General features: G+C 38.7%; 1 long non-coding RNA gene and 1 pseudogene across 1 annotated transcript; both read right to left on the bottom strand.

The window, feature by feature from the left end:
• Nucleotides 1-10,104: 10,104 nt before the first annotated feature.
• On the bottom strand, nt 10,105-18,101 carry LOC140526596 (uncharacterized). The gene is made up of 3 exons (XR_011974438.1): nt 17,956-18,101; nt 13,172-13,275; nt 10,105-10,799 (listed from the first exon to the last, which is right to left on the bottom strand). It is a non-coding gene; the product is annotated as an uncharacterized lncRNA (long non-coding RNA).
• Nucleotides 18,102-58,951: 40,850 nt separating this feature from the next.
• On the bottom strand, nt 58,952-143,348 carry LOC140522895 (peptidyl-prolyl cis-trans isomerase A pseudogene; annotated as a pseudogene).
• Nucleotides 143,349-144,179: the final 831 nt, after the last annotated feature.

Raw genomic sequence — 144,179 nt, 5'->3', positions numbered from 1 at the left:
CTTTTAAACATCAGTAGCTTTGCTGTCTTTTTTCAAAACAAAAAGAGCCAACATCCTTCTGGATCAGCAATTACTGATGACTGATGTGGGGCTTTCTCATTTCTGTCTTAAACAAAGAAACAGAGAATAGGGGTAAAATCCCTTCTTCACTTTCATAAGCCTTGATTGGGTTATCTGAGATTAAAAAGAGATTAGTGAGACCTAGTAAATTCAGAAGAGGCACTCAGGTAATTTTGCTCCTGGGATGATTTCATTTTTCTACTTTTTGTGCCACAAAGTTACAAAAGAACCTTATTCCCCTTTTGTAGACTGAAATAAAGGTATTTCCAAATATATAAATGATTAAAACATGTAAAAAGAATCCCAAAGTCACAGAATTGTAAGGAATTCCCAGAATTCTCAGGGAGCTTGCATCTATGGTTTAACAAGACATGGACAAAAGCAAGAAGAAAGAAGGAAAGAAAGGAAGGAAGGAAGGAAGGAAGGAAGGAAGGAAGGAAGGAAAGAAGGAAGGAAGAAAAAGTATGGACAACTATGGCATCTGTGTGATATACATATATATCTGTATGTGTACATATATATCTATACATACATAAATATACACATACATATATCTAGATAGATAAAAGATGGATGATAGATGATTGATAGATAATAAACAGATAGATGGATAACAGATACATAGAGACTGATAGACAAGATCTACAGTCACCCATTGCTTGCGTATTATAGTTTGGGCCACAGCATTCTTTATCATCAGACTTTTCCTCAGTGGGTAGTTAGGATAAACTCTTTAGAGGGATTATGATAAAGATTTAGGAAGCTGTGCAATATTCTTTGGCATGATGACATCTGCAAAAAAGGGCAACTGAAGGGCTGTTCTATCTATAAGGAACCTCCTCTTGACTTGGACTCTGCACTAAATCTCCTCTGTGACAAGGGGGAACATGTTTATTAAGCCTACATCTCTTCCTGATGTTGGTGATCAGAGAAGGGCTATAGAACTTGGTTGCCATATCTTTCCAACTTGTTGGAGGGGAACACTTAAGACTTTGCTAAGCAGATAATAAACACAGAAGGACATTGAGGCAGGCTCAGAGTTGAAGAGGAGGAGAGCAGGCTTTTAGGAAATTGCAAAGTTATTTGAATGACCCCAAATTTTTCCCTGAAACAGAAGCCCGTCTTCTTAAAACCAATATTTCTCCTGTGACAGTATATGGGTGGCAATCACAGAATGCCCAAAGAGTGGTACCTAGACAGGGGCATGGTGGGCATGAGCAGTTGAATTGCATCGTAAATGAAGAATTAGTATGGAATTATGTAAAGGATACCATTAATTAATTGAAATGAGCTGGTCACATGGCAAGAACAAGTCAAAATTGATGGACGGTTCATCAATCAATCAATGAACAAGCACCAATTAAGTACTTACTCTATACAAGATCCTGTGCTCAATGCTAGTGCTCCACTGGCATCTTCAGGATGTCAGTAGAACTTGGGGAAGGACTCTTCTGTCTTGGCAAACTTATGGAAAGACACAGATAAGAGATGGAAAGGATGGATAAGCATGGATCAGTGTTAGTCTGCATATTTGGACAGAATACTCAGGTCAATGAGACCTCAAGCTCTATTGACTGTATTATTGAAAATGGACCCATCTCTCTGTGTGTGTGTCTCTGTCTCTGTCTCTCTCTGTGCTTCTTTCTCTGTGTCTATCTCTCTGCCTCTCTCTGTCTCTCTGTCTCTGTCTCTCTGTCTCTGTCTGTCTCTCTTTCTGTCTGTCCATCTGTCTGTCTGTCTCCTTTCTCTCCATACACTTAATTTAGGTGAACTATGTTCCTTTTGTCAAACTGGGAGAGAAGCATTTATTATTTCTGGTCAAATAATGGATTTAATCCCCTGGTCAGGCAACAGGAGAGACAGAGACAGAAGGAGACAGAGAAAAAGAGAGAAACACAGACAGACACAGACAGACAGGGATGAAGAGGGGGAAGAAAAAGGCGTTCAGCTTGCAAAGTGAACTGTGAGCTTTACTTAAAATAGTAGTCACTATATGTAGTATATATGGACACATAATAATATATTTGTATAAATGATATAGCCTCTTTTGAACTAATATTTTGCTTTATCTATTCTTAGAGGATAACATATATTTATTCTGGACATGTAATAAGATAATTTTATCTCTGTGTGTGTGTGTGTGTTTATTTTTACCAGACCTGTGATTTCACACTTATAGAGAGTTCCTATTGAGGAACTGTGTCCATCAATGCAGAATGACTTCCTCTCTGAGACTTAAACTCTTAGAGATTTGACTGGAAACATTGAGAAGTTAAATGACTTGCTCAGGGTCACACAGTCAGCTTGGATCAGAAGTAGAGTATGAACCCAGATATTTCTGATTCCAAGACCAGCTCTCTAGCAACTATGACCTATTTCCTCATATCCAAGTAATATAGAAGAAATGATATACACATGTACACACATATACATACACATACACAGAGCTGAGGTTGTGTGTAAGTGGAATCATTCTAAGGATTTTCTACATATTTAAATGTTCTAAATTTTTGCTTGGAAAATCTTCTAGGAAGATTATAATAGAATGTGGACATAGCAAACCTTGAGCAAATCACCAACTCTTCTGGGCCTCATTTTTTTTCTGGCCATAAAATTAAGAGTTTGGAGTGGTTGGACCGTATGATCCTTAAATTTACTTTTTAAAAATTAAACTTTGACATACCATGAGTCTGTATTTCTAGATCGAATATGAACTAGTTAAAAGGCCATTGATCACAAAACTGCTTATTTCCGTATTGAGTTTTTAAGTGTGCACGTGCATTATGCTAAGGCCTTTATGTAGAAAGACTTTGTTAGTACCTTGTGGGAGTTAGAGGCAGGGAGGGGGAGAGGTTAAAGGTATAAAAAAGTAATTAGTATTTCTACCAAGTGACCTTTAAGGAAAACCTTTCAAGGCTTTTCCTTTCTCTCTGATTCTCCTACCCCCAAATGGCATCTTTTCTTTCCTTTTCTGAAGGGAGAAGTACAATTATCAAAATGGCTTGTACCTTGAAATAAAATATGCAGTTTACTTTTCTTCTACTGATAAATGCCAGAAAATCCCAGTCGCTTCCCCCCAGTCTGATCTATCCACAGTCGTATGTTTTCTTTCTATAAGCAGCTGTAGCTAATTGTATCAGGGCCGCTTCTTGTGCCGTACATGAAAAGGAAACCTGTAATTTATTGCAACGGACCATACCATTTTTTCTGTACATCTGCCTTTCCTGTCATTTCAATGAGTGGATTTCTCATGGTACATTGGCAGTTCAGAGACTGGAAAACAACATTAAGTGTGTGTGTGTGTGTGTGTGTGTGTGTGTGTGTGTGTGTATGTGTATGTGTGTGTGTGACAGAGAGAGAGAAGGAGAGAGAGACAGACAGACAAAGAGACAGAGACAGAAAGTCAGAGAAAGACAGAGGTGGAGATGGTGGGGTTCAAGGAAGGTGTCTGAGCTGTCTTCATATATTTTATGTTGATCCTGATAAAAGAATAAACTAGAAATAGAATTATATATTTGCCATTTATAAAGGTGACTTTTTAGGGGCTGTTTGCATAAGGATCTGTGAGGAAGTTACCTGTGCTAATATGCAAGTATAGGATACATGAGACCTGGAATATAAAATCACTTTCGAGGAAGTCACAATCTCCAAATAGCCAAGGAAGAACCTGCAGAAAACTGCTGTGCAGAGAAAAGCAATGTGTCCAATGTCTCCTTTCCCTCACCCCTACCCCCAGCTCCCATTCACTGAAGATCTAAAGCCAAGGTGGGATTGAAAGGTCTGAATGGGACCCAAGCAGACATGCCCTCAACAAGACTGATTTTTGAAAGCTAGATCTACACCTCAAGGTGTTTGTTCAGAATACACATTGTAATGAACCAGACTCCTGCCTGCCTTAAGGCTCACTTGTAGGTGCCTGTACATTCAGTGCCTCTGGTTCCCAAGCCTTGGAGTGGAAAGTCAAGTTGAAAGACATGCTTATTTTACAGCAATGGAAAGAAACAAGTTGAGAAAGTGCCATGTATGTTTTCCAGTTGACTCATGGCTCCCTCAATGGCCCCTTTGTTTGGAGGGGGTCTGTTGTTTTTTTTTTTTATTTTACTGTTGAAGAATCTCTTGGCATACTGATTGAATGAAGGAAAATCTTCGATACTGATTGACAGCCTGTAAGGGTGGCAACTCCATGAGGATATCCAAAATATTTCTTTCTATCAGGTGTACATAACATCTGTCCAGAGAGAGAGAGAGAGAGAGAGAGAGAGAGAGAGAGAGAGAGAGAGAGAGAGAGAGAGAGAGACAGAGACAGAGACAGAGACAGAGAGAGAGAGAGACAGAGAGAGAGAGAGAGAGAGAGAGAAGCATTTGGATGGTAAAGTGAATTGTATGAATTTTTAATTTGTCTATTTTGAGAGGTTCTGAAAGTGATTACATCCATTAAAATAATCCTAGATTAAATTAAACGTGATTCTCAAAGTGATGGATCAGTCAATCAAGAACTCTTTATTAGGTATTTACATAACATTGTAACAGGCTGAAGAGCTTTGACATAGTGTTTGTCTTTTAGGAACGCATAAACTGGTTAGATAAGCAATAGCGGATACCATTTGTGTAGTACTTTACAATTTGCAAAGCAGTTTTCAGCTATTATTTCAGTTGGGTATCACAAAAACCCTATGAGTTAGATACTATAAGTTTCATCACTACTCTACTATTACCTCTTTGGTATACATGAAACACATGTTATGTGCTCCAGATCATAAGTTCTATATAGGGATGTACTAGAGTCAACTCAGACTCATTTGGGAGAACCAATTTTTAAATTTTTAGATGAGCATTTAGACCATGGAAATCGGCAAATGCTACAAATCAGGGTTTGATTTATTGTTTTGGTGATTGTCTAGACTTATGAAAATTATGGTGAACATGTAAAAATTCAGATTGAAGTTAACACTGTGTCATGCATACTTTGTTTTCCTCTGGAGAGCCATTTGTTAAACATTTGCAAGTACACAGAAGTTCTTATATGTATTTATTTTTAAATTAAATTAAATATTTAATTTAAAATTTTAAATAATTTTTAAATTTTTATTTTAAAGTTTTTCTTAACTTAATTATCAACAAAATTACAAGTCTGTTTTATACATGTGTATGTATATATAAATATATATACACATATATACACATACACATGCATGCATACTTATATAGAGATCTATCTATCTATGGTTGTTAAATCATCTTTCAGTCATGTCGTACTATTGGTGACCCCATTAGGGGTTTCCTTGGTAGAGATGTTGGAGTGGTTTGCCATTTCCTTCCCCAGCTCACTTTGCTGATGCAGAACTGAAGCAAACAGGGTTAAGTGACTTGCTCAGGGTCATGCCGCTAATAAATGTCTGAGGCCATATTTGAACTCAGGAAAATGAGCTTTTCTGACTCCAGGTCTAACACTCTATGCACTGTACCAGCTAGCTTAATTAATATATTGTATATGTTAATTCATATTATATTAATATATTAATTTATACATAATACGAATAACAATTAATTTATATAATTAAATATATAATTTCAATATATAAATAAGAAAAAAGAACAATTGCGTATACAACCATGGAATTTTGTTATTTTTTGAAAAGCATACTTTGTCTTTAACAAAATTGCCATTTTTCCCTCTTCTGAACATTTTATTTTGTCCTGTGTATTCTTTACATCGTCTCTGTATCTCTGTTTCTGTCTCTGTCTCCTTCTCTCTAGATCCAAGTTTCGAAAGCTTTCAAAGATGTTTTTCTTTACATTATCATGGTTCTCATGCAAATTTCCTAGATTCTATTTGTTTTCTTCTGCATCACTTTGAAGATGTGAATCTTACCAACTTCCTCTAAATTGTTAATATTCATTATTTCTTGTAAAGCAATATTCCTTAACATTCACATACCACAGTTTGTTCATTCATTATCATTTGATGGGCACCTTCTTCATTTCTAACCCCTACTACTACAAAAAGTAAGAATATCAATTTTTTTTTTGTACAGATAGGTCTTTTCTCTTTGTTTTTGAACTCTTTGAGGGAATGTGCCTGCTGGTGATATGGTCAAAGGGTATATAAAGTTTAATTACTTTTTAGGTATAGTCCTAAATTGTTTTCAGAGTGGCTGGACCACTTAACAGCTACACCAGCAACCCATGTGTGTCTATCCTTCCACAGCCCCCCCAACTTTGTCTGTTTTGCAATTTGCTACAATTTTTGTCATCTCCTTAGTTAACCTGATGTATATGAGATGAAAGTTCAGAATTGTTTTAATGTGAATTTTGGAAACATTCAGAAGATCAACCTGTGATAGAATTGTAAAGGAAGATGTTCATGAAGGAGACAGATAATGATCATCATAAGAACTTGGTATGTTTTTCTCTCTCTCTCAGTGCCTGTAGCTCCAGAAAGTTTTGGACCTTCTGGGTCCTCTTCAAATCACAACTGAATTACATCCTGATCACTGTTGTTTTGTAAAACTTGGTGAACGTGATGCATAAAGTTGATGGTGAGCTCAAGGGTAGTTTGTACTATTCATTGCATTAAGAAAAAAATGTTCTAATTTGCAGTGTTGATAGAGATGAGTGTCTAAATGAGAAGAATGTTTAAATGGGGACAAGAGATAGAACTAATTCAGAGAGTGCCTCTGGGAAAGGGTATTACCAAAAAGTCAGGAGTGATTCCTTTTAATTGTGTCAGCTAATATATCCTCAGCATATCCGTGGATAGGTAGTTCTAGGTTTCAGTAAGTATTGACTGACAAAATGCAGACTTCCACAGGTTTGGTTCCAACTGCAAACTATGGTTTGTGGATGCTGCAATACTTGAAAAACCTGGGATTTCTGCCTTGTGAATACTTCTGATGCTGACCTAGATCACAGCCTTCTGAATAATTCATTGATTGATTTTTTGAGAGAGACTATGAATGGGAAATATGTCCTTCTACAGCCAATCTGGTGCTGAATCTTCCTGAATCAAATTAGGGTGATCTTTGACAACAGACTTACAATCCCTCATTGGGACCTTCTTGTAAGACTTTCAGAGCTGGTAGGAACTACTCTAGCTTGTGTTCCACTGGCATTGCCTTTAAGACCTCAGGGTCATACTCACCACTGGATGGGGCAGGACAGAAGTGCTTCTGTAGGGTTTTAGCTTAGTAGGAAAATTGTGATCCAATGAGTTTCTTCTATCCCCTAGGCCTTAATCCTAAAACTAGGTTATGATGTTACCATTGTGATGTTTGTTATCTTTGATATGATGTTGTCTGGGAAGTGAAGGAAGGAATAGAGCACACTTTATCTTGTTATTTGGAAAATGATGCCATCTTAGATAGATAGCCTTATGTGAATATGGAAAAAGGTAAGTGTGTTCAGCTCTTGAAATTACCTTGTATATAAAGTACTTTTATGACATTTCTATAAAATATATAGATGGGAGATAGATAAATGACAGATAGATGAATGAATAGAACATTTTTAAGCCCAGTGCTTAGCACAGGGTCTAAAGCAGACATTTAATAAATACTTATAAATTAATAATTACTATAGTGTTTTTGCACATAGTAGTTGTTTTAATAAATGTCAGTCAAATGAATTAAATGTCCTACAGTCCTGATAATTTATAGGTATAGAATCATATACTTATTGTAGATAATCTATATGTACACATGTATGTGTGTGTACTTGAATTTAGTATATTAAGGTGAGTGAAGTTCAAAATTTTAACCTTGCATTTTGATAGTGTTCCGTATTTTAGAAAGAACTTCCAAGACTTCTTCGGTGGATCTGTGTTTTCCATGATGGGATTACTCTTTACAGTGGGACAGATCCTAGCCTATCCTCATCTTTCCATCTCCTTTAAGTCTTGTCTGGGCCCTCCAATGAATCTTCCATAGGAACTTTGCCCGCCTGGGGTACCAGCGTCCATATGGACCCATCTATCCATCCGCTATCCCTTCCTCTATTTCTGGGACTGGCTCTCTTCCTTTCCAGTCATGTATCTCTTTGATGAAGAGAGAGGAAAGTAATAACATGAGAGAGGGAAGTAAGAAAGACACTCTCTATTTTTATACTCATAACAGCAATTCATGTTGTCATAGCACTTTAAGACAATAAAGTACTTTAAGAAGATTTAGTAGCAGACTGAAATAATGAAAAGAGAGTCAACTTTGCTGCTAGGAAGTTTGAAGTGATACCTGAGGAGCAGTGGCATGGTACAGTAGATAGAGCACAGGGCCTGGATTCAGGAAGACTCATCCTCCTGAGTTCAAATCTGGCCTCTGATACTTACTAGCTGTGTGTCCCTATGCAAGTCACTTAATCCTGTTTGTCTCAGTTTTCTCATCTGTCAAATGAGCTGGAGAAGGAAATGGCAAACCACTTCAGTATCTTTGCCAAAAAAAACACCAAATGGGGTGACATAATTGAACCACCACCACCACATCAATTCTCAGCATTCTAGCTTGCTCTCTACTTCTCTATGTCACAGAGATGGTACTTCCCGGCATTGGTAGAGGGAGTTTTCTCACTCATGAATTCCCACTCCCAATCACTCTTCCCACTTCCTGTTCACACAGTCTACTTCTTAGACCATCTACTGGCTAGGGAGGACAGAGCCAGATGTTCGCATCTTTGTATTACCAGTACCTATAGCAGTACTCACCTCAAAGTAGATACCTAATGTTGGATTGAAATGAGTGGGGAGTCAGGAGACTGAGTAATGCCCACATATACTGCCTGGAGAAATCTGTGTTCTCCAGATGTTATCCTACTCATTCCACCCCCAAACAAGTAAGCGATGGTACCTTCTAGATTGAAAGAACACTGGTTTTGGAGATTGTGATAGGATCATAACTTTACAGCTGGAAAGAATCTCTGAGGACATCTAGTTCAACCACTTTAACAATTTGTAGGAGGAATTTGATCCCAGTGCATTTGAACCCAGAGTCTACTAGAGGAAGAACTCCTTCCATTGTGCTGTAGTGGCAAGAAAGTTAGATTTGGAGTCCAAAATTTGGGTTCAAATTTTGCCTCTGCTACTCGTGCGGCCTTGGGTAAAGGGAATTTAAATTGATTGGACTTCATTTTTGGAGTAAGATCCGATGATCTCTAAAGTGCTTTCTCATGCAGCAGCCCATGATTTCCTGTGATTCTCCTAAAAATCATGTGTATGTAGTATATCCAAATATCATCAACCCCATTTTATAGACAAAAAATGAGGCTCAGAGAGACAATTCAGCCAACATCACAATAATAAGCTGATCTGGAACTAGACTTCAGGTTTTTGCCTCTTAGTCTAGTATTTTTTCCATGATACTACAGAGGTTTTCTGAGTTATTTATCTTGGGGTAGATGCCAAATACTTAAGTAGCCCATATATGAATGTATAGGCACAATTGTAAATTGTGCCCACATACTTTGCACCTGCAGATTGAACCTGAGCAGATAAGCATCAGCTGACAGACAGCTGTCAGTGGCCACTTAGGGTCACAGGTGTTGATCTGTACCCTTGAAGTTGGTACTTGTACACACAAGTCAACTGCACCCACATCAAAGACATAAATGCACTTCAATTTCAAAGCTGCCAGCTTTCATGTTACCATAACATTGGTTTCTGTGGTTGAATCTGATAATATCTCTTCCACTCACCCATTAGGGCAGGGGAAAACTGAGGGAAATTTAGTGATCCAGCAATATGCAGAATTGAGGAGTTCTACTTTTGCTTCATTTTAATAAGCTGAACATTAGGTGTAAAAAAAAGGGGGGGGGCATGGCCCAGATAATAATAACTGGCATTTTTATAGTCCTTCAAAGTGGGTTAAGTCTAATCACTATCACAATGCAGCTTCAAGTTGACAAAGTCTACATTATCTCATCCTATGCCTCCCAACAATCTTCTGAGGTAGGTAGGATGGGTGTCATAATCACCCTTATAATACAGATAAGGAAACGAAGACCCCAAGAGGTTAAATGACTTGCCCAAGGTTACATAGCTAGTGAGGCGGGGATTTGAAACCAGATCTACCCTGATTCCAAGTCAAGCATTCTATCCACTATAAAATGGAGCAATTGGTACAAACTTTTAGTAATGAGTACAGTTTAAAAAAAATTGTTTATTTTTAGTTTATAACATTTAGTTCCACAAGCTGTTGAGTTTTAAATTTTCTCTCCCTCCCATTCCTTCCCCCTTTCTAGCAGAGTTTGCAATCTAACATAGGTACTACATGTACATTCATATTAAACGTATTTAATGAACACAGTTTTTAGAAAGGCTTGGGATAAGGCATGTCTTCTTGCAAGGAAAAACAATATTTTCTTCTCTGATGAATATAACCACTGCTTCTTTCTTCATTTTCCTCCTCCCACACCCTTTGCAATTATGTATTTTTCTTTCTGCTATTGTGATGTGCACCTGTGGCATGTTGGCAGGGCACTTGCAGGAGAGGGAAACTCCCAGATTCCAAGCTGGCCCTTGTAAAACTTCTGACCCCTTGATGAAATGTTGTCTTCTTGCCAGTGTGAAAACATAGCAATAGCCATTGCTGAAGAACATAACCACTGCGTCAAAGTAAGCTGCCTCTACCCTTGCTAAGTGAACTACTTTTCTGCCATATGTCTCTTTTAAACAGACTTCAAGGCCCAATTCTGCCACTCATTAGCTGGGTGACTGTAGGCAAGTCATTGAATTCTTTGAACCCCAGTTTCCTCAACTGAAAAAGGAGGAGAAACAAGGTTATGTAGCAGGAAAGATCATTGGTTTTGACATCTGAACATCTGGGTCCAAATATCAACTCTGCTACTTACAACCTGTGTGTTCATATCCAATCACCTCATCTATCTAGGTCTTATTTTTTTCATCTGGAAAATGAAAGGACTGAACTGGACCAGGGTCAGCAAACTATGGTTCAAGGGCCAAATCCTACCCTCCTTTTTTAAAAAAAATTAATTTATTTTAAACTTAAATACAAAAATGCACAATAAGAAAAGAAAAAAAGACTCAAATATGAAAGCTTAAATGCACGAGAAAAGAGAAAAAAATAAATTATATAATATTAATATTATATTACATCATATTATAATATGAAATATTAAAACTTAAATACATAACAAGAAAAGAAAAAAACATTGCTATGTGCACAGCAAAAGCATGAGAGAGGATTCAAGATATACAGCAATAAATTTCCATTTCAAGAAAGTCTTCCTAATTAATACCATGCATTGTTGAGAGCTGTCCGTCTTTTCTTTACTTCCTTGTCAGTGTTTTTTTGTTCTCTGTTGTGTACCCCTGCCTGTTTTTGTGTGACTTAAGAGTTAAGAATGATTTTTACATTTTTAAATACAATAAAACTTTATTTTAAAATGTTAAAAAAATGTCATTCGATCACAAAACATACAAAGCTTGTAATGTGGTTTGAAAGATTCAGGGACCCCCTCAAGGACTGAAGTGCAGGAGAGGATCATTTGAAATGAATTCACAGACTCAAGTAATCAAGTTGGCAAAGGCATATTGTAATGTCAATATGGTGGGCAGAGCTCCTTAGGGGATTTGCAGCTCAACAGGAATGATGCTAAAGCTTATATAGGAAAAGTATATTATCTGGAAGATATGTTAATTAGATGATAACATATAACGTTAGTCATAGGCATCATTCACCACTGCAAACCAGAGGAAGGGGTTTCTAAAGAGTGTATTTTTGGTCTGTTATGTCTGCAGCAAGACAGCTTTGAGAGTTGATGTCTATAGCTTGACCTCTGGATTGTATGTGGTAATTGTGGGAATCAATACATGATAATTCTGTGGTTACAAAATAGTCCTGTTTTTACAAGGGAATTTCTTCAGAGGTCAGCTTGTTCTTGTAACAGAGAAAGATAGTTTGTCTTCCTGGGGCCCACTATGACTAATTGCCAGGCACAGTATCCCTAGGCTGGAGAGAAAACTGTTAGGGACAGTGTTTTGAGGCTAGGGAGAATTGTGATATTGAAACTGGGGTCCAAGCACAAGCACCCAAGCACCCCATCACTTGGACTAGATAATCTCTAAGGACCCTTCTGGCTCTGAATCTTAGGACAAATTCAATTCAATTTAACAAAAAATTATCCATCACTATGTGGTCAGTACTACACTAGGTGCTAGTAGTACAAAGACAAAACCAGAACAGTCTCTGCTTGCAAGGAGTGAGAGAAATAATTCTTAAACAACTAATTGTTAATATTGAGAAGATGCAGAATGTTTTCCTTTCTGGAAGCTTTTTGTCTGCTAGGCCAAGTCAGTAACTGAAAGACATTGTTGATAATGAAATTAGATTAGCTTTCTCCTCAATCTTCTTCAGACCCCATCCAGGGGGGATGTCCATTGTGTTCTATCCAGGTTTGGGTGAGTAAAAATTCTTTGATTAGATTCCTCAAGGTTGAGGGTGATTTGGAGGTAAATGACATGATCAAAGTTTTGTCTTGCAGCCCCTCATTAGAATAAGTCCACCTCTCATTATAATATTTGTTCTGTCTTGTTACTTGTTAACTAATCAGAGTAGATTGCCATGCTCAGGAACACCCACATTTCCAAGGATATATATATATATATATATATATATATGTGTGTGTGTGTGTGTTGAGGGGGTTCCATGAGAGGTCTTTGGCATTTGAGAGTGTCAGTGACCCCTTTAATCAATTATAAGTTAGCATGATTAATGACATGATTAATTACCTAGAAATTAAGTCTCGGACTTTTTAAACACCACAGGAGTTTACCTTCTACTGTGTTCTACTTGTCCTACTTCCTTCACAGAATTGTTGTGAGGCTCAAATGAATTAATATAAGTAATTAATTAATATATATAAAGTGTTTCATCCATCTGAAAATATTCCATAAATGGCAGCTGTTGGGCAATATCAATACCAGACTACTATTTCACCCCAGTGGAAGAATTTTCATTTCAGAGATCTCTATAATGAGAAAAACAGCCTAATTTTAATTGGCTAAATCCTCAAGTAGAAATTGAAGAATGATTCCATTATGGAACCATGGCCTCTAGCATACTCAAGAAGCCTGAGGTGGGTTGTTGGACACTCTTGTCATACTGACCTTGACCTGCTTCTGGTGGTACCACACCCACTGGGGTGTGGATTGTAGACTGGGAGAGTCTGAAGGTCAAGTGAAGGGTGCTCTCAGATATTGAGTCATATGTTCTGGAATAGAAATACAATCAATCAACAAACATGTATTAAGTGACTGCTCTGTGCTGTGTGTAAGCACTGTTCTATATGCTGGGTTGACAAAGACCAAAGTAAGAATCATACTTTTACAGTTGTATTAAACTCAAGTAGAAATGGATCCCTGTGGATGACATGTTGTTTTAGAAAGCCACAAATTAACATTATCTATGTTCTGTTGCATTTTTATTTATTTTGCTAAACATTTCTCAATTACATTTTAATCTGGTTTGCACTCAACTCAGGAGTTTTAATGGCTTTCTGTCACCAACAGACCAAGAGTTTGACACTCCTTCTAGGAGTTGACATAGATTAAGAAAAGCCTCATGTAGGAGGTGACATTTGAGCTGAATTTTAAAGAAAGGTAGGGATTCAAAGATGTTAGGGGTAGGAAAAAGAACATTTCAAACATGGAGGTGAGACATAGAACGTTGTATATGAGGACTAGCAAGTGAACCACTTTGGAGTTGAACTGAACAGAATTTGAAGGAGAATAATGTGTAATAAAACTAGAAAAATAGATTGGAGTCAGATTGTGAAGGGCTTTAAATATTAAGTAGAAGAGCTTAAAATTAGTCCTGGACTTTTTTTGTAATCAGAACTTTATATAATACTTCTATCAGGACCCACACTCTGAGCTCAGTCAGATTGAATCAGAGGCAGCCTTTCATGTCTTTTAGCTGTGGTCAGAGAGATTACTCCTGATGAGCCCTACCCTATGTGTGATACAGTCTGGCTTTGCAGCCAACTTGTTGCTTCCCTGGAATATAGCTTCTCTCACAGTGTCTGAGTCAGGCTATCGAGTCCTACAGATCACTATGATGCAGTGGAAATACACATCCTACAGCAGTCCATTCTGATCCTTCTTGAAGGCAATCATTCTTACTGTGTATCTTTTCAGAGAAGAGGGAAAGAGCCCCACATCCATGTCCACAAGCTGGAAGATGGTCTCATGGAAATCCTCATCACTGGGAGAGCTTTTGACAATCACATACCAGCAGGGCTAGTTCTCTCCCTCCTGGGAAGTGGTAGCCCAACAATCTTTAAGGTATAATACTACCTATGGGTCTTCCCAATACTGGAGCTCCACCTCAAAAACTAGGGATTCTCACAGGTACTTGTGGACCAGATACTCAACCTTCTTGTAAAACTTTGAAAAGGACCCATCTTTGGACACTTTCATGATCATAGCAAGATGACTATGTCATAGTTTAGAACCAGGCCCTGGGTTCTTCTCTGGTCTATAGTTAAATATCATCATCTCATTGATGGGATAGTGACAGACACAGTGGAATCGATAGACAGGGTCATTCAGGCCTGGGCTGAAGAACAGGACATCATTTTCATAGGTCAGGATTAGGGTTAGGCAACTAGTAGAGTTTTTTGAGTAAAGAAGTGACATGATAAGACCTTTAGGAATTGCTTCTGGAAAGCCACTTTAGCAGCTGTGTAGATCACTGATTAAAGAAAGGAAATCATTAAGACAGGGAGTTGAGTTAGATGGCTATTGCAGTCATCCAGATGATAAGTGATGAGGCTCTGAAATGGAATGGTGGCCTGGTGAGTGGAGAGAAAGGGATGGGTATGAGAGACACTATAGAGTCAGAATCAAATAAGGCTCAAAAACTGATTAGATATGTGGGATGAGAGATGGTGAACATCGGCCCCCAGAAAAATGATCCTGTCGTCAATAGAAATTTGAAAGTTGGGAAGAAGAATAGTTATTGGAGAGAGGATGATGAGTTCTGATTTGAATATGCTAAGTTTGATATACCTACAGCATGGACATCTCTGTGAACTGTAAAATTAGCAGTTTATGATAGAGGAATGAGAACTCAGGAGAGAGAAAAGTATTGTAGATAAATCTGGGAGGCATGTGCATAGAGATGAAAGTTGTATTCCTGGGACCTTATGAGAACTCCAAGAGAAGAGGGCTCAGAACAGAGTTTTGATATTTCCCTCCAGTTAGTGGGTATGATACTGATGATGATCCACCAACAAAGGTTAAGGAGTGACCAGACAGGTAGCTAGAGAACCAGGAGAGAGCAGTGTGATAAAAACCCAGAGAGGAGAGAATAGCTAGGTGAGAACAGGGTCATCTGTGTCAAGCACTGCAAAGAGGACAAATTGGATAAGGATTGAGAAAAGATCATTGGATGTGGCCAGGTAACTTTGGAAAGAGCAGTCTCAGTTGATGAACAAGGACATAGAAGCTATATTGCAAGGGATTGAGAAGTAAATGAGCATAGAGAAAGTAGAGGCAATGAATGAAGAAAGTTTTTTTTCCTAGGAATTTGGTTGGACAAGAAAGGAGAGACATAGACTATACAGCTAGAGGGCAGGTAGGGTCAGGTCAAGTGAGGGTTTTTTCATAGTGAAGTAAATCTGGGTCATGTTCATAAGTAGCAAAGGAAGGAGCCAGTACATAGGGAAGGACCGAAGAGAGAGAGGATATGGTCACATCAACAATCTTCCAGAGGAAATAAGAAAGGACAGGAACAAGACTATAAGAAGACTGGCTAGTCTAAAGACTGAAGTAACGGAAGAGAAAACAAGGGATGATGTCAAAGAATTTTAAGATGTAGATTAGGGGAGGAAATAGAGTTCCTGAGAATGGCCTCTGTTTTCTCAGTAAAGTATGAGCAGAAGTCTTTTGTTGATAGGAGGGGAGGAGAGGTATGAAGAGAGCAGAAAAAGCTTGGAACATAAACTCTGGGGAGTTTGGTAGAGAGGAAAATAGGAGAGCTTTATGGTAGGGACAGCACAGTGGAGATTAGATAATATCAAATGGCAGTGAACTCAATATGCAGATGAGTAACTTCCTGCAACATGGTTCAATAGCACATGAATAAGGGCAGAGAAGGCAAATGATGGGGGTAATCCAGGGCTGAGGTTTGGCAAGACTTGGATGGCACTAAGACAAAGAGACAAGGGATTCGGGAGTAGAGATCCATGTAAAGTTGAACTAGTTAACTTATAGGGTCAAGATTGAGAAGGGACAAAAGTGAAGCCAAAGTAAGGGTGATAACCAAGGCAGAACACTTAGGAGGACTTGATGTCACAATGAGGATGAAGTATAGTTTTAGGATAAGGGAGACAGAGGAATAGAATTGTGGTAGGTTATGGTTAAACTTCAGAATACACTTGTACTTAACTATTAGTGATAACAATTTTGCAATTCTTTGGTGAATCCATGAGGAAGGATACTTTCCATTGGTGCAGATCACAACTGTCTACAACTTCTTATCCTGTACCGTTTTTGCAAATAGCAACCCAGTACATTGGAGGTCTTCTTTTAAGTCCCTTACCATTCCATGAGTACTAATGTAGTACCCTAGTGATCTATTATCACTTGCTCTCACTTCCTGGCTGGCCCTTCTCCTTTTCTGAACTCTGAACACATTTCCTAAATAGTTTGATGTCTCCTCTTGCAAATATATAGAAGAAAATCATAAAGATAATGGTTTTCTAAGATGCTATATTACATACTAAAGCATTTTGTCATTTCTCATATTTATATAGGGTTACCATCTATGTAAGGGGAAAGGTCAGGTGAAGAGAACTGAATGTTTGTGTTGTCTTGGAAGTAATTATTAAATGACTACTACCTGCAAAGCACTATTAGGTGCTTTACAAATATTATCTCATTTAATTAGCACAACACTGAGAGGCAGGTGTTATTATATCCCTTTTTTCATACAGTTGAGAAAACTGAGGCAGACAGAGAATAAGTGACCTACTTAAGGTCACACAACTAGTAAGTGATTGAGGCCAGATTTGAACTCTGGTTTCTCTAAATCCTGACCCTATACTCCATTCTCTGTGCCAGCTAGCAGCCTGGGCTCTGGAGTGGCCCAGTTCAGTCAGTCTATTGCCATTTCTAGGAGTGACCCCTTACTGCTTCTGGAGAAACCTGATATAATGAAAAGAGCATTAGTCTTGATATAGGAAGACCTCTACTAAAGCCCTACTTCTCATGTTGATGAACTGTGTGACTATGGTCAGGTCATCTAACCACTCTGAGTATTAACTTCCTCAACTCTGAAATGGAAATAATAACACTTGCTTCATCTGACATAGGATTGTCAGAAGGAAAGCACTTTGTGAAACTTAACATGCTATAAAAATATGTACTTCTTAATATAATCTAACTAATATGTGAAAAAAAATCCCTCTTTGATTCTTCAACTAAGACAAAATTAGAATATTTTGGAAGGAACTTTACAGTTCAGTAAATTTAAAAATAATATAACAGAAATAAATGAACTTCCATTATCATCTCTTATTTAAAAAAAGAAAAACATAAGGGCAAACAAAATTTAAAGCTCAACAGGTTAGAAAAAAAATCAAATTCCAGAGACTATAAACTTCCCAGTCTCAGTTTTAAGAATCCTTCTTAAGGGTTGAGGCAGGTCAGGCCCTCACACTCATCTGGTTAATCTTTCATCTTCCATATCCATTTTATTGTAGGAAAAATAGTTCCGCAACACATTTCAGCTCTTATTCCTAAATGAATTTCCAAAAAGAGCAGATACTTAGCTGGCAACATATGATATAGATAACTCATTCAAAGGAATACATTAGGAGGGTGGAGCCAAGATGGCAGAGTAGAAAGACACGCACACGCAGGGTCTCCCCCCACAGCACATAAAATACCTGTAGAGAGGAACTCTCAATAAATTTTGGAGCAGCAGAAGTGGAGAACCACAGAGTGGAGGAGATTTCCTGCCTAGGGTGACCTGAAAGGCCCACAGGAAACATGGGTTGCACCGTACATGGAGCGGAGCCCAGCCCAGCCTTGGCCACACAGTGCATGGCTAGTGAACAGCCCTTGGGAGTGGAATCTCCAGTCATGGAATTTCCAGTCCCAGCAGCAGCAGGTTCAAAGATCCCTCAACCCACAGACACCAAAGGTCAATGACAGGGTTTTTCCAGCTGGCCAGGAAAGGTGAATGGCCTTCCCATAGCTCTGGCAGCAGGCAGCCACCTCAGAGGCTACATGACAGGCACAGCAGCTGCATACATTGTTGGAGTGTAAAAACCTTGGGGGCATTGAAGAGCTGATTCTTGCCTCCACTCTGTGTGGAGGCCCTGGATGACCTGGTCTTTGTCTCACACTGAATGGTGGTCTTGCCCATCCAGCTTATATGAAAATCAGCCCCCAGTACTGACTTGGGAACTGGAGGCCAGGTGGCTGTGGAGAGGAATCTTTGCTAAGATTCTGGGCACAAAAATTCCTCTCTGCATCCAGACCAGTACACGCTTGATCATGCCACCTTGGAGGAACTGAGATCTTACAGATTCCCAGAGTATACCTTACTCTTGACAAAGGACCCAAAAGTCAAGTAACTGATTGGGAAAAATGCCCAAAAAAGGGTGAAAAAATAAGACTATAAAAGGTTACTTTCTTGGTGAACAGATATCTCCTCCCATCCTTTCAGATGAGGAAAAACAATGTTTACCATCAGGGAAAGACATAAAAGTCAAGGCTTCTATATCACAAACATCCAAAATAAATATTCAATGGGATCAGGCCATGGAAGACCTCAAAAAAAGATTTTGAAAATCAAGTAAGAGAGATGGAGGAAAAACTGGGAAGAGAAATGAGAGAGATGCAAGAAAAACATGAAAAGCAGATCAATACCTTGCTAAAAGAGACCCAAAAAAAAATGCTGAAGAAAATAACACCTTGAAAAATAGGCTAACTCAACTGGCGAAAGAGGTTCAAAAAGCCAATGAGGAGAAGAATGCTTTAAAAGGTAGAATTAGCCAAATGGAAAAGGAGGTTCAAAAACTCCCTGAAGAAAATAGTTCTTTAAAAATTAGAGTGGAACAGATGGAGGCTAATGACTTTATGAGAAACCAAGAAATCACAAAACAAAACCAAAAGAATGAAAAAATGGAAGATAACATGAAATATCTCATTGGGAAAACAACTGACCTGGAAAATAGATCCAGGAGAGACAATTTAAAAATTATGGGACTACCTGAAAGCCTTGATCAAAACAAGAGCCTAGACATCATCTTTCATGAAATTATCAAGGAAAACTGCCCTGATATTCTAGTAGCAGGGGGCAAAATAAATACTGAAAGAATCCATTGATCCCCTCCTGAAAGAGATCCTAAAAGAGAAACTCCTAGGAACATTGTGGCCAAATTCCAGAGTTCCCAGGTCAAGGAGAAAATATTACAAGCAGGTAGAAAGAAACAATTCAAGTACTGTGGAAATACAATCAGGATAACACAAGATCTAGCAGCTTCTACATTAAGGGATCAAAGGGCATGGAATATGATATTCCAGAAGCCAAAGGAACTAGGACTAAAACCAAGAATCACCTGAGTATAACTGAGCATATACTCAGCAAAACAGTATAATACTTCAGGGGAAAAAAATGATCTTTCAATGAAATAGAGGACTTTCAAGCATTCTTGATGAAAAGACCAGAGCTGAAAAGAAAATTTGACTTTTAAATGCAGGAATGAAGAGAAACATGAAAAGGTAAACAGCAAAGAGAAGTCATAAGGGACTTACTAAAGTTGAACTGTTTACATTCCTACATGGAAAGACAATATTTGTAACTCTTGAAACTTTTTTCAGTATCTGGGTAGTTGGTGGGATTACACACACACACACACACACACACACACACACACACACACAGAGCACAGGGTGAACTGAATAGGATGGGATCATATCTTAAAATAATGAAATTAAGCAGTGAGAGAGAAATAAAGCAGTGAGAGAGAAATATATTGGGAGGAGAAAGGGAGAAATGGAATAGGGTAAATTATCTCTCATAAAAGAGGCAAGTAAAAGACTTTTCAGTGGAGGGAAAAAAGGGAGAGGTGAGAGAAAAAAACATGAAGCTTACTCTCATTACATTTAACTAAAGGAAAGAATAAAATGCACACTCATTTTGGTATGAAAGCATGTCTTACAGTACAGGATAGTGGGGGAGAAGGGGATAAGCAGAGTCGGGGGGATGATGGAAGGGAGGGCAATGGGGAGGGATAAATTTGAAGTCAACACTCTTGGGGAGGGACAGGACCAAAAGAAAGAACAGAAGCAATGGGGGGCAGGATAGGATGGAGGGAAATATAGTTAGTCTTACACAACACGACTATTATGGAAGTCATTTGCAAAACTACACAGATACAGCCTATATTGAATTGCTTGCCTTCCCAAAGGGAATGGGTGGGGAGGGAGGAATGAAGAGAAGGTGGAACTCAAAGTTTTAGGAACAACTGTTGAATATTGTTCTTGCAACTAGGAAATAAGAAATAGAGGTAATGGGGTATACAAATTTATCTTGCCCTTCAGGACAAAAGAGAAGATGGGGATAAAGGAAGGGAGGGATGTTAGAAGGGAGGACAGATTGGTAATAGGGGTAATTAGAATGCTGGGAGATTTGGGGTGGGGGGAGGGGAGAAATGGGAGAAAATTTGGAACCCAAAATTTTGTGGAAATGAATGTTGAAAACTTAAATAAATAAATTAAAATACAAAAAAAAAAAAAAGAAAAAGAAAAGGAATAAGAAGACAGTCATCAGCTTTGAGGAAATAGAAGCGTAAGTAAAAGAGGATGGAAGCCAATGCAGGGGGCAAAATCAGAAATCCTCAAAATTCTCTGGTTCTGATAGAGGAGAGTACAAAGCGGAAAGATCTGAGGGAAGATAGAAGTCAAGGACAGGAGGGAGTGGAATTCCTTACAGGTCAGCATTGGGAAAACCACATTAGAAGAGAAGCTTGGCCTTCAATTAATGACAATTTGCTTCATGGAAAGAATTATGCAAAGTCAGCACCATTTTATGGATGTAACTTAGAGGTATTAGGACGTGGTGGATAGAGCTGCATTTGGAGCCAGGAAGAACTTGACTCAGTCTTACCTCTGCCAAAAACTAGCCATGTGGCCATGAGGAAATTGTTTAACTTCTCTGTGCTAGCAGACTGCTTCTTTTCATTTATCTATTAAGTTATAGATGACAAAGAATCATGGATGCTTAACATATTGGAGCACCCATGCCCAATACTCTCCTTTTCACCAATCTTCAGCTAAAGGCAACATCAGCACCTGGAAGAAAAGAGATCTTAGAGATTATTTGGTGTAGGAGTTCTTAGCCTTGTTTGTATCATGGACCCTTTGGCCAACTGGTAAAACCTGTGAACCCCTTCAGAATAATGGTTTTAAATGTATAAATTTAAAAAATACAGAAGATTATAAAAGGGGAATAATCAAAAAAAAAAAAAGGAATACATTAGGTTTATTGCTAGAGGCCAACGGGTGGATTAGATTACTTTTTTAGCTCCTCCCTTAACTAGTGCCTGTATGATAACCTCAGAGCTATAGAACACCACACAGTGAAGACCTCCTTGAAGCTGATTGACTTAGTTGCAGACTAGGACAGAGATATGACTGACTCCAAACCTAACCTACAATGTGTACTGGCCATATCAATAGTACTTAGAAAACTGAGTTGAAAAGTGGTTCTTTATGACTCCTAAAATGTCTTTATTATACATTACCATGGAACAAATTTTCTCTCTTATGTTTGTGGAAGTTATATCTATTACTTTAATGAAATGCTCAAAGTATTTTTTATATTATAAAATTTTAATTATAAGATTCTGGATATGTCATTTCCCTCCATTAAAATGTAGACTCCTTGAGGACATGAATTGTTTTGTTTTGTCTTCATAGCCTAAGGACCCAGCACAATGTCTGGTACATAGTAGACAATTAATAAATGTTTACTAAAGGAATGTTTTTGACTTGGAGAGAAGTAAGGAAACGAGCATTTATTAAAAATTCAAGACACATAGCTCCGAACCCACAACCCACAGAACGGCTAGAGGGGACCAACCCACGGTGAATTCTGCACCCAGAGGCCATGGAATATTGGAGCGAGGGAGATTTCTGTTCTGGAGAGACCTGCAAACCTCTTGCGGGGGGTCCTTCGCGCTGTGGACTGGGTGCTGGGACTGGGAGCTGAGTGCAGCCCTGCAGCGGCCGCGACACCATGAGGAAAAGATCCGAACGGGCTACGGGGACGAGATATCCTGTGGCCACGAGGGTCCCTCCACCCACAGAGGGACCTGCAAACCTCTCGCGGAGGGTCCGTCGCGCTGCGGACGCGGAGCCCAGCCTGGACCTGCGGCGGCCGCGGCTCCGAGAGGTACAGATCCAAGCAGGCTTTAGGGATGGGATCTCCAGCGGCGGCACAAGCCCCCCCACCCACAGGTGACGAGGGTTGGTGAGAGAGTCTCTTTGGCGGGTCGAGAGGGGAGTGGGGAGCCCCCATGGCTCGGGCCCCCCGGGAGATAGAAGCTGAGAGGCGGCTGCAGACAAGGGCTCCCCAAGCGGGCGGGAGCCTGGATCCATTGTGGAAGGTCTGTGCATAAACCCCCTGAGGGAACTGGGCCTGAGAGGCGGCCCTGCCCCAACCTGACCATTTGAACTTAATTCTCACACTGAATAGCAGCCCTGCCCCCGCCAAAAGCCCTAAGGCGGGAAGCAGCATTTGAATCTCAGTCCCCAAACGCTGGCTGGGAGGACCAGGAGGCAAGGTGGGTGTGAGGAGAATATTCAGAGGTCAAGCCACTGGCTGGGGAGAATGCCCAGAAAAGGGAAAAGAAATAAAACTATTGAAGGGTACTTTCTCGGAGAAAAGACACCTCCTCCCTTCCTTTCTGATGAGGAAGAACAATGCTTACCATCAGGCAAAGACACAGAAATCAAGGATTCTGTGTCCCAACCCACCCAATGGGCTCAGGCCATGGAAGAACTCAAAAAGAATTTTGAAAATCAAGTTAGAGAGGTGGAGGAAAAACTGGGAAGAGAAATGAGAGGGATGAAAGAAAAGCATGAAAAGCAGATCAGCTCCCTGCTAAAGGAGAACCAAAAAAACGTTGAAGAAATTAACACCTTCAAAACTAGCCTAACTCAATTGGCAAAAGAGGTTCAAAAGGCCAATGAGGAGAAGAATGCTTTCAAAAGCAGAATTAGCCAAATGGAAAAGGAGATTCAAAAGCTCACTGAAGAAAATAGATCTTTTAAAACTAGAATGGTACAGATGGACGCTAAGGACTTTATGAGAAAGACAGATATCACAGAACATAGCATGCAGATTCGAAAAATGGAAGATAATGTGAAATATCTTATTGGAAAAACAACTGACCTGGAAAATAGAATCAGGAGAGACAATGTAAAAATTCTGGGACTACCTGAAAACCATGATCAAAAGAAGAGCCTAGACATCATCTTCCATGAAATTATCAAGGAAAACTGCCCTGAGATTCTAGAACCAGAGGGCAAAATAAATATTCAAGGAATCCGCAGAACATCACATGAAAGAGATCCAAAAAGAGAAACTCCTAGGAACATTGTGGCCAAATTCCAGAACTCCCAGGTGAAAGAGAAAATATTGCAAGCAGCTAGAAAGAAACAATTCAAGTATTGTGGAAATACAATCAGGATAACACAAGATCTAGCACCCTCTACATTGAGAGATAGAAGGGAATGGAATAGGATATTCCAGAAGTCAAAGGAACTAGGACTAAAACCAAGAATCACCTACCCAGCAAAACTGAGTATAATACTTCAGGAGAAAAAATGGTCTTTCAATGAAATAGAGGATTTTCAAATTTTCTTGATGAAAAGACCAGAGCTGAAAAGAAAATTTGACTTTCTAACACAAGAATGAAGAGAACCATGAAAAGGTGAACAGCAAAGAGAAGTCATAAGGGACTTACTAAAGTTGAACTGTTTACATTCCTACATGGAAAGACAATATTTGTAACTCTTGAAACATTTCAGTATCTGGGTACTGGGTGGGAGTACACACACACACACATGCACACACGCACACATACGTAGAGACAGAGTGCACAGAGTGAATTGAAGAGGATGGGATCATATCTTAAAAAAAAAATGAAATCAAGTAGTGAGAGAGAAATATTGGGAGGAGAAAGGGAGAAGTTGAATGGGGCAAATTATCTCTCATAAAAGAGGCAAGCAAAAGACTTATATTAGTGGAGGGATAAAGAGGGGAGGCGAGAGAAAATCATGAGGTGTACTCTCATCACATTCCACTAAAGGAAAGAACAAAACGCACACTCATTTTGATAGGAAAACCTATCTCACAATACAGGAGAGTGGGGGACAAGGGCACAAGCAGGGTGGGGGGGAGGATAGAGGGGAGAGCATGGGGAGGAGAATGCAATCCGAGGTCGACACTCATGGGGAGGGAAAGGATCATAAGAGAATAGAAGTAATGGGGGACAGGATAGGATGGAGGGAAATATAGTTAGTCCTATACAACACAACTAGTATGGAAATCATTTGCAAAACTACACAGATTTGGCCTATATTGAATTGCTTGTCCTCCAAAGGGAAGGGGTGGAGAGGGAGGGAGCTAAAGAAGTTGGAACTCAAAGTGTTAGGATCAACTGTAATGTTCTTACCACTAGGAAATAAGAAGTACAGGTTAAGGGGTAAAGAAAGCTATCTGGCCCTACAGGACAAAAGAGAAGACGGAGACAAGGGCAAAGAGGAAGGATAGAAGAGAGAGCAGATTGGTCACAGGAGCAATTAGAATGCTTGGGTTGGGGGGGGGGGAGGGGAGAAAAGGGGAGAAAATTTGTAACCCAAAATTTTGTGAAAATAAATGTTAAAAGTTAAATAAAAAAAAAAATTCAAATGTTCATAACAACCTTGGGAGATAAGTGCTATTATTATTCCCATTTACAGTTGAGGAAACTGAGGTAGGCAGAAATTAAGTGACTTACCCAGGGTCACACAGATAATAAGTGCCTGAGATTGGGTTTCTACTCAAGTCTTCCTGGCTTCAGACTCAATGATCTATCCATGGTACCATCTAGCAGCCTCTTGGCTGTAATATGAGCATGAATCTGTTTTGAGCTAAAAAACTAAGCATACTGGGAAACAGAATGTTATAATGGAAAAAAAAAACTATATTTGGTGTGAAGAGACCTGAGTTTGAAACCTGGGGCTAGCTCTCCCTAGAGGTATGACTCTGAAATAGTCATTAATTTCGGAAGCTGATTTCCTCATCTGCAAAATGGGAATCATAAGACTTCAGGTGGGAAAAGACTTTGCAAACCTAAAAGTAGGTGTGAGCTATCACGGTTTCCTCAGCAGTCACCTGAGACAAGGTTCAGATAAAGGGAAAGATCTGGGGTCCAGGTACACTATAAATTATGCAAACCAGTTTTACCTGTTGGTAGACTCAATTTTGATCTGGACCAGCAAATGGTACTATGTTGTGTCTACTTCTATGTACTTATGTAAAAAAAAACCACACACACATTAGGAATACATCTCTGCAGTTTCCATTCCTATAAAATTGCTATTAGTAGGATGTAGGTATGATTAAACTTTTTATTAACAAAAGCAATATTATGCTAGAGCTTCCCTTCCTGACCCAAAGTCCAGTTTATCATGGAAACAACTATAAACCCGATATGCAACCAACTACAAATGGTATGTCTGTAGAGAATAGTGAAGGTATTCAGAGATCAAATAAGTAGGGCAAAACATCAACCAACCACATAAAATATTTGTATAATTTTAAGACTAATGTGTAACTTTTTATCTCCATAATTACTGCCTTATTTTTACTATTTTGTATCCTAAGGTGAAGAAATACTTTCACCAAGATCATAGAAATCAATCAGTAAACATTTTTAAATTAAATTTTCTTTTATTTTTCAAGTGAATATCTACTGTTTTTCTTCTACTTGCCCCTATTCACCCCTAACTATGCTTTTGAGAAAGTAAGAAAAACAGAACCTTTGTTACAAATACATAGTCAAGTAAAATAAATTCCCACATTGGCCACATTTCCCCAGTCCCCAAAGTTTTAATTTCTACTCTGAGTCCATTGAATCTTCCCAGATTTCTCAGAAACTGTTCCCTTTATAATTTCTTATCACACAATAGTATTCCATCACATAAATGTACCATAACTTTTTCAACTATTTTTCAATTGATAGGCACCAATCCTTTTCTGTCACAAAAAGAGTTACTATAAATTTTATTGTACATATGGTTCCTTTTCCTTTTCCTTTCATCTCTTTAGGGTATAGACCTAGTAGCTGTATTGCTCGGTCAAAGGGTATATGCATGGTTTAATTACTTTGGGGGCATAATTCCAAACTGTTTTCCAGAGTAAGTGGACCAGTTGATAGCTCCACTAATCATGCATTAATGTATCTGCTTTCCCCTAGTCTCTTCAACATTTATCATTTTCCTTTTTTGTCAGCTTTATCAATCTAATGGGGAGATTGTTTTAAATTTTCATTTCTCTGAATATTAGTGATTAAAAGCATTTTTTTATATGGCTTTTACTGCCTTGAATTTCTTCCTCTGAAAACTACCTGCTCATATCCTTTGACTATGCATCCTTTGAGGAACGGCTCTCAACAGACATTCATTAAATACCTACAATTGTCAAATATTGTGCTAAGTACTGGAGATATAGACCAAAAAAAAGGAGCCATTCGTATTCTCAAGATGATTGAAGTAGACATACGTAAAAGCATATATTGAATCAATAAAAAATCAGTGCAAAATAGTGATATAGAAGGTAGCTCGGGGCAGGGAAAAGGGTGAGCATAAGCAGCTCGGGGACCTGGACAGGCTTTGTGCAGAAAATAGTGCCTGAGCTTGAAAAACCAGAACATCTCTTTTGGGAGAGATTTTTTTAGAAGCAATTTAAGGAAAACTTTTGAGATTAGTTTTGAGAAACTAATCCAGGGATATCTGTTCCATCATGTTTTTTCTTATTGCAGATTTCCTTATAATAAGCACAGGCTTTAGACTCCAAGCTGTTGGTCCTTTTCCAGCTTTCAAAAGGAAAGGTCTTTTTAGTCGGTTTCAGACTTGTAGCCTTTTCTTGCACCACAATGTTGTGCAAGGCATACCTGTGTTCATGATACCTTGACCAACCCTTTTCAATTTGCTATGTATTTTCTATCCTTTGATGCCACATCACACTTCATAATGTCAAAAAGCCTCATTGATTTGGCTTCAATGGTGGCAAAACTCAATTACTATGTGATCATGGATTGTAAATATTATATCTTTTCTCCCTTCACCTTCAGCAGAATGTAAGCATTTTCAGGGCTGGAATAAATTTTTTTTGTTTTTGTTTGGTCTTTGTCTCTCCAATTTTTATTGCAAAACCTAACACGTAGAAAACAATTAATGGTTGGTAAATTTAATTGTTGAATCAATTAAAGCACTGCTTTTTGCATTTCATTGGCTTATTTGAAGGATATGATGAGATTATGTGGTAATAAGATTTTTCTTTTATTTAATAAACATACTTAGACTTGTATGTCAAATAACTGTTATCCTCCAAAGTAACTATCATCTCAGTCACACTGGTATGCTGAAACCTTAGATGATCGTTCTTTTTTTTTCATCAAATTTTATTTGATTTTCATTTCTAACTTCTCTCTCTCTCATTAAGGCAAGAAATAATTAGTTCAGCATTCTTAACTCTTTTTTAATGTCATAAGACCCCTTGGCAAACTGGTAAAACCAGTAGACTGCTTCTCTAAATTTAGTTTTATGTATTGTGAAATGCATAAAAAATTTAAATTAATTTAAATTAATTTTGAAAAATTCAACTAAAATTTAAATATTTTGAATTTAATTTAAAAATTTAAATCTAAAAATTAGCTAATTTAATTTTAAACTAATTTAACTAATCCACTAATTTAATAAATTAACTAATTTATTAATTAATGTTAATTAATTAATAATAAATAATTAATAAACTAATTTTACTAGTTTAAATTTTGTCAAGTTGAATTGAAAATTGAAGCATGTTTAAATACATAGGATCATAAATGAATTCAATTAGGCCATAATGCAATTGTCAGAATACTTTAAAAAATTCTTTCAGATATCTCAAATTAAGAACTCCCATCTTATTCTAAAGATGCTGCTAATGCCCCAAGTATTGACTTGAGAATGGGGTGGAAAATTCTTTAGAATGAGGCAATGATGTGTTTGTTCAGACGTAGGAAAAATAATGAAGCTCATTTGAGCTGATTATGGTGTTCAAGTAATGGAAGACAAAATGAATGCACAAATTATTTTTGCAATTCACTAACCATACAAGAACCACTCTCTCACGTGAAATGTGAAAATGTGAAAAGTTCATCCTTCTCTTTCCGTTATTCTTCAGCTCATCTCGGCACATTCTGTATTCTGCTTGAGTAAGCAATGCAAGGATACGCTGCAGGAAAGAGCTGTACTGGAAGGTCGGAAATAGACTAGAGGCAGAGCAAATCTGGGAGCTGCAGAGATTCTTACATGGAGTAGAAACCTATTCAGTTGGGATTTTAACTCAACTTTTTTTTTTTTAGTAGGACTTATGATTTCATCAATGTGGGGAAGTCTCAGTGCAGGCTGGCAACTCACCTATAGCTTAGTCTTACAGTTAATTGTTTAGGGATATGGAGAGGTTAAGTGAAATATATGTGTTTTATGTATTAAAACATGTTTATGTTTATATATGTATAGAACTTATATGTACTAAAACTTAATTAAAACATATTTGTAACATAGCTGGAAGTTACAAAAGGGAACACTTGAACCTGGGGCATATTGGTTTCCAGACGACCTCTGTATTCATTATCCCAGGATGCCTTTTAACCTAGTGAAGTTTAAATTCATAGTTCTCTTTGTTCCATGACAATACAGTATGACTTAGTTTTCTTTTAGTGGTGGTGGTGGTGATAGGAAACAGAGAATTGGATCTGTGATTTCATTAACGAAGGAAATGACTGGTGAGGAATTTCCATCAGTGCAGATTGACACCTTTTCCTAAAACTCACGGTCTTGGTTTCTTTAGGCATTGAGATGTTAGGTCACTTGCCCAGGGTCCCAAAGTCAGTATGTGTCAAAGATGAGAACTGATCCCAGGTCTTCCTGACTCCAAGGTCAGCTTTCTATCTATCCTTCTCCATGATAGGATGTACACAGTGAAATAAGGGGTAGGGAAATGAGAAAGCATCATGTCACATTTACGATCCATCTCTCATAGCTTCTTAACTTTGTGGGATTACCTAAGTGACAGAAGTATGACAGATGGCCTGGTCAAAGAAGAATGAATCAAGATAGTAGGAAAAGAAGCTATCCTGAGATTTGCCGATCTTCTTAAAGGATATAAGGAGAAAATATTTACAGCATTATGAAACTAACCAAGTATGTAATTAAAAAGCCTTGCAGTTTTGGCATTCCATTAGCCTATTGATTAGGTGTTAATAATTTTTATTGGAGAGTGAATTACTACAGGGTGGGAACCATGTAGAAGACCATATGTCATGTTTCCTTAGTTCTATTATGCAGCTGATGAGGGAAGACAAAACAGGAAGGCTGCTTTATTTGCGTAGAGAGAATGTGAGGGAATATATGTGTTCAACACATATTCCTTCACATATGTAGAATATATGTGTTCCTTCACGTGTGGAAAACATCCATTCCTTCACGTGCTCTACAAATGGTTGGAAGTTTGACATATATCAAAGCCAAGGGATTTGCACCTGAGGTGGGCACTGTGGCTACATCTTTAGCTCCCTCCTTTAGTACTCAAAGACTCGTGAAGCCAGCAACTCTATGTTTGTGCATTCACGCTACGAGTGAAGGGCTTTCTAGCATGTGAAAGAGGATGATTTTGCTCATAAATATTAAGACAAAATTTCTTCCCCTTTTGCCCCCCACCTGGTCCTATGTCATTCCATCACAGAACCAGTGGGAGATACCAGGGCAGTGGGAAAAGACCTGCCACCACTAGGGACAGCCCCACTGCTTTCTTCCCCTATCCCCTTCTTTCCCAGAATATCTCAGAACCCATCCAGGCTTTTTGACTGCTCACACACCCAGGATGAGATGAGAGTCATCAATTCTATTTCTTCCAGCAAGTTAGAGGACCATTAGGCCTCATCAGGTGTCCTATCTCTCTACCCCACAGACCCATGGCATTTTCACCTGCCCTAGTGATGTCACTTAAGGCCCCTGGGTCTTGTCATATGTATTTCTGCTGCTCCTTCCAGGATTTTTCTATTCACCAGGCAGCTGGCATTCTTTTTTTGTGTTGTTTCCTCCAACTAGAATATGAACCTTTTAAGAGAAGGTAGTATTATTTTTTTTCTATTTGTATGTTCAGCACTCAGCACACTTTTTGGCACTTACTATATTTTTTATCATTCATTCATTCTGGTGATAGTGATCATATGATACCATATTCTTTGAAGAATTAAAGTCAGGCATAGCCCAACAACAATGGAGAGGCATATGGGAAGCATGAGTATACTGAACTACATTACAAATGCAGAATTTTGCAGAAATGTTGGAAATTATATTAAAAGGCATATGACTAGAAAAAAATCATATTTGTTGCATAGTAAGAATGAGGGATAATGGATATGTACTACCCATGCACCCTATTGGAATCTTTGCCATCAATGCTAAGAAATGTAGAAGAAGGCCTCTAGAATGGTAGTGGACCTCTTCTGGAGTCTCTGTAGGAGGGAATAGACAAAAATCTCACGAGATGACCAGTGACTATTGGACTGCAGTACATAATGTTGGAGAGAATGCTAATATTGATGAGATCACAGATCCCTCCAAATATTGAATATAATGTTTCTTATATAATACAAATACTCCCTATTCGTTAGAGAGGTAACATTGCATAGTTGGTAGAAAGTCAGCCAGCTTTGGAGTCAGGAAGACCTGAGTTCAGGTCTCCTCTATAACATGTATTTGCTGTGTGATCCTGAGCAAGTCATTTCATTTCCCAGTGTCTCAGACAACTCTCTAAATTGCTGGAGGAGAGTTTCCTTAGTTGGGCTCCCATATAACAATGAAACCACAGGTCCAGTACCATCTCAGGCCATTCACTGATTCAGTGCTAAACTTTGAGCATCTAGTAAACCCCTTTGATTTAAATGCTTACATTTGCTGTTCCTGCTATTTTTAGCCCTATGATGATGGAGACCTGATTGCTTTGCAATTTGTCTTGTCATTTTTCTGTAGATTGACTTCTAAGTATATTTATTTAGCTTTCAACATATCGATTGAGACTGGAACAGGGTGACAAAAGGTTAGGCAAGTGATTTCTGCATTTGTTGCTGCCTTTCTCCTTTCAACAAATATTTATTAAGCACCTTCTATATGTAGGGCAGTGGATAGAGCCCTGGAGACTCAGACACTTACTATGTGACCCTGGACAAGTCACCCAACCTCTGTTTGCCTTGAAGACAGCTAGGTGGCTCAGTGGATAGAGCTCTGGGCCTAGAGTCAGAGGACCTGACTTAAAATCTGGCCTCAGACCTGTGTGACCCTACACATGTCATTTAACCTCTGTTTGCCTCAGTTTCCTCTTCTGTAAAATGAGGTAGAAAAGGAAATGATAAACCACTTAAGTATTTTTAGTAAGACTACCCCATGGACAGCATAGGCATACAATGTATATTACATGGGATCACAAAGTGTTGGACATACCTGAACAACAAGAAATATGCAAGGCAGTGGACTAGGTATTAATAGTACCATGATGAAAAATGATACAGTCCCTGTTCTCCAGGAGGTTACCATCTGCTGGAAAAGTATGGCATATAGGTGGTGTAATACAAAGCAGAGTCGTGAGAGCAGGAGGCAAATAAAATACTTTATGAAAATTTGTGCAAGCACTTTTAGTTGGGATAATGAAGTCTCATAGAGGACTGAGAGTTCTTTTAGGATTCTTGTAATATTCTATGCTTTTCTCCAAATACAAAGATTTCTTTTTCAAGACCCAATTCAGGTACCATCCTTTCCGTGAAGTCTTCCCTTGTTCCCCCCAACCTCCTCCAACCCCAGGTAGAAGTAACCTACTTCCTTCTCATATTCCCCATAGTACTTTGTCTGGACATCTTCTTTTCATTCACTACTTTCTATCCGATATTAGTGATTCTTAACCTGGGGTTCAAGACTTCTTGAAAAAAATTATTTTGATAAATTTACTTCAGTGTAATTGGTTTGCTTTGAAATAATGTGCATTTTATTTTACACATATAAAACCATTATTCTGAAATGGGTTTATATGCCTCACCAGATTGTCAAAGGGGTCTATGACATAAAAAAGCTAGAAAACCCTGTTTAGAGTTATTTGCCTTTGTTCTTTATCTTCTTAATAGAATATGTGACCCTAGCTTCTGACATGATGACCTGGGTTTAATCTAGGGGTGAGGAAGTATGCTCTCACAGTAATCTCAATTGTTTAGGCTCACCCTCGGTCTCTCTTTTGGAAGCATCAACATCTGGATTGTGTCTCTAAATGCTCTTTCAGATCTCTCAGGCTAGCGGTCATTATATATAGAATTATTTAGGACAATAATGAAGATAGAAGGACTCCTGTCTAAGACTTTAGAACCAAAGCAATAGAAAATTCTTTACAGTAAACTCTGTTTCCTTTCCCAGAAATTGAACTCATAATTCTCACAAATTCATGGAACCCCTTAGCGAAATCCTTGCATCTTGGGTGGAATTGCAGCTTCTGAGCTTAGAAAAGTATCTCTTTGCTCTTGGCTTCCATTTGGCTTCTAACTCTTCCTCGGGGCTCCAATGGATGGTTACATTTCCCTCCTTCCAGAATTCTCTATCATTTCCTCCCTCTAGTTGGAATCCTGCTTCACTTTGCCCTACACGCTTGTCCCTCCCATCATGGCATACCTAGGCACACACCTCTCAAATACTTGATCAACCCAGAAGCTCCTGTTCTGTACTTGTGGTCATGTGGCCTCACGCTCCCGACCAATGCTTTGTAGAGTCTTCAGAAGAGGGGAAGGGCTGTCTTGATATCTAACAGGATACACCCATTATATTTTTCCAGTTTAAAAATAGATTTGGTTTAACTATTGTTATTTAAATAGCATAAGTAATGGCAAATATTGAAATAATATTATTAATATTTTAAATATTAAAAACATTTCCAACTGTCAAAAAAAGTGTCGTTCGTGCATATTACACTAGGTGCATGTGTATAGTCTGCAGACAATGCATTCTCAAAACAGAACAAAACAAAATAAAATTTCTCAAGTGTTGCTTGTGTGCAAGGCATTGTACTAGATACTGTTTAGGAAACAGATCCAACAGGTTAAGTAAGCAGCTTGCATAACTCCTCCACTGCTACATGATTCTGGCACTCCTAGGACTGCTCGGTTGCCACATTTAATGGGCTTGGCATCTTCATTTTAGGTACTTATTACAGTCACTGGCATCCCCATTTCAAGCAGTCACTAGACTCATCTTTGTCAGTAGGCTTACACTTTCAATAGTAGCAGCTAATATTTGTATAGCACTTTACTGATTCTCATTTGATCTTCACAACAACCCTGTGGGGTGAGTGCTATTATTTTCTCTATTTTATATATAAGAAAAATGAGACAGGTTAAGTGATTGCCCAGAGTCAGGCAGCTGGTACCTATCCAAGGCAAGATTTGAACTCAGGTCTTTTAGCCCTTATGTCCAGGACTCTATCTGCCTTTCAGAACTCCTGACTAGATTGCCTTTAAGGTTTTCTTTAAAGTCTGTGACTCCATGATCTTTCTTGTTCTAGGCATCTACTGGTAACATTTTTAGTTAGTGTTAAACAGTGTAGTACCTTTGGGTGCATCACGCACACAAAAGCTATGGAGTGAAACATAAAAAGTTTAGCCTTAGAGCCACACACAGCCCATATATCCAGGCTATTCAAAAGATTCAGCAGGCAACAAAAGGCATATGCCATTTTGTGCAAAGTGGTACTAAATAGCTCAAACAACTCTTAGCCAATGGCCTAATTACAGTCTATGGCATTCATTGTGGCAAACCATGCTTAGCATTTCAAACCACTGCATATGGTTCTCAATAAAAAGAAAGCACTCCTCAAACACCCCATGGAGCTTCTCTCACACTGTGAAAATGGCAGTGTCACTGGATGGTGGTTTTCAGGATTTCAGATTAACTATCCCTTTTTGTGCAAAAGATGACTAAAGTTGGGTGGTTCCTTTATAATCTTTCCTCATTCCATGCCAGTATTTTCTTGCCACCATGGAATCCATAAGCTCCAGGATTTGTACCGGATGCCCAGTTCCTGATTCTCTGAAATAGTCTCTCTATGAAATTCATCCCACTGCTCTTTTATCCCTTTCTCTTCAATTTCTGATCCTCAACAACATTTATTTTCCCTCTCAATAACTTTGAAGAGCCATAAAGACTATTCATTTAAGAAAATTCTGCCATTGAAACTCAGAGATTTTCCTTGATCTTGAGGATGTTGAATGAGTAAGGGCAATTAATGATCTCAAAAAAAAAAAAAAAAAACCAAAACATTTGTGAGGAGAATGGTATGGCTCAAACCATGAGTGTAAAGGGTAACTGGAATGAATATTGTACAGCAAGATCAAATATTTTATTGGAGAAACAAATCAGAGAGTAATGGAAGTTGAATAGCAATCTAAAGTGGAAGGCAGCAGAGAGGTAAGAGATAGTGCTTGTTGAATTGTTAAATTAAATTTAATTCCTCCTTGGGAGAAGACAATCAGGGAAAGCTGAAATAACTTGTCTAATGGCAGAGGAAATCTAGGAAGAAGATTAGATCCCTAAGATCTCAAATTTGGAAACTTTCAGACTTGTTAATATTCATAAGGAACTACCCAGGAAATCTTCCTTCTATAACTGAAAGGCTAGATTCTGGAGTTACACTACTTAGCAATGTCAAAATCCTCTTCTTCAAAGAGAAATGTCAAGTTCATGATCACTGTCCAAGAGCTACTTTGTAGGACCTAATGATCACACATATGGCTGCCTCTGCCAGGTGCTTTTGCTGCAAATCACCACTCGCTCTTTCTAATAGAAGAGGGGAAAAAACTCTCTCTTCTTCCTTTGCCCTTGCTGCACTCAAGAAGAAGGTACATGGAAAAAGGCAAAGAGTGAGAAAGTCCCCAAGGTGGTCTCACAGCTCAAATATAGACTTGGTTTCACAGTTTATATAGACATTAAAGGAAAAGGAATTCTTTTAACACCCTCTGACGCTCAATTTCCAATCATCTTAGAGGTAGCCCCAATCACTAGGACCAAATCAAAGGAGCCTGTGTTCTCTCAGCAAAATGCCTGTGTGCATGTCTACCTTTCCAGGAGGTGTCTTTTATGTGCTGCTATGAAAAGACCACACCCTGTTACCTCATCAAGCTGACTGAGAAACTCATCAAATTGTTCAAGGTCTCCCCTGACGAACCCACCTACATTCATGTGTCCGTGTGTGCATGTGTGCACGTGTATACATATCTGTGTATACACACATATATTGTGATAATATAAAGGTCTTTTTTTCTTTTAGTATATTTAATAAAAGGTAATATTTTAGGAGTTCAGGTTGACATAACTTAGTATAGTGCCAGGCACACAGTAAGTGCTTAATAAATGCTTGTTGACTAACTTTCATAGACTTGCAATGCAATGATCTAAGACAATTCCAAAAGACTCATGATGGAAAATGCTGTCCACACGCAGAGAAAGTACCATGGAGTCTGAATGCAGCTCAACGTGTACCATTTGCTCTCTTTTTGTTGTCATTGATTCGTTTTGTTTCTTCTTTCTCATGGTTCCTCCCATTGGTCCAAATTCTTCTTTACAACATGACTAATGTGAAAATACGTTTAATAAGAATGTATATGTAGAGCCTATACAAACTACATGCTGTCTTGGGGAGGGGGGAGGAGAGAGAAGGGGGAAAAAATTTAAAACTCAAAACCTTATGGAAGTGAATGTTGAAAACTGAAGATAATTAGTTAATAAAAAAGACTGGATTAACCAAAAAAATGCTTATCTACTGATTGACAGATAGACAGGTGTGGGATGCAGAAGGCAGGGAAATGAGGAGTCCAAAGTTGTTCTTCTCTTCCCAGAGTTATTATCATTAGAATAGTAAGAATGTCCTTGTGTAGGACAGAATCCTAGAATCTTCTAAAAGTCCTTAGTCTACTCTTAAGTAACAAGTGAAGACAGATTTCTTTTAATAAAAATATTTATTAATTAATATTAACTTGATTTCTTCATATCCACCAATTAGCCAACATACATTGGGTATCTGTTTGCAAAGGACCATAAGACATACAGCCTTTTGGAACTCACTATTCAAATGGGGCAGAAAGTACATGTTCTAAGACTTCCCAGATTTTTAAGATAAATGTCAAACAGGGGGCACAACCCCTGAGCACGGTAGGCATTCAGAAAAGGGCAAGTTAATTATAGTCTAGAGTGATTAAAGAAGACTGACTTCATGGAGGATTTGTAATATGGGGTGAGCCTTTGAAGGATTTGGTTAAGTAAAGAGAAGGTAGGAGTGCAATTTGGGTGAGAGGCATGGAGTGGTGAGCAGAGATATAAGTAACTAAATTATCCTGAGTTCTACCCTTTCCAAAAAACAAGCTACTATGTTGTTGTTTATTCATTTTTCAGTTGTGTCCCATTCTTCAGGACCCCTTCTGGGATTTTCTTGGCAAAGATACTGGAGTGGTTTGCCATTTCCTTTTCCTGTTCATTTTGCAAAGGAAACTGAGGCAAACAGATTTAAGTGACTTGCCCAGCATCACACATCTCTTAAGTGTCTGAATCCAGATCTGTACTCAGGTCTTTCTGACTCCAGGATTGATGTTCTATCCACTGCGCCATCTAGCTGCCCCAAACTATTGTTTTAATACATATCAATTATTCAGTATGATGTGGTGTCCTGAAACACCTTCTAGATTTGTAGTGTCTCCATTTCCTCATTTGTGAAATGAGGATAACAGCAATTGCTCTCTCAAAGGAGCTATTATGAGGGAAGTATTTTGTAATTCAAAAAGAACTACAGAAATATGAATTATTGCATGATGCTGAATCTTCTTCCTGAAACTGCGCTTTTTCATCTGTAAAATGAGAGTGGACTCAGTGACCTCTGACATCCTTTCCAGTTCTAGATGTTATGACTCACTGATCTTTAAGAGAAATGTATCTATTTGCTGAGGAGGCAAAATATTTGAGGTTAATGCATTTTGTTCATTCATCTATATCCCATAAGTCAAGCTAAGTTAACAAGCATTTATTAAACACTTACTATGAGTCAGGCATCGTGCTAAGTAGTGAAGATGCAAAGAAAAACAAAACAAAATGTCTCCTACTCCCAAGGATCTCGTTTTCTAATGAAATAGATAGCCAGCAAACAAGTCTATATGTTCAAGAGAAATCTATGATAAACTGGACAATCTCAGAGGGAAGGCACCAGTACTGAGGGGAACTGGGAAAGGCCTCTACCACAAAATGAGATTTGAGCTGTGACTGAAGGAAGCCAGGTAAGTCAGAAGGTGGCTGTGAGAAAGGAAAACACTCCACACATGAGAGAAAGTCAATGAAAAGGAATGGAGTTGGGAGATAGAGCACAGTATGTGAGATACTGCAATGAGGTCAATTTCTCTGGATGATAGGTAAAGTAAGAAAAGACTGGAAAGTGAGGAAGGGGCCAGCCTGTTTTTTAAAACTCAAGGATATAGTTGGTTTCTCTCTAGTTGTTTGTCCCTATCTACCCCATCTGTCTCTTTGTCTCTCTGACCCATACACATAAAGAATATTGTAAAATTCTCCACAATGAAGAATCTCTGATAGAGAAGACCTTGACTTTACTTACAGGAACTCTTCATTTTCTCTGGTCATTGAATTTCCATGGGTTTCCAACTAGACAAAATGAGGAAAGTCAATTACAAAGGTTTTTGCCAGTGACTGTTAGGTGGAAAAGCAAATACCTTGCTATCAGCTGGTCGCAGAGATTTTAGAACCGCAGAAACTGTAGAACTATTGACCAGCATCAAGAACCAAAAACCCAGCTATATTCCTTGGGTCCTATTCCTGCAAGTGACATGACTTTGGCCTTTGTGCCACAGTTGTCTGACTCATGCAGAGATGGAGATGTTTTCCTGTTCCGTTATGCTATGTCCCAGCTTTCTAGCTAGAGCCCTATGTTTATAATTAGCATTAACCTGTACTTTGCTTCTTCTCATGTCAGCAGGGTGAGTGAGCATGGTTGAGCCACTTTCTAATAGATTATGAGGTGAGATACCTACATAAAGACCCTGACTTTTGGGTCTGATGTGGAGAGAAAAGAGTCAAAAGGAAATGTTTCTGTGGCTTTCTAGATGACTAAAAGGCAGCAAGGATGTTGTTTGCTAGAGCAGCTGATTAAGAAGAGAAACAGGCTGGTGTTAGAATGGCAATAGGTCCAAGTGGAAGTATGGCAACCAGAGCTGAGTCATATCTTGAGAGGAAGCCTATCTTAACCGGGTGTTTTGTTCTCTGTACAAGCCCTTACTAACTTCTTCCAAGACAAAGACTGACTAGAGAAATGAGAGCTCCAGGAATAGTCTGGCCTTCATCATTAACTCCTCTTGCCATTAAAAAATTGAATATTACCACTTATGAGAAGCTTAATTCTCTCCTCCATTTTAGTGTGGTTGGTGTTGGAATGAAGGGTACTCATGGGGATCTTCTTTTACATTTAGATTAAGCCAGGCTTTGAGGACCTCTGATTATTGGGATTGTATTGGTCTAGCAAGTTTTATTCTATAGTAGAAAGAGCATAGCTCTGAAATCACAGGACCTGGGTTCAAACCCTGTCTCTTACTTTTTAACCTGTGTGACTTTGCCAGGTCATTCAAACTCCCTGGTTCTCAGTTTCCTTATCTATAAAATGAGGGGTTAGGTTAGATTGCCTCTGAATTCCCTTCAAGCTCTAAGTCTAGATTCTAAATAGTCTCTTCTTAAGCCTTGGCACCCCTGGTATGAGAGGGACCCCTAAAAGTGGAAAGTTTGTTAAACTTAGGACTAAGTTTGGAGTCATTTGGATCTGTTTGACATCCGACTGCAACTTACTTCCTAAGATTTTGGCAAGTCATCTCACCAGTCTGTGCCTCAGTTTCCTTGTTTTGAAAATGAGGGAGTTGGATTAGATGGCCTATAAGGTCCCTCCTGGCTCAGAGTATATTGACTTATGCAAACCACCAGAGGGCATTTGGATGTGAAGGCCAAAAGACAAGGAAATGATTGAGAAGGGTGTCATGATTTCTCCTGGGGGATTTCATAGGATATCAGGAGTATAGCCTACCTTAGTATCTATACCAGAACTCACAACCACCCAAGATGTTGGGTCTTGGTGTATGTCCGGGGTAGGAGTAGGGGGCACCAGGACTTTCTGTGAGCTTGTCATCTCTGCTAAAATGAGTAAGTGATTTTGAAGTTACCTACCCCTTAGCTTATATAATATTAGTAAAGTCAATCTGGTTTTGTGAATTCAAAAGAGCAGCCATCAACTCTGACCTCACTTCAAAGTAAGTGAAGCATTCCTCTTGTTTTCCCATGGAGAGAAACCTTACTTCATTTGTCTTTAGACTTTTTAGATCTCCCCACTTAATCACTTTTAAGATACTCCCATTATTGGCATCTTTTTTTATTCATTTACCCTTTTTTAGCACTGATAAAACATGTTCTTTACTCTGTACCAGAAAGGTTACTGAACGGGGAACCTCATTCAATGCTTGTCTTCCATCTCCTCTTAGATAGGCAGTCAAACTAAACAAATAACATCAGTCCTAGAAAAAAAAGGATCAGGTGATTTTCCCCCTAACTGATGGAAAAAGGATTTGATACAGTGGAAGGGGTACAGGGAATCAGGGAAATTGGTTCAAATTCTGCCTCTGATGCTTACTGTTTCTGTGACCTTAGGTAAGTCATTTAACCTCCATGGGACTCAGTTTCCTCATCCTTAAAATAGAGGAGAGCAGACTATATGGTCTCTGAGGTCCCTTTGAGCTCCACTTCTGTGATGCTATGATCTTTGGAGTCCTTGTAGTCTCTCACTCCTACAGCCCAGTCAACCCTTCACAAAGGGTCACAGTTTCAGTATCATCTCGTGAGTATTCAGATCAGTTTCGAATTAGTAAGTGGGTTAATTTTCTAGAAATGCCTGTACATCCCTCCTCCTGACAGGCAGAAGGTAAACGTCTTACAAAATCAACGTTCCTCCGTGTGCCTCATTTTCTCTGGTTTTAGAGGCGGTTAAATTACCCAGCCCACAGGGCAATGCTGTGTGCTCTCTTAAATGAAGTGATACATGATTGATCACTCTCTGAATAAAGTCAGATATTAATTTTGGCTGCTCAGATCAATAACATCAGCAAAATCAATCAATGGTTCTCTTTCTTATTTCAAAACACTTGCACATGTCTGAGAACTGGCAAAGAAGCAACTCTGGTTAATAATCTAGGTTTCCTGATTGTGATAGCTGGGCTTTCTGTCTCAGCTATCTAAGCCAGCCCCTGAAGGTACAGGAGGCTACACCAGATGAACTTAGAGGTTTCAGGCCATGTCAGCCACCCTTGGTGGGGGTCTTTCCCTAGCCTAAATAGGTAAGGCCAGGAAGTACTTGTCCTTTTTAAGGGTTTCCTAAATTCAGGGACTAGGATTGCAGTTTTACTGCTTTCTCCTCCAGTATAAAGACCACTGTAGTAAATCATTGTTCAATAGCTATTTACTATTCCCCATCAGTGAAAGATGGACTTTTTTATGGCCTTTTCATAGAGGGCTGGTTATGAGAAACAGCTATGTGGAGGAAAAGACTTTCAGATATACAGTTCAGTTTTAAACAAATAAACTCCTTTGCATAATTCCTTGTTCTGACTTAACCCCATGCATTACTTATTTCCATCTCCTCTCAGTCAAACTGATCTCCACAAAAACCATCAACTCAAGGATAAAAAGATGAAAATCAGGCTATTTCCCACTCCTGTGTTAAAAGGTCTCAGCTTTAAGTGCCTTCTTATCGAGGCCTTTCCTGATGCCTTCACTTGTTAGTTAGTGACCCAATCATTGCATATTTGAGGGGAGGGGTATATGTTTCCCATTTATATATCTTTGTGAGAAAATTTACTATTTTACTATTATGTTAATAAACAATTGTTAGATTGGGATCCAGGCTTTTCTCCCTTGTTTCTTTATTGAGGCCTAGCTCCTGTAGAAGGTCAGCCTCTGAAGGACCCCTAACCCTTTGGGTACATGCTCTTGATCTTGGATTGGATCCCACCCAATTAGGAGACTTTTCCTCTTTAGAAGTGTAAACAGAATGCAGTCTAGGTGAGTTCTTAACCTCAGGAAAGGAACCCTGTCCTTGTCCCCCTCCATTAGAGTTTAGAGTGATCCAGTTCATGAATGAGAAAATCAGCTGGAGTGATCTGGATAGATATAGATTCCTCTGTCTAGATTGCTGGAGGTGGCTGAGTTTCATGATTAAGGGACATTCTAAGCAGGAAGAACTGAAGACTTCCAGCCCGCCTCCTCATTAAATATCCATCAGTCAAGGTTGATTTTTCAATTGTCAAGGGAATCCTTTTCAAGGATTGTTTAAAGTTTTCAGGCTGTCTATGTCTTTTGCCTTTGGTTACTGAGAGAAATCACTGACCATCAGCTTATTAATTATTAGCTAGTGTAATTAATAAATTGATCATTAATTACCCAGAAATTCTGTCTCTTATGGTTTTTCATTCATCACATTTGAGTGTATTATCTCAGCCTTGGTACAAGAGTTCTTGACTATTTTTATTCAGTGGTCCCCTTAAGCAGTCTGGGGAAGCTTATGGATCCCTTCTCAAAATAATGTTTTTGAATAGTTGAAGGTAAAAAACCTTAACCAGGCTAAAGATCTCTCACGGGGTGGAAGATAAGTTTCTCAAGGAGCAGATCCCTTTCATTTCTGTCTTTGTGTCCTTAGCACCCAATACAATGTCAATGTACTGGCAGCCTTCCTCACTTCCTATTGACATCCCCAGTGGGGCACATGGACTCTGCATTACACATTGCCCTTGCCATATGACTAGACACATTCCTTATCACTCATCCCTTTCTTTGCTGGTGTCCTATACTCTGCTTTAATTTTATAATTCCTTATTTGTAAAATATTTTTCATTGAGTCTCAAATAATACAAATGGAGAAGGATTCTATATTGGAGCATGAGAAAGTCAGTTGTTGTTTAGTCTTTTGAGTCTCAGCCACTAAGAACCAGTGCCTTAGAATGGTGTTGAGACTAGTTATTGAAGGGGGATAGTTTTGGGGTAAGAAAACATGGAAAAGTCTTCTCTCCTCAATAACTTTAGTTATTGATGCTACTCATGAGCACAGTCCCTTGTTTTCCTTAAAACACTTGGTAAATGTAGAATGCTGAGATTTACTTCTTGATTTTTTCTTTTGCCCCAGGTAACAGGTGCTTTGCAAGCTGTAGATCTGAGAGATGTCATTCAAGAAGGTGGCAGTTTCAAGCGATATAATGTAATTTCTCCAAGTTGGAAAGTCCTTCTGTAAGCCAGTGTGCCCTAAAGGTTTGGCGGCTGTCCATTCCCCTGAGATAATTCTTTCTGGGAGTCATCTGTATAACCACTGAGTATGTATATACAAGGATTTAATGAATCATAGACATATGATTCCTTAATGGAAAAAAATCGTGCTGTTGTGCAGAGCACACTTTTTCCCATAAAGAATACAACATTGGGAAATATGAACATGTGGAAACACCCCACAAAAATGCAACGAATTAGCCCATATTCTCTCTGCTCTTCTGTATAGGAAAGGTTTAAAAGGTAATAAAACAAAACAAAACAAAAAAACCAAACCCAAACCATTCAGATTCTTAATACTGACAATAAAACTCAATTTGATTTTTTTAGCAGTATATGTATGTGCATGTATATATATACGTGCACATACATACATATACACACATATATACATGCACACATATTGCTGAATAACCAATGTGTTTATTCAACTACTTTGGGGAGCCTCTTTGGGGAGTCCTAGAATCTATTTTAATCTGGCTTTCACCTGTACCCAAGTTTTCCATTTCAGGTTATGTCTCAAAGTCACTTTATTAAAATTAAAGACAGTGAATTGAGTTACCTAAAGAAATGTCATTATTACTATAAAGCAAGTGAGGATTAGGATTTTGACAGTGTATAACATAAACACGGGGACAGCTAGATGGTGCAGTAGATAGAGCACCAGTGCAAGAGTCAGGAGGACCTTAGTTCAAATCTCACATCAGACACTTGACACCTACTAGCTGTGTGACCTTGGGCAAGTCACTTAACCCCAACTGCCTCATCCTGGGTCATCTCCAGTCATCCTGATGAATATCTGGTCACTGGATTCAGATGGCTCTGGAGGAGAAGTGAGGCTGGTGACCTGCACAGCCCTCCCTCACTCAAAACAGTCAAGTGCAAGTCAAGTCATTATTTCTCTGATGGCATGGTCTTCTTCAGCAATGAAGGATGAACACATACACACACAACATAAACACAACCAAAGAATAACATCTATAAAAACTCGTGGTAGCCAAATTCATTGAAGAGGTAGAGTTGCTAGTGTTGGAATTAGAGTCAGGAAAGGAGGCATCAAACACCGCAGCTAGTGGACCTGGGTTCAAATCCCACCTTGAATAGTACCTGTGTAATGTTGGGCAAGCCACTGAAGTATGGCCCTAAGCCTCTATCTGTTTCCTTATGTATAAGAGGAGGAGGTTGGACTCCATAAAAACTTCTATCCCCTTCTTCTTTACCTCTATGACCCTGAATAAGGCACATTTAACTGTTCCTGAACTTGCTTCTTCATCTATAAAATAGGAATAATAATAGTATATATAGTTAGATGACCATATGAGACTGGTGTCAGGATTGAATTAGCTAATGTGCTTTGCCAACTTTAAGCATTCTATAAGGGGTAATTGTGTTTATTAGTTCTTCTGTTCCGTATTTATGAGTTCCCTTGCAATATCTGATCATGTGGTTACTGGTACTCACAGAGTCCCAAGTGTCCTTCTTCCATACAAAGGACAGTAATGGTACAATAACTGCATTCATTCTGCTGTCTCTTATACCCCTCATTCTTTTGTGAAGGAAAACTAGGTCATCTTTTGCTTCAGTTCTTACCTAGCCTTTAATCATTGAATGGGAGTTGCCTTAGAGAAACTAAGAACTGGGAAAGACTTAGTTTAAAAAACTTAAAAAGTCTATGGTCTAGAACTGAATCCTGGGCCATTGTCAGTCGTTCTGATCCGGACTCTGGTGATTCTGGAGGAGAGAGTGAGACTCAGGACTTTGTACAGTTCTGTTTCACTTAAACTCAATTCACTTGGAAGTCAAGACATCACCTTCCTGATGTCATTGGTCCTCTTTGAGAATGAAGGATGAACAACAATTCCAAATGTCTTTATGGTAACTTCATGGTGATCTCAAATGAGCTAATATTTGTCACAGTACCTGGCACATAGTAGGTGCTTAATAAATGCTTCTTTCCTTTCTTCCGTGGGCAGCTTCAAGTCCCAGACATTTTTAAGTCCTAGCTCAAATGTCATCTTTCTCCTCCATGAAGCTTTGCCTGGACTCTGTGGTCAGAAAGGAGCTCTCCTTGGAACTCTACTAGCTCTTTTTGCCTTTTAATCTGATTTTGAAAATTTTATTGATGCCCTTTGTTGTTACATCACAGTGATTCCAGTGACTACCTTTGACAGTATATACAAAATATATATGCTTATAGTCTCTCTCTGAGAAGTCAGGGTATGTTTCATTATCCTTAAATATCAACTTTCCATTAGCCTTCTTTTCATTTACACTATTTGTGCATATCATATTCTTTTAATGCAATGATTATGTTTTATTGGCTTTATTGTTATTTTAGCAAGCCTCTATTCTTACTAGACTTCAAATTCCTTGAGGGCAGGAACTGTGGCTTATTTTCTAACTCCCCTAGTACTTATTGTGTATAGTAGGTGGCTAAAGATGTTTGAACTCTAAACTATTTTGAGATTCAAAGCAGCAAATCTTTATTGGGCACCAGCTCTTTGCTAGGTGTTTTACTGGGAGGAAGGGATAAGAAGGTACAAAGGGAAAATGAATAAGACATAGTTCCCACCCTCTAGAAGCTTACAATGACATTTATCCTTAGCATAGAAATTTCTTATTCTTTCTAATATAACATAATACTATTCTTTGGTAGACCATAGAAACTTGGTTTCATTGTGTATCATTTTCTAGGTTTTAAAACCATATACATTTGCTTGAGGTTTAAGTGGAACTATTGCAAACCCTTTCTCAAATGAGAAAGAGAGAATGGTCCTTAGAATCTGGGACCTATGGAACATATAAGAGAAGATGAAAGACAGAATTAAAAAGGAGAACTTCTATCTGACCAAGCGACTCCCCCAGAGAACTAAAGAAATTTAACACCAAACATGAATTGATCATTAGAATGCATTTCAAGAAACTGATAGGCAGTGTACTGCACCCCCATACACCATCTCTTATGCACTGAACACAGCCAGACCATTGCAATCCCCCAGCAAGCCATTCGCCAACCAGATGTACAGGAAACTGAGAATCAAAGGAACCAATGTGGTCACAAGTAACCAACACATTGTGAAGCCGGGAGAACATCAGCCCTTCAAACACAGCCTTCACCACCAAGGCGAGACCCTAAAGAGTGAACAGTAAAACAGACTGCATGAACTCAGAAGAGTTTCCGTTAATTGAGTAACTATCTGACTGTTTCTGAGAAGTGGGAACATATGTCAAAGCCAAAAGAGAGAATAGTTTGGACTTAGGGCGTAGAAAATAGGCTACGTGCTTGGTCTCTCATAAAATATCCCATTTAAGTCAACTGGATCATGGGAAAATGAGCTGGGTTTTGGAGTTTGCTTTTTTTGGTGCTTTCCTCTTACCTTATAGTTGTAAAGATGTGAATTTCTTTTCCATGTTGGATCTCAAATAGACTTTCTGTTTTTTCTGATATTTTATTCCCTTTGGTTTCTTTCCTAGGAGAACTGAGTAGAGTGAAGGAAGTAAAAGTAAGGAAATATACCTAAGGACGTAGAGAAGTTACAGGCAACAGGGATTGTTTCTTTCGCTGTGGCATTTTTAAATTCCACATGCTGGAACATCCTGGACCAAGGCAGATAGGACTAAATAACATAAGTAGGAATTCTGATTGATACCCAAGGTAACACCAAGATAAGTCAAGACTAGAATGAGTGACTTGATTCTGAGAAACACCAGGATTCCAATCAGCTTGGGAGATCAGAACCATACCTATTTAACCTAGGACATGTAATTGGTTCCTTTTTCAGTGGAGCACAGCTTATGATGGGGAATTTTGTAGTAAGAAGTATGAAAGGAAAAAAGGATTTGCAATCCTATGGCAGGCCTAGTGGGGTAGCTTCAAGTCATACAGACCCACCTGTTTATATCTGAATCCTTGAGGAAAACATTGAATTTTCTTGAAGTCTCCTAGCCTCTAAATCTCATATGAGGCAGTGTGGTACAATGGGCAGAGGCACTGGACTAGGAGCCAGATCTGAATTCAAATTGTGAATCAGCTACTTACTACTGCAGCTACCCTTAGACAAATCACTTCACTTTCTTAACCTCAGTGTTCTTCCTCTGCAATATGAGATAATTACACTTTCCAATCCACTTTCCAATGGATTTTTTGGCAGAAGGGAGAGTCAAAAACTTTTACCAGATTTTCCAGATCTTGGGGGCCTTGCACCTCTAATCCCAGCAGTGTAGAAGGAATAACTGTATATATTTGTGTATAGGTAGGGATCAGGTCTGTGATTTCATTGGTTTAGGGTTCTCTTTCTGCTTGTACATGTTGATACATTTACTGTAATTTAAGTAGTCTCGGGCCCTGAGGTTAAGAAATTAAGTGAAATGCTTAGAGCCGCAGAGCTAGTATGCATCAGAGGTAAAGATCTATACGTGTATACACATATACGTATATATGTATACAAGAGGTACATATGTGTGCGTACATACATTTATGCACACATATCTATATTGCAATATATATATACACATATGTATTGTACCATATATATATACATAAACACTCACTTCTGGTTCTGTTCTGTTCTGTTCTGTTCAATTCCCTATTCTGATAGAGACTGATGACTCATCTGAATTATGTAGTCTTAGAGCATTGTCTAGACCAATGAGAGGTGCCAAGGTCACTCAGTATGTGACAAGAAGGACTTGAACCTAGATTTTTCTTCCAAAGTCCTCACTATCCATTATTGTAGCTGTCTTGAAAAAGTTCCATGTAAATGTAAGCAGTTCCAGAATCTTCAAGGAGTTATTGATCGTAGCTTCATAGGTCTATAGCTTTAAGGGACCATGAAGGCCATCTAGTCCACGCCTCTAATTTTACAGATGATAAACTAAGACCCACGAAGGTTAAGGGACATGCCAAAGGTCACCTGGGTAGTATGGGGCAGAGATGGGATCGAACTCAGGTTTTATGACTTCAAGTTACTGTCAAAGTATACCAAAGGGAGTTTTGGTACCTGTTCCCACAGTGTCTGACCACCATATATTTCAATTGTTATCTGGCTCTGTTTCTGATCTAGCCCTATTCTCTCATTTTTCTCCTATCAGGTTTTGTTGACTCTCTATTAGGCCTGCTCACCTAGTTCTTTCACTCCTGATTTATACCATGGCCATTTTTTTCACCAATTTTAAAGGCCTGAAACTAACGCCCAATTATTCCCTCTAGCCCTTTATCATTTCATTTAGATTCCTTGCAGGAAGACTTGAGTGAATGGGATTGTGGACACCAAATTCTCCCTCCTACCCTCCCCCAAATATCCTTAACTTTGTGCAACAAACTTGTGTCCACCCAACCAGGCTGCTACTGCCCTCTGCTGGCTCTAATGATTCCTGTGGGCTTTTAGGATTCCAGCCAATTCTAGGTTCTCCACCCCTTGCTTTGGATTCAGAACAACTGGGTGCTGGAAGGGGCCTTTGCCTTTTGGTAGCCCTACATCAAAGAGTTGGACTCAGTGAGTTGAGTTTCTTCCCATTACATTCCTTGTATCATGCTCTCTTTTTTTCCAGAGGTCACTTAAAAGGATTTTATAATTAAATGTAACAATATAATACGTACCAGATATGTAAAACAATGTATGCTTGCACAAAGTCTGAGAATACTATGAATGACTTCCTGGGAACATCTATATCAGTGAAAGGATTTGGTTTTCTGGTAATCCACTCTTTAGAGGGGCAAAGGTCCAGCCACATATTTGGACTTTGGAAAGTGGAAATAAAGCCCTGTGAAATTTCCCAATATTTGCTTAACTAGGTCTGTCTCAGAGTTTCAGGTCTTATCCTTGAGCTGGGTTTGGGTTTTCATGTGTCTGCACTTTATATGGGTGACAGGGTAGATTTCTGTGCTTGGTCACAAATATAAAATGAAACCTTGGGCCTATATTTGATAGATAATAATGCCAGAGTTAGAAAAGACTTGATAGGTCACCTAATCCATATCCTTTCAAGGCAAACTGAGGCCCAGGGAGTTTAAATGGCTTATTCAAAGTTACACAGATAGAAAGTGTCAGACTTTGAAGTTGAACCCAGTCTTCTGTCTTTCTAATCCAACTGAAATCATGCCATTTTTGATTCATAACAGGTTAGGAAAAGGATGGAAATTTCAAGGTGCTCTTCAAGTTTTTGTGATTAAAAAAAAATCTTCTGTGATCTCTCTTGTTCTGAACCAGTGAAAAATGAATTGCTTTAATGTTTTATCCTCATCCCCTCTAATAAGCAGTCTCAGGTCCAAGAGTCTTTGAAAGTCACTGTATTTTAACTCTTGGTTAAGAGAGAATGGGAAGAGATTAGAATAATCAAGTAGATTTCCATCTGTAAAGCAATTCACATTCCATGACCTATTATATCTTGATAATGACCTCAAGATAGAATTTGGAACTTCTATATTATACATACCATATATATATATATGTATATATATATATATATGTATATATACATATACATATATATATATGTACACACATATAATATATATTATATAGTATATTTGGAACTTCTATAATATACATGCCATATATATAATATATAATATATAAATATCCAAGAGGTCTTCACAGTAGTAATTGATTGAAGAAAGGCAAATAAATTAGTGTTTAAGTTTAACACACCCATTCTGATTATTTGTTAACATTTCTGAAACCCTAAGCAAATAGAAGGAATCTTAAAACAAGTAGAATTCAGGGCTGATGGTAACAAAGAACATAGAACAGTGCTAATGGTCTCCCTGTGGGTATAGAGAAATGCTGAGAAAGGACAAAAAGCAAAGACAATTCATTTCCTGGTTCTATGGAGATTTCATGCTAAGCCGTCCACATTGACTTTTTGCATCTAACCCTCTTGTGTGGCTGAGAAGTTGCTGATAAAATGGAAAGTACCAGCTGGCTGGAAACCGGCAAGAGAATGACATGAGAGAATTTGTCAGCAGAGAAATATTTTCCCTCTACTTTCAAGCCCACAGAACTATTTGAGAGGCATTGGGATGTGATGGAAAGAGTTCTGGATCTGGCCTCAGGCAAACAGGGTTTAAAATTCTTCTGATACTTGGTAGCTCTGTTACTAAGGGCAAGTCACAACTTCCCTGAGGCCAAGTTTCTTCATCTGTAAAAATAATGATAGTTGATTATTGTGAAGATCAAATGAACTATTGTTTATAAAGTGCTATCTAAATGCGAACTGTTATCGTATCAACCAACAGAACAGGGTTCTTAATCTTCTTTGAGTCGTGGACTCCTTTGATAATCTAGTTTGTTGTCTACATTCATAATTGAAAGAATTGCTAAATGTCAGTTAGAGTTTACTGAAAATAAAGATGTAAATATTTTGCAAGTTTAATTTAATCCAAATTAATGGACTTAGCCTCCCCCTCCCCAAAAGATGTATTCCTAGGCCTGCATCTGATCATTCTGTCTCAAAGTCCAACACTCTATTCATGTGTATACACATATATACACATACATGTGTATGTGTATACATGTGCACACACATGTATATACACATATCGTGTGTGTATACACCTGCATATATCTTCTGCCATCAAAAGGAAAGAATACTTTCACAGCATAGCGCGACCCCAGTTTGTGGATCAGTAGAGGAGTGGGTGAAAACAAACAAGTTCATCTAACAATCTGTCTTAAAAGACTGTTAAAATCCTGCCAAGGGCTTAGTATAAAAGAATGGCCACATCATGTTTGTCTAACCTTCAGAAAACTTTAGCAAAAGGGAAACAAAGAAGGTTCCTTCAAGATTACACTTGTATGTAGGTATTTAATAGTTGCCACTAGTTAACTGAGGATCTCTTGGGTTAATCAGCATAGAGTATTATGTTGAAAATCAGAGGGGTTTGAAGAGTTAGATTCTAAATACCCCTATAGATGCCTGGGAAGCAGTATCCGATCAGCTTCTATATATACTCTCTGTAAGATCAAATTATAAATACAAAAGGTAGGGTAGGGGTGGGGCACTTCACTGTGTATATCGCCCATGCTCTGTGATCCAGCCTCCTCTCTGAACTTCACAGACAGCATTCCATTTCCTATCTCCATGACTTTGTATTCACGTCCCTAGGTCTATGTCCTTCCTCCGGCTCACAGTCGGTACTTTTTATTGGTGATATTTTTTTGACTGACTCCCACTAGGATGTGTGTGGCCTGTTCTGGTTTCTTATAGTGGTAATGGAGCATGGTACATCATTCTTTAGCATGTATTTGTGGGATTGGGAACTAAAAGAGGATCTAATTTAACTGTCATTATACCATAAAGAAAATGTCCCTTTAATGAATAATACTATTGTGAAAAATGATTCTCAGAGCTCCCAACCTCAGTCCCTTCTCTAAAGTTCTTCACCAGGACATTACTGATAATGAGATTGAATTGAGTCTTATCCTGGTCAAATTCCAGCCCAGGTCAGAATTGATTTAATCTGCTCAGGCTTGGGTGGAGACAGATTCTTCTGCCTAAATAGCCCAAGACTGGGAGCGTGGTCTGATATGGTTAGTCTGATAGAATAGGTATTTCCTCCATCTGGAGATAGAATGATGGCTGATGGCAGGGTGATATCAGCCCCTGTTGGAAAGGTATATAATTGGGAACCTCAGATCCCAAATCTAGCCAGTTCTGGACTGTCACTCCCATGCAATGCATGTCAAGCTAGTTTGGGATAAATTAAACCTGGACATATAAGCTAAATTTTTGTTTGTTTGCTTTTTAGAACAAACTGTGAGAGGCTGACACTACAAACCTAAAGAAAAGTGTGATTGCATTTATAGAGATGTTGCTTTATAAACATTCATTTATCTGAAAAAGAAACTGAACAATCAGTATGTCAACAAGTATTAACTTAACACCCATTATATTCGAAATGTTATACAATGGACAGAATAAACATGCAAAAAATTTTATCCATGAGGGAAATGGTTGATTTTTTAAAGAAGAAAAACTTGTCTTTCTTCATTGATGTCCACAGTTTTTATACCATGTTTATTTCTGAACATCGCTACTCCAAATGTTCATATAGACAATTTGTGCCTCACTCATAGTAGAGCCTTCTGGGCTCTTGCTGGGCTGATCTGATACACCGTACCTTAACTCCGACATAGTGATGCCATTTTGGTCCTCTTTGAGCACAAAGGACAACCAATAGGGGAAAAGCAGTTGAGCAAAACTGACCAAACCAATGACCACATCGGATGTCTCAGTGCCCTAAGAATTTTGGGATACTATCTGCAGCACTGGAAAATCATTTTCCCATGGTAATGATTTCTAAAGGGAGTATTTGAAAATATTAATTCAAGGCATCTAGATTATTTAGTGCAATTGTTTTCTTTCTGTAATTTAAATTAGACAAAAACAAACAAATAAATTATACATAGAAAAATCCCTCCAGTTATGTTTGGCATTGTACACTATGCTTGGGGGGGTTAGAAGGGAAGTGGTACAAAAGATGAATAAAATATAATATCAGCCCTCAAAGAGTCTATAATCTAGGTTGGAAGGTAAAGCATTGAGTTGATTAGATAGTGACTAAGGACTAAATCATGGGGCAATAACGATAATATTGTACATCAAAGCCTTTTCTCCTCACCTCTGCCATCTAGAATTCTGGGCTCTCTTCACAGTTCAAAGGCTACTTCCTACAGGAATCAGTATCCTGGTCTTCCCATGGCTAGTGCTCTCCCCAATAATGCTGGATACATTTAAAAATTTTTGATCTTCTGTGGACAACTTATTTCTTCCCAGTGGAATATAAGCTCCTTGAGGGCAGGGACTATTTCATTTTTATCTTTTTATCTCTAGCACCTAGCACACAGTATACACCTAAAAGGTGTTTTTAGAATTTGAATTGAGGTGAATCTATATGGTGCTTTATCGTTATGGAAGCAGGAGAATATTTAAATCTGGGACAGGATGGCCCCAGATTTCTGAGTTGGCTACGACTTAACTATGTACATCACTTAGACTCCCTAGTTCTCAGTTTCCTCATCTGTAAAATGAGGTGGTTGAAGCAGTTGACCTTTAAAATTCCTTCTGGCTATAAACCTAGGATCCTTAGGTGATCCTAAGATCCTTCTTGGTTCTTCTAAATCTAGATTTCTGATCTGATAAATGAGGAAAATAATACTCAAAGTAACTAAGAGTCATGCCTTAGGTTCCACATTAAGTTAATTGCAATTGGTTGTCCGTCATAGCAGTGTAGACCCACTGAATAATCAACTTTGACCTCGTTAGCATCTCACTCTAATCAAATGAGCTAATAGGCCCAGACAGGCCAAATGTTAACATTATACATTTATGCATGTGATATGCATGCACACACAAAGAATGTATAATCCATGTGGCTATATGGTGTATGGATAATAGAACTCATTTTACTAAGTTTACAAGCCTTTAAAAACTCATGGGTTAGAAGTTTTGAATCAAACCCAGATTTTCTGGTGTTTGAGTTCATTTTCTCTTGGCAAACATGTCTTCCTGTTGTTAAGAGGAAAGCCTTTAAAAAGATTATTTAAAAGCTCAACTGGTTTCTTGAACATCAGCTAGCTCTTACTACGAAGGATTTTAATGGTACGAGTGTAAATGAATTAAAAACACATGGATTAATATCCCTTTAAAATCCTTATGGTTTTAAAAATTAACAGGAGACATTTGGGGAAAGCACATTTGAGGTTCAATCAGATTCTGAAGGCAGAATATTTTAAGATTTTCTCTGATCTCTCTATGTACGGCTCTGTTAACCCACGAGAAATAAATGCAGAGCATATAATGGGGCTTGGGGAAAAGGAGTCTTCCCTTGTGTTTATTGAGGTTTCTAGAAAGTGAAAAATACCCAGTAAACAAACAGTCATGAGTGAAGTGAGCAAATGGATCTGCCCAGTAGGGGAGTAGACTGCTTTGAAAGGTAAACACTCCTTTGGTGGATGGTTTTCATTGGGAGGCTGAATGGTCCCTTCTCAATGGTGTCCTGGAGAGGATTATTACTTGAGTATAAGTTGGAATGAAGAAGTCCTAGAGACACAGTGTCGTATATTGGAAAGAATACTGTAGAGGACCTGGTTCAAATCCTGTGTCTGGTTCTTACTATTTGTGAGACCCTGGGTATGTCACATCCTCAGTATGTTTTTCCTCTGTTGTTTTTCAGTTGTGTCTGACTGTGGCCCCATTTGGAGTTGCCTTGACAGAGAGAGTAGCATGGTTTGTCATTTCCTTCTCCAGCTTATCTTACAGATGAGGAAAGAGGCAAACAGGGTTAAGTGACTCACCCAGAGTCACCCAGATAGTAAATGTCTGAGGCCAGATTTGAACCTAGAAAGATGAGGGTTCCTGAATGCAGGCCCTGTGCTTTCTTCACTGTACCTCCTACTATTCTCATCTGTAACATGAAAGGATTGAACAAGATAGACAGCCCTGGAGGTCTACTCTAATTCTGTGTTTATGACTCTTTCTAGCCCTGTGAGTCTGTGATCACATAAATGCACACCATCATGACACCTACTACTCTTCACTGATGATTTGACTTTGAATAAATCACTTCAACTTTCTGGGCCTCCGTTTCTTCATTTGTAAAATGTAGGGGCTGGACTGGACATCTTCTGAGTTTCCTTCTATTTTAATGTAATTCTTCCAACAGACTGTGAATTCCTTAGGAGCAGAGATGTTTTTTTCCTTTTGTCCACTCTCGCAGTAACCACTTAATAAATGCTTGTTGAATCAAACATAATATTTGACTAAGGCGGCTGCTGCCAGAGAGGGGATAGACTTCTGATCCATCTCTATTTATTGGAAGGAGTGCTCACTCCGGAATAAAAAGAACCAAGTTCAAATACTACCTCTTGTACTTACATTATTATCCATGTAATAACTTCCTGGACCTCGGTACTCTCATTTACAAAATGAGGGGCTTGGATTAGAAAGCCTTTGGGATCCCTTCTTGCATTCAATATACAATTTCATGGTGCAGTGAGTGAAAAATGGGCTCCTCTCTCACCTGTCCAGAGCTGAAACTCTATTTTTTTGCTCATTGTGGCTCTGGTCTGTCCTCTCAAGCTGGAACCCTGAATTCAGGGGCACAGGGTAACGTAAACATGCTAGAGAAAGTTGTTATAACTATTTTACTTTAGTCTCCATTGGAAACTTTCTCTCCTCACGAAACCTCCACAGAATTTGGCACAAGAAAGAGCTTAGATTGGGAACTGCGGGGTAACTATGGGCCACTGATCTAGGAGGATTAGTTAAATTGTATAAACATGCTCCATTTCTTGCTCTAATTCAGTAAGACTGTGCACGGAGAAATCCCAAAGACGCCTAGCTGGGGTACAGTGTCACAGTGTGTTTGTATAAGAGATGTCTACAAGTCTGTTAACTTAAGGAGGGCGGCCATGTCAGGAAAATAATGGAAACCCCGTTGCTGTGTTTATATCAAAGTCAGACTGGACAGCATCCTTGAGAAAGCCATAAAGGGAATGATCTCACATGGAGTCTTGGGATGAAGGCGGGGTAGAGGGATCTGGGCTATATTTTAAAGAATTTTCCTATCAGTAATGCTCTAGTCCAGGGGGTTCTTAACCTTTCTTGTTTCGTGGAGACTTTTGGCAGCTTGGTGAAGCCCATAGACCCCTTCTCAGAACAGTGTTTCCAAATACATAAAATAAAATGAATAAAGTATAAAGAAAATAAATTATATTGAAATGCCAATATCAAAATGCATAAAAAGTGAATTTATGACCTCTGAGTTAAGAACTTTTCTTCACTGAGTATGCTCTAGTCTAGAAGGATCCCACCTAGCAAACTCTTGCAAACTGTACATGCTTGAGGGGCTACTTTTAGACACACGTAGGTGAGGATAACATTTTCTTAGGTGAGGGGAGGTGGTCCTAACTTCGAGCTAAAACAAACCACTTTTGTGTTTGCTTCCTGTACTATTCCCCAGTATCACAGCTTGGCTGCTGACAAGCTAGAAGGGAACTGGTTCGTTGGTTAACAAGCATTTATTAAACTCTCCCTCTATGCCAGGCACCGTGATAAGCTCTAAGGATAGAAAAAACTGCAAATTATTCCTGCCTTCAAGGAACTTACATTTTGATGAGGAGAACAGTGGGTACATAGGATGTGTGTGTGTGTGTGTGTGTGTGTGTGTGTGTGTGTGTGTGTGTGTGTGTATACATATGAGAGGCAGCTTGGCAAGAGATAGGAAGAGCTGATTTCAGGTTCTTTCTCTAATCCATACCGGTTGTTTAATGAATTTGTTTAAATTTTTAGCATCCCAGGCAACTTTATATTGCACATCTGCCTAGGATGAAGGAGTTGCTTTTCTGGTAGTGCCCTACACTAAGGTAATCATAGGTCTGGATCCAAGAACAAGAACAAAACTGAAGGGTTTACAAAACAATGCATAGTAATTTCAAGAGGGAGAGAGTGCTGATAACTTGAGAGATCTGAAAAAGCCTCCCATGTTTTCTAAAATATTCTTGGATGGAAACAGGAGCCCAAAGAAGCAGAAGGGAAATGGGAGTGCATTCCCCCACATAGGAGACACAGAACAAAAGGGTGAAAGTAGGAAACCCAAATGTCAGATTTAAGCAACAGCTAACTGGATAGTTTGAATAAAGCAGATAGAATATTATTTCTATCTTCTCTCTCTCTCTCTCTCTCTCTCTCTCTCTCTCTCTCTCTCTCTCTCTCTCTCTCTCTATTTTAAAAAGAAAAATTATTCCCACATTGTGGCTGTGTTACTTTTTGAAAGACTTGCCTGTCTTCTATTTCATGTAAGTATCATAGTTTTCCAGTGAATTACTTAGCTTATTCCAGATGAGTAGACTACTGACAATGTTATAAAATATGGTAGGTATGTACTTTGAAGTTTTCCAGTATAGAGCATGAAAATGGAGCAATGTGAACTCTTTCTCATGACATAATACAATCTTGATTCACTGGAACTTCTTAAGGTTTGGGAAATGAGCCATTATTTTTTCTAAATCTTAAAATGTTTTCTATAGTAAAAAATTACCTCAGAGGAAATAAGCATATTTTATAGTGGCCCAAGAATTAGGAATAAGAGGTTGAAGATTCAACAGAAGAAGAATTTGTGATGACTCATCCCAAATCCCTTGTATAATTGCTATGTAATTTCTTTTGGGGATTAGATTTTGGGGAGTAGAATTTTCTGACTCATTTAGACTTTTTTTTGTTACTTTACCTAGTCTCATTCAATCTTAGTGTTGGAAGGAAATGGGGGTGGGAGGACAGAAATCCAGTTCAACTCTTAAGCCATTTGTTTACTGATTTCCTAATTTTTTTTTTCAAGGAGGAAATAGTAAACCACTCCAGTATCTTTGCCAAGAACACTCCAAATAGGGTCACAAAGAGTCAGATACAATTGAAACAACTGAACATCATCATCATCATCTTCATCATTATCATCATCATCATCGGTATTTTTGGTGGACAGAATGAGAAGTGGATGCTGGGGAAAAAGTTTCTGTAAGTGGATTACAATGTACCTATAAAGTGATATTTCTTTGCACAAACCAAACCAAATGCATTCAAGTAGTCATTTACTTATTTGCAAGATGAGCCTTGAATGGCATATCCACCTGGAAAAAATCTGGAAATAAAAGTCTCCTCAATAAAGTTTCTAAATCATATGTATATGGTACAGTGGAAAAAGTGCTGGAGTTGTGAGCAAATATTTTCAGTCCTTGTGCTAATTAATTGAATGACCTTGTGCAAAGAACTTTTGCTTCCATCTTTCAGTTTCCTCTTCTTTGAAGCAGCAATTGTACTGTACTGCTTGCCTCCATATTTTTCCTTGTAATCCTTAAAGTGCTATAAAAATATAAGTTCTTTGAGGACAGACAGCCCTTTATTTTTGTCTTTATAGTTTCAGCACTAGCATAGCTCTGACACATAGTCGGAGTTTAATACATGTTTAGTGACTAGCTAATATTAAAATAAGTTGTTTTATATACTACTGCTATTAACGCCATGATAAACCTAGACAGAAGTTGAATTTTACTGCAGGTTATAGGGGAAGGAAGACTGGAATACAGTGATAGGAAGGGATGGAAAAATCAGAACATCAGCTGGGTGGGGGTTAAGGGTGCATCTGGAGCTTTGTCATAGGTGACAGTAACTGAGGAGTTGATGGTTCTTCCTTGCTTTGGTCAGAGACCATACTTGACCTCTCAAAGTCCTCTACTAGTTCTTGTGAGGGAAAAGGGAGAAGGAGTCCCTGGAAGAGAACTCAAGGGAACAGGGTCACTTGCTAAGGTGCTAAAGCTTCCCCCTCCCAAACTGTGACTTCTCCCAAGATGAGACTTTCTTCTGAGCATGTTTACCTTCCCTGATTTTTTTTTGCTTAGTTGAAAGCTTTGTTTGTAATTTTTGTAAACTTAAATACAAAATAAAAAAAGAAAAAAAAACAAATTTAAATACTAAAACTAAAATAATACAAAATAAAAAGGAAAACAAGCATTGCCAAGTGCACAGCAGAACATGAGAGAGGATTCAAAATACACAGCAATCAATTTCCATTTCAAGAAAGCCTATATAATAACTACTACTCATTGTACTGAGAGCTGTCCATCTTTGATTCCTTGTAAGTTTTCTTTTGTTCTCTGTTATGCATTTTTTACTTTGATCTTTTTCCCTCCCTCTCCCCCACCCCATAAAATTAAGCATGGAAATATGTGTGTGTTATATGTATGTATGTATGCATATACATACAATATATCTCTATCTATCTATCTATCTATCTATCTATCTATCTATCTATCTATCTATCTATCTATCTATCCCTATATCTTCTCTGAATTTCAAAAGCCTTTCCCCACTACCTTCTCTCCCCAAACTCTGATCCTTTTCCTGCCAAACTAGCCCTCACTAATCCCTAACCTATACTTCCATCCAAGTCCTCCTCTACTCTTAACAAATTCCTCTCCATCCTACATTTCTCCCTCTCAGAGCCAATCTTTTTTTCTTTTGTAGTTTATTTTTCTATTTCATAATCATAAACTTAACTCTGTTGTCTAGCTAGATGTGGAAGGAAAAAGGAAATGAAATCCAAAGAGAATTACAGCAAGTGAGAGCACAGGGTATAAAAGCAGATGGGGGCGGGGTGCTCTCTACAATTCCACATAAATAGTTTGCTGTTTAAGACAAAAAACAAAACAAAACAAAAACTTGTGAGAGTTGTCCATAGTCAACGATAGGGATCTTCCTGATGGTCTTGCCATCCTGATAATGGGACACTCCATGACTTCCACAATGTTCAGGCCTTTTTTCACTTAGCCAAAGGCCACATGCTTGCCATTCAACCAATCAGTCTTAGCAGTGCAGATGAAAAACTTGGAGCTATTTGTGTTGGGTCCAGAACTGGTCATGGACAAGACACCAGGATCAGTATGCTTCAGGATGAAGTTCTCATCAGCAAATTTCTCCCCATAGAGGGGCTTGCCACCAGTGCCATTATGGCATGTGAAGTCACCACCCTGGTACATGAATCCAGGAATGATTCTACGGAAGCAGGATCCCTTGTAACCAAATCCCTTCTCTCCAATGTTCTGAGCACTGAAGTTTTCTGCTGTCTTTGTAAACTTGTCTGTAAAGAGCCTGAAAGTAATCTGATCCAGCAGCTCTTTATCCACAACAATGTTGAAGTACACATTGTAGTTGGCCAAGGTAAAAGATGCCTGGGCTGGTGTGACTGTAGAGGCAGAGGTGGTGGGGATTGGTGTCTAGTGGGACTCCCAATGGTGGCATCTGCCAAGAATCCATCTTCTGGTTCTCCTTGAAAGACATCATTCTCCTGAAAATAATTCATCTTTCAGCACCCTCTCCAATTCCAACTACTCTTTTTCTCATGTCCCCTGATACACAGGCACAGGAAGAGAAGTTGGCCAACTTTCTACAGACAGTTACTTTCAGACTCTTTCCCTGTCACCATGGCCCGTTACCAACTCCATAGTAAGGTTCAATCAATGACCTGACCTTTGTTGTAATTTTGCCTTTGTCTTCCCAGTACTTTGTATGGGGTTGGGAACATAATGAGTGCTTAACAAATGGTTGTTGATTTTTGGGCTATCTCTAGAGACTTTGACTCATTTTCTTTTCTCTCCAATAAGTCAGGACTTAGCTCATAGTCTTCACCCAAATTTCTGCTTCTTTTGAACACTTGGACTTCCTAGTTCCTCAGCCTCCCCACTCTCATAACCTTTGCCTCCAGTCTTTTTCAACCATTCAAAGGACTGATTATACCTTGGATGGGAGATTCACATACTAGGGCCTGAGAACTTTTTAAAAAAGGTTATTTTATAACTGCATTTAATAGAATTTATTTCCTTTGTAGTGCTATTTATTTTGTGCATTTATAAATATTACTCTGAAAAGGGGTCCCTAGACTTCACTAGACTGTATAAGGGGTTTATGAAGCAAAAAAGTTAAGAATTCCCTTACCATAGATAAGTTCTGCCCCCCAATCCTCTATTTCCAGATTGAATTTGCCCCAGGAGTCAGAGTCCTAAACTACAACTCTGGGGGAACTAAGACATATTATTCAGACAGTCTCTAGAAGAACACCAGAGTCAACAAAGAAAACTACACATTTTGAGAACTATGATAATATAGGAAGGTCTCATACAGAATTCTAAGATAAACATTATATGAGAGGATAATTCAAATAGATTTTCAAAGTCCCACCTGTCATTTTTTTTTACCCGACTCTTAAGACCCAGTTCATTTCTAAGAAAAGCAGCAAACCATTTAACCAATCATACTATTGACAAGCAAATGCTGACGTTAATCAAGAAGTCTCTTCTCTTGGTGTTGCTCATTTGGTTGTTTGATTCTAAAAAATTTTAGCAGTTATGAGATGACTAATAAGGATCTTTTGAAAATGTCCGTTTATATGAACTGCGAACTCACTCATCCATGACAAGTGCAATGTGTTGCTACTATCTGGGTACATCCTATAGAGGGGGAAAAGGACGATTGCCTGAATACATGAAGATCATATCATCTACAAAGGTAAGGAAGGGTTTGCCATTTAAATTCATGTAGGGAATTCCAACTCCCATGAAACAATGGACTTTCTAAAGTATTTGAAGCATGCAGTTATATGTGCAAGCATGTTCAGAAACATACACACACAAGTATCTAGAAGTTTTCTATTCAATAAAATCAAAATTCTAATCACTATTTCTTATCTATAGCTGTGTATTTGCACCATTGATTTGTTTACTGGGCCTGGAATTCCATTCATATAGAGAGGTGATGGTGAGGTGCTTTCCTGCTCTACTAACGCATACCAACATCTTCTCTGTAACTCAGTCTTAGAGAACTGAATGAAGGCACTGAGACATTAAGTGACTTAACCAGGGTCACACAGAAAATGTGTCACAAGTCAGACTCTCTATTGTTTATTCTGCCTTTTTGATAGATGGACATATTGGTAGGTTATTTCAGTTTTAAAAATTATTTGCAAGATGAGTTTATTTTGATATTTTTAAAAAATTGCCCAACCCTGTTACTTTATCACAGAAACTCCCTCTACTGAGGTAATTTGGTAACTTCTCTGTAATTTACGATTGACTTTTCCAGGGTTATAGAGCAAGTTCTAATCCTAGAACTCAGGCTTTCTTGCCTCCAGACCATTCTTTTATCAATGAATCCAGATGGTCTCTCCAGACTGAGTTAAGCCATAATAAAATGGTTATCTGCAGAGATAGGAAGTCTTGGCTGCCAAATGTTAATCTTAGACCTGAATAACAAACGCCCTGCTCTGCTTAGAGAAATCATTGTGTCATGATTAATATCTATGCAAGTCTGGACCTTGGTTCCTAAGATTTCATTTGCAAGATAATTGGCCCTTCAATTATAGAGCAAAATTATAAATGAAGGTAAACAGTGGTAATGGATTTCTCTGATGGTACAGGATAAAATAGGTGAGCTGAAGTAGATGGGATCTGAATAGTTGCTTCCATAGAGTTTTGTTGTTAGATTATATTAACTCATCCCCTCTGGAGGCAAGGAAACAACCAAAATGAATCAAGTTTGATGACTATCTGCTTTCTTCCAGTCTCCTCTGATCATATCCCTTAAGTGCTGGGCATCTCTTCCTTTTTCTTTTTTTTCTTCTCTAGAAGCCAGGTCTGCTTTTAACTCTTCTGCTCTCTGCTCTGCCCCCAATTCTCTCTTAATATCTCCATGTAGCTATCACCAAAAGTCTGTCGGCTCCCTCTTATAGACCCAACTGAAAGAGACGACTCCCTCAAACAGCCAAATCATTGCAAAAGGAGTTTCTACAAAGATAAATCTCAGTTTTCTTAATTCATTTAGAATCACTGAGACTTAAGATATCTTTAGTTTCTCTCAAGCAAATGCCAAGACTCGGTCAGGATATGCATCTTCTTGTAACCTCATCCATTTTGTAAGATGATCAGTCCGTCAATAAATACTTTTTAAGTTCCAGGTACCATATTAAGTTCAGGGGATACAAAGAAAGGCAAAAAGACAGTCTTTGCCTTCAAGGAGGTCATTATTTAATAATCATGGTATCATATATTTAGATTTGGAAGGGAATCTAAGAGGACTTTGAGTCTGCCCTTCATTTTATAGAGAAAAAAACTGAGACACAGTCTTACTTATTCATGTAGTTAGTAAGTGTCTGAGGCGGGATTTGAACCCAGATCTTCTTGACTCTAAGTCCACTATCCTATCTACTACATCATACTACCCCTTAAATTGACTTGAGAGCTTTCTTTCACATAAGTCAGTCACTCAATCTCTACATCTCTGTTTCTCCATCTGTGAAATGAAGGGGGCGGGAGGAATCACTCCTTCCAATAAGATAATAGCAACTGATTATCCAGATTGAAAATGATGAGACCCTCTTTTCTCTCCTCTCTTCTATCACCTGTCTTTTGGTCATTTCTCAGCTCATTTCACATCCCCCTCCCAACCACACCATGGAGTGGTTAGGCAGAAGAAAATAAGATGAACCCCAAACTATAGTTATCCCTTCCCCGTCATGACTTTCTCCAATGCAATTTTGATATGTAGTGGGTAGCCATAAGAAATTAAATAGGACTTTTGGGGAAGCTTTGCAGAAGCCACCAGATGACATGTAAAGGCCAGCAGACAACACAGAAAAAATTTAGAAACTCAGAAATGCATAAAATATATGTATAGTATTATGTAATATCAGCTTAATATAATATATTAATAATATATACAATATATAAATCATAATTATTATGAAATAATTATTAGTTAATAATAATATATAGATAATACATATAATAAAATATATCTTTTAATACCATAATAATTCAGACTTATTCTCTGGTATAAAGAGGAGGACCAAAAAGCTTTACCTGGATTTTCCAGATCTCTGGGGTACCACTTCCAATCCCCTCAATGTGGAAGGGAAAACTGTAGTCTACTCTTTGGTAAAAGGTGTGATCAGAAGAGGAGATTGTGTGAATGTATTAGGAAGGTTTGGGAGTGGGCGTCCTACTATCCCAATGATCCTTTTCTTTTATGGTCATAAATAACTGAGACTGAACTTGGCTTTCCAGACAAGTCCTAGTGCCAATTTATTGTCACCCACCCTTGTAATAGTATGATGTAGATTTCACAGAAAGCCTAAGAAAACTAAGGTAGAAGGGTCAAATTTGGCTGCTTCTGTCACCCTGAGGCTTCAGGTCAAGTGAGGGAAAGTTAGCAATGGCAATGGGAAGAAACCAGCCATTCTCACCATATTTGAAGCCAACCTGAGTCAAGCAGGAAGCCTGTTGGGAGGCAGAATATTTTTGGCCTTGGTGATATAAGCACAGGGTGTGAAAGACATTTGGATTCTAGTCCTTTTGGCTTGCTTTGAGAGACTAGATACATTGCTTAACTTTTCAGTGTTTGCCTCCTTATCTAAACAATAGAAATAATCATCATAATCAAAAAGGATTTATTAAGCGCCTATTTGCGTGGGCCACTGTACTAGGCACTGTGTGAAGATAACAATCCCCAGCCTATCTAACCAGGATATTATAATAGTCGACAAGATAATGGGAAAAGGTTTTATTGTCCTTGAAGAAGTAATACCACACAGTCAGAGGATTATGTACTCAAAGGAAAAAAAAACCCCAACAGATTTCATTACATTTTAAAAGGTCACCCATGAGGTCTGTTGGCTAGAAATCAGAGTTGTAGACTTGATGCCTCTCCTGGTCAGATAGTTATCAGGTCAAAACAACATTCTATGGCCACAGACTCCTTCCTGCTTCTCAGTCCTAGCCACATCTTATAAATCATGTAATATGGGCATCATCAGGCAATGGAGGGGAGGGGTGGTGGTGGTGGTGGTGGTGGATGAGGGCAGAGCAGAAGGTCTGTACTGCTCGATACAAACCCATCACTGTTAAGGGTAAAAATGATTCAGAACACACACTGGATGGAAGATTGAATTTTACAAGCAGAGGCTCATGGATCCTCAGAGGGAGATCATTCTTGTCTGACTCCTTATGCCATGTAGAGATCCCTATGGTAGTAGCACCCTGACTACATTTGAACATTTCCAGTAATAGGAACTTTATGTTTCATAAGGCAGCTCATTCTACTTTGGAACTATTTTAATTGTTAGAAGGTTCTTTCTGATGGTGTTCTGAGATCTCTCTTCCTGTTAACTTTCGTACATTAGAAGCCTTTTAACCTCTGGAGACACGAAGGACGATTTTATTTCTTTTTCTGTTTTTCAAATACTTATGTCTCTGACAAGTCTTCTCTTCTCTAGATTAAATATACCCAGTTCTCTTAACTGTTGCTTGTTTAAAAAAAATGTGAGAGGTTGAACATTATGGAGTACTATGGGACTGTAGGCTTAGAAATTGAAGGGACCTTAGAGGTCAGCTAGTCTAACCTCCTCGTTTCACAGATGAGGAAACTGAGGCCCAGAGGTGTTAAGGGATTTACCTACAGTCATACGTTCCCAGTCTAGCACGCACACATTGAACAATGCTATTCCATTACATCTCTCTGTCTTAGTTTCTTCACCTTTAAAGGGCAAGTGTTAGCTTCAATGACCTCTAAAGCCCCCATCTGTAAATCTGTGGTGCTCTCCTCTCATCCCCCTGGATCTCCAGGCATAATCCTACCTGTGAGCATTCTTAATATAATCAGGATCAATGCTGATGTACTACAACCAAAATTTAAATTAAATAGTATATGAAGGAAGTATTTTCACATATAATATCTCATTTGATCTTTATAATAATCCTATGAATTAAGTTGTATAATTCCTACAATTTTCATTTTACAAAATGAAAACAGGAATATTTTTGCCTTTAAAGGGCAGTATTTGAAGAGATATAAAACTCAAATATTAAAAGAAAGTCTCTCTAAAATCAGAAAATTGTGAAAACAACAAACCATAGAATCATAACTGATAAGTCTGGCACCTGGGTCAGAATCAGTTGAGGGGAACTGGGCAGAGACAAATCTTGAGATACCCTGGGGTTAACCTGAACCACTACCATTGATGAGGCTGGTCATCTCTAGGCTAGGGAGTGCATGAATAATTTGCCCCTGGAAGGGTGCATTAGTAACAGCAGGAAAGAGTAAATCTAAGAGATTGACAAATTGGGACCAACCTGGGATGGCAGTTTGGACAGGTGGGAAGCACACTCCTACCCCTAGGGTGCCAAAAATAGGGCAGGAGAGGCATGTTTCCTTCCTTCTGTAATCCTTTGGACCTTAAAGTCTTCCTCTTGCCCCATGATGCACAATGGGACCACCACAGGGAGGATGGATTAGCATCTTGGGGGAGGGAGAGGAAGGAAATGCACCCCTCCTAGATGTCAGTGCCCCAGGGCAAAGTCCTGGTTGCCTGATGCTTATTACTGTTCTGCCAACTCATCATTTCTTCAGTTAACCTACTTTCTTTCAAAAGATTTCTTTAGAATGTCTGCATTCTATTTATTTGTGGCAGCCTTCTAGGGGAAGAAAGTATACCTTCCTGGATGTAGGTGTCCTGAGGCAAAGTCGTGATTGCCAGACACTGGTTATGACTGCCAATCTACCAGTTCCTCAGTCAGCCTTTCTCAAGGGATCCCTTTTGGACGTTTGCATTTTACTTACTTGTTTTTGTAGGTGGAGAGCTGAGAAGACCTTAAAGGTCATATAGTTTACTCACCTCAGTTTTACAGATGAGAAAAGTGAGGCCCATGGAGAACAAATGACTTCCCTACGTAATAAGGGGCAGAAACAGATTTGAATCCAGGTCCTGTGATTCTATGTTTACCATTCCCAGTTTAGCACTCACACACTGAAAATCTGGAAAATGGCCTTTAAACACATTTGAATTCTCTGATGAGACATTTTCAAAGCTAAGATATGGTGAGAGAAATTATTTATTGGTGTTTCTGACTCTCCTGGGATCAACCTCAAGAAAGATTGTTTAGTTCTCCTTTCCTTTGCATAATTCTTGAAATCAGAACAAGAAGAGGAATACACAATGTGACTGACTTTTCTTAGGCAATCGCAGGCAATGCAGACCTTGCTGACAGAACTGGATCTAATTGGTCTAAGTGAAAAGTATAAGGATCTGAGGATTTTGTGTCATAAAAGGGGGCACATGCCAAGCTTGCATGCAATCCTTCAGTCTTACAGAGTGTTAACCTGAACCAGAGTGAAATATTCTTCCTCATTTTACCTCTGCTTCTGAACAGCTGCCAACCAGCATACATCAAAGTGAAGAACTGTAAATGAGCCTCTTTCCTGCAAATAAGATTTTAATGAGATGCTTTGGTCAGGAACTTTCTAATATGAAATGGTAAAATGTAAGATTCTCAAATCCCTCCTCACCCCCAACCCCAACCCCCAACCAGACAATGACGTAGACTTTGGTCAGCATTCTTTAATAAAGTTGAGTTTAACAGGCAATGAAACAGAATCAGACCAAAGGATGTTGGTGCTGGTGCTGGTGCTGGTGAAGAATTTTACTCAGTGTCGAGTAGATTCAGCCGTAGATATCCACACTGACTTAACTATCATACTTACACTATCTCTTCCTGTACATGAAGATAGAGATAATGGGAGGGTCATTCTAATTCTCTTTGTGCAGGGCTCAGAATGGGGAGGAAGCTTTTCACTTTTTCTAAGTCTGGGAAATAGATTTATTTTTTCCCTTTTTGTTATTTCCTTTCTGTTCTCTTTCTTATGGGAGAATGTGTTTGTCTGCATATGTGCTGAGGGCAGAGTATTAGAAAAGTGGACTGGACTTGGAAAACACACATGCAGGAGAAGTTAGAAAGGTAAGTAGGAAAGGAACCACAGAAAGAGGAAAAGTAATTTCCCCACCCCCAGCTCAAACATTATCTAGAGTATGTTGTCAAAGAGCCTTCATTTCTATTACCAAGTAAACCCTATTCTTTTAGCTTTTTCTCTTAAGGCTAGCTCCTGCTTAATATTTCTCCAAGTTCAGTCTACACATATTCCAGTTATGTGGCCCCAAATGATAATATCCCCTAATCAAAATTAACAAAGGACAGGGATCCAAGTATAGGTCCTTTATACCTCACATAGATCAGATTGTGGTATGCTTTCATAGAGTAGTTTTCAAGATATGACTTGATTTTTTTCACAAGTATTTTAGCAAATTTAGAAAATATGTTTTTCAAAAGTTTATAAAGATATATTGCAAGCATATGGACTTTGGATCTCACCTCACACACCTCCTCCATTAAAAAAATTACCATTTGCCACCACTTTTATATTACTAATGGATTCCTCAAACATTTTGAGAAAACAATCAAGATCTATTTGTCAAACACTATAGATACAGATACCTAATAAATGAAACATAGGGAAGGGGAAATTTGTATCTCTACATCTTTTAATGTTATAATACTTAAGCTTCTACAAATCCAATTTATGTGAACAGTCCCTTAAGTTTTTAGATGAAAAAGATTTTAAAATATTTTATTTATTGTACTAGATCTGTAATGAATCTTCCACAATAATAATTTTAATATCTATGTAAAAAATTAAAATAGCAAAGGCTTGTGAATAACATTGGATTTTTGCAAAATTATGAAGCTGTTTCAGCTTTACATATAGCTTCCTCTCTTTCTCTTTCATTCCAGCTAAAGCTTGAAGAAAATCTTAAGCCAACTTTATATGTTTGAAGGAAATGAAATTAAACTTTAGCAATGAAATTGAAGGAGTAGTTAAATGCCTTCATCCTCTCCCATTAGTGAATGGTATTCTGCTCAGCCTGTTCTATACCCTTTCCATTTAACCTCATCTACTTCTCACAGTCGAAGTAGTTCTCAGACTGCCCTCTTCTTCCCATAATCATCTAAGCCAAGAAAGACCTGTCTACTCCTCAAATTCAGAATATTCCCAAAATAAACTCATCATTTTCCCTCAAAACATGTTCTTCCTCATTCTCCTATTTCTGTTAATAGTACAACTGTTCTAGTAGTCACTTATGCTCAATGCTCCTAGATGATCTTTTACCCCTCCTTCTCTCTTGTTCCTAAGGAACTGGGAAATAAGTTCCTAAGTATTACCTCTGCAATATTTCCCATGAGCTTCTCATATTTTCTGTTTACCTTACCACCACTTCAGTGCAAGTTCTCATTATCTTGCATGTGGACTATTTCAATAGACTGAGAAGTGTTCTCCATGATTCTGGTCTTTCTTTGTTTCCAAATCAATCTTTCATCTCTCCCTTGTTAGGTTAGTCTTCCTAAACAAAAATCTCTGATCATGTTACTCCTCTCTTAAACAAGCAAACAAACAAATAATTAAAACTTCAATAGTGTTAAAGAACCCAGTTTAGAAAAAATCAAAAAGAATTGAATTCATTGACCTGGTGCTTGAGAAATGAGAGAATATCAAATATTTGGGGAATGATTCCCTATTTGACAAGAACTGCTGAGAAAATAGGAATTCAATTAGGCAGAAATTAGATGTAGACCAATATCTCTTACCACATTTCACAGTAAGCCCAAAATGGATATATAACCTGAATATGAATGACTATATCATAAAAAATAAAATAAAAGAGAACCAGATCTGAAACCTTTTACACCTATGGCTGTGTGCAGGTGGTGGGGTGGAGGGAGAGAAGTTCTTAACTAAACAAGGGATGAAAGTTATTACAAAAGATAAAATAGATCATTTCTGTTACATGAAATTTAAAAGATTTTGTACAAACAAAATTTAAGCAAGTATGATTAGGAAGGAAGCTGTCAAGTAGGGGAAAAGAGAAGACAAGAGCAGAGTGAGGAAAGGAAAAGAGGAGAGAGGAGAGGAGAGAAAATTAACCTGACATGACTGGTTCTTTAAACCAAAAATCTCATTAAAAATTTATTGCTGTCTTCTGTTTTTATGTTCTCTACATTCTCCAGTATATTTCCCACCTCTTCTCAGGGAGTCATTGCTTTATAACAAAAGAATACACAAAAGGAAAAAAATACAATAGTACAATAAAACATGCAGGTATACTTACAATATCCCACTTTTACAAAGAAACAGGGAAAAGTACCTTTTCTTATCCCATTTTGGGGGCTATGCTTTTGGCACTACATGTTTTTGATGAAGTTATGCTGGCTCTTTGTGATCTCACATTCATTCTCTAGATATTAACTAAGAATTCGTTAGAATTTTGTCAGAAATCAAAGTCAAACACATGGCATATCAAGTTTCCTAAAGGTGGCTAACTATATTCTTTTCCATTACAAAAATCAGTAAATTTGTCCATCACAAATCCTGTATTAGTTCTTTTATCTTCCATAATCTTTTGGATATCACTGACAGTAGCTTAGCCATCATTTCTGCCACTTCTTTCAGTTTTCAAGAATGAAGTGCATCTGATCCTGGTAACTTGAACTCATCAACAATAAATAGGTCCTCTCTTATACATTCCCTGCTTATTTTTGATATTATCAATTTCCTATTAGTCATTTTTGCTCTGCACTTTCAAGTCTAAAGATCATTTTTTGAACAAAGAAAACAAGCAAAATAGCAGTGGAAGTACTCTACTTTCTCTCCATCATCCCTGATCACTCTCACATACACTCTGAGCACTAGACTTATCCCTTCTTTGATCTTCGTCTTTTTTTCCCAATACAGCTAAAAGAACACACAAAGCTTGTTTTGTTATCCTCAGTTCTTCTTGCCAGCCTTGGTTCATTCTGGGTTTTAGCTTTCCTAACACTGTTTTTACAGGATTATGCCACGCTTTTGAATTCATGCTTCTGTTCTTACTCTTGCCTCTTTCTTCTGTTTGTCTTTTAAAAACCTAACTTTGTTGGTGAATTCCTCATGTATCCACATCCCTTATGTTACTTTAAAATTTTCTTGTTTATTATTATGAACTTTTTAAAAAATATATTTTAAATATAACATGGTGGCTTAAACATTCTCTGCTTGCTTTTTTTCCTTTTATAAACTTTACACATCAGTTGATGGGTTTGTGAAATATTGTTTGAATGGATGCTGCTGCATGTGATGTTTCAGACCTGAGACAGTTTTCAAGGAATTTACATGTAAGGAGAGCCTCGGTATTACATATAAAGGCTTAAATCTTTTGTTGTACTTGTTGGTCATAATGTGCTAATATAAAGTGAGTCCAAGGTTGTAGGTGAATACATTATACACTGAATTGTATCATATCATGTACTTTATATTATTATGTAATATACCTTAGCATTTTTATATATAATCAATGAGCAACTTATATAGATATATAATTGCCTTGGATCACTAGTAATAGAATTTGGATTCAAAGGCAGAAGTCCTTTCACTTCCTTTAGATTTCCAGATGTATGACTCTCAAACATGCAAAAAAAATACCTCACATAAAACTTACTTTAATAACTGTCATATTCTATTAAAAATAATCCCCCAAATATTAACATTAAACCAATAAAATTCTCACCATTGTGAATGGCTAGAATGGACCTGTGTTTAATGACAGACCAAATAACATATCTACATAATTAATGTCGAAAACAAAAGTATGTATTTTATCCCTCTTATTGGGCAAACATTACTACTATAGTCTGGCCATAATTTGTTATCTTTCCCCACCCCCCCATACCTATTTTCCTCAGTTTCCCACTCTGTCCAAACCAGTTTTCTCCCTTTCCCTTTTGGATACCTTGTTCATTAGCATCTCTTTACTTTTAACCATAACATTCTGCTGACTTGGTGTGTCCTTTTCCTTCTTCTCCATCTGTTCCCAAAATGCTCATTCTTTAGATCTCATAACCCATGAAATAAACAAAAATACAAAATAACCCTCATTCCTGAACTTCTGTAAGAGACTTTCCTCCTCCCTTCCCCTCTTTAATGTCTTCCCTTTGAAATTACCTTCCATTTACATTATCTTTCAATTTATCTGTAGATATATACTTATGAATATCTATCTAATCTACCTATCTGTCTTGTGTGTATGTAGATTTGTGTGCTATCTTTCCCATTAGGATGTAAGGTTCATGAAGGCAGCGATTGCTTTTTGCCTTTCTTTATGTTCTTAGCACTTGGTGCTGTGCCTGGCATATGGTAATTATTAAATAAATGCCTTTTGACTAAGTGACTGACTCATTTCTACCTTCACTGTGATGGTAGTGAGATGCAAGAAAAATAAAAAAAATGTTCCTTTAAAATCCACCTTCATTTTATAGTTGGTAGTCTTAGTAATCAATCTTTGTCCAGCTAGCCTCATAAATGAACTGAATCATTCCCATGCTGACATTCTTACTACAAATGAAGCCAGCAGACACAAAAAAGTTGCAGTTAATGGAAAGATGGTTCACAGGTTCTCCTTAGCTAGGAAAAAAGGACTTGGAATTGTGAACCCAAGGTACTGAGAGGCATCATTTTGCGAGATATTTTGTCATGTTACCTTGTAGTAAGTAATAATAATTGATAATGATGATGGTTATATTTTTATTATTAATTCATCATTTGTATTATTAAGATTTGCAATGTGCTTTATAAATGTTATTTCATTTGATCAAAATAAGCAAAAATAACAAGTCAACATGAAGATAATTGTAGCCAATATGCCAGCATCTCTTGAGGAATCTGAAATCACAGAAGTATTCTCTGAAAAAACTGACAAGATTCTCTAAACCAGGTCAGTGTTGGCATCATTCATGTAAAGGTGGGCATAAGTAAGGACAATAACTATATAGAAAAGCCTTCTTTAGAATTAAGAAACGAGAGAAGGCAAATCCTTGTTAAGGTGCTCATGCCTCTTTGACCTATCCTTTTTTATCTCTTTTATCAAAGCATTCGCTTCCTCCTGAATCTGAATGTAGGTATTCCTCAAGATTGTCTTCCACCCTCTTCTCTCGCTCTCACTGTGTCCCTCTGTCTGTCTCATCAAGCTCACTCTTTCTCCATTCTTTGAGTGAGATAATATTTGCAAAGGTCTTACCAGAACATCTGATATGTGCTGTTTTTGTTACTGAGTTATTCAGTTGTGTCTGACTCTTTATGACCCCACAGAACATAGTACATCAATACTATCCATGGGGTTTTCTTGGTAAAGATATTGGAACACTTTACCACTTCCTTTTTCTAGTGGATTAAGGCAGACAGGGGTTAAGTGACTTTGCCCAGGGTCACCCAACCAATGTCTAAGGCCTAAACTCAGATCTTCCTGACTCTAAGCCTAATGCCTTATCTATTGAGCCTCCAAGGCAAACAGAGGTTAAATGACTTGCCCAGGGTTGCCCAGCTACCAAGTGTCTGAGGATGGATTTAAACTCAGGTCTTCCTGACTCCAGACCTAAGGCTTTATCCACTGATCCATCTAGTTGCCTTGTAATAAATACAACAATAAATGCTTGTTACCTTCACTTTCTCTTTCCTTCAATGATGATCCCCAAATCTACAACTCTGGCTTCTTTTCCTAGATCCAGTTTTGGGATTCTAACTACTTGTTGAACATTTCTATTAGATGCCCAATTGGTACTTGAAATTCAACTGAACTTATCACTTCCCCCAAATCACCTACTTCTGATTTTCTTATTTCTGTTAACAGAACCAGCAAGATCTCATTCACCCAGAATCAAAGTCTTAGAGTTGTCCTTGTCTTTTTTTCCTTTGAGGCTCCTTACTTCCAATCAGAACTGCCAGTTATATCTCTGCAACATCTTTGACATCAATTCCTTCTCTTTCATTGGGATTGCCAAACACTAGGCCACATATCATTTCCTCTTGCCTTCCACATACCAATGCAATAATTTCCTAATATATTTCCCTGCCTCTAGCCTCTATATTCCCTTCAACTCATCCCACATACTATAACAAGATTCACTCTGCTGCTTAAACAATTTCAAATTTCCCATTACTTCATGAATAAAGCTTAAAATTGATTGCCTGGGGGCATATAGGAGGCATAATGGATAGAGTGCTGGCCCTGAAGTTAAGAGGATCTGAGTTCAAATATGATTTCAGACACTTCTTGGGCAAGTCACATAACCCTGATTACCTCAAAAAAAAAATTGATGGGTTGGCATTGATTAATCAATAAATCAATCAAGAAATATTTGTGTACCTACCAGGTGCTTGGAATTGTGCTAAAGGATTCAAGTATAAAGAATGAAACCATTTCTACTCACAAGAAGTTTACATTACAATGGAGGAGACATTAAGCACAGATATATAAGGAGGATAAATTGAAAGTGAATAAATACAAATCTATACAAAAGAGTTGGAGAGAAATCAGAAAGGCTTTTTGATGGCTCTTTACAATCTGCCCAGGACCTAATTTTCCAGTCTCATCTACTTTCTTCAGTAAAATATAAGCTCCATGAGGGCAAGGATTGTTTCATTTTTTTTCTTTTTGCCTTCTACCATAGCATCTACCACATAGGAGACATGTAATAGGTATTTGTTGAACACGAATGCATGAGTACTTAGATGTCTCATGTCTGTACTTTGTGAATAATTTCTTCAAGAAAATAGCTTTGGACATGGTAAGGCACATTGACAACATAAAAAATGAAACTGACTATATTAAAAGATAAGAAATGATTAGTTATGCACACAGCAGCAGTTTCAGAATCAGTTGTCTGTATACCATCATCTCAATAACCAATTAGAGTAATGTAAAGAAAAATGTCCTTCTAGGAGCCATGGCAAGTTGTTTTAAGCCCAAGTGTCATAGTGGCAGAAATGACTGAGGTAGAAAAAGTTAAGAAGTTATAAAAGAATAAGTTAACCAGACTTTAAAGGATATAGTTGTTGACTTCTGAGCAAGGATACATATTGATTGTTCTAGTTCAGATTCGTATCATGACATCCCTTTGTAGCCCTCACAGCACAGAGCACATTGCTACACAGACAGTAGCAGCTCTGTAAATGTTTTTTGACAGGACTAATTTCAAAAGGCCATATTGTGAATCAATGGGAGTAGATAGGCATACAGAACCAGCAGTGGTCCTTAGAGCCAACCTGGAAAAGCAAACCCATTTTTTTTCAAATATCAACAGTGAAGATTATAGATTCATAGTTAAAGTGACCTAAAGTTGATGTCTTACCAAACCTCCCCTTTTGCAGGTTAGGAAATTGAGACCCATAGAGGTGGCAACTAGATGGTATGGTGGACAGAATGCTAGAGTTGAAGTCAAGAAGGTCAGAGTTCAAATTCAGCCTCAGACACTTAACAGTTGTGTGACTCCAAGCAAGTTACAATCACTCTGTCCCCATCATCTTATTTGTAAAATGCAAATAGATTAGAATAGCACCTACTTTCCAGAGCTGTGAATATAAAATGAGATGGTGTTTGTAAACAAGCTTAAAGCACTATTTAACTGCTAGTTAGATGATGACGATGACTGATGATGATGATTTATCCAAGGTCATATAATTAATAAGTGATATCTTACTGATAAGGCCCCTACTGGGCCCCAGGGCATTTGCTTCACTTGTATTTATGAGTAATCTTTTAGCACCATTTCAGAGCTAAAGAAAAACTGAGCAAGAGATGCCAACGTAGCTGTGACAATGAGAAACCCCAAACTACTGTTAATGATGAAGAAAGGATGTATTGTTGTCTCTCAATGTGACAATTTTCCTTTATAAGACCTTGTGGCTGTATACTTCACGATACCTTTAATGCCTAAAACACTGTTTCTCTTTTACAATAAAGAAAAGTGACTGCTGCAGCTGTCCAAGTATTTTTTTCCACCGGGGGTTAGTGGGGGCTTAATAAAATACCAAAGCTAATGCAGATAGACTAAGCTGCGTAGCTGACATTCAGTCATTTTGATGTAATCCAATGGCTAATGTTTTCTCAGCAGGTCTCATCCTACATCGGCTCTCAAATGAAACCCCTTCTGATTTCAACATTTTCTCAAGCAAGAATGGGAGTCAAGTGCAATGTAAATATGTAAAAATCAAATATAACTTTTATTGATGGACAAATACGCAGTCGGGGCTCTTGCCTACTCAAGTATTTCTTGCTAGGCCCCTGAGATTTGGCTAGTAAATGACGCAGAAGGGAAATAATTCAGAAGTGCAATCATGTTTTGCTCACATAAACACACACATTCTTAACTGTTTTACGCAGGCAGCTATGTCATTCTTGCAAACCCTATCTACCCCTACCCCAATTGAAATACAAAAATTTTAACTGCAACAATCATTTCAGGATGTGAAATAGTTTTACCCACTGGTGATTTCTGTCCAACTTGAAGATTTTTTTGGTCCGCCCTCCCTTCTCACTTTGACCACCCTTTTGGGAATACATGGTTATCCTTACTTTTGTAAGTCAGCCTTTTCTAGGTTAACCATCCAGCTTCAAATCTATGATATTATGATTGGCAATCCTGCCAGTCTGGCTTGTGGAAGTCATGAAATTAAGAAAGGAGAGAACCTATTTTGTCAATGTTACATCTGCATGGAGAAGTATCTTTGTCAACCTGAACAATTCTTGTTAGTAGCAGAAGCATTGCAGTGGTTTAAAGAGAGCTGGATTTTGGAGTTACAGAATCTCATACAACTCTGGCGTGTGTGTGTGTGTGTGTGTGTGTGTGTGTGTGTGTGTGTGTGTGTGGTGAAAGACAGAGAGAGAGAGAGAGAGAGAGAGAGAGAGAGAGAGAGAGAGAGAGAGAGAGAGAGAGAACTCGAGCAAATAATTCTCTGTAGGTCTCAGTTTCCACATCTGTAAAATAAGAGTATTGAACTAGCTACCCTCTAAGACTTTTTCCAGCTTTAAATCCTATGAAGTCCTAAAAAAACAGAAGATGAATTTCTTTCGTTGCTGGGTATAACTGGGAAGGCAGCTTGGTTCAACTGAAACATCCTCCTGAGTCAGAGGATCTGGATACAAAGCCAACTTCTCCTAGTTAGAAGGGCAAGTTGCCCAGCCTCTCTGAGTCTCAATTTCCTTATCTGTAAAATGAGAGGGTAGGACTAGATTGCCTCTGAGGTCTCATTTAGCTTGAGATCTTTGCTCCCATCTGGTTTAGATCTTTATAGAGATTTGGAAAATTTCCAAGACATTCTTGGAGCAGTATGAGTTAACTATATTACATAGACCCACAGCTTCTCCATCAGTGAGGTGAGGGTAACATTTATCATAGATCACTTGAGGGATCCCATGATGAATATGCCAGTGCTTCTGAAGAATGACCAAATAGACTTACTGAGTCCCAAAAATCATAGCATTTGAGAGTTAGAAGGGACTTCAACAACCATCTAATTTGACCACAGAAATACTGCTCTCTTTCAGCCACTAGTCCAAATTATTCTTCTAGTCTTTTTAATAATTACATCATAACAGACTTTGTCATTTACTGATATCTAGGTATATTGTTGAATAAATGGTTAAAGAATATGAATAAATTTTGTTTTCAAAAGGATTGCCAAGTATTAATGACCACGTGAAAAGTGCTCCAATGATAATGAAAATGCAAATCAAAATAACCCATACCCAGAAAACTGGCAAAAATGGCAAAACATCAACATAGTGTTGGACAGGCTGTGGAAAGACAAGCATAGCTAATGTGCTGTTGAGGGAGGCATGAAATCAGTCCCACTATTCTTGAAAGCTATTTGGAGTTATGATAAAAAGGTATAGGTATATATAGGTATAGGTATATGCTAACCATGTACTTTGAGGAGGATAAAGACCAAAAGTCCCCTACATGCCACAAACACTCTTAGCAGCTATGTTTGTATTAGCAAAAAAACCTTGAAACAAAATAGATGTACAATGATTGGGGAATGTCTAACAAATTGTGGTACATGAATGGAATTGAATATTGCTGTTCTATATGTAAGGATGGGGACAGCTAAGTAATGCAGTGGATATAACACTGCCCCTGGATTCAGGGGGACCTGAGTTTAAATCTGGCCTCAGACATTTATTAGCTGTGTGTGACCCTGGGCAAAGTCACTTACCACCATTGGCCTCCCCCTTCAGAAAAGGTGAGTGTGCAAAAAAACACATGAATTTGGGAAACCATATGAATTGAGGATGATGTAAGCAGAACCAGGGAAAGAATATCTTAAGTGCCTTGACAATGCAAATAGAAAGAACAAAAGAAGGATACACCATTGTAGAATTACAACGAACAAGCTTGGCCCTGAGGAAGAGATGAGAAAATACACCACCACCACCACCACCATCAGCGCTTTTTTTTAGGAGTGTAGAATATTGCATAAACTGTCAAATCTAGCTAATGTGTTAATCGGTCTTACTGCATTACTTTCTTTGCTTCTTTGACTGAATTCTTTAAGAAAAATTATTTATCGGAAGGGCTGACGGGAGAATTTATTTGCAAATGATCATAGATTTAGAGCTAAGAGGATCCTTAGAGGCAAGTCCAGTTCTCTCATTTTACAGGTGAGGAAACTGGTGTACTGAGCAGTGAAATGATTCGCCTAGGGTAGCACAGATAAGATGCATGACTCAGGTAGGATTCGAACCCTGGTTTTCCAGATTCCAATTCTAGAACTCTATCCACTCTGTCATGCTGCTTCAATCAATACAAATTAAAATAAGCACAATTTGGGGAAAAAATAATCTAGCTATACCAACTATTGTTATGACATCCTCTGATTTACTAATTGAAAAAGAAATGAGATTAATCAAGGATGACCTCTATTGACTCTTAGTGATCTCCCTTCCACTCTTAAATACTCATACACCACTTATTTTGAATGATAAATTCTGGAATTTTGCTAAGATTTAAAGTTATCCTTCTTAGTCTATAGTTTGAAGAATACTTCTTTTTAAATTCCATTGGCTTCAATTTCCTCATCTGGAAAATAGAGAGGTCAGGCTAACTGCCTTTTCATCTCTATGACTATAATCCTAGTATCCTGGCCCTACCATTTTCTCATTTTTGCTTCCGTTGTACTGTTGTCTTTTCTCAAAAATTTTAAAAAAATCATATACAGCAAATTGGTCATCATATGTTTAGTTTCTTCAGTACTTTGATATGCAGTCTGTATAGATCTGGTAAATTCTGAAGTTTGCTGCTCTCTTATAATTTTATTCTGGAGAGATAATGGAGCTCTCCAGAGATGATTAATTCAGTCTTTGCTGAAAAGTCAATAAATGCCAATTCCACAAAACCTTACCATGTCTTAGCTTTGTGTTAGGATCAGAAGACTTCTAGATGGATTTCATATACATAATACAGTTAAGAATTTCATTTCACCTAGACATTGCCATATTTCCTATGAAGGACAGATTGCTATCACAAGTTAGTTTTGATTCTTTACCTTAATGGAACCTTTCATGTGGCTATTAAAAATGAAAGACTTCTTCCTCTGACCCCAAGTTCCCTATTCATCGACACTGTTGGGGACTTCTATGGGCCTGTAATTGTATACAATCCCATCACCTATAAGAATGCCCATTATAATAACATACCAAATGACCTTGAAGGAATTTATGGGATCTGTTTCCTTTTCCAGTTATTCCTTGCCTACATCCTACAAAGAAGAGAATGATTTCATCACCTCTCTGCCATCTTTTCAAGAGTTCATCTCTGGCCTCTGAGTCTGATGCACTTTGGAGAAGAGAGGCTGCTGTCAAGGACACAGCCGTTGCTTTGTAGGATCCTCTAGGCTCAAAGCCCTAAGCTCTCTGGCTAACAAGATAAAGACAACCAAAACTATAAGGAAGGTTGGAGAGAATATGATACTCGCTCTCCTGGAGATTTCTCCAGAGGATAGACTTGTTGGTAGGGTATAACTCATAGAAGAAAGTAGCTACAGAGTCCCCAAATCACAGTCTAATAGCCAAGTATTTGGGGACCTGCCCATTCTGCTACTAGGAAAAGTTATAAAACTAGTCTCCAGGTCAAAGGATTTAACACCAGGGCTGTGATTTGAATCATGATCCAATTCAATCCCTCAAACCTACTATGTTCAAGCTTCTCACTAGGTGCTTTGGATACAAGGATAAAAAGAAATTCCCAGTCCTCTCATAGTTTACCTTGAGCCTAAAGTCTACAGCTGAAGTGTATGGAATAATTATGGCCCAAGAAAAATCATTCAGGTTCTTCTTTGCACAAGCACATTTGTGCTTTCTCATATTCCTGCTTCCCTGAATATTCCCATAATCCCTATGGTTCTGGAACACATCTCCCAAGTTTGCTACCTGATTCATGACCCTAAGGTTCAAAGAGAAAAGGCATGAGGTTACAGAAACTCCCCAGCCAAATCATATTCATTTTCAGACTATATTTACTTCACGAGAATGATTTCAGAAGATCCTTGGGGATGGGGCTTTTGCTAGAGATGATGTATCAAGTCAAAGGGAAGATAGAGGAGATTAACTTGGCCGTATCTATTCTGCTATATCTTGAACTTATAAAGGCTCGGTGCTACTGGCACAAAATTGGCAAGAACAAAATTATATATTCCAATGGAAAAAATGTGTCTCCTAGAAGATATAACTTTATGCCTCCCCTCTACATTGTGAACATTCCCAAATTTAATAGGGTACTTGGCCTTAGTCATTTTGGAGAAGGAACTGAATGAAGCAATCTTAAATGTTTAGTGAATGTTGAAACAGAAAAGACAATATAGGCATTGAAAGGTAAAGTATCATAACGAGGATGTTGCCCTGTTGCAGATGAGAAATGTAGCATAGATAGGTCATTCATGAACGCAACAACCATAGCTGTTGTTGTTTATCTTTTGTTTTCAGAAAGGACCAATGACATCATGGGGTGATGTCTTGACTTGTATGTGAATTGCACTTAATTGCACGGTAAGTGGGAGGCAGTGGATGTCCTTGGTATCTTTGGTGTCTGACCAGACTCTAAGTACTCCATAGCATCTGCTTCAACAGCCTTCACGGCCATTGGGACAATCGTTCTCATCCACCCATTCTCGGAGATAAATCTTCACATGCCTGTAGTAGGTATGCCCCTACCTCACCAAAGGGCTTAGGATCTGGCAGTTATTCTCACCCTGGTTTAGCCAGCCTGTGGAGGAGGTTTACTGGGGTGTGGCCACTGCACATGCTACAGCTTCTTGGAGCCACAGGTGAGAGTTGGGTGGAAACCAAAGGTGGATGAGTAGCCCTGAAAAGAGCTTGGTAAGCCTTCACACGAGCCATGATGGTCCTCCCTGAACACCCCATACACCCCTGCAAGAACCACCCAAATGGCTAAGACCAAATATCTTCTAGGTGATAAATATTCAGGAACTTGCCCAGCTATAAAGAGCTTAAATGCTGTTAATCTAAACCCAGAGCTTATTCAGGATCTGAAGTATTCATTTCCTGACTAAGGCCAAAATTGTCCTCAGACTTCACTTCATTAGTGGAACACTACCCTGGCCATGGTACATGCTGATGGGGGAATTGAACACATTATAGAAGACAGTCTGCTTTGTTAGAAGACGAGCACTTACGGTTCTCATTGTTAGAATGGAGGGTAAGGGGATGAGAAGTTAGAACAGGAAGGAAAAACTATAATTATAAGAATGACTTTAAAAGAAATCGTGTGTGTGTGTGTGTGTGTGTGTGTGTGTGTGTGTGTGTGTAGTAGTAGTAATAGTAGTAGCATTAGCAGCAGCAGCAGCAGTAGTAGTAGTAGTAGTAGTAGTAGTAGTAGCAGTGGTAGGGGTGGGGGATTCTGAAGATTTTGACATACTTTATACTTTGTGTTTTCTCCCTCCTAATCTCTATCTCCTGGCTTCCTCAGTTTTCTTTAAGTTTCATCTAAAGTCTCATCTTCTACAAGAAGCCTTTCTTCATTCCCCTTAATTCTAGTGTCTTCCCTCTATTTATAATCTCCAAGTGATTCTGTAAATATCTTGTTTGCACATAGCTGTTTGCACATTATCTCCCCCATGAAACTGTGAGGTTCTTGAGAACAGGGACTCATTTTTTCTCTAGCACAGTACCTGGCATTCAGCAGGTGTTTAATAAATGCTAGTTGACTGACCACTGACTGACTAACAGGTTGGGGTTGGGATGCTAACTTTTAAGTATTCAAAATATGAGGCAGTATAGAATGGGTCTGACTCAGCTTAGGGTCAAAGAGGAGGAAAGGAAAAGGAAGGGTTCACTTACCAGATGCTGACTACCAAGTGCCAGAACTAGAAAATTGTGTCATCGCATACATTATCGTCACTTCCTATTTCCACTCTTAGAACCTGAGACTGGCATAGAACAAAGCACTGAAGGAAAGGGCAATTCTAAGATGAATTTCTGGAAACTCTAAGTCAAGGGAAGAGATGAGATTAAAGTGAAGTATCTGTCTGATCATGACTTTCTCTTCCCTTCACCCTTCACATTCTCCACTCATCTCCTAAGCTGGTTTTAAATTGATCTACAAACTCTCAAGGAAGTTAGATGATAGTATCATAGATGTGGAGCAAAAAAGAAAGTGTGAGATCTTCTGGTCCAACTGCCTTATGTGACATATGACAAAACAGGTTCAGAGAAGTTAGAGATTTGCTTAACATTGTTATCAGAGCAGGGACTAGGGGTTGTTTGGTAAATCAGGCAGACATTTACAAAAGAATGTTATAGAGGTCTTCCCCTCCCCTCCCAAATATGTATATTCATGGTTGCTTGCATTTACTTTGTGATAAAAAGCAATGATTTTGGAGTCAGAACTGGATTTGGATTCCAGATATGCCATTAAAAAGTGTGACTTTAAACAAATCATTTCGACTCCCTGAACCTCAGTTTACTCATGTTGAAAGGAGAGGTGTTGGGATGATCTCTCAGGTCTCTTCAAACTCTAAAATCCTCTGCTCCCACATTGTGTGTATTACAGTGAAAGCTTCAGACCTCACATGGAGAATTTCTGGTTTCCTTCAGCTCAAGCACTACCTTGGACTTTGCCTGTCCCTCAGGCAGGGAGGCAGCTAGGCAGTGCAGTGGATGGCTTGGAGTCAGGAAGACCTGAGTTCAGATCTGAGTTGTGTGGCTGGACAAGTCATTTGACTTCTGGCTGCCTCAGTTTCCTCAACTATAAAATAGGGATAATAATAGCACCTACCTCCTTGGTGGTTGTGGGGATCAAATCATATGATATTTGTAAAGAGCTTAGCACAATGCAAAGTACATAGTAGGTACTTAATAAATGTTTATTTTCTTCTTTCCCTCAGCTGTTAATGCCCTCCCTCCCAAAACTGTCTGTGTTTATTTTGTGTATATTCTGTATACACTTACACATGCATGTATTGTCGTTTCCAATGGCTTCCTGAGGACAAGAACAGTTCCATTTTTGGCTTTGTGCCTTTAGCACTTAGCATAGTGCCTTGTACATAGTAGGCATCAAATATATGCTTACTGATTGATTTAACAACATATTGATGGAGAACGGTATTCTAATCTTGCCTTAAATGTACACAAATTCCTTATCCTGGTATTCATTATTATCTTCTATATTTTACTGGTATTTACTAAATGTCTAATACCCATGGGACTCTGTAGATAATGATCCTAGAGCCTTTGGCTACACCCTGTTCCACAGCCTTCCTTTCCTTTACCTACTCCATTCCTCCATGTTGGGTAGTAATAGAGAGGCTACCGAACACTCTGTGACTTCCAGGAAATCAAAAGCACATAGAGAGGGGGACAGTACAGTGGCCTTGAATAAGAAGTGGGTCCAAATCCTACCTCAGACACTATCTCCAGGGCCCTGGCCAAGTCACTTAAATTCTCTGTGCCTCAGTTTCCTCATCTACAAAATAGCCCTACAGACAGACAGATTTTATAGTGAAGTGATAGAAGCTTTTGGAAGCATAGTAGTTCCAGTTTTGTAGGAAGGTTAATGTATCAGTGGAGCCAAATGCCTAAATGAGTGGTGTAAGTTGCTCTGGAAAACTGGGAAGGTTAGGATTTCCCCAGCTTATGGTTTGGTCATCCCTTTCCATAGGTTACAACTTGGGATGTGTCACTAGAAGGCTTCATCATAGACAACTCACTGAGGTTTCCACTTCACAGCCTGGTTTCAGCAATGTTAATGATGACTGACAGTTAAAAATAGCCTAGGACATCTGTTGGGATGTGGAACATGAGTAAATTGTGGCTTGAATTCACATCAGTACAGTCCCTTGGAGGGAGATGCAGGTGAGCAAGACAATGGATTAGAATTTGGTTTTTAAGATAAAAAGGGGGAAATTCCATTTTCTGAGGCCATGAAACAAAAAATTTTGGTAGTGTGTATGAGTCAAAGATGTACACCATCTGGATTCCTATGGACTGGTATTCAGCATCCAAATGACATCAGATAATCATTCTCAACTTGCAAAGACCAGCTGAGCTCAGACAAATGAGGAAGTTTACAATGTCCTGAAATTCATTTCCTTGCCTTGATACATGTGAACCGATGTTTTCATTCCTGTTCTGATGCCCAAAGGCATCTTCTCAAAGGGCACTATTTAAAAAAATCAACTGCAACCACCACCCAACCAATATAAATAATAGAATTCATTTACTGGAATGTGGGTTTCAAAAATGTCATGTTATGTCAATAACTATACAATTCATTAAATATTTTATTTCAGGCTTGTACCATATGTCTAGGATTAAGTTTGCATCCATTTAAATTAATTGTAGGTTTAATTTTAGACCACTTATATGAATATGGGCATCACACTTAGGAAAACTTGCAAGACTGGTGAAACGATGGATAGAGAATTAGAAACTTGGGATTCTGTTTCTGCTTTTCCCTGGACTTGTTTGAGGCTTCGGATGATGTATTAATTCCTCCACCTGTGAAAGTTCACAGAGGCATGGTCTATGTGATTTCTATGGTACCGTAGAAATATGACGTACAACTGAAGAGTGATGGGGCATGGTAGATAGAATTCCAGATTTAGAATAAGGGAAGCCTTGGTTCAAATTCCTCATCTGAAACTTAGTAGCTACATAACCATGGTCTAAGCCACTTAACTCTTCTTAGCCTTGGTTTCCTTATCTGTAAACTGAGGATAATGATACCTGTAGTAACTGCTTCACAAAGTTGTTGCAATGAGAGAGATCTTATACACACGCACGTATATGTAGATGTGTAGATGTATATATGTACATGTACATATGTATAGGTATACATGTGTGTCTGTGTATATATGTGTGTATGTGTATGTATATATGTATGTGTACACATGCATGTATATGTGTATATGTAGGTGCATATAACCCTGTGTAAATTTTAAAGTGCTACATAAATGCCAATTTTTAATAATTTATCAGTTACATATGTTAGAAGTTATAATAGCTAACATTTATACAGTGCTTACTGGGTGCCAAGCCATGTGCTAAGTGCTTTATATTTATTATCCCGTTTGATCCTTACAATGTACTCTGGCCGGCCCTTTCCTTGTGTCAGATCCTGGTGACATGCCACTGAAAGTCTTCTCCACAGACAAATCTCTGAGGTTTCCACTTCTCAGCCTGGTATGATGACCAACAATTAAGAATCACCCTGGAGGGCCATGATATTATAATCCTCAACATCCATCAGGGAACTGAGGTAAATAGAGATTAAGTGACTTGCCTAGGATCTTGCAACTTAAGCAAATGTCTGAGGCTGGATTTGAACTCAAATCGTCTGGACTCCAGTGCCAATGCTCTATCCATTGTGCTGCCTTGCTGTTTCTCTTATGTATCACTTCAAGGTTTGCAAAGTGCTTTACAAATATTGTCTCCTTTGATTTTCACAACAATCCTGAGAGGTAAATAAATGCTATTATTATCCCCATTTTACAGATAAGGAAACTGAGGCAAAGGTTAAGTAACTTACCCGGGGTCATTTAGCTAGTAAATTTCTGAAGTAAAATTTGAACTCAGATCTTCTATACTCCAGATCCAGAGCTCTCTATATTATTGTACCTAGCTATCTATGTAAGTTATAATTTTAGAACTCACATAGACCTTAAAAATAATTGAGTAGAATCTCTTCATTTTAAAGCTGAGGAAACTGAAGGCAGTAGAAAGAACCATGAGTTGGGAATCAGAAGACCTGATTTTAAAACCTAGATTTATCAGGAGCTTAGTTAGTAAGTGACTGAGCAAGATCTTCACTTTTCTGAACCTCTGTTTTCTCATTCATAAACTAGGAATAATGGTACAGTGGGTATTTAAGGACAATGCTTCTTAACCTTGAAAAAGCTAAGGAAATGTGCCATATTATTCAATGGCAAAAGCAAGTCTGAGACTTGGGCCTTTTGGTTTGTATTTTTGAGTTCTCTCTCTCTGTCTTTCTCTGTCTCTGTCTGTCTGTATCTCTGTCTATGTCTGTGTCTCTCCTCTCTGTCTCTGTCCTCTCCTCTCTCTTCCCGCCCCCCATATCCACTTTGTTACAAGTTCTGGCCACCACATTTTAATGCGAAGACATGGGCAAGTTAGAAGAAATCCAGTTATAGGTAACCAGAATGAAGAAAGGATTAAGAAACTCTCATACAAGAACTTGTTGAAGAAACTCTGGATGCTAAGCTTGGTTGACAGGGTGGAAAAAAGGAACTATTTTTGTAGGTGAATCACTAATGATGTGCTAGTTTTTACGATCATCAGATCACTGATTAAGACCTAGAAGGGATATCAGAGGCTCTATTTCATTGCCCCTCATTTTACAGATGAGCCTGAGATGAAAGAAACAAGGTAATGGGCCCAGGATCCCAGAGGTTGCGCCAAAAGCAGAATTTGAACTCATTCCCTCTGACTCCAAAATCAGGGGCTCTTCCTACCTTCTAGGAATTATGAGCCATATCAGTTGCAGTTCTTTCCAATTATCCTTATGATATATATTTTTTTTTTGTCTTGACTGGAAAGAAAAAAAAGTCAGACTGCCTAATTCATTCTAAAACCAGTGGGAAAGGACAACACTGGGGGGTTTCCAGTGGAATCCTAGAAGGAAGCATGCGTTATTTCAGACAATACAATAGAGTCCTTCCAGCAAGGAGGATCTGGTCCAGTGCCTAGAAATACTCAGAGGCAAAAGTTCCTGAGAGAAAGTCATTTAGGCTATATCCTGAGAAGAGTCCTAAGGGACTTCCATTCATTTCTAATCCCATGAAAGGAGCCTTTCCCTCCCATTCCATTCTCTAGCTCTTGAAAGAGGCTGCACTTGGCCAAGACAGCACAAGGCTTGGGTAGCCCTATTGCTCTGTTCCACAGGCCTTGCTTCTGGAGGGATTTGCTGCATGCACATAGAACATGGTAGATTTTGTAAATTTTTGTAGATTTTTGCAGTAAAAAGAAAGAGAATGGAATGCCATCCTGGTCTCAAAGATCTGATAGTAATTCATTCATTTCAAGGGTCCCTCTCCTATTTCCTGCCGGAGTTTGAATGCATTTTGCCTCTCACAAAAGAATTATGATAAGAATAGCCCATTCATATTCTTTTTAATAAATAAAAGAATACCGGCAACACTTGGCAGTCTGGATACCTAGTTTTAAATAACTCAGGAGTCTTAAAAAGGAAATAGAAGCACTTTAAAAATTAGTGCTCCAGTTGGGTGGGACTCACTGTCACAAAAGAGTAAATAGCCCGGTTGCCAGATCCTACTGTCATTAGTATATGAATGAGTTTTATCAAAATAAGAAATAAAAACAAGAGATCTGAAATGGAAGGACTGTCTATCTACTCTGACCTGTATGTGAATAGGATCCCTTCTAGACAGATTTGTAACTGGATGGGATACCCAAGGTCATCAAGTCTAAATTCTTTATTTTACAAAAGAGAACCCTGAGAGAGATGAAGCGACTCATCTAGGGTTACGCAGGTTGTAAATGGTAGAGACAGTACTTGAACCTGGGACCCCTTTCCATTGTACCACACTGTGCTACAATGGGGAGACCAATGTTTCCCTTTCTCCTCCTTCTCCTTCTTCTCTTTCTCCTTAAAAAATAATAACTAGAAATTCTGTAGCACCTCAACATTTGCAAAGTGTTTTACATATGCTAACTCATTTAATCCTCAACCTTGGGCAGGTAGTTATTATATTAACTGAATTCTGCAGATGAGGAAACTGAGTATGAGAAGCATTAAATAATTTATCTAGGGTCACAGAGCTAGTAAGTGGCTAAGGCAAGATTTGAACTCAGGTATTCTGGATTCCAAGTACAACATTCTATCTACCATACCATATATTGCTCCTATTTCTGGTGTCTGAGGTCAAGCAGAAGCTCATTCCCTATTCCACATAACATCTCTTCAAATACTTGAAGTCAATTACCATGCTTTCCCTAAGTCACCCAAAGGCTCAACAATTTGAAGAAGGAATAAGAACATTTATATGTGATAAGGTTTGAAGCAGTTCTGTGGAAAACTAGACTCTGGTAGAGACATAAACAGTGTAAAGACTTATATTTTTAATGCAAAGGGGGATTATGATCTCCAAAGAGAGTATACCCCTAAATTTTACTGTCCAAATTTCTAAAAAGCAGCCTCTGTAATGATTAGTATGAAGGTGCTCCTCGTGAAACTAAGGTGCCTCTCCCCGGATGTAGTGATGGAACAAGATTTCTCCATTCATCAAGGATGCTGAAATATGACTAATGTCAGATAAGCTGTGACCTCATGAGTTGCAACATGTCACACTGTCATAACAGAAGCATGATGGGTTTTGTGGGTCCTCTGGAAAAAGAGTGGGCAAAGAGTCAGAATTTATCAGAATGTCTACTCACTTTTTCTATCTCTCCCTAGCACTTAATACTGTGCTTGTCACATAATAAATGCTTCATAAATGCTTTTTCATTCATTCATTGTCCCAGGGAGAGGGTACTTTTATTCTAATGATTCATGAGAGTGTTCTGGCATTTAGACCAAAGCAAAAAACCTAGAGTAGAGAAGGGTAGGATTGCAGAATCATGGATACAGTGTTGAGGTTATTTACTCCGGCTCTCCTCCCTTCACAAATGGGGAAAAAAGAGTTTGTAGAGGTTGAGCCTCATGTTGAGGGTGAGTCATGCTGGAAGTGTCTCTGAACCTAGGCTTAGGGGTGGGGAACCTGTGGCCTTCTAGGTCCTTGGGTGTGACTTTTGACTAAGTCCAAGTTTTACTGAACATATCCTTTTATTAAGGGGATTTGTTCTGTGGAGTTTGGATTCAGTCAAAGGGCCACATTTGAGCATCCAGAGGGGCACATGTGGCCTTGAGGCCACAGGTTCCTGTTGTACCATGTTGCCTATCATTCCCTTATGAAGGATTACATGACTTTCCCAGAGGTGAGATTTGAACTCAGGACTCCAACATGAGTTATTTTACTACTCTACTTTGTTACCTCTAACCTACTGATTTTGTACATAAGGAATCTGAGGCCCAGAATAATGATTTGCCCAACATCTCACAGATTAGTAATGGGACAAGACCAGGGTCCTCTGATTTCAAACGCACTCTTTATCAATGATTTCACTACTGATTCATTAGACCACCTATGATGGAAGCAAACCTAAAGATCATTTACTATCCATTGGTTTCCTTCTGTGCAACCTTTTTGATGTGTAATTTGGCTTTGTGAGTGGTTCTGTTCCCAAGAGGAGTGGCCTTTGCAAATAGTGCTCTTGTGCCAAATACGGCTAAATTAATAAATTGGCATTCTGTTTTGCTCTGTAAATTTGTCTCTTGTGAGAGCTGTTTTTGTGTGAATCATTTCCTGAGAGCCTCATCACTCCTGGATGAACTAGTAAAGTCTAGTTTCTGAACTTACAAGACTGTAAAATATTCCTAGCACCAACTCTACCAAGATCAGGCATTCTGTAAGGTATAGTCCCCAAAGTCAGCTAGACCCTTTTCTTTCTAAATCTTCTTAGCTACAACAACACTGACCAACATTTTGGTTTTTGTTTCAACCTTACATTTGTTGAACTTAAAACATACCTGTGAAAAATGCAAATGACTCTTCCTTCGAGAAAGTATGTCCTTTTAATATTCTGACCATTATTTTCATTTCCTTGCACTGGACTCTGACTCTTCTCACTGGAACCACTCTGGTCTCTGAATTTCAGCATATCAACTAAAGCAGCATGAGCCCATTATTATCCTGGTCTCTGGCTCCCCTTTATGTGTTATCTTCTGGCACTAGAGTGAGTTTTATCAAAATAAGGAACAAAATGAAAATAAAACAGATACTATCTTTCTTGGTCTTATTTCTGTCTCCAAAGTTTAGTGTAACATTCTCTCGGTGTCTCTATCTCTGCACTGTTTCTTTGTGTCTGTCTCTCTTTCTATGTTTGTGTCTGCCTTTGTCTCTTCTCTCTGTCTGTCTGTCTGTCTGTTTCTCTCTCTCTCTCTCTCTCTTTCACACACACACACACACACACACACACACACACACACACACACACACACACACACATACATACACTCAGAGTCTAATAGAGGCCAAAGACTTGCTCCTCCTTTTATAAATACTGGAGGTCACTGGGAAATTTGTGGAAATACATGTCCAAAGGAGCTCCTGGCAAGATAAAGGCATAGGAAGGACTCAGAAAACACAGTGCAAAGTAAGGAAAAAGAAAGGGAATAAAAAGGAAGTGAAGAGAGAGAGTTTAAAAAAAGGAGAAAAAAATTAGGTAAATGGTGAACATGATAGGGAAATATTAGAGAGCAGCTTGGAACAGAACTGATGTCATGGTCACCTAATTGCCCTGTAAACAGGGGTATGCTGGTAAATGTTTAATAATTGGTTTTCTGGGGAAAAAACAGTATTGACACATACTTTAAAATTTAACTGCATTAATAACTTTTTACCCATCACTTTAAATCTGAATAATAAAACTAACAATAAATCTAGCTCTGATCTGCAGCATGTACCAGTTTCCAAGGTGTAGAGATAAATACTTACAGTGAAAATTTAACAATCTGATCTCTGAGCCAGTAAGAGCCAGCTCTAGCACATTCCGGCCTGGAAAACAATCTCTCTGTCACTGCTGGCCACTGAAAAGTCAGTGCCCTAGGTCCTCACTCTCTTTCTCAGAATAGTGCCTTGTGCAGGTAAGTCTTACTTATCAGTCTCTGTTATGCAAATATCTGTAAAGGATCCAGGATTTCTAGCAATGTTGGGGCTCCGTGTTGGAATTTCCTCACCCAGTGCAGAGTATGACTGTCTCTGTTTTTGTTGATAAATCCTAGAGAGTTGTCTGAGGTACACAGGGGTCCAGGGAGGCACAGAGTTACTAAATGTTAGGGTGGGATTTGAACTAATCTGCTAGACTTTAAGACTTGACACACACCCCCAACCCCTCCCTAAAGGATGGGATGCTATAATTCCTAAGATTTGTTTTTCCCTAATGTTTGGAACAAGCCACTTTTGAGGAACAAGCCACTTTTCTTTCTTCTAAGTACTAGGCAAGAGGAGAAATTCTTTCTCTTTGTGTAATATCCTTTTCTTTTCCTTTCACTAACTCCCCCACTGTTGGCAAGATCAGTAGCTGAATTTTGTTTCCTCTTCGCCATACATATGTTCTCAGTCTGTCTGTGTTTTCGCTTTCTCAGACTGATTATGAAGGTCTCTTGTGTTATTTCGTGATCTCATGCTCATTTATCAACATCCCATAAAGCCGAGGTATTACGTAGGCATCCCATCAAGTTAGTGGGATGGTTAATGCCCATTACATTGATACTAGCTATCACCATGAAGAGCAAAAGAATGCCATTGGGGAAAGATTGTTGGCTTTGATCAGGAGAACTGTGTCCTATCTGTGTGTCCTAGGTCAAAATATTTCCTTTCGTTGAACCTCAATTTCCTAATCAGTAAAATGACAGAGCTGAACTATATAACTTTCAGGCCTTTTGTACCACTAAGATTCCATGAACCTCATCATAATTCTATTGCTTAGAAATAGGGACTAGACTTGTCATTCCAATGATATAGGGAACATCTAGGTGAGGAAACTCTGTCTATCAATGCAGGTCCATACCCTTTCTGTAATTTTTGGACTTAGAGAGTTGTCCAGAAGAATGAGAAATTAAATGGCTTCATAGGTGGGACTGGTTTCCAGATAAACTCTACAAGGTATTCCTGGTTTTGAGGCCAGGTCTCTATCATACTGGTCACAATGCCTCTCCATTCCATTGCTCAATACAAAAAAATTATTGCTTAAAAACTGTTTTATTAGTGACTTTATTTATTACAGCACAATCTTTTTTTAGATATTCCTCCTCCCATTAAAACAAAGAAAGATAGGCAAAACTGACCACACAGACAATCACGTCTGAGGAAACGTAACGGTCTGTATGTACCCTACAGCCTAGGGAGAGGACCAAGATTGGTCTTTGTAATTCATCTGCATTCAACTACCTTTGAATATTGTTTTCATTTCATTATTATAACTTTCGTAAAATCATTGAAAGCTGCATGGTCTAGTAAACAGAACACAATACCAAGAATCAGGAAGAGCTGGGTAGAAATCTTCACTTAGACCTTTACTAGCTCTGTGACCATTGGCAAGTTAAGTAGCCTCTCTCAGCCTCATTTTCCCCATTTGTAAAATGGGGATATGATAGTATCTACCTTATGGGGTTGTTGAATTGTTCAAATGAGATAATGTGTTCAAACCTTCAGTCACAACATAAAAGTTGGCTATTATTATTTTGTATATTTTTTCTAGGTTCTAGCAGCTTTTAATCAGGCTTTTCCTGATATCAGTTTAGCTTACATCAAACAAAAAGGATCCAATTTTCAGTGTTTAACACTACCAGAAGATGCATTTGAACTCTTTGCGTTCTTTCCACACATTGCTTTAGTGAATTTGCTTCTTTTACCCAGAGAGGCCTAAAAATATCACACACATGACAAACCCTTTGTATACATACTCAGTATACAGATCCCAGCCATTGAATGCAGTCCGTACATAAGAGAACCAGCTGGAGAGGCTTTCCTCTTGTTGACACACCCTTCTTGGTCTGCACTCTCACTGCTTACTAGTTACAACAACAGAGTCAGGTCTCAGCCCAGAGCTCAAAGGGGAAGCTAATAAGAATTAACTCAGGAGCCCAAGTCTTCCCAATCTGAAGCTCCAGACCTACACTTCCAAACTCACCATCATCCTGTCTCATGGCAGGTACAGAAAAATACAAGCTCCTAAAATAGATCTGTTTAATATAGGTTTGGAGAAACCAAGAAGGAGAGGGCCTGTTTGCAGTGTTTGGGGCTGACTTCTGCGTGCGTGTGTCTTTCTTTTCCTTTGCAGTGCCAATCCCTGATGTTTAAAGTCAGAAGCACTCAAAGTCAGGAAACTGGTCAGACGTCCAAAACATGTGGTGACGTTGAGGCCCCTGTGAACCGGAAACAGACATCAACTGTATTCCTTCTCAACTCTATCCGCTTCAAATCATGATCACTGCCCTGAGGGGCTTTGGACATTGGCCAGAAGGCCTAAACTGACCTCTGTCCATGCCCACAGTTCAGCTAGGTCACTAATTTGGCTTTCTTTTCTTCCTCCTGTCTTTTGATTTTATTTTAAAAAGGGAACATTGCATATGCAGCATTGGCGCCATCATTCTAGAGTAGGGGTGGGAGGAAAGGGGCTGATATAGAGAGAAGAGGAAAAGTAAGACTGTTTTTAATCCATCAAACTGCTGATGATTAAGGAATAATAAACACAAGTCTGTTTCCTTGATTATTTTATAAATAGCAAATATTTGGGTAAGGCATTTGATAAATCCATATACTATAGGGATTGTTTACCAGAATGATGTATGACTTAAAAACGCCCCCCCAAAACAAACAGCACTCCCCCCCCCCCAACAAAACCTTAAAGTATGTCTGTGAGAATACTGTCTGGTTCCCAAGGCTTACTCATCGTTCCCCTCATCTTCTAAATTTGATCAAAGCTCCATGAGGGGCCTCTGAGGGAAAAGCTTGGCTTCATTATGCAAAAAGCAGTAAGGTGGTACACTTCCCAGCAGCTTAACAGACAGGAATGTTGTAAAATACCGTGTGGTTTTCAAATGCGGATGGGGAAGTTTTCTGGTTATAACTTTCCTATTCATCTTGACCAGCCTCTATTGCTTAGACAGCTGAATGTTTTGTAGTGGACAGAACTGTTTAGGCTGGACATCTGCTACCCAAAGTGGGACGCACTGTGGTCTTGGACTTTTCCTCTAGATAGAATCTGGACAAAATTTGAGGATTGCTTCAGCCCGAAGTTACTGTAATGTTCTCCTAATGTAAGTGGTTCAGATGTACACATGCCAGATTTTATTTGCATGAGCAAAGGCTCTCATTGAGAAGAACAAGGAACGTAAATACTAACTTTGGCTATTGCATCATTCTCATGTTTTAAAATTAGAACCCAAATATTCAGTCTATTTCAATTTCTGGGAATTATAGGACGAGAAAAGCACAGTGATATTCTTGAAGATGGGACACAATTTCTTCAGAAAGAAAGAGTACAGTGTGAAAAGTTCTGGTTTTAAAGCCAGTGGACTGAGTCCCAATCCCACTTCTAGTGCTTGCCATTTAAGTGACTTTGGACAAGTTTCTCAGCCTTGGACGTCTTTCAGCCTCAGTTTCCTCAACTGTAAATGAGGGAGATAGAGTAGACTGGGTGGGGGGAACCAGCAGCCTCAAGGCCACATATATCCCTCTAGATCCTCAAGTGCTGCCCTTTGACTGAAGGTAAACTCCTTGAAACAACAGTTTAGCTTGCTAACACCTGTTTCCTTAGCCCTTGGCACAGTGCCTGGCACATAGGAAATGCTTAATGAATGTTTCTTTATCCGTCTATCTATCTATCTATTTCTATCTTTATCACATCTATCCACCCCTACCTATCATATCTGTCAATCTATCAACTATCTCTGTTGATCATATCTACATATCTATAATTTATCCATAATCTATTCATCTATCTCTACCTACAATATCTATTGATCTACCATCTCTCTATCCATGTATCATTATCTACCTATCATATCTATTAACCTCTTATCTCTATGTGTCTGTCTGTCCTTCTATCTGTTATCTGCCTTTCCATCCATCAATCTATATATCTACCATCTATCTATGTATCACTATCATATCTATTAATTTACTATCTTTTTATGTGTCTGTCTTTCTATCAGTCTATAAGCCTATCTTCTACCTATCTCTGTCTGCCTATCTATTTTTATCATCTATCTATCCATCCATCTACTGAGTAGAGCTGCATGTTACCACCTCTGTAACCACCTTACCCATGTAACAAAGGCCAAAAGTTCAAAATAAAATACCTACCACTCTGTTTGTAAGCCAGCAACCTACCACTATGGTGATCCTCTCTTAAATAGTCTAGTTATTCTGGTGATGGGAACAAAAATAAGTTACCATCCAGGTAGCAGGCAGTAGCTTAAAAAAATGCTCTCCCCTAGCCAGATTTCCTGACCAGCACAGCACAGTGAAGTCACTATCATCCACACATCAAACCCAGTAAGTAAAGTGAGATTCTGGCCCATAGGTCTCTAGGGCTATTTCAGATGCATTTAGATTAGTTTGGGGGGATAAAACTGATGTTGGCTGGCTTAACACCTGGTACTCTCGTTGGGGAGAGGCTAGTTCCAGTCTCCCTGTGATGATTCCAAAGTCCTTTGAAGTGGTAGTAGAAAATACTTCTATATAAATCTCTCAAGAGCTGACTGGAAACGTAAGGGATTCTGGAAATTGGCCTCCAGTCCAAACCTGGAATTGATTGAGCTTATTATCCCATGCCTCATTCCCTCAGAAGATGCTGGTCACCACCCAAATCCCTGAGAGTATCCTAGGGGCCCCAGAAGATGACAGGATGTGGAGCATCTTGAATTTGGTTCCTAGGTTACAAAAGCATGGAGGCTTAGAGGTAGTATGAGTATTTATACGTCTGAAAGGAGCACGCTACAAGAAATGGAGTTCTTTTAAAAAGGCAAGTCCATATCATTCCCCTCGTGCATGTCTTCAATTGTCAGAGAGAAGAATAGAAGAAGGTAATGAGTTGAATTTATCCAGTACCTTTCCTCTGAAGACCTCAAAGTGAATTGTGTTGTTGTATCTGTGACCCATTATATTGGAGTCCCTCCTAAGCGTGGCATCATGCTATTTAAGTGGAGCTGAGGAAAGCTATGAAGCTTTGTAATAACATTTTATGTTTGTATAGTTCCTTTCATTGCAGCATTACTTCATGAATTGTCCTGACACCTCTGTGAGGTTGGGAGGATTTTATTGACCATTTTACAGATGGAGAAACTGAGGTGGTTAATTATTAGTAACCAATATTTTCCCCAACCCACCTAGTAGCTTATTAGTAGATTCGAGAACAGAACTCTAACTTCTTGGTCTGTCTTAAGTCTACAGTGGCTTAGCTGGTTCTAAGGGGCAAAGGTTAAAAAGTGAAATATTAAGTTAGCCATATTCTGTCTGTCAATGTCAAAAGATGTTTTATAGGGGAGTATGAGAATCATAATTCATGACATCCTCTCTGAAAAAAACTTATTGTTGCTTAAAAAAATATTTCACCATCTCTTTCCAGTAATCATGTTACATGCCTTCACATAGAACCCTCCCTTGCAACCAAGAAAAATAATAAAGTAAAATAAGCCACAGTAGCGACCACATCCAAAAGCCTAGGCAACATTCTCCTCCTGCAGTACATAACTGCTCTATCAAGATGGGGAAAGCATGTTTCATTTTCGGTCCTATGGAGCCAAGATCATTCATGGCATTTAATCTGAGTTCTGACATCTTGTGTTGTTTTTCATGTGCATTGTTTCAGTCACTGTGCACATGGTTCTTCTGACTGCTTTCTTGGCTCTGCATCAAGTAACAAGTCCTTCTCTTGTTTCTCTGCATTTCTCATATTCAACACAATGTCCTTTCAAGGACATTGCATGACCTTGGGAAAGCACTCTACCTCCTTGCTCCTTAATCTTTGGTTTCCTTATCCACAAAATGGAAGAGCTGAACTAAATCCCGAAGGTCCCTGCTGACACTAATAGACTATGATTTTTACGATTGCATCTATGTTTATTTAAAAATCTGTATATTTATTTAAACCTTTTTGGACCTATTTTTGTTTTGGGTCTATACAAGCTCTTCAATTGTTCTTTCCCTTCTATACTTTTATTATTCAAATCTTATTGAATATGGGGCTAGTGTTTCCTGGGTTACCTAGCGCCTAATATGCGTTTAATAGAGGTTTGTTATGCTTGACCTTCTTGAGAAAGATACTCTGGTGAGAATGGAGAGAAAAAATCTTTCCTAGCTGACTTTCAGTGAGGCTCAAATTAGATAATCTATGTGAAAAGTACACTGCCAATTTTAAGGTTTTAGAAAGTAACAGGAGATAGTATTAATAAAATTATGATATTACATGAAAATGTGAAAAAAACACCAAACCAAAGGCACATAAAATCACAGATCTAGAGTTGAAAGGAGACTTAGAGGTTATCCAACCCTCATCATTTTACAGATGAGGAAATTAAAACCTACAGAAGCGATTTGCTCAAAGTTATTCAGGGCATAGAGCCAGTATTTGAGCCTAATGGGGTAGCAAGGTGGAACAATGGATACAGTGCAGGCCTTGGAATCAGGAAAACCTGAGTTTAAATCTGGTCTCAGACACTTATTTGCTGTATGACACTGGACAAGTCACTTAACCCTGTTTGCTTCAGTTTCCTTATGTGGAAAATGAGCTGGAGAAAGAAATAGCAAGTCACTCCAGCATCTTTGCCAAGAAAACCCCAACAGGGTCACAAAGAGTTGGACATGACTGAAATGACTAAACAGCAATAATCCCTGATTCCAAATCTAATAGTCTTTACACAGCATCATGCTTCCCTCAGTAGCTGGAGTCAGTCAGAAACTCTGGAATTGAGTCCCCTTTTCTACTATTTACTGCTTGTAGGACCTTGGGAAAGTAATTTAGCCTCTCTAATCCTCTGTTTTCTCACATTTAAAATGAAGCTAATAATACCTGCCTGTCTATTTCACAGGACTGTGTTAAGGATCAAAGGAGAGGACATACATAAAGTGTTTTGTACACCATAAACATCGTATAAATGCATGCTACTTTACTATTCCACTGAGGAGGAGGAAATAATGATGTAAAAACAATGGAAAGGAGTCATCAGAGAGCAGGGACTAAGGAGAGATTAACAAAGGTGGCTCAGGCTATGCAAAGAACACTAGACTTGGAGTAGGAAGGCTGCCATGTTCAAGCCTAGGCTATGACATTTTCTTGGGTCTCAGAAATCAGTTCACCTTTTAAAGCTTCAATTTCTTCTAAAATAAGGATAATAATATTTATTTTACATATGTCATAGGGTATTATGAAGCACAAATTAGAAAGGATTTCAGAACCACAAATCATGTACACAAGTTATTTTCTCAGTATTAATAATCAGCTTTGATTTGTTATTGCTCAGTTGTTTCTGATTCTTCATAACCCCATTTGGGGTTTTCTTGGCAAAGATAATAGGGTGGTTTTCCATTTCCTTCTCCAATTCATTTTACAGATGAAACTGAGACAAACAGGTTAAGTGACAAAGTCACACAGGTAGTGTCTGAGGCCAGATCTGAACTCATGAAGACCAGTCTTCCTGATTCCAGGCTGGACACTCTATCTACTGTGTCACTTTGGTGCCCAAATGAGATTTACCTTCCCCTTTTTAATAAACTCTACTTATTTATTTATTTAACTCAGCTCTATTTATTTATTTAACTCAGCCACTTATTTGCTGTGTGACCTTGGACAATTCACTTCACCTCTCAAGGACTCAGTTTCTTCAGATTAGATTAATTCTGTAGTCCCTTTTGGTGCTAAATATGTAATACTAATGATCCTAGTGCTTTTTTTTAAAGGTCTCCTTGCAAGATCTGTGCCATTTTCTTTGCAAATCAGATCAAAGATTTGAGTGATTGTATTAATATGATTTGGGGGCAGGAGGAGGAGTGGAAGCCAGAGTCTGATTTCATTGGTAGAGGGAACTCACAGTGAGGAAATTCCTTCTACCAGTGCAGATCACACCTCTGCAATTTCATCTTAGAGAAGTTCTAGGGTCACACAGGCATTATCCATTGGAAGCCAAACTTGAACCCAGGTCTTCCTGGCTCTCTGTCTACCACATCTTGCAAAATATTGTGCTGTTCATACATGCAAGTTGAAATAAGAGTAGGAGTGCCAACTCAAAGAGTTGGTTCCCTCTTCTTCTCTGTCCCTTTCTTTTTTCTTCTTGCATTTCGTTTGTTGACTACTCTCAGCACTGGGTCCAGTGAGAGAACTCTGTTGTTCTACAATGCTTCCCATCCCTCATCCATCTTAACTTCTGAGTAGGGAAAATGTGCATTGTCTACAGGGTTCATTCCATGCATCACATAGGTTGGGAGAGGTCAGCTGAATGAGTCTTTTCATAGTCTAGCACTCCAAATAGTTACTTTTCTTCCTGCCATCTGCAACTCAAAGTGTAAATGAATCAGAAGCAAGCAGACTCCTTTTTCTTTATGAGAGACACATGATTTTAAAAATTCTGGGGAAAGTGGTTGGCATGATGCCTCAAGGGTTAGATTCCTCCAAATTCCCCAGTGTTTGGGAAAACAGTGGAAAGCATCTGCTGTGGTGGGATGAGGTATGACTAGTGAGGCTTTCTAGCCTTCCAGGAGAAGGCCAGTATTTCACCACAGAGCCTTGAAACCAAATCAGGGAAAGGAAGAAGGAGGCCATTTAGCAACTAGGTTTGGGACTCTGCTCTCCAAATGGGGCAGTAAAGGTGCCAGTGATTTACACAGATTTATAGAAGGATAAAGGCGATTTATGAAATGTGTTCATGCAATTACATTTCATAAGCATTACTGGGGATTAGGATGCCACTCTTCTGGTGCATGCAGCCACATAACTTTCTGTAAACAGTTTACATAAGCAAAGAAAGAGAGGGAATGATCACTGGCCAATTTTTCTGAGCCTGTGCATACGGCCAAGCACCAGGGCCAGTTCCCCCTGATTTATGCCCTGGCTGCCTGAAGCCAGCTGGACAACAATCTTCTCAACTGCTTGGCACTGGTGGGACATTTAAAAAAACACCCTAATAAAAGGCTTCCTTCCTATCATCCTTGTGCTTTGGGATGTGGAGAATTCCCCACAGAAAGTGTACAAGCTCTGCAGAAACCATAAATGCCAAGGAAGAAGCTTTAATGTCCCAAACACTGTGAGTCAGTGCATAATAAATGTCTTGTCCCATAAATTCAGACTTTTCTGGGTTCCTTTGACAAGCCTTTGAGACTCCAGAGCAGGTTTTCTCTCTTACACAGGCTACCATATTTTTTAGCTCTTGTTAGTATTAGAAATCTCTTCTCTTAGGGTGGGATCCTGTCCTTAGATGCTTCTTAGGGTCTGTTGGATACTTGAAGTCCAAGAAAAAGTGGGACATCATTGGCATCTTTGCTTATCTTACTACAGAAAAACAAAATCCCAGGGAGTTTGAAAGTGGTAAATGTGTGCTGAAATTAGTGTGTGCTGAAGAGTAACTCCCATGTTAGTTAACTCTGAAACTTTGCTTGGCCAAGTAATGAAACTGGATTATTTTTTATGTGAGCCTATGATGTTGCCCCATCTGGGATATTTATTATCCTCTTTAAAAAAAAAATAGTACATCCCAATCCATTGCCTTATTTCAGTCTTGATTTCTATACCGAATCTCTTTTTTAAATTAAATTTTATTTTTTAATGAACAAAAATATTTTTTTTCTTTCCATTCCACTCCCCATCCCTTGGAAAAGAAAAGAAAAACAAAATTCTTGCAATAAATATTCATGGGTGAACAAAACAAATTCCCTCATTTGGCCAAAAAATATTTGTTTCACGCTTCACCCTCTATCTGTCACGTCTGTCTCAAGAGGTGTATATGATGCCTCCTCATCAGTCCCCCAGAATCATGGATGTTTGTTGAATTGATCAGAGCTGTAAGAGCTTTTCAAATTTTTTGTTTTTATAGGAGTGTGGTTACTGGGTTAGTTCTCTTGGTTTGGCTCATTTAATTCTCCATCAGTTTCTAGGTCTTCAAAACTATTCATTTTTGCAATATTGATATTAGAGTATAAATTTTCTCCTAATTCTGCTCACTCTACTCCGTATCAGTTTAAATGGTTCTTTCCGTGTCTCTTTTAAAGTCATTTATTTCCTCTGTTCTCAAACCACAGTAGTATTCCATTATGTTAATATGCCATGATTTGGTGGCCATTACTGAACTGATGGGTATCTCCTTTGTTTTCCAGTGTTTTTGTATCATACACACACACACACAAAACAAAACCCCAAACTGCTATAAATACTTTCTCTTCTTGTATCTTTTTTCTTTCTTTTATCTCTTTTGTGTATAGGCCTAGGAAAAGGTATGACTGGGTCAAAGGGCATTCATTGTTGGGAAACTTTTTGTGCACAATTCTAAATTGCTTTCCATAATGGCTGAACCCAGTCACAGTGCATCAGTGGGCTTGCTGTGATACCTCAGGTTGTACTACCTTTTTAAAAAGCTTGAGTTCACTTTATCATCCATTCTCTGGGTTTTGGTATGTAGATAGTTGTGGCTATAAGGCTATAACTGCTCTCCAGTTATTTTCTTTTGTGAATTACTAGGTATGTCTACTGCTAGTCTTCTTTTTACATCACATTCATTGCTTCTGACAGCATCTGATATATATGTGTATAAATATATATAAACATACATACATATACAGGTATACAAATTAATGTGTGTAAACAAATAATGTACACACATACACACTATGTGTATATGCATGTACATATGTTTATATGTGCATGTATACACATGAATGTACACACACACACACATATAGTACCTTACATGTTTGCACATTTGTGTTGGTTCCTTCCCCATCCAGGAAGTCTCTAAAATGGAGGTCTTACCCTGTTGTGTTCCATGGACTGCTTTGGCAGGCTGATGAAAACTATGGGCCCTTTCTTACAATAATGTTTTTGAATGCATAAAATAAAACACATAGAATTACAAAGGAAACATTCTAATGACATGGAATTATATATGTATAAATATTATTATTATTATTATTAAAAATGAATTCATGGACCCAGAAATTCTGCTCTAAGAGGAAATAGACAAGGATACCTTAACACTGAAGCAATGTTTCATCCCCCAGACCATGCTAATTTTGAGTTAGGTTGATCTCTTTATTCTTTGAATGTGAAAGGCTCATTCCCCCAGCGGGAATGTCCTCCTTAATTTACTCTCCATATTTGCCCTTTGGTCCACCTCCTCTTCTTGACTCCAAGTCCAATACGCTAACTACTGAACCACCTAACTGCAAAAGAAAGAAAGAAAGAAAGAAAGAAAGAAAGAAAGAAAGAAAGAAAGAAAGAAAGAAAGAAAGAAAGAAAGAAAGAAAGAAAGGAAGGAAGGAAGGAAGGAAGGAAGGAAGGAAGGAAGGAAGGAAGGAAGGAAGGAAGGAAGGTAGAAAGAAATAAGGAAGGAAGGAAGGTAGAAAGAAAGAAGGAAGGAAGGAAAGAAGGATGAAGGAAGGAAAGGAAGGAAGGAAAGGAAAAAAGAGAAAAGAAAAGAAAAGGAGAAAACAAAAACACCATCATAAAAACGAATGGACTGGATACATTTCTTGATCAAGTTCTATTCCTTATTTCCAACTTTTCAAGTTGGTTTCAGTTCCTTCCAATACAGTAGAGGTTACCCAGGACATTCTGACAACCCAAACCAAATATTTTGAGAGGAAAATAGAATATAAAGAATGTGTGGCTGGGTGGGGAAGACACCCACATCTACTTTCACGGCTTATCTGTACCTGAGTAGAAGAGCATGTCTTCGTCCCAGGAAGTCAACTTGCAGCACATCTGGATTGGCCTGCCCTCTAGGGCAGTTGGACATTTTCCCCATGCCATGCGCTATGACATACATTTTTAAAGAGTAGCTGAAAGCCACAGTGGCCTGCCCCTAATGCAAACTACCCACCAGCTTGACATCCTGGGAATTTGCCTATCCTGTTTGGTGGAGGTTTGGCACCAGATCACTTCCTCGAGGTGGCAGGTAAGGTTGCCAGCTCTTGAGGGTTGGGGTAGGAGGTAGAGAACACCGCAACAAGGTGGGAGGGGAGGCCCTGGGGCTCTGCATGCTTGGAGGATCAGATTCCAGGCACCTGTCCTTTCTCTGCTTTTCCATTGTTTCCATCTCTTCCTGACCTTTCTTCCTCTTTCTGTCTCTGATTAAGTTTAGTTGGTATCTTAAGCTTTGGAGTGCCCCCACACCATGATGTCTCATTTGCTAAAATAAAGTTCTAGCTTTCCTTTTAGGACTGCAACTTTCAACAAGTTTCGACAAAAAAGAAGAATCCATGGGGACAGTTTGCCTCATCCCCTCATCCTCCCAAAGCTGCTCTGATTTGCCTCTGGTGATACTAAGAGTTCTGGCCTAGCCCACCTTTGGGCCTTCCTCACTTCAGTATATTTTAAGTTCTAGAATAAGCCCACCTTCCTAGGATCCTCCAGTGTAGATATGGTGTATGGTCCAGCTAAATCTCTTTATGTCTTTATATACTGAATTGGGGCCCCTAATATTCCAATGGTAAATAGTGCACTTTACCTTCTTGTCAGACTACTGGGCAGAATAATGTGACATCACTCTTACATCCCTATTCATGGTACATAGCTTTCACAGATGCTAGCCTAGCCAGATGTGAGTTAGGACCGTTGGCCTCTTGGGCTTCACATGTTGTACCACACAACTTCTAAACCATTCTCTGTTCCTCCACCTCCTACCAGAACTGAAGGTCCCATCCCTGGGACCCTGGGTCCTGATTGGTGAGTTTTCTCCTCAATTTACCCTTACTTCTTGGCCCACCGTAGTTCTTGGCCATCTTCACATCATATTGTCACATTTGGTACCACCCACCTACCTTTTACCATTGTCTGTTATCTTGCCTTAATAAAGCATAATCGAATTGAGGGCAGGTTCTGTCTCATTTGCTTGTATTTAGATGCATGGCATTTACCTGGATAACTGCTTTTTCATTCATCTCACTGATGTCCTTATCATGGCAATATGGTGCTTTGTAAAGCAGCATGGGGCTGCATGAAACATCGTAGAGGAACAGCATGGAGAAACAACCTGCTTGACATGATATCAAAAAACCTATATTGACCCCCCAGCTCTGACATTTCTTGGCTTTGCAACCTCTGGTGTCATTTTTCCACTGACTCTGAGTCATATCGTTTGTAAAATTGTGATAGTGGCAATTGGCTTTATCTGATAGACGATTATTATGAGGAAAATGTCTTGTGAGTGTTGTTGTGACATAAAATAGTGGGGTGTTATTAGTGTATTGTAGTCTTAGTTCTGTCTGTGTCTGGTCATGTCACTAGTTATAAGTTCCACAGAGGTGGGGACTGTATCTTAGTTAAATTTTTTTGTCTCTCCTAGAGGCTGGCATAGAGTTTTGTGCTCAGTGAGCATTTATTTGAATTTAAGAATTACTGGTGACTTTAAAAAACTGAGCCATATGGTGGACCTGGGTTCAAACTTTGTGTTTTCTCTTACCTTGTAAGTTTCTGAGCAAGTCAATTAACATTGCTGATTTTAATTTATAAAATGAGTTGGACAAAATATACAAGATGGCCCCTGAGGTTCCTTCTGCTCTGAGTCTAAGAGCCTATCATCCTAAAAGTTAATGTAGGTAAGGGATAACACCTTGAGTTGAGGTAATGAAATACTTGAAAGTCATTTCGCTGCTTTTTTAATGAGCTTCAACTTTCACCTGCTAAGCAAAGGGGTCTCTGAATGCCAGCAAGTACCATAAACATTTTTTCTTTACATTAATAATAAAGGATGGGAATGTAACCACACTGCATGCCACCATAGGATTCTTATAAACACTAATCCTTTCTTGTTTTCTATTTTAGACAGAAGAGGAGTTAATCAGAATTGCAACCAGTAACAATATAAATGATTTAGAAGTGATTTGGAAGTAGCTAAGTGGAAAAGTAGATAGAGCACTAAACCTGAAGTCCTCCTTTTCTCCCCTTCCCCTCCTTCTACCCTCTTCTCCTCTCCTCCCTCTTCTTCTCCCCTCTTTTCTTTCCCCCTCCGGTTCTCTTCTCTCTTCTCCCTCCTCTCCACTCCTCTCCATTCTTTCTTCCCTCCTCTTCTCTCCTCTCTTTTCTTCTTTCACTGTTTTCCAATGTTCCTTCTAGCTCTAATTCTATAATGTGTGATTTAATGACATAAATAAAGATTATGCTTTAACTCTATCCCTTATCACTGGAGACATTGATCAAGTCCCTTAACCTCTCTGGGCCTCAGTTTCCTCATCTGTAGAATGACAGTTGGCTTTATCTGATGCACAAGATTACTGTGAGTAAAATGCTTTGTGAACCTTAATGTGACATAAAATGTGTTGTTATTACAATGTATGATTACAATGTTTTATCTGTGTATGTGTTGGACTACATGGCATCTGAAGTCCTTTCTAGCTGCATGTCTAGGATCTTATGCTCAATTCTATAAAATTGTATAAAAATTCTATACCTACCTACACAAATCTTTTCAAGTATTGAAACATAAATTTGATACCAATTTGAAAGATCTTTCTAATGCATTTTATGCTAAACAATGCTCTTTCTTTGCATTAGAATACAGAAAAAACACTTGTGTGGTATATATGTATCTGTTGCTAAAGGATGATCACCATATTCACCTAATGTAAATGTAAACTTTAAGAAATTCTCATATCATCTTTTTTCTTGAGATATAAATCTACCTTAAATCGATCTAAAGCAGATGCTGTTTCACATGACTCGAATCTAAGACTTTCTTCTTTTTTAAATGTAGGCTAGAGATTTAGAACAGAAACCAAATCCTTCATGTTGCAGATAAAGAAACTGGCTCAAATTCCCAATTACTAAGTGGCAGAGCTGGGATTTGAACCCATCTTCTCTGTCTCCAAATCCAGCTTTCTTGAAATGGTTGAGAGGGCAAAGGGGCAAGACAGCATTCAGTTGGGCAAACAGACACATAAAACAAGAGGAGATCAAAGTTGGAAGAGATCCAGGCTAACCCCTTCATTTTACAAATGAAAAATTAAGTCTCAGAAAGAGAAATCACTTTGACCAGCCCTGGTTTGCACTTCAGCTTTCACATGCAATCTGTCCTCTTTCCCACCAGACATTGTTAAAGGAGAATTTTCCCTGTCAGAGGGCACAGAGGGAAGTAATCAGTTGCCTCCCTTCTTTGAATACCAAGCCCCAAACTTTCCCTTCCTTCCCAGCAGCGGCAAGCAGGTTGGCAAGAGTTGCAGCATGCCAGGCTCCAGGGTGGTGCGATGAACAGGATCAGTTTTCATTTGATTGTCTGAACATCCATGTGCTAGTTTTCATTTTCAGTAGACTTGAATGGTCTTCCCCTCAATCAGTAGAGCATTTCCCTTGGCAAAGCCAACCTTAATAGCCACTGTCTGTCCTTACAAAGTCAGGTCCAATTAGACAGAGTCTGAAATCTCCTTGGTGGGTGTCACCTATAAGGGCACAGTAGGGCTGGATCACAATCCTCAATTCTGACCTATTTGTCAAATACCTCCTTGAAAAGAAGCCCAGGGCATGAACAGAGAGCAACTCAAGGACAAGTGAAACTTGCTGGAACCTGTTGGCCTTCATCATGTCTCAATCAGAGGCACATATGTTGGCCCACAAAAAAAGATTCCCTGCTTCAGCACGTATAAAGTGCTATGCAGAAGTGCCTTCTCGAGGCTTCAGGTTAGTGCCAAGCCCACACAAGACGTAAACAGAGAAATGTAATTGGTGTTCCCATAAAACAATGAGCCAGCTGTCTAATATTTAGTGAGAAAACCCCATGGAAATATTTGAGATGTTCACATGAGCAAATACCAAATGTATTTCTCATCCTTAAAGTGATAAGTACAAATAATACAGTGCAATAAGAAACTAACGATGATGGTTGGTGATCCTATCAAGATGTGGCATGGTAGAGGGCTTAAGACCATCTTTAGAGTCAGGAAGTTTTTCTTTTGATATCTATTGCCTTGTGTAACACTGAATAAATCACTCTCAGTTGCCCTCAGGCAACTCACTCCATTCTAAGTTTCAGGGCAGTTGCTTCACCAATATTGGTAGAGTAAATTCCTTCACTGGGAGTTTTCTACACCAACAAAATCATAGATGTGGACTGAAAAAAACGAAACCAGTTATTAATGGGGCATGATCTCCACTAAAGTCGCACTTGGATGTCTTTTCAGGGAATGGAGGTGACCAAGGTTCAAAAGGTTATGCCTGTAGAATTCAAATACTGCAGACCCTCCAGGCTGGAAAGATTTCGAGTACAAACTCCACAACAAACTCTGTCTGTCATTTAGAGACTGGAGAGAAGTTCATTACCAGAAATTTGGGCCATGGCTGACGATGATTGTTTGGACCGTAGCAAATCATAACGCTCTCTAATTCGACATGAAGGGAAAGAGGAGTGTTGTGATTTGTTATAATTTTTTTTCAATATATTTCCAGAGCTTAGAACAGTGCCCAGCACATAGTAGGTGCTTAGCAAGTATTCACTGACTGATTGCATCCATAGAGAAAGCACCTGGGCAGAAGGAATTATAGATTTTTTTTTGTAGTGTTGAGGCATAATGAGAAAATTAAAAGTAAACTGCCATGTAGGCAAGAATCCTGGCTCCTCGGACCTTTGAGGATGGGAAGAGTGATAAATTTTAGAAGACCAGATTCTAGATGACCTCTGAGATCCCTTCTATGTCTAGATTTATGATTCTATGAAATACATTTGGCTTTTATGGTTGATTTCAAAGGACCAGCATCATTCCCTTAGGGAATAATGAACATTTTGGAGGATGATGCTGCCTCTACATTTTATAACCAAATAAACTATTAAAAACAAGCATGCCATATATATGGCATAAGTGTGCCCTACTTAAAAATAAATATACCCAATGACCGTAAACTTAATGTGGAAACATTTTAAAGGAACATTTGCATTAGCAAATCCTCAAGAGCATTCTTTTCTCCTCAATATTCTCATTACTAAAGTATAGACTTTCCATTTTTTCTGACATCCTCTCCTGGTGAATGCAATCCTAAACTATTCTTATTGCATGGTGGTGTTCAAGTACAATGCGTGAGAGGAGCTAAGTTCAAATTCTGGTTCTGTCAAATGCTAGCTTGCTAGCTATGTGTCTTTGGGCAAATCTTTCAACCTCCCTGAGTTTGGTTTTCTCATCTGTAAAATGGGGAGATTAATATCTCCCTCGCCTATTTCACAGAGGGTCAAATAAGATAATATACCACAATCATTATTTAAATGTAAGTTACTACTATTCTACCAGGTAGACAAAGAAGGAAGGAATAATATAATTAAGTGAAAAGAAGGAAATAGAGATGGGAGAGATATTAGCAAAGTTGAAGAGAACATGGAACTGGACTTTGATTCAAAGGGCCTGCAATTAAGTCCTCGCCATGATTCTGGCAAGTAAGTTAATCTTTCTGGGACTCAAATTTTCAAATTGGAATGACAATAATACACAAACCATCCTAGTGTAGTGGGCAGAGGACCAGCCTTAGATTCAGGAAGACCTTGGTTCAATTCCTGTTTTTGATCCATCCTGGCTATATCATTGTGAGCAAGTAACAATCTCTTGTTGCCACAGACAATCTAGTTATTGATCTGCATTGATGGAGGGAATTTCTTCAGTGGAGTTCTCTACACCAAAAAAGTCATAGGTGTAGAAAAAATAACATCGATGATGATGATGAAGGTGATGATGAGGAAGAAGAAGATGATGATTATAAATATGCTCTCTACCTCACAGCTAGACTGTGAGGAAAGTGCTTTGTAAACAATTAGGCTCTATGGAATTATACTTTCTTCCTATTACTAATTAAAGAGATCAAAAAAGTAGAAAGACTTACAAAGGCATGGCAAAAATTTAAGCATAATGGAGTATATAACAACTATTGACATTTCTATATAACTTTAAGTTTTGAAAAGGATTACTTCATTTGATCCTCATACTAATTCTCAGTGGTAAGGGCTATAGATACTGTCACCATTTTACGCATGAGGAAGCCATGACTGAGAGTAGTTAAACCACCTGACCAGGGTAACGCAGCTACTAAGAGTCCAAGGTGGGATTTGAAATAAGGACTTCATTGCTTCCAGTCTAGCACTTTACCCACAATGCTGCCTCTATATAAAAAGCAACCTCAAACTCATAAAAATAATGTCTATGGCAACAAAACCATAGGACCATGATGCAAATGCAAAAGTTATTAGAACCCTTTTCCTTAACAATCAGCCAAGAAGCCATTGTCCACAATAAAATGGCTCTCTTTTGACGGGCAGCTAGTTGTCCTAGAGGATAGAGTGTTGGACCTGTAGTCAGAAAGACTTGAGTTCAAATCCAGCCTCAGACACTTAGTAGCCATGTGACCCTAGGCACACCACATAACTCTGTTTGCCTCAGTTTCCTCATCTGTAAAATGAACTGGCAAAGCACTCCAGTATCTCTGCCAAGAAAACCCCAAATGGGTTCACAAAAGGTCCAACACAACTGAAATGATTCAACAACACACTTGACTGGAATATTTTAGTCCTACATCTCCAGCAGCATGCTGGATAGCTTTATTTCATGTCTCATTGGAACTTCAAGCAAATCTTCAAAACAGAATTCTTCATCTTCTCCCTAAAAACTGTCCCTCCTCCTGACTTACTCATTTCTTTTAATGGGATCACAATCCTCTGTTTCCTAAGCTGGAAACTTCACATGTGACTCCTCCCTTTATTTCCCTCCATACACCTAATGAGTTGCTAAGTTCTGTTGACTCTACCTGCCTGATATTGCTCACGTCTTTCTCCTTATTTTCATTCCTGCGGCCACCACCCTAGGCAAGGCTCTCATTATGGGAACTATTACAATAGCCTCCTGACTTGGCTTCCAAACTTTAGTGTCCTCTCTGTTCCATTTCAACCCATGCTTCACTGCCAGGCTAAGTATTCTAGTGCACAGTTCTGATCCCATCTCTCATTCTCAGAAGTACACTTATGTAATGGGAGAAAACAATGGACAGGAGAGAGAAGGGTTCAAACCCCATCTCCTACATAGCATATGACCTCAGACGAGTGACTTGGTTTCCTCATTTGCAAATTGGAAATGATAACATAGGTGCTATCTACCTGACGAGACTTGTGAAGAACAAACCAGAGAATGTAAAAAGTGTTGTAAGCCTTAAAGCACTACAAAAATCTTAGTTATTGTGCCACTCCCCTACTCAGTAAACTCCAGTGGCTCCTCGTTAACCTTCAGTATTAAGTATAAGGTACTCTATTTGGCATTTAAAGGTCTTTAGAATCTGTCCCTTCCTGACTTTCCAGTGTTTCTGTGTTTTTCTCCTTTACATGCATTGTACTCCATGATCCAGCTCCATTGGCCTATTTGGTGTTCCTTACACATGATGCACCTCTTCTGGCTCTGTATCTTTTCATCGGCTGCACTATGCCCTCCCTCCTTGCTGTCCTTTCAGTTTCTTCAGCTTTCTTCATGATTTTTCTTAAATTTCACCTTCTAGAGGAGGTGTTTCCTTAATCCTCCCTGCCCTTCTAGTGTCTTCCTCTCTGACATTAACATCCCTCTACTCAGTATAAATCTCATATGCATCCAGTGACTTTCATGTTTCTCGCCCCTATTATAGAGCAAACTCCTTGAGGGTAAAGCCCATGTTGCCTTTGTATCCCACATCCTTAGCACAGTGCCTGGTACATGAAAAGTGCTTAATAAATACTTCTTTGACTTATTCTGCTCAGAACCTTCAATAGCTCCCCACTGTCTACCAATAAAGTCACAGAATCTCAAAGAGCTGCAGGTCACCTTGCAGGTCATCTGGCGCCATAAGTACTGAGCCTGAATCTCCTTGGAAGCGTTCTTGATAAATGGCCATCCAGCCTTTAGTCAAAGACCTCTAACAAAGGGGAATCTGCTACTTCTATGGTGGCCCATTTCATTTTTGGGCAATTCTAATTGTCAGGAAGATTTCCTCACATTGAATCAATATTTTCACTCATTGTTCCCAAAGTGAATGAATCTATTCCTGCTTTCAAATCAAATCGATTACTTGAAAATAGTTATTTTGATTTTTACATTTTTTTACTTATTTTATTTTTAATTTATGGAATAAAACAAGAATTTCCATATAGTAAAAAAGGATGATTGTACATGAAACTGTAAATCTAGTATGTATAGCTTCCTATTCCTTTTAAATATATAATAAAGTTATCATGTAAATTTCTTTTTTCCTTCCCTCCCCCCCTTCCCAGATGACTACCATTTCACACACACACATGCACACACTATATGTATACATATATAAATATATGTAAAATCACTCTATACATTTATTTATCAGTTCTTTCTCTGGATGCAGATAGCATCTTTTTTTTCATGTCTTTTATAGTTAATTTGGGTATTTATAATAGTCAAAATAGCTTACTCTGTCAAAGTTGTTCTTAAAACAGTTCTGCTGTTAGTGTATACAATGTTCTCTGGGTTCTGCTCATTTCCCTCTTTAATATTTCATGCAAGTCTATCCATATTTTTCTTAGATTATCGAGTTGATCATTACTTATAGCACAGTAGTATTCCATTACAATCATAAACCATAACTTGTGCAGCCATTCCCCAAATGATGAACATCCTCACAACTTCCAGTACTTTCCCATCACAAAGAGAGCTGTTGTAAATATTTTAGAACATGTAGGTTCTTTTCCTTTTTCCTTACTCATCTTAATTATTTTGTATTACTTTGTGACCATCCACCCTGCTTACTATGCCCTCTGGACCAGGTATCACGGCCTAGGAAATTTAACCCTTTCACCTCAAGATCCCATGACTGCACTGTCTTGATTGTGTGATTAATTGTGATTCACTGTATCTGTGGGTCCACCATTAATAGCTGGCTCCAACCATGCTTCATATGACATCCCAGTCATCTTCATGCCATTTTCCCTGCTATTGCATGCATATCCCTCTCTCCACTCTCCAGCTTTGGAATCATAATTAAATTTACATTGCTGTCAGAAAAGGTGTCAGTCTTTATGGCCTTATGGAACTATTCATCATTCTTAACTCAGACTAAAGCACCCCTTCCCTGGACATTACTCCACTATATGTGCTGTCTCTCTCTACTAGAATAGGATTTGTTGGCTGCCAGTTCTCTTATCATCCTGGGTGCCATCTTCTGGAATGCATTTCAGCTGGCCAATGTCTTCCCTAAAATGTGATACCAAGAACAAGGTATAATATTCCTATAGTAGCATGAAGAAGGAAGTCTATAATAATAATAAGCAGTAAAACCATATCCTCCCTTCTTCTGGACACCACGTTGCTATAAACAAGTCTTAGATTATATTAGGCTTTTAGCTGCCACATCACACTGTTGACTCACAATAGTTTATGTAAATTGAAATTTAATTCCTTCCATAATCTGATTCCAACCCGTTTTTCTAATGTTCTGTCGTATGTCTCCCTTTTGACACAAATTGTGCTGTACTACTTGCTGTTCCCCAAACTTATCTCACCCTTTCTAGCTTGTGTACTTTTGCTCATGCCCTATGCCTGTCATACCATACCCTAACCTCACATCTTTACCTGTGAAAATTCTACCCATCTTTCAAGGCCCAACTCATATGTCTTCAAAATAATGAGTACATTCAATTCAATTCAATAAATGTAATAAGTGTTTACTATGTGATAGGGTACTGAAGAAAAAATACTGTTTTGGAACTTGAGGTTAACATTTTATTGGTGAGAGGTGTATCATAAGCATACAAAATTCCACTATGAGTTAGAAGGTGATGGGGATAAAGGAGAGAGCTAGATTAAATGCTTTAGGCAAATATAAGAAAGAAGACATTGCTTTTGCCTGGGGAAGTGAGGCAAGGCCTCAAACAAATTGGTGTTTGAGTTGACCTTTAAAGGATAATGAATTTCTGAATAGTAGAAATGAAGGGGGAGTATGTTCTAGGTATGGGGGAGTGCCTTGTGCAAATGTGCTGAGGTGGGATGACATGCTGAGTTTGGGAAACCACTGGTAATTCAATTTGGCTAAAATGTAGAGTTCAGTTGTGTCTGACTCTTTGAGACCCCATTTGGGGTTTTCTTGGCAAAGATACTAGAAGAGTTTGCCATTTCTTTCTCCAGCTCATTTTACAGATGAGGAAACTGAGTTAAATGATTTGCCCAAGGTCACACAACTAGCAAGTGTGTGAGGCCAGATTTGAACTTGGGTGTCCCTGACTCCCGGCCTGGTGCTCTATCCACTGTGCCAGCTGCCCTGGAACAGATATAATTGAAGAATAATAAAGTGACATTAGTCTAGAAAGGCAGGTAGGGATCAGACTGGGAAGGACCTCAGAAGCACAGAAACAGCCCCCTATCACAGTGTCTGGCATACAGTAAGTGCTTAATAAATGCTTGTTGACATATCATACCTGTGTAGTCATAAGCCATTTCATTCTTTGGTACCCAGAACCTTCAAAAAGTCAGACAGTTGGAGCGTGGTATTATCCTGCTCTATATCCAGAATGGAAGGAAACCTCAGAACGTGGAAACAATGTGAGATTTAATTTACCTATGAATAAATAGACTCAGTCATTCCAAACAAAAGGTGAGTCAAGGGGGAGGTGATAGCCAGGAAGAAAACACACACACACACACACACACACACACACACACACACACACACACACACACACACACACACACACACACTGAAAAGAAAACTATATCATTAGGCAAGTTAGCTCACTTTCCAACAACAAATGAGTCATTAATCAGCCTATGTGCCATGAACATTACATTACCTGAACATAAGCTGGTATTTACCTTTCCACAGAAAAGAAACTCTCCTGTCTGTTTCATTATCTCAGTTTTTGCCTCAGGTTCTAAACCAGCTCAGCCAGGTCGGTTGCTTCAGAGAGAGCTTCTAAAGGCCTGAATAGACAGGGAAAACAGCCAGCTCCCCCTCCCCCCTTTCAAAAATAACCTCCTATGACTGGGCCTCCTGAGGCACTTCTCCCTTTCCCTTTTACAGGGAGTGGCCAAAAACAAGATCTAGGTTTCAGAAGAAGAGGTCCAATTCAAAGCACCTTAGGGAGGATTGGGTGGGGTGAGAGGCCCTGTCTTGTGCTTTGGAGGTCAGGGTAGGCCAAGCAGTCTTCCTTCTGGATGCTCAAATTCTACCTTCTAGAGGAAGCTTTGCCTTATTCCTCCTGCCCATCTAGAACCTTCTCCTCTGAGGTTAACCTCCCTCTTTATTGTCATTGTTAATCTTTTCAGTTGTATCTGACTCTTCATGAGCCCATTTGGGGTTTTCTAGGAGCAGTTTGCCATTTCCTTCTCCAGTTCATTTGACAGATGAGGAAAGTGAAGCAAAAAGGGTTAAATGTCCTGCTTAGAGTCAGTGAAATAATAAGTATCTGAGGTCAGATTTGAACTCAGGAAGATGAGTCTTCCTGACTCCACTGCTGGGGTTCTATCCACTATGCCAACTAACTGCCTGTAGTTTTCCTATTCTGTATAAATCTCCCATATACCTAGCAATTTTCATGTTCCTCTCCCCAGTTACAATGTGAATGCCTAATAAGTAATGGCTAAACAAAGATTCTAGGGAAAGGCTTCTATTAGGCAAATTTCTTTTTATATATTCATAGATATAAAAAAAGTCAAAGTGTATAAGCCATCAAAAACAAGGCTTCACCCACAAAGACTGACCACTAGAAGGAGTTTTAGAGGCCATCAAGTCTATCCTCTTCACTTTACAGATGAGGAAGCGGAGACCCAAAGGGGACTTGTGTAAAGGCAGACAGGTATGTAGTGGCCAGGTTAGAATTTATGGCCTCAGACTCCTAAGCAGCACTCAGCCCATTGTCCTGGAGGACTTTCCCCTTGTAGCAGAAAGAGTCTTACACTCAAATTCGGGAGCTTTTGTTTCTGATTCCCCCTCTGCCACTAACTTTCTGTATGAGCTGAGTCAAATTGCTTAACGTTAACTGTGCCTTGGTTTCTTCATCTTAAAATGGTGACTATAATACCAATCTTCCCTCCCTCTCAGCGCTGGTGTCACAATCAATCAATTAACTCCAGAATTTATCAGTCATCCATTCTGTGCCAAGCACTGAGTTGCAAAGACAAAAATTAAAGGGTCCAAATAATGTTCTATGAAGAAAATATATGCAATTATCACTAGACGGAAATAAAATACAAAAGCATCTGTATTTCAAACACTACAAATTAATGCTAGGTAGTTTTGAATGGGGAAGTTCTAATTGCTAGGGCGTGGAGAAAGGTCTCATGAAGGAAGAGCATCTGAGCTGACTTTTGAAAGAATCTAGGGATTCTAAGAGGCTAAGATGAGGATGGAGAACTTTCTAGGCACAGGAAGCAATAGCGATAATACCTAATGATAATAATGATAATACCTAGCAATTATATAGCACCTTTAAGAGGTTTGCAAAGTGCTATGTATATTTTATCTGATTGGATCTTCACAGCAACTTATTATTTTATATTTATTTTATAGACCAGGAAATTGAGCTTGAGAGAGGTTAAAGGACTTGCCCAAGATAACACCACAAATAAATGTCTGAGGTTGAACCTCAACTCAGTTCCAGGTCTGCTATTCGCTGAACTATCTAGCTGCCCTGCAATGAATACACATAGAGTCACAGAAGTAGGAGATTGTTGTGGGTTGGGGACAGCTAGTGAGCCAATCTGACTGAACCACAGAATTCAAGAAGTGGGGGTGTGGGGGACAATTGTAGCAAATCTGGAAACGTAGGCTGGAATCAGATAGGGTGTTATATGCTACCCATCTGTTATTGATCCTTTAAGCAAGAGTGATCCATCCACTAGAGCTTCTTAATTTGGGGTAGGACATGTCAAACCTGGCTTTGAGAATATCACTTTGGGATCATCTGTAAAGACTTTGAAAAACACCCTCAAAAGAAGAGTGAACTCATAAATCATAGTAGTGCACATTTATATAGCATTTCAAGTTCTCCTCCCCTCCCCAAAAAGTCCCTTGAAATAGATCATGGTCATGTCAACTGCCCTACTCAGTAAGCTCCAGTGGCTCCCTATTACTTCCAAGATTAAATATAACCTCCTCTATTCAGCTCTTAAAACCAATCATCACCTGGCTCCTTCCTGTCTTAAAAGTTGTCTTAAACTTTACTCTTCTTGACATACCTTATAATTAAGTCACATTGGCCTACTTACTGTTCCTCACACAAGACTCTGAGTTGGTAGTTAAATACAGAGTAGCTTGAAAGGGAGAAAGATAGCATGTAGGGGGGTTCTGGAAAGGTGGCACTATATCTTGAAGCAAGAGAAGAATTCTAAGCACTAGAAGTGAAGAAGATATATATTACAAACATGGGGGATGTCTAGTGTTTCCATGAAAATCAATAACAACAAAAAAAGAATCTCAACATTATGTTTCAAGAAATCAACAAAAGAAAACTGCCCAAATGACTCAGATCAGGGGACAAATTAGAAGTAGAATCTACCAGTCACAATGCGAATTTCTAAAATGAAAATTCTTATGGACATTGTAGCAAAACTCTAGGGTTTTTAGGTCAAAGAAAAAAAATCCAAGCAGCCAGAAAGTATTTCAATGACATGGAATCAGCGTGAGAATTCCACAACATTTAGCAGCCACCACCAAAAAGAGACAGTGAGCCTGGGATATGATAATCCAAAAGGCAAAAGACTATAGGCTTACAACCAAATATAAATTACCAAGAAAAGTGAATATAATCCCACAGGAGGGAAAACAGACTTTTAATTAAATAAAAAAGTTCTGAGTATATCTACATTTTAACTAAAATTTGTCAAAAATCCTTCATCTGATTCTTGTGGGGAAAAAATGAAGGGGTGTGAAAAAGATGATATTAATTTTGGAGGATTTGTTATTAGTTGAATGGTTAGATTTAGAATAGTCATTAATGGAATAGTCATTAATACCAGCTTGGAAAGAAGTATACCAGGAATTAATCCTGGGCTTGAAAAAAACAAGAGCAGGGAAATAAGATCACAGAACCATTCATTTGAACAAAATCTGTCTGGTTTATTGGAGAAAAAATTTGATACAAGTCAACAAACAGTGAAATATGAATCGAAAAATCAAATGCAATTCTGGTCTGTATAATGGGAGGCATAGCTTCTAGGATTAGGAAAGGGATAGTTTAACGCTGTTCTTCCATGTTCAGCTAACGTCAAATGAGATAATATTTGTTAAACATGTGATTATCTTTGAGCAATTGAAGGGCTATCATGTGAAAGAGTAACTCTGTTTATTCTGTTTCACCTCAGAAGGCAGAACTAGAAGCTATGGGCAGGAGTTGCCAACAGGCAGATTTCAACTCAACTTTGAAATGTTAAAGAATAATTGCTGTTTGGTTGTTGTTGAAAGCTATCCAAATGAGTGATGTCATGTCTCAAGAAGGCTGCTAAGTGGTGTAGTAGATAGAACACCAGGCCAGGGGTCAGGAAGTCCTGAGTTCAAATTTGACCTAGAATACTTACTGGTTGTATGACCCTGAGCAAGTCACTTCACCCTGTTTGCCTTGGTTTCCTCATCTGTAAAATGAGCTGGAAAAGGAAATGGCAAACTACTCCAGTATTTTTACCAAGAAAACCCAGATGGGGTCACAAAGAGCCAGATAAAATTGAATCAACCGAACAATGAAAGATACGTCACATGAGGTAACAGGTACTCCCTCACTGGAACTCCTTATGCAGAGACTAAATGACTACTTCTCAGGCATATTGTAGAAATTAAGATTAGAGTTTATCCCTTCCAATTCTGACATCCTCTGTGGTTTTATAGATAATAACTAAGCCTTTTCTGAATACCTCCTCCTAGTTCTTAAGGAGCCGCTTTCAAGTTACTTTGCAGTGTGTGCATATGTGTGTGTGTGTGTGTGTGTGTGTGTGTGTGTGTGTGTGTGTGTGTGTGTGTGTAACTGTCACCCTACAAAGCAGGCAGGAACTGGAGATCAAGAAATCATCCCCTCTTCTCCTTTGGTTTGCCTAGGCAGACACAGGTCATTTGCCATGTGCTTCTCTTGCAAGCCATTCCCTTGACTATTGGACCAGAGTATAAGAAAAGTGGTGGAAAGAAGGGATTTCTCCTCCAATTCAGAAGCTGCAAATGGTGACTTGCAGGAGAAGCACATGGCAAATGGCCTTTCTTAACTAGTCTGCTCATCTCCAAGTGTTCCTTGGAATAAAGTCTGTTAGTCATGGTAGATACATGGTAAATAGGCTCGTTTCTGTATAATAGTTATCTATTAATTAGTTGATTGTTGTGTATTATAGTTATTTCAGTGTCTTATTCCTCTACTAGATTTAAATTCCATGACGGGTGAGATCCTATATAAACTTTGTATCCCACCCCCCGGCATCTGATGTAGTACTTTGGAAACAATAAATATTTCATAAATGCTGGATGGATGAATGAATGAGTTTGGTGGTGAGTTGTAGCTTCCTGGGCTGCCAGTGCAGCCCCATGATTCACATTAGAAGAGCAAGCTGCTTTCTAGGCAGAGATTCCTTGGATTTGCTACTCTGGTTTAAAACCAGACTACATCACAACAGCCTCTTACCAGACAAAAATTCCCTTCACAACATTTGGAATGGAATTTGCGTGTTTTCGAAATGGCTAGACACTACTGAAGGATGGCCAAATCCACTACAGTCATTTCACAAAGCTGTCTAACTTCTGGAGAGCAAGTATTCAAAGCTGGTGGTCAGCTTTCTTCCTTTTCACATGTGGTTTTCTAGTCCAAAGGTGGCCCATTTTCCTCCTCATCATTTATAACATTTTTACATCCTGAGAATGGAGTCACACAAATCTATGTCACAGAGCAGCTTTCATTGTCTTGGCCACATTTGGTGAGGCCATTTGTCTTACGACTAAGCAAAAGATTTGAACACTTAAGGCATTCAGAATTGTGTCCCCAGTTTGAGTGAAAGCTTAGGCAACTCACATGGACTGCCCATGTCTTTTAATCCACTGAAAAGATATAATAATACTGAGCTGCCACTTGAGGCTGTTTTCAGTTTTAGGTAAAATAAAATAATCTTTGACCTTTAGGAAATGGCTATGAGAATGTCTTTCGGGAAGTAATGAGCTCCCCTCACTTAAGGTATTCAAGCAGAGTTTTCTATCACTTTCTAGGGATGTCATAGATGAATTTCATGTTTCGAAGGGCGTTAGATTGGAGATGTCTGAAGTAAATTTTATGATTCTAGAAGTATAGCAAACAGAACTTGGGCTCATGGTAGGGAGATGATGAAAGTGACATTTATGAATGATTGTTCTCAAAGCCATGCTGAATATGTAGTTTTTGTCTTTTAAGTCAATTTTAGTCTTATTCAGGAGTAATAGTTTTAGTCTTATCAAATAAATTGCACTGTCAGAACATAATTAAAGCAATGACAAGCAGTCTTCAAGTCGTTTATAAAATAATGACATGTTAGTGTCAAGGATCTGTGATTTTCTTGGTGTGAGAAATCCCTCCGCTAAGGCAAACCACACCCCCAGCTATGATTTAATTGCCAGAAACTCAGAGATTAACTAATTTGCCAAATGTCAAACAGCTAGTAAGCTTCCAAGACAGGATTTGAACTCATACCTTCCTGATTACAAGCACTATATCCACTAAACCATACTACCCTAAATAATAACAATAATGAAATTGTTCATTTTTGCTAAATTATTCATTGTACTTAACATAGTATTGGGCATATCAAGTCCTAATAAATAATACATTTGTGTCATCTTTGTAAATTAGTTGCGTCCAACTCTTTGTTGCCCCGTTTGGGGTTTTCTTAGCAAAAATATTGGAGTGATTTGTCTTTTCCTTCTCCAGCTCTTTTCACAGATGAGGAAATTGAGGCAAACAGGGTTAAATGACTCTCCCAAGGTCATACAGCTAGTGTCAAAGACTAGATTTGGACTCACAAAGATGAGTCTTCCTGAACCTAAGCCCAGGGCTCTATCCACTGTGCCACCTGGCTGCCATTATTGGTACTGGGTTCTAAATGACTGGATTATAGTTCTTGAGCTGTAAAGTACCTCAAAGGCTATCTATTCCAATTCCCTCATTTTACAGATGAGGAAACTAAGGTTCAGGAAGTTGTGACTTTCCCAAGGCCACACAGTCAGTAAATATACAATCCAAGGTCCCACACTCCAGAACCTATGCTCTTTTGACTACACCTTGTTGCATACCATTAGTCTGAAATGCCATAGATTATAGAGCTCTTCTGTAAGGCAGTCAGCAATAAAAAATTGAAAGACAGTTCATTTTGGCTAATCAGAAACCACTATAACAAATCTCAGGGCTAAGCACTACAGAAAGTGACTAACAGGCCCAGTGTGAGGTATTCAATGGCATAAAACCTCACCCAGACACAAAGCTGGGGAAGGCTTGGGTCAGGCTGGGAAACCAGGACCCAGATTTACAGAAAGGTTTAGAAGCAGAAAAGATCCTTGAGGCTGATCACCACAGCTGGGGAAGAGATAATTCAAGACTGAGAGCAACAGGTACCAATTATGGTTTGGCAGGAAGGCAAAAAGCCTCAGGAAAATGCCAGAGGATTTCATCAGGATAAACTCATACAAGAATTTTCAATTCAAGAGCACCAGATGGCATTTTCTGAGGTACTTTTGTATTATAAACAGAGATTTTTGATATGGTTATTTCTTCAGAGACATAGAAAAAGATCTCTAGAGGTGGTGTATTTCAGTGCTGGAATACAGCACCAAAGGTTTCAGGAAGCAAGAAACAAATGACTTGGTGTTTTTTGGAGGAGCAGAGAGAGGAAGGTGCCAGTTTCTCTTGGACAGGTTTTATTTTTCATGTTCTTGAACCTTGTCAAAGATGCCCAACCCCAGGAGTGCCTCTTAGTGCCTCTTCCAGGAAACTAGACAGACTGAAAACAAGGTCTGGAGCCTAAAGCATGGAAGTGGAATTGAAGAGATTCTGGAGATTTTTTTTTGGGGGGGGGGGGAAAGTTTTTCCATGTAAGGAAAATTGATAGTAGCATCTTCTCCTAGATATCAAAAGAGAAAGCTTTGAAGGTACTCTGGGTTCTCTGAGGGAAAGAATCATCAGCTCATAAATATAAAACTAGAAAGGAATTTAGAGGGCATTTAGCCTAACCCTTTCATTTTTACAGATGAGAAAACAGAGGCTTAGAGAGACTTATGGAAAGTCACAGAGGTAGTGTGAAAGGGGATTTGAAACCAGGTCTTCTGACTCCAGAGTCAGAACTCTTTTGGCCTTATTGAAGCAGAATGTTTTTTCTTATTAGTGAAGCAGCCCTCCTTTTTAAAAAAGTACATTTATGTACAAGCTAGGTAGCATGGTAACTAGAGCACTGGATTTAGTTAGAGTCAGGAGGTTATAGTTCAGTCATTTTCAGTTGTGTCTGGCTCGGTGTGACCCCATTTGGGATTTTCTTGGCAAAGATATTAGAGTGGTTTACCATTTCCTTCTCCCATTCACATTACAGATGAGGAAACTGAGGCAAACATGGTTAAGTGACTTGCCCAGGGTCACACAGCTAGTGTCTGAGGTCAGACTTGAACTCAGGAAGAGGAATCTTCCCGACCTCAGGACCAGTGCACCCCCTACTTGCCCTAGAGTCAGAAGGACTAGCTTTCAAATCCTGCCTCAAATATTTACTCCCTGTGTGACCCTCAGCACTACTCTCAGCTTCAGTTTCCTTTCTATAAAATGAGGGAGTTGAACTTGATGGTCTCTAAAATTTACATATATGTTCCTATAAGGCTCTTTCTTTCTCATTTCCTTTGCTGTGTTTTCTAGTCAAACACATCTTAATTCTAATTTTTTCTCTTGATCACTTCCAGCTCTGTGCATTCTTCTATATTCCTCAGAAACTATTCTATTGTCCAACTAATAAACCACTTTTGTCCCTTTTTTCATATCCCTTCATGTTAGTCACTTCCTTTGGAAGCCCATCTTCTTTCTGGGAATAGGAGTCTCTGTGGACTAGATCCTGAAAGTGACTGGGAGCATCCCAACAGTATGAAGCTTTCTTCATCTCTGTCATGCAAACCTCCTTCCTCTGCACTTTATTTCCTGTCCTTCCTTTTCAGCAATTTCTTTTTTTGTCTGCTGTGAACCCAGGAGATGTAAATGATATTCTGTGCAAAACAGAACAAGCAATAAGAAAAACAAGATGATGGGGACAGGGACTGGACCTTGGATTTCTTTGGTACAGAGAAGTTCTGGATGAGAAGACCCTCCCTATGCAAGTTCTCCCTTCCCCCCTTTCTCTGCAAGAAGAAGCAGCAGCAAATAGTAGCCTTAGAGAACTGCCCAGAGCCCTGAGGTGGTATCCTTCTTGTCCAGAACCACATAACTACTGTGTGTCAGAAGTGAGACTTGAACATAGGTCTTGTTGGCTCCAAGGCCAACTTTCTATCCGCTATGGCAACAAATTTTTAGTATTCTTAAGTTATGATTTTAGTAATAATAATAGAACAAAATGAAGATAATTTTATTTTCCTTCTTAAAATAGTAAAAGTTACTTCATTAATAATCTACATATATGCTCACCTCAAACTCTTTCATTTAACACATGGGTGACTTTGGGTCAAGTCACTTAACCTCTCTGGGCCTCAGTTTCCCCATTTGAAAAATGAGAGAGTTGGGCTAAATAATCTTTAATGTCATGTTCTTATGACTTCCTGCTGAAATTTTTCTGATTCTTTTCATTTATTCATCCATCTATTATCTATCCATCCATTCATCCATCTCTTTATTTATCCATTTAGCAAGCAATTATTACTGTACTGTATGCAGAACACTACTAGGCACTGGGGGAAACAAAATTTGGATAAGATTTGGTCCTGACCATCATGAAACATAGTCTAGAAAAACGCCAGCAATATCTCACATTCCTGTAGTATTTTAAAATTCACAAAGTACTTTCCCCACGATTACCCTATAAAGCAATTACGATAAAAGTTATAGTACTTATAGTATTCGTATAGTACTTTAAAATTTGCAAGGTGCTTCACATATATGTTATCTCATTTGGTCCATAAAACAACCTTGTGTGGTATGTGCTACTTTTATAATACTCATTTTACAGATGAGGAAACTAAGACTTACAAGAGTTGAGTGACATGTTCCATCTCACAGCTAATATGTGACTGAGATAACATTTGAGCTCAGGTCTTCGTGACTCCAAGTTCAATACTTTCTCTCTTATGTCACCTAAGTAGGTAGATTGGCCAAGTCTTGTTAATTCTGTTTTACAGATGAGAAAACTAAGCTACAGAGAAATTCTGCCTCCTCCAAGACACCTCTGCTGATTCTATACCTTCCCATCCTTAGCTTCTTCCTTGGATTTCCTTATGCCTTTAATGAGTCTTTTCTATGAACTTGATCATATTTGTAATGCTATGCTTCAACCCTACATCCCCAACATTTTAAAGATTAATTTGTAAGCTATGTGAGGGTAGGTACTTTATGAGTTTTCATCTTTGTATTCCCTATGCCTAGAGCAGTGCCTTACTCACAGTAGGCACTTAATAAATGTTTGCTGAATGGGATGGTAGGATGAAATCTATTGAATGCACAAGAAGTACCTTCCCTATGACCTGGTGGAATTCCATAGACCTCTTCCTCACATGTAAGAATGCAAAAAAACAAAATAAAACAAAATGAATCATCTAGAAGTAAAGTTGAATTAGATCTATAACAGCTAAGGTTTGAAAAGATCTTTCTCATGTTTCATTTTGGTTTTTTTTCTTTCATTTTTTCATTATTCTTGATGACTTACAGAACTTTCTTTGCTTTATCTATCTGATAATCAGATCCTGTTAATGATTGAATAACTTGAAAATGTGTGGCTTCTGTACTAGTCAACCCAGGCATCAGTTGTGAATATGGAACTCCAATGTCAAAGATATGTATGGATGAAAGGTCTTGTTCCCTTTTAAAAATGCTGTCAAATCTGAAAAATTCACTTTTTTGGACAGCCAACTTTCTTCCCACATGCAAGTCCACCACTCTCCACGCACAGAGAAATGGCCAGACAATTCTATATCCTGCCAGTGACAATTACAGTCTAGTATCTCTTCTTCAGTCTAGTGTCTATCCATTAGTGCAGTGTCTGTCCAGTGTTCATCTGTTCAGTGTTTCTCCTTCACAGTCCCCAAAGCAACATGCCATTCCTAGGAAAAGGCTTCTTTTCAGTTGGAAACCTAAGGCTGCTTGTGCTTTTTTGTTGCTGGCAAGGCTGCTCTTGGGTTCTCTCTGCACACTCTATTGGCATACTCTCTTCTTTATAGCTTCCTATGGTTATAAGAGTGAATGAAGAAAATGAGGTCCAAAGGGGTTCTGTAAACTGTCCAAGATAACACTGGTGGCTTCTCTTTTTCTCCTCTCACCCATCTGCTCCACAGCTCCTATCACTATCTCCCGATAGCGATGTCACTGTCCCATAATCAGCCATACACTTACTACCACTTATTTCCAGTGGTGCCCACCTCCCACCCCTCTCAACCAAGACTCACTAAGCCTCTATGTCAGGTGATTCTCATTCTACTCATCCTCAGCCCAGTTTCCCCTGAGTCCCTCAGCACTGATAGCTCATTTTGCTGGGAGTAAGGTTACAATGCGTGTTTGGGATGGCTTCGTGCCATTCTGATCATCAACAATCTTTCCAGTTCTCTTTAATATCCTCTCTTACTACATTAGAATGTAAGTTGCTTGCTTGTATCTGTATCTGCAGTGTTTAATAGTGCATGAAACAAAACAAATGCTTAATAAATTCTCTCTCTATCTTTCTTTGTTTTTCTCTTCCTTCCTTCCTTCCTTCCTCCTTTTCAGTCTGTCTGTCTGTCTATCTATCATCTATCTCTTGGTGGAAGTCAACTATTTCCTGGTCCAGTTCCTTCTCCAAAGTCATCTAAATATTCAGTTTCCCAGCTTTGATAGAAGCAAGACTAGGAGTTTCTCTCCTGGCCCATTCAAAATATAACACTTTTTAAGCTAAGGTCTCTAAGTAAAGATTTCTGCCCTTGTCTTGAGTAGTCAAAACAAGAAGCTTTTCCTTTGGAACCTGTCTCATTTAATTGCAATGCTGTCACATGGTGATGCAGATTTGTCATGCATAGGACCAGTAATACACTGGAGTAAGTCTCTCTGTGTCCTCTCATGGAAAAATGCCTCCCTCTTTACTAGTACTCTTCCTAATATTCTGAACTGGGGGATTGTGGGCAATGTTTGTCATTGACCTCACCCAAGGTGATATGTGCATTCTTTACCTCCACTCTGATATCTTTCCAGTACCTCCTATTATTTTATGTGTTTATTTATCTGCTTATGTATTTAATTTTAGGGCAAAGATATCTCTCCCACCCCACAGGGATATGCATGAATGTACTCTTTTCATCGCAAGCCAGTTTTGTACTGTGTCAGATGGGGGGAGTTTGGATTCAGTGATCCAATGTCTCTAGCAGTTCAAATTCTAGTATCATAAAATCCCAAAGGGTAGGGTCTTAGAATTTCTGTAATTAGTCATCAGTTGGAAGCATGAAATAACTAATGGGACTCCATAAGGTGCTGGTTCTGTTTCCCAACCTCTTTCATGCCCAAGGAACACTTGCAAATGTTGAAATTTGTGACAGCACCCTGGGAAAGGAGTCAAGGATCCATACAACTATTGTTGGAAATTGATACAGAGGGATGCTCTTGTATGAGGAGAAGGAAGATGGCAAATAGCAGTGCTCTCGGTGATTGACTGACTAGGAAGAAACGGTTATTCATTGGACAAAAAATGCTATGTAATATGGATATTTATATTGATAAATGAATGAATATAATGAATTCATTCAACTTTCCATGTAAGCCACCCCCATAATTTTTAAATTCATTGACTGAGAAGCCTATAAATAATAGAGTAAAAATATGTGTTATAATTTATCAAGGGAAAATAGCTATTTTTGTTAACATGGTAAAAAATAAAAAGTGCTTTCTTTTTTTCATTTTTCTTAAATTGTTTAGCACTCCAGGTTTCCAAAAGCTTGGCTTTTATGACCACAAAGTTAGTATCAAATTTTATGTGTTTATTTTCTTTTTATGGTGATATGTGTGTAGGTAAATCAAAAGAGCATTTGATGAAATGCTACACTGAGTTTGCGGTGAGGTAATGGGATTATTACGAGGTGTTTTGCATATCATTTCTAAGACTTGTTGTTAAAGGAGGCTTCTTCTTTTAGACCGATATAGCATTGTGCGATTGCTTTCTGAAAACAACTAGGGGAAAACCTGCCCCATGAGTGCTTTGGGCTTTGAAGCAAAGAAAGTGCCTGCTCCCCCATAACCATGGCCACTCATCTCTCATCTTTACATAGCACCTTGTATGGTACTCTACACAGTTTGGTCACTAAATAAATATTATTAACTGATTCTCTAATAGGAAACAACTAAAAATATGGTTTTCTTCACCTGTTTTGGGTGAATTGTATTTTTTGGCAAGATTCAGGGATTCATCAAGGCAACGAAAGGATAAGGAGAAAAAGCACACTTCATTTCTGGCAAACTGGTCTGCTAGCTGTTCCCCATTCATGACATTCCAAGTCCTGCCTTCCTGATTTTGCATAAGTGATCATCCAAGTCTGGAACACATTTCCTTTTCCCTTCTGTCTGAAAGAGTGCCTAGCTTCCAATGCTTATTGAACTGAATAGAAAGTTTCTGGGCTTCCTAGACTAGGATAAAGAGAGCCAGATAGGATTTGTAAATATTTCTTTAGCAAGAATTTAATGTAACAGTTGCCCAACCCTCTCCCACACCTCCAACCTCTGGGTTTACAAAGATCTGGTTAAATCTTGAGACACATCACACAAATCATTCTTTGACTCATGTTACCACTGTTATATCTCTTCATAACAGACCAAGTTATATAACACATGAATGCAAAGTAAATATGTACAATCAAATTAGAATGGCAAGATTATTACAAGTAATAAGCTTGAGTATCAAGCTACCTCAGTTATTGTTGTGTTCATTCTTCGTTTTCAAAGAGGACCATGACATCAGAGAAATGATGACATGAGTTGCCCTTGACTTTGTTTTGAGTGAGGGAGGACTGTACAAGGTCAAGAGACTCACTTTCTCTTCCTGAGCCATATGGATCCAGTGACCAGATATTCATCAGGATGACTAGAGATGGCCCAGGATGCAATGGGAGACCTTGGCCTTTTAAACCAAGGTCTTTTCAAGTATTCACTTAAAGTGAGGTAATGCTCATTCAGTGAATAGGCCTCTTTAAAAAGTAGTCAGAGGTTGGTCTCTTTAAACAGAAAAGAAAAAAAAGTCAATAAATAAATCAAGCTGGGAGGGACAAGAGCCTCAGGGTTGTTATTTCCTTTTCTAAGTGACTCTCACTCCTATGTCTCCTGAGAGTCCTGATCTTGACTCCCAAATAAAATTGTTCTCCCAATACAGAAGAAAGGAAGATCAAAGTTACTCATAGGCAGGTGCTAGGAAAATTAGCTATAACTCTTTGGAGTAATTGTTGCTTAGACATGTCTCCTGTTATTATCGTGTCTTTCCCTCTTCTCTTTGACTATACCTCAATTCCTCTAAACCTGGGTCCATGAGATTCATATCCTTTAAAAAAATTGCATGCTCTGGAGGTGCATGCTCAGTGATATTGACACACATTAAATTATACTCACAGTCTACTGAAAGAAACAGCCCATCATTAGGTAAGTTCTTCTTTAGCACTGTGGAAACATGGGACCTGACTATAGATGCACTTACTTTATTAACAGAATTGTCTGCTGTTGCCAGATTTACCCTGTTCATGAACAGATGGGACTCAGTTTGTGGGAAACCAAGATAGATTATGTAGTGACTTCTAGGAGCTAAGTTTTATTCTGGTGGAGAACAGTACCCACACAACTGAAATGATGGTTGCTTGAAATATACATATATATATATACATATATATATATGCAAGACTAAGGAACACTAGTAAAGAGAAGTATATGTTTCAGATAGATAAACAGAAAGATATGTATATGTTTATCTTTCCACATGAGGCACAGGACAAAGTAAACCTCATTTAAACGTTCAAGGCAGAAATGAGATTGTTTTCATTTTTTTTTCTTTTCTTTTGCTAATGCATGTCTACAGATCATAAGGACTCAAGCACATTATCTGTAACAGAAATTCCACTGTTGTACAAAATAAAATTGCGAATATATGTATACACACACACACACACACACACACACACACACGGTGAATCTTGCTGCATGTCACAGTTGTTTGGTTTTGTTTGGACAATGTTTGGTTTTCATTCACTTTGTTTTCCAGTGTGAATAGTTAGGAAAATCTCTTTCATATTGCTGTGAATTTCATTAAAGCGTCTGCAGTGTTCTGAAGCTTGGTGTGATTAATTCAACATTGTCTATGAATAGGAACAATTAAAGAGGTGACCATCAACAGGGAATCCTTTTGTTTGGACCATGCTTGGGAACTTCCAGAGCAAGGGTTCTTAGTCTTTGTGTGTGTGTGTGTGTGTGTGTGTGTGTGTGTGTGTGTGTGTGTGTGTGTGTGTGATGGACACTGTTTGCAATGTGGGAAAGCCTATGGGCCCCTCTTTGGAATGATGGTGTTTTTTTTTTTTTTAATAATAGAAAGAACTGCTAGAACATAAGACTATAAGAACCTTTAATATATTTTAAAATAAGATTTTTAATTTTCTAGAGTATGACTAAAGCAAGGAAATTCTCTAAAGATAAAAGAAAATATTCTAATCTAAGTCAGTAATCTGTGGCATCTCTCCCAAAATTTCTCAGTCCTTTTCTTGATTCTCCTTTGACCCAATGCATTTTATTAGCATATTGATTTGTATAGATGTGACATTATGTCCTCATTCTAATACCCCCTTACAATGTAAACTATTTGAGGGCAGAGTATTTTTTAAAATCTTTCTATTACCAACAACCAGTACAAAAAAAAGGTTAAATGATCCCTTATGGTCACCATGTGGTCAGACAAGATAATTAGCTAAAAAAGCAAAACACTGTGAGGGGGAAGAAGATGTGGCATGCGATAGGTGAGTCAAGCCACCTCAACAAATGTCTCCCCTCATATCTTGTTAGAGACCAAAAGTCTTAGGAATAGCAATGGTGCTTATACTACTGTGTACAGCTTAGCCCTTAAAGCCATCCATTGAAAAGACGAATCCCTGTAGAGAAGAGGTCCACTATCCCCCTGCCCAATAACACCAACCACTGACCAAATGTCCCTGATGGGTAAATATGTCCCTGGGAGCATCAATCTCATGTCCCCTTTCCCCTACCACTCCCAGCCCTGGCCCAGACCACCAGCCTTTCTTCCAGCTTGTCAAATGATTCAGTATCTGTAATGTGTATGTTTCATAAATGAAAATGACATTAAAGAAGATCCATTACCATCTGTTTTGCCACTGTACCCTAAAGACCAAAGAATCTTTCCATCTGACTTGCAGCTGAAACTTCCTGCGTGTGTTTTCTCACCCTATTAAAATATAGGGCCAGGACTGTCTTCCTTTTTCATTAGTATCTCTATCATTTAGCACAATTCTTCACACATAGAAGGGACTTAATACAGTCTTTTCCACTCATTACTCCATCAATTCAGTCATTTAATAAATATTTACTACATTGCATATTTTTTTTTGCTGGAAACAATATGGAAATATCATTAAAATCAACACTATTTTAACTGTTTTGGAATTTTTTATTTTTCACGCTAGATGGAGATTTTTCAAGTCTTTCAAAGCCTCTTTATGCTCGATTTGCTAAGTGAGAGATGAGACAACTTGTTCTTGGGTTTGGCTTCAGCTTCATTTCCGTGGTGTGTGGTCAGAAGGGCTTTGTAGCCCAGGCTGCCAGAAGCCATGTAGACTGACAGTGGGGCTGCTGCCCTGAGCCACTGGCATAACTGCATCTTTTCCTCCTTCCCCAGGGGAACAGTGGGCACCTTTTCACAGGGAGGAATAACCTATCTTGGAGCCAGGGTTTAAAAGTGCTAAATCCAGGAATAGAAGAAATCAAGTCAAGAAAAGATAAACGACGTGTTCAAAAGATACTTTCATTCTTTCCTTAAAATCAAGTAACAATTGAAACTGTTTCCAAGAGAATTGACTATAGTTATCTGTCAAAGTGAACAGGTAGAATCTAAATGTGAGATTATGTCCCTTATGGGAAAGTTGAAAGCTGTAAGAGACAACAAAAAAAAAAAAAAAGAAAAAAAGAAAGAAAAGAAAAAAACAAATAAGAGAATGAAGATATTTCAGTTGTAAATGAAGCATCCTACATCTTGGAAGAATTTTTGAGACTTTGAATAGCTTATCTCTATATGATAAAGACAGTAGGGGCACAGTTTATTCTTGTACCTAGACACTTATTTGCATAAGACTTAACAGGAATCTAGGAGATGTACTGGAATGCCCTGACACATAGAAGGTACTTGATAAATATTTATTGGGTTGGACTATCACTAATGGATGAGCTTAAGTTGAGGTCTCTGACATTTCATTCCAGATATGAAATCAGGAAGAATTGTCCAATAGAATCCATTCCTCTCTCGCCTGCAGCTTTGTAGGTGACAAATATCAGAATAGAGGTCCTAAAAGACAAATATGAGAATTTCTTAAGAGGTTTCTGACAATCTCGGGTTGAGTCTCTTCCCTTTGTAAATGAACATAGCACATTTATCAGAAAAAAGACATTGTTACATCTCAGTCAAAAGAGCACAGTAGCACACAAGACTAGAATTGGAAAAGACAAGCCCTGAAGAGAAAGCCCAGGGAATCTAACAGAGTGGCTCATCCAGCAGATGTGCCATACCATGTCTCTTTGAGTCTTAGCTAATGTCTCACTTTCTGCAAGAAGCCTTAACCAGTCCCCTTTAATTTTAATGCCAATCCTCTGAATGTTTTGTAGACAGCGAGGAAGGAATAACAGATAGGGAGAAACTGAAGATGAGAAAGAATGAGAATAATTGATGGGACAAATTCTTAAAGGAGATGTGATGGGATCAAAGGCATAAGTATAGGGATAGACTTTGATAAAAAACATTTTTTTTAAGGAATTAACACTTATTAAGCACCTACTATATGCCAGGCACCACAAGTGCTGGGAATACAAAGAAAGGCAAAATAAAACTAAACCAAAAAAAAAATATATATATAAGCAAAGATCCTTAGACGTCATTAGTCCCAATCCTTCTGAAGGAAGGACCTTAGAAATCTTTGAGTCCAATGCTTTCATTTTCCAAATAAAAATACTGAGACCACAAGAGATTAAGTGAGTTGCTCAGGTCACACAGCTAAATGTCTAGTCTAGTAAGGGATAAGATCTGAACCTAAATCTTGCTGACTCCAAATTCAGTGTTCTCTCTATACTACACCACGCTGTCTCTTTGGAGGTCTAGCTCTACTTTGTCCTTTCTATTCCCACCATATAACACAATGTTGCATATATCAGAAAGAGAACTCCCAGTGAAAGAGTTCTCTTCATAAACCCAGATCACAGATCTTCTTTGACTTAGGAGGTAAAATGCCTAGGAATTGCCTGAAGAACTGAGAAATCCATTGACTTGTCCAGATCACAGTTGGTAAATATCATTGGGGCTGGACTTGAACCCAGAACTTCCTGACTTGAAGTCTTGTGCTTGTTCCACACCATATCTTGCTTAATCAATGTTCATTGAATGAACGAATTAATTCATCTTTTATTCTACTCAGATATAAACATTCAGTTCCATACCTTTTATGTATACAGATGAATTTTGGTTATTTTAACATCAACATATGGCTGAATGCAGGATCAACATGGTCCAGTGGAAATAACTTCAAATTTGGAGCCGGAAGATTTGGGTTCAAATCTTTCTCTTTAAATCAAATCTGCCATTTACTGTCCCTTTAGCTGATCTCATCTTGTCAATGAGGGAATTGGACAAAGTGATTTCTAGACTCCCTTCCAGCTCTAAATTTCTGGTCTCATTACATAGAAACAAATTTGTACTTTGGAAGCTCCATGGTACATGCAAAAGAATACTCAGTTTCAATTCAGATATTTTCTTCCAAGTATAACAACAATTGGATTCATGATTCAAGTCAATTCAGTGTTCCTTCCATTTCTTCCATTATTGTGGAGTTAAGGTGTATGAAAGGTGGTACTTTATGACAATTCTTCCTGATTTCATATCTGGAATGAAATGTCAGTGGTACCTTATGGTAGCTTAGGTTCCTCCCAATTATAAAAATCTATGATTCTGTATAAATATGATCACCTGCCTTAATTTGCACTCAGATGCCTTATTTATGTATTTCAAGTTTAAATTTCCTATTCTCTGGACTTGAAGAGTGACAGCTAATTCTTGCCAGCTGTTAAGATCTGCAGATGCTGTTTTGACTCAAATAGTTACTGTTGTTGAAAGAAAATATTTTTGGAATAGCTTTCTTATTAGTAAGTGAGGTAAGTAGGTTATGTATAGAGTAGAGGTGGCAGGAGATCAGGGTGATGCCTATGAAAGGCTAATCTGCAGACCTTTGCAGCAGGAAGATTTTGAAAAAATAATTCCCTGAACAACTTTTTACTGAAGAACATAAAGAGCATCAACTTGTAATTTGACTACATGGACATGAGTCAACTTCCATATTGTTTAGGGAAGCATTACTTGTGCCCATTCCTGAAAGGAAGACCACAGCTGTTGAACAGAGCCCAGCAAAACAATATTAACGGCTTAGGAAAGAAAGTGAAGAGACTACTTATCCCCCTGAAATTTCCTTAAACAACTATGTCTAACCTGAGAATGTGGCTTCAATCCCTTGCACAACTGTTATTTTCTTTAAAACAAAGGTTTTTGTTTTTTTTTATAAAGTCTCTTTTGATTTTTCTTTTTTCCCTGCTGGCAGGAAAACAGCACATTTGGGGCCAAGACATTCAAAAATGATCTCCTGGGGGGTAGAGGAGGGACATGGCTTCTGAGCCCACAAATAGTTGCAGGTGCAAAAAATGTGCACACGAAAAGGGAGGTCTGGTTGAGGCCCCTTTTAAAATATGGTCTTTTAAGTTCAATAAATTTCTTTGCTCTTCCTTTTGTAGGCTCTGCTTTCCTCCCACGCTCATATGCTTAGGCCCTGGCTCCAATGTGGCCTCCAGAAGGAATCTTCATGTTTGTTGTGAAGTTTTCCATAATTACATAATAGCAGAAATCTGAGTTCGTGTTGAGGTGGCTGAAAAAATGCAAGCCCAAGGATTACAGTCACATAATTAGCTCATTTACAGTAAGAGCCAAGTACTCCTTCCTGTGTCAGGCTTATAGTGGATGGCCTGAAAGGGCTTCCTCCCATTTTCTGAATCACTTCTCCATGATATTCCAATAGGCCAATCACCCTCAGGAGTTTGACAGTGATTCTTTGGGTTGTGGCTGAGCTGCGTGCAGGCACACACGCATACACACACATATAGAAACACATACACATACGCCATTTATTTGATGAAGGAGGTAGGAGCAATGAAACCAAAGAGTTGTGGTTTCTTTGAATGTCATTCTGTCTGCACAGTGGCAGAACCAGTATGGAGTTTGTCTGGCCCACAGCACCTTGATTAATCATTCATCCATTCAGTATCTAGAAAGCTTTATTCCCTCCCTTGAGGAGTTGAGGGCCGAGGTGAAGGGTATAAAGAGAATAGTTAACTGAATTTTAGTTGTTACTTGATATAAACAACTTTCCAAACCTAACATCCTTAGTTATTAGCACTCCCTTCCTCTTGAATTTATTTTATGTTAGTTTGATTATCTTTTGCATTTAATTTCTTATGTCCCTGTTGTCTCTTCTGCCCATCTGTATCACCTCCTGACTCTAGCAGAACATAAGCTACTAGAAAGTGAGAACCAGTCACTTAACTTTTGCTTTTGAGTCTCTGGAATCTGGTTGCAGATTTTGGATGTAATACTATAGTATCTCAGGATTCAAGAATTGAAAAGGATCCCAGCTGCTATGTAGTCTAACCTAGACCTGAAAAGAATCTCCATTATAATATACTGGGTGAATGATCATGTAGTCTTTGCTTAGAGATCTCCAAAGAGAGAGAACCCACTACTTATAAGGCAGACTAATCCATTTTTGATACTCACTTACATGTGTGCTGACTGGTCTAGTTGAATTCGATGTACACCCAGAAGTCAGCTCTTTAGCTCTTGATACCATTTCCCCAGTAAGGTAGATGGTGAAACAGACATGTTGTTATTATGCAACTAACTTATCACTTCCTTCCTGTCTATAGAGTGGTTTGCATGTTGTCTCTCCTATTAGACTGTAAGTTCCTTGACAGCAATCAATCAATAAATAGTTATTAAGTGCTTACTATGTGCCAGGCACTGTGCTAAGCAATGGGCACACAAAAAGAAACAAAAGACAGTCCTTGCCCTGAGGGAGCTCATAGTCTAATGGGAGAGATGACAAGTCAACAAATCTGTCCAAACAAGCTCTCTACAAGATAAATAGGAAACAACAGAGAGAAGACACTAAAACTAAGAAAAGTTCAGAAAGCCTTCCTGAAGATGGTGGGATTTTAGTTGGGACTTAAAGGAAGTCAGGGATAGCAGTAGGAAGAGGTGAGGAAGGAGAACATTCCAGGTATGGGATATAGAGGCCAGTGTCCCTGGATCAAAGAGTATGTGTCAGGGAGCAAGGTGTAAGAAGACTGGAAATTGGGGGGTGGTAACAGGGGGGTGGTCACAAAAGACTTTACACACTAAACAGAGCATTTCTGTATTTGATTCTGGAGATGATAGGAAGCCACTAGAGTTTATTGAATAGGGTGATGTGACATAATTGAAACCTGTGTTTCAGGAACATCACTTTGGAGGCTGAATGGAGGATAGATTGGAGAGGGGAGAAACTTGAGGCAGACAGACCCACCAGCAGACTACTGAAATAATACATGTGTGAGGTAATGTGGGTCTACACCAGAGTGGTGGCAGTAGCAGAGGAGAGAACAAGGCATAAAGGAAGATAAAATTGGCATCATTGACAACAGATTGGATGTGGGAAGTGGTGAGACATAGTGAGAAGATGAAAAATGCTCCTATGTTGAGAGCTAGAATGACTGGGAGGATGACAATGCTTCTACAGTACTAGGGAAGGTAGTGGTGGGGGAAGAGTTTAGGGGAAAGATGATGAATTCTGTTTTGCCCTCATAAATGTATTATTCCATATTGATCTTTGTGTGTACTTGTTCTGGTCATACTGTTATTCTCTTTGTTTTATTTTATATCACTTATATACCCAAGTGCAGCACATTGAGGACTGTAATTTTAGAGTATCAATGATAATCAATGAAGAAAATAGTTTTTAATAAAGTGTTACTAGGTCTTTTGCATTTTTATCTATTTTTTGCCCCTTTCCAGTTTCAGTCTAAATTCAGCAAGGATGATCTGGATTAACTGATCTACCACAAGCTTTCTATAAACTTGTCTATACATGCTAAATGCTGAATAATATGAAAAATGAAATTGACTATCTCTAAACAAACAGGAAATCACTAGTTACCAAAGTAGGAGTCATTTCTGAATCAGCTGTCTTATTTTCCCTGTTTCTTATAAATTTCTGAGGCAATAATGCTCATAGTCTTTCAGTATTCTCCTTTATAAGATTTTATAAATGAGTCCATAATCTAAACCTGTGTATTCCATGGATCGCCCTATCTATCCACTTGTCCAGGTGAATAAATATTTTCTGGTCATTGCCTGTGTCAATGTCCATATTTTATCCATTTCCCACTTCATGGTGTCAATATGCTTGCCTAAATGCATCAGATTGGAATTGTCTTCATGGCACACTGAATGTTCTTTATTTTTATTCTTTTTTCTAATTTTATTTTGACCTTCATCTCTGTTCTAACAAGTCTTCAGTCTAACTATGTACAAATAAACTGATTGAGAAATGACTCCTAAATTGGTAACTAGTGATTTCCTATCTGCTAAAATGTCATTAATTTCATTTTTATGTTGTTCGGTGTTTATCATATAAAGCTCTTACCAACTCTCCTTTTAATGAAAGTGTTAATGATATGTAGGCATGAGATTTTTGTGTATCCTCCTTATTTTCTTAACACTGAGCCATTTTCCAGTTTTTTTTTCCACCGTTCTTTCCATTGTTCATCTTTGCATTGAAGTATTGAGTAATAAATGTTAATTTAATTTGGAGAGACTTAACAAGTTCTTCATAAAATTTATGCCTTCTCATTCTTTGCAACAGATGTCAGTACATGAGCTGTAATTACCTTCTTGGTGGTGTTTTGCAACTTTTCATTATGAGCACTGTGATACAAGCTGATGAAGAATGACATGGCCTCTCAGTTTTTAACCTTCTTGATCTCTCTGCAGTCTTTGATACTGATGATTATTCCCTCCTCCTGAACGTTGCCTTGTCTCTGTTTTTGTGTGCTTGTTTGTTTTGACAGTACTCTCCTGGTTCTCCTACCTATCTGACCATTTCTTATTAGTGTCCTTTATTGGGCCATCCTCTATAACTGGGGTAGGAAACCTGAGGTCTTGAAGTCATGTGTGACCCTTTAGGTCCTCAAATAGGAATTCTATGAAGTTTGGACTCAGTCAAAGGGCTGCACTCAAGGACCTAGAGGACAACACATGGCCTCGAGGCCTCAGGTTCCCCATCTCTGATCTATACTGAATCTCCTAATTGCATGTGTACCAAAATCTGACCTGTGCCTTTTGTTCTGTCTTCACTCTCTCTTATTCTGTGAATTATTATTTCCTTGAAGCTGGACAGATCCAGTCTGACTACGTAAAGACAGTTGATTCCGAAATGACTCCTACTTTGGTAACTAGTGATTTCCTGTTTGCTAAGATGTTAACATTTCAAGGTGGCTATCCCATAGGTATCTCAGCCTCAATATATCCAAAACTATATTCATTACTTTAAACCCTAGTCTCCCCTCATCCCTATTTCCTTCTGTCAAGGGCACCCATCCCATTCCTTTAAGTTATGCAGATTCATATTCTCAAGTCATCACCCTCAGACCAAATATCCACATCTTGTTCTTTTTTCCTTTATAACATCTCCCACACTTCTCTCCTCTCTACTCACATTAACTGCCCAAGTCTGGGTCCTATGAGATCTTGTCTGTATTACTGAGATAACCTCCTAACTAGTAACCCTACATCCATTCCAATCCAGCCTCCACTTAGCTATCAGAATGATTTTCCTAAAGCACAAGTCTGACCATGTCACTCTCCTATTCTACAAACTTTGGAATCAAATATATACTTCTTCATTTTGTGCGTAAATCAAGCCCTTTATAACCTGATGTCACTACCTTCCCAGATTTTTTACACATGACACCACTCTACGATACTTGTACTTCAGCCAAACTAGCCTTCTTACTGTTCTTTACACATTACACTCCTCCCACCTTCATGCTTTTAAATATCTGTCTCTCTTAACTGATCCCTACCTCCAAGTACTCCTTTCTGAATTGTCTTAGAATGCCTGATTTCCTTCAAGGCTCAACTCAAGAGCTTCTGCATTCAATCTTTCCTAGTGCATTCCTCTCAAATTTGCTCTCAAATATTTTATCCCATCTTCCCCAGATAGACAGTAAGCTCTTTGCAGGTAGGAACCATTTTTTAATCTGTCTTTATAGCTCTAGTACCTATGATGGTGCCTGAAACATAGTAGGTGCTTAATAAATGCTTGTCAATGGAGTTTTGCTGCTTTTAAGCATGCAATAAAACCAATTCCTTTATTTGTCTTCCAAAAAGAATCTGTCAGCCATCTTTCCAGGAAGTTAGAACTTCCTTTTGTGTTTTGGTTTCATTTAAAGTGCAACTTTCAAACTTTCAAAATTCATGTCCCTCTAGTAACAGATCCATTCAATCACTGAACAATGATCTTAATGATAATACTATTTAGTTAATGGTTATGGATAATCAAAAAACAATGATTCTTAGCATCCTCTCTGTCTTTCCTATTCCTTCTGCCCCCTCTCCCCCACTCATTCCCAAGACTCTGCTACCAGCACTGAAAAAGTAGAAAGATGTTGCACAGATCTGAGTCATTTTGTATTTTTTTCCCATGAGTTGCCATGGTCAAATAGTTCACCACAAAATGGGCAGCCTACTGATGATGAGCTTTTCCAAACACAGACAGCCTGGACCTCAAAAGAGACATAATTTGTTGCTGGAACCATATTCAAAACCCTTTCAACATAAAAGAGGTGGAGATCCATTGGCATGGCCTTTGGGAATCCAGGACCACCTCATCACAATGAGGCACTGAAACAGGACTTTATTCAGCAACACTAAGGTCAACAAAAATGACATTTTTAGCTAAATTGAGAAACAAGAATATTGGAGGAAGGGTATGATTACTGCTCAGAATGATAAGAGAAGAGATGAGAAGAGATTCATTTCTCATTTTGTTTATTTTCCCTACAAAAAAATTATCATCACACTGGGAGTTAAAAGGGAGTGGAAACTGAAGATAGGTAAGGAGATGACAAGCCCCTCGATGAGTTTAGGTTACCGAGCTCAAATCAATAGTCTGTGGCAGTGTAGCAAGAAAGGCTATATGGTATTTGAGTTATTATCACTGATTATTGAAAAAACATGGATAACAGAAAAGATGCTGCATTCAACATGGGTAAGCTAAAGGTCATCTCAATTTTCATAAGACGATAAAGTCTTCACAGTAGAGGCCTTATGACCAATGAACTTGACTTAGGTTTCTGGGGGGAAAAATTAGATGAAAATATTGCTGTTGCTTATAGACTATCAAACACTACCACCAAATATGCAACTCATTGTATCTTCTTACCAGCAACAGATGCAAGAATAATTTCTGAATCAGCAGTCTCCACAAAGTTCCTCAAACTAGACCATCAACACAAAAAAGGCAAAAATCAACATCAAACTGTTAAAAAAGGGATAAAATAAAAAATGCTACATGAGATTACAACTCCAACATGATGAATTCAAAGAAATAATTATTCTCCCAAAATGGAAAGTTGATATAGGAAAAATGACACTATTGTATAAAAAGCAAAGGACAAGAAATAAATAGCCAAAATATTGCATGATCATCTGTGGAAGGTCTCTATTACGCTGGGTAGACTGTGTTTGGTGCAGTGGATAGATTGCTGGGCCTGAAGTCAAGAAGACTCATCTTCCTAAGGTCAAATCTGATTTCAGATATTACCAGCTGTTTGACCTTGGGCAAGTCACTTAGCCCTGTTTACTTCAGTTTCCTCATCTGTTAAATGAGCTGGAGAACGAAATGGCAAACTACTCTATCATTTTTGCCAGGAAAACACCAGATGGGGCCACAAAGGGTTAGAAGCAACTACACAACAACCAAAGCTCTGTCTTTTGAGGATTGATGAGAAAACTTAGACAAGAATCTCATAGGATGACCAGGCATAGAATGAGCTTCAATATGCATGATTGGAGATATGCTTACATTGATAACATCACAAATTCTTTGAAATAATAATTATTATTAAATAAATGTTATTTTGAGAATTTAGACCATGAAGCTATGATAACAAAAAACCAGTAAGGAAAAGGTCACACTAAGTTAAACTCCATTTTTTTTCAAAGCTGTATTATGTTGATCAATCCCAATCCTATCAGGATCTCATTGATAAACTTTGTTGGTAGATCAAGGGAATGTCACTGGCAAAATATACTTATGAATAAGATAGAGAACTGCAAGCTCAGTACCAATAGATTTGGGTATTTAGAATTTTGTGGATTACTTGACCCACAGAGGAACTATTGAAGAACTAATGTCTTTAGACTTTGAGAGAGGTCACCACTGGTTTGGCCCAAGGGATGATGCTTTGTCTTTTGCTGCTTGATATCAGATGAAGGTACAGATAACATGTTTATCAACTTGAATATTTATATGGTGCTGGAAGGTTTGCAAAGCTCATTACAAATATTTCATTTGATCCTCACAACAGATTTTATTTTCTCCATTTTATATGTGAGGAAACTGAAGCATACCGAGTTTAAGTGACTTGCCCAGGATCACAAAAGCATTAAATACCTAAGGCAAGATTTGAACTCAGTCTTCATGATTCTAGATGTAATGCTTTGGCCATTGTACCACCTAGCTGCCTGTAATACTAAGTAGCATTTATATAGCACTTGAAGGTTTTCAAGGTGGTTTTACTCTCTCCTGAATTCACACAATAACCCTGGGAGAAAGGTGTTACTAGTACCTTCATTTTACATAGAAGGCTGGGAGAGGGTAAATGAAGGTGACAAAGGTAGTTGCTTTCTGAAACAAGATTTGAACTCAGGTCTTCCTGACTCCACATTCTTCACTTTATCCACTACATCCCCTATCTGCATAAAGCAAAGCTAGAAGGGACTTATGAAACATATGGGAAAAATCAGAAATGAAAATAGGCTACAAGTTCAGACCAAATTATTAAGACATCTATAGGAATAAGTATAAAATCTTGCAGAGATTTTATAGAGGGTGAGCATGACATGGTGGTTAGGAAGACCTGGGTTCAGGTTCTACCTGTAACACCTGTTGGCTTTGTGACCCTGAGCAAATTACCTATCCTTTAATATTCTAGGCAACTCATAAGGCTGAAGGCTACAACAAAGATATGGACCTGCACTGGCAGTGAGAATCTCCTCACCCCAAAGTTCTCTGTACTGATAAAATCACACATCCGGTCTTATCCTAATCCCTGTCTCTAAATATAAAGTCTTACAATGAGAATAAAAAATTCAGTTGTAGAAGACAGGGGACACATTACTAGACGACAATTCATATGAGAAAAGTCTGGGTGTTTTCCCAGTCTGTAAGTTCAATATGAGTCAAAGTGTGACATGGCAGCCCAAAGGTTCATGCCATCTTTGGATGCATTCGTGCAGTCATAGTGTCCAGATGGAGAGAGGTGACAGCTCTACTCACATCTGGAGTATTCCAGATGTTCAGTTCTGGGAACCATATTTTAGGAAGACTATTGGAAAGCTAGAGCAAGTCCAGAGAAGGACAGTGAGAGTAGTTAAGGACTGGAGATCATGTTATATGAAGATTCCTTTAAGAAACTGCAGAATCAACCTGTAGAGGAGAAGACTCGGGGAGTAAAATGAGATCTGTCTTGAAGTATTTCAAGGGATGTTATTTTGATGAGAGATTAAACTTGTTCTGCTTGGCCCCAGAGGGCAGAACAAAAAGCAACAGATGGATGTTGTAAGAAAACAGATTTATATTCAAGGAGAAACTTTGTTAACAATTATAGTTCTCTAAAAGTGGAAGGGGCTATCTTAGTAGGCAGGAAACAGTTGCCTACCACTAGAGGCCTTCAAGTGAACCTAGACTAGCTATTGTCCAGGGTATCATAGGGGGCATTTTTGTTCTGGGTTGTGTTGACCTTGGAAATTACCTTAGAAATCCCATCCAAGACTCATACTCCATAGATCAATTCAACAAGTATTTATTAAATATATACTATGTATAAATGACTGTAGGAGTCCCTCGGGATATAAAGATGAGTAAATGGCTTAGAGATTTTCCTGTGATGGCAGGAATATCAACAGAGACTTTTATTTTGTACCCCTCTCTTCTAATGTTTTTGGTGCTTCCTTGAGGATTGTGGAAATTTCTAGAAAATTTTCATGGCCAGGAGTTAATTGCCAGACAGTGTGATGGTGATTGAAAGGGCAATGAAAAAGCATGTGTATTTATACACAGTCCTAGGAAAACTCAGAAGAATGTGTTGACTTTGTGGACTCAACATATTATATGAAGGGGAAAAGAGGTGAAGAGAATCCATATGCCCAAACTTAACTAGGAATAATGGCCTGAGACCTTTTGAGAGAGAAAAGGTAAAAAAAATGACTGACATCTCACAGCAGCTTGAGTAGATGTTTTTCTAAGTCATCTGGAGCAGATTAAAGGCAGAGCTAAATGTGTGTTGGTGAGAGCCTCCAGGTGAACTCCCCAAGTGGTCTAACTCTTGGAAAGTAATGATACTCTTCCAAAGCAGCAGCAGTCATAGTATCATATGGAAGTATCAATAGTACTAAAAGTACCACGATACCAATGATTCATAGCAATAAGCACTAGAAAGGAGAATGGGATGGATTAGATTCTGAAATCCTCCTAAGACCAGATACAGGAGCAGGTTGCCTGGAATGAATTTACAGACTCAAGCACTTTTGAGGTCAAAGTAAAGTTTGTTTTATTTTTTTAGGGAACTTGCAAATTTAGAGGGGAACAGGTAAAGTTTATATAGGATATTCTATAGTAAAATACTACCAAATATGCCAACTAGGTGATTCAGGGTGGGATTAAGGAGTGGTTAATTCTTAAAGGAACATGCACTCAGTATCTACAGCACTGGTATTTTGCCCAGAATTTATCAGGAAATAGCCCAGGTGGAATTCTACATGGAGGTGTGGTTTTAGGCCTGAAACAAACAGTCAGGACTGACTGAGGAATACCAGGCTTCTCTCATCAATGTCTTCTTAGACAAGATAAATGTAAGACAGTATATGTATGTCTAAGTACAGGATACATATGATTGGTCAGTGAGTAGTAAATGTCATTATGACCCAGTACACAGCCAGCTCAGCCAGTACATATCTGGTTCAAACTAATAAATTCTATAGATGCAGCTGGCTACTGTAGCAGGAAGGGATTTAGTGGTTGCCGCTAGGGCAGGCTGTCCTTGGGCTGGAGAGAAACCTCCTGGGATAGTGTTTTGAGGCTAGGGAGAAATGTGATTTTTAGAGAGAAATGTGATTTTTAGAACTGGGGTTCAAGCACATGCACCCAAGCACCCCATCAATAGAACCATTGAGAAGCACCAATGGGGAAGCAGCAAAGCAAATGGTAGATCAGAAGACAGTCAGAAGGTCCAGTGCACAGAGTTCTGGGCCTACTATTAGGAAGACTTGAGTTCAAATCCTTTCCTTGTGGCCCTGGGTCACTTAACCCCAATTTCCTCATCTGTAAAATGGGGATAATAATACCCCTCCCTCTTAGGGTTATTGTGAAGATCAAATGGAATAATAACTGCAAAGCACTTAGCCTAGTGCCTGGCACTATAGAAATGTTAGATGGTATCATTAGGGTTACTATTATCATTAGGAGCAGGATGGCCACAATGTCATAGCAGAGAAGTAATAAATGGGAACTTGGAAATCCAGAGCAGTTACAGAGGGCAGAATTTCATATGCAGAGAGAGCATGGAATAGTTGCAGTAAAGCTCAGCCAGTTCTAGGAGTTAGTCTAGGAGACCAAGCCATAAGAATTCAGGCAGGAGAAGCTTTCCCAGTTGTGACAGGGAGCAGACAGCAATGGCACCTTGACCCTTCTCCACCAAAGAATACAAGCTTCAAATGAAATGAATGGAAGAGTAGGCATGTATTAAGCATTTGCCATGTTAACTGCTGGGGACACAAATATAAACGCAAAGAGCTGTCTTTGCCCAAAAGGAGCTCACATGTTAGTTAATGTTAGTTGTTATTGCTGGTGTTACTATTACTACATGGTAATAAGGAGAGACAATACATATCAGGGAGTGTGGACAGGGGTGGGCACTCTGGTCTAGAGAGTTGCGACAATGATGCCTGAGGCCCTAGTGGAACAGACTGATAGGTTTCATCCATGATCAGTAGAGAGCCTAGTTCCATACAGGGAAAGGGAACAACATGAGTAAGGTGTTGAGGCAGTCAACAAAGCTGTGGAGATTGTTGGAAAAGAGGCCTTCCTGACATAGTAATCTGAGAGAGGCAGTCACCACGGGTGGGAAGAGTGGGGCCCCAAGGAATTCACTTGACGTGGAGAGGCAAGGGAACGAGCCAGGATGTGCACATGGTCAGAGCCAGAGACTGGGGAAGTTGCCCAGAGGGCCACTGTATTGGCTGTTGGCCATCTCTGGCCGCTCCTCTCATTCTGCTGTTCTCCAGGATCTGTCTCCATAGCTGCAGCATCCATTTGGCTTCTGGTTCCATCCCCTATCAGATTATGAGTCAGTAGGGGACCATACTCATTTTCCATATTGATTGTAGGATAAAATTCAAATTCCTATTTGACATCTAAAGCCATTCACAGTCTGCCTTTAGTCTACCTTTGTAGACATTTCAATTATTCCTGTTCATGTACTCAACTTTCTAGCCAAGTTAACTTATTGGCTTTTGTCAAGGTCATCAGTTCATCTCCAGCCTTTGTTCCTTTGTCTTAGAAAGTATGTCTTTCTTTCCTGGCCCTCTTAGGATCCTGATTCCTTCAAGGTTTTGCTCAGGTATCATCTTTTATGGGAAGTTTTTTTGATCCTCCTGGTCACTGGTGTTCCTCTCCCTTAATATTATCTTGTCCTTATCTGTCTACCTGAATTCCTCCTTAAGAATGTAAGTTCCTTGAGGACAGGTACAATTCTTTTTTTTTATTTTTTTTTAATTTTATTTATTTTATTTTATTTTATTTTATTTTTTATTTATTTCACTTTTAACATTCATTTTCACAGAATTTTTGGGCTCCAAATTTTCTCCCCCCTTGTCCCCTCCCCCCACCCCAAAACACCGAGCATTCTAATTGCCCCCATCTCCACTCCGCTATCTTCTCCATCATTCCTCTCTGCCCTTGTCTCCATCCTCTCCTCTGTCCTGTTGGGCCAAATAACTTTCTATACCCCTTTACCTGTATTTCTTATTTCCTAGCGGCAAGAACAGTACTTGGCAGTTATTCCTAAAACTTTGAGTTGCAACTTCTTCTCCTTCCTCCCTCCCTTCCCCCTCCCTTTGGAAGGCAAGCAATTCAATATCGGCC

The sequence above is a fragment of the Notamacropus eugenii genome, chromosome 2, assembly GCF_028372415.1.
Source record: "Notamacropus eugenii isolate mMacEug1 chromosome 2, mMacEug1.pri_v2, whole genome shotgun sequence".
Taxonomy (NCBI): Eukaryota; Metazoa; Chordata; class Mammalia; order Diprotodontia; family Macropodidae; genus Notamacropus; species Notamacropus eugenii.
This window is presented reverse-complemented; position numbering and strand designations above follow the sequence as displayed.